Below are 113,371 nucleotides of genomic sequence, written 5' to 3'. Positions count from 1 at the left end.
ATGATGCTAAAGCTGAAACTCCAGTACTTTGGCCACCTCATGCGAAGAGTTGACTCATTGGAAAAGACTCTGATGCTGGGAGGGATTGGGGGCAGGAGGATGAGAAGGGGGCAACAGAGGATGAGATGGCTGGATGGCATCACTGACTCGATGGACATGGGTCTGGGTGAACTCCGGGAGTTGGTGATGGACAGGGAGGCCTGGCGTGCTGCAATTCCTTGGGTTGCAAAGAGTCGGACACGACTGAGCGACTGAACTGAACTGAACTGCACTGAATCCCTATCAGGTTTCCCTTGTGGCTCAGAGGGTAAAGCGTCTGCCTGCAATGTGGGAGACCCGGGTTCGATCCCTGGGTCAGGAAGATCCCCTGGAGAAGGAAATAGCAACCCACTCCAGTATTCTTGCCTGGAAAATCCCATGGACAGAGGAAACTGGTGGGCTACAGTCCACGAGGTCGCAAAGGGTCGGACACAACTGAGTGACTTCACTTTCACTTTCAGTCTCTATCAGTGGAAGAGAGACAAGCACTATCGTCCAGTGGTTGATTCATTCACCAGGTACCTGGACATCCGCATTAAACCGTGATTATTTGTTTACTTTCCACAAAGTCAGACACGACTGAGGGACTGAGCAAACACAACCTCCTCCTTATACACTGGGCCCCTCAAGGACAGGGACCCCCATCTTATCCATCTTTGTATGTACCACGCGTATTCCATTTCTTTACTTTGGGTTTTGAAATGGCTTCCCTTGTGGCTCAGCTGGTAAAGAATCAGCCTGCAATGCGGGAGACCTGGGTTTGATCCCTGGGTTGGGAAGATCCCCTGGAGAAAGGAAAAGCTACCCACTCCAGTATTCTGGCCTGGTGAATTCCATGGACTGGATAGTCCATGGGGTCACAAAGAGTCGGACATTACTGAGCAACTTTCACTTTCACAAATTATATATAAGCCTAGATTTTTTTTTATAGACTAACTGAATAATCTGGAATCAAGAGAACTTCATTTTATTTATGTTTTAAAAGATTTCTTTTTGTGGACCATTCTTAAAGTCTTTATTGAATTTGCTATAATATTGCTTCTGCTTTATGTTTTAGTATGTTGGCCATGAAGCATGTAGGATCTTAGCTTCCCAACCAGGGATCAAGTCTGAATCCGCTACATTGTAAGATGAAGTCTTAACCACTGGACCCCTAAGGAAATCCCAAGAGAGCTTCATTTTAACCTACCCTTGCTTTTAACTCAGGTACTGCCAGAAAAAAGTAAGAAATTTCTTTTTCTTCCTTATTTCCTCCCTTTCTATTGTCAATAGTAGCAATAATAATTGCTTTGTAAATTGTAGACAATTTCTATGTGTAATGGGGATTCCCTGGTGGCTCAGAGGTTAAAGCATCTGCCTGCAATGCGGGAGACTTGGGTTTGATCCTGGGTTGGGAAGATCCCCTGGAGAAGGAAATGGCAACCCACTCCAGTATTTTTGCCTGGAAAATCCCATGGACAGAGGAGCCTGGTGGGCTATACTCCACGGGGTAGCAAAGAGTTGGACACGACTGCGGGACTCCACTTTCTATGTGTAATTGTCTTCATATCAATATACTTTCTCTACTTATCACACACTAGATGCCACATTGGCATATGCTATCACAAAAGTGGCATCTCTTTGGGGGATATATGTATCCTCCAACTCTTCTGTGTTCTGGTATTGTTGTTGCCCTTGCTGTTTAGACACAAAGCCATATCTGACTTTTTGCAACCCCATGGACTGTAGCTAGTCAGGCTCCTCTGTCCATGGGATACCCCAGGCAAGAATACTGCAGCGGGTTGCCATTTCCTTCTCCAGAGGATCTTCCAAACCCAGGGATCGAACCCACATCTCCTTCATTGGCAGGTGGATTCCTTACTCCTGAGCCACCAGGGAAACCCATGTCCTTCTTGTTGTTGTTCAGTGGCTCAGTTGTGTCCAGCTCTTTGCAATCCCACGGACTGCAGCACATCAGGCTTCCCTGTCATTCATTATCTCCCAGAATTTGCTCAAACTCATGGTATGTTTGAATATACTCATGATTGTCAAGCGTTAAAAGGCCCCAGATAAGTGTCACACCCGTCATTAACCCTGCCCCCTTTGATTATTAATCTCTCTAAATATTACTGAGTGACTAACACTAAATATTTCAGGATTGCAAATACACTTTCTTGCAAATGAATTCCAGTTGACTAATAGGGATGACTTGAGGTCCTCTATTGAGAAAATCTGAGTTTATCTTCACTCTTAGCAATAAAATTAGTAAAGCAGACTGGATAAGTGGTACACATGCTGTATATTTGCAATTCCTTTTCTATGGCCTTTAATTATTTAATCCCAAAGTGAAAAGTGAAATAGGCACTCATTTACTCATTAGTTCCTCATTCAAGATATACTTTGAAAACTGACTATCATAGGTTCCTAATAGCCAATATAATTAGAGATTTATTTTTTCTTTTTAAATTAATTTTATTGGAGTATAGTTGAGCTACAGTGCTGTGTTAGTTTCTACTGTACAGCAAGATGAATCAGCCACACACAAACCTATGCATGTGTACATGGTAAGTTGCTTTGGTCACCTCCAACTCTTGGAGACCCTACGGCCTGTACTCCGCCAGGCTCCTCTGTCTGTGGGATTCTCCAGGCAAGAAGCCTAGAGTGGGTTGCCTTGCCCTCCTCCAGGGGACCTTCCCTACCCAGGGATTGAACTGGTTGTCTCTTAGCTCTCCTGTCCTGGCAGGTGGGTTCTCTACCACCGGCACCACCATAAGTCCATTCTCTTTTGGACTTTCCTCACATTCAGGTCACCATGGTGCATTAAGTAGAGTTCCCTGTTCTATACAGTAGTTCTCATTAGCCATCTATTTTATACATAGTATCAACAGAATTAGCTAAATGCTCTAGAACATTTCCTCATAGGGCCTTATGGTCAAGATATTCTTGATATGGTTTGTACCATTATTTTAACAATGTTGATTAATGATGTTTCATAACACTTTGCTTAAAAAATAGTACTGTCTTTTAAACATTATGATATCTCATCCTCCTTACGTAACTTTCCTGCTCATTGCAGAGACATGTTCCTATACCCATTTGACAAATAAGAAACTGAGTCATAAGAGCATAATGTAGCAAACCAGAGAGCTGAATCTGTGTTCCTCTAACCATATAATATTAGATAAGAAAAATGATGTCCTGATCACCATTCTAGTATCTTCTAAAATAATGTTCTGTTTTTGTGGCTTCCCAAGAGAAGTCCCTTTCATGAACTTTTTTGCTTATTCACTGCATGCTTAGACTTTGCTTAGTATAAAAAGTCTAGCATTCAAACACAGGCAGGGAGTAAATCCAAATAAAGTTAGGACTAGACTTGTAATTGTCTTCCAGAAATACAAAGCTTAAGTAGTTGTATTTTCTTCTTTCCTTCTCTTCAAGCTGAGTTTACTTTTTGATACAGGTGTCCAACCGGCGTACACACCTGTTGCTCACTCTTCATCGTATATCAGTAAGAGAATGTACATTACAAGCAAAGAGAGAAAGAAAACATACAGAAATCACACAAGAACGTAGCTTGGTGTTGCTGTTCTCTTTTTCCTCTTTTTTTTTTTGGTGGCATGGCAGCCACAGGCACTAGGAATAGCTTGAAAGAAAAGTTTGCGGTTCCCTGTGGCCCACAGTCAGAAGGCATGTTGTGAAGATGGATGAAACCCTAAGATTTGGGTCATTTATTTTGAAAACCTGGTACATTTTGCCAGCTGAGCATTGGTTATTGGTCCCTGAAACCAAATACATTTTCATTTTCTAATTCTACTTTCCATGCAACTTTCCATGAAAAGAAATAACAAGAAACTCTATTTCCTGGAGCCACATCAGGCTCTCAGGAGTGACTGCATAGCTAGGTAAAGGCTAGTTCTACATCCTTAAGATCAAATGATACCTCTAATCCAAATCAAGACCAATTTTGACTTGTGAATTGCAGGGTTCTAAATATTATGCAATTCATGGGGTCGCAAAGAGTCGGACACAACTGAGCGACTGAACTGAACTGAACTATTATTTTAGGTCCTGTCTTCAGATTCACTCCTTTGGATTAAATGCCTTTTCCCGAACGTTGAGATTTTTAAAATACCACCCAATTATTTCCTAGTAAAGCGCTTTCTCCTATTTCTTAAAGAATTTGTTAACTCTTGAAATTGTCATTCCACCAAACATTTGTGAGTGTAATTAATTCATTTTCTTGGTTTCATAGGTGTGATATCACATGTACAAATTATAGTCTATAGATTTACTTCCTGGCAGGGAGCACCACGTGCTCAGCACAGTGATCTATTACACCACACACACATCATTTGTTAGCACTAATGGACACTGTGTGCATAGACCCCACTCATTAACTGGAAGAGTAAACCCCCTTGTGCATAAATAAATCATACCCCCAGGTACAGAAAGGCATTATTTATATCTTTACATGTGCATTTCAGTGCTTGTCTAATAAATGCAATTGGACTGTTCTATAATATCTTTTATTGTAGCAAAGCCTTGGCCTTGCTGGGAATAAATTCCACGTGCTGAAGTCTGTCCATTTCAATCCTAACAGCATTAGAAGCATCACTATCCTTTACTCGGTCACTAATATTTCATGTCAAAAGACGCACAAAGTGGAAGACTGTTTTGCAGGCTGATATTATAATAAGGTAGAAGAGCTTCCCTGGTGGCTCAGTGGTAAAGAATCCACCCACCAATGCAGGAGATGTGGGTTCAATATCCAGGTCGAAAAGACCCTCTGGAGAAGGAAATGGTAACCTACTCCAGTACTCTCAGCTGGGAAATCTCATGGACAGAGGAGCCTGGTGGGCTACAGTCTATGAGGTCGCAAGAGAGTCAGACACAATTTAGCAACTAAACAACAGCAACGATAGGTCTGACAAGCAGGGAAAACTTCTGGCTGAGTTTCAGGCAGAGAGGCCTCTTAAATTCCGGATGTCACCCCTACCTGTTTCTGTCTGTCTGAAATGGGCATACACGATCATATCATCAGTATCTGTGTTCTGACTTCCTCAGCTGTAAAATGAGATAATAATATTAGGACTGAGCTCGTCAAGCTGTTGGGAGAATTAAATGAAATAACAGACATGAAGCATTTGTCACAAGACCTGCCACAACAGAACATAAACTAGGAAAGAAAAAAAAAAGAGCCGAGATGATCCACCATTTAATTGGAGCCACTTAAATCTTGATAACGAAGTCCTACTGTGTGTTAGTCACTTTAAAGGATGTTTGTCTTACCTTATCCCAAGAAATCCTCACTATTTGGATAGACAGTTATTATGTCCATCGCACACATAAACAATGCTGCAGTTTACAGGAACCTGGATCAGAGAGGTTCAGCCATTCTCTCCAGGTTGCACAGATTCTGGCACAAGGACTCTGGGATTCAGGTTAATGCTCACTCTCTGATTAAAACAAAAAACTGAAGGACAAATGCAGGAGAAACTTTTTGTTCTAAAATGATATATGTGAGTGTGCATGCTAAGTCACTTCAGTCATGTCCGACTCTTTGCAACCCTATGGATTGTAGCCCACCAGGCGCCTCTGTCTACAGGATTCTCCAGGTAAGACTATTGGCGTGGGTAGCCACGTCCTCCTCCGGGGCTGCCAACAATTAGAGGTCTAATTGTTGCTTCTCAGAGAATTTTTATAGAAAATTGTTTACTAAAACAGAAAAATGTTTTTAACAATATCATCAAGTATGGAGAGATTCAATGATAGAAACTAGGCATCTTTAGCATCAAATAAATGCGTTTCAGAGTAACTTTGTTACCTTGAAAGCCATTTCAGCTCGAACTTCTCCTGAATCACATATGGTGGGGGAATGGGGCAAGGCGGGGTATGGGGAGAGCAGGGGAAGATATCTAGTCAAATTTTTCTATTTGTCAAAATTCCCTGGTAAAACTGCCAGAATTCCTGACTCAGTTTAAAAAGAGAGAAAGAGAGAGAGAAAAGGGTTGGTTTGGAATACAAACTACAAAAGAACACGGATGCTTTTATCCACATTTACACAGAGATTTTTTTTTAATGTTTACTCGTAATGATTAGTGTTTGAAAAGATTTATCTAGTATAAAAATAGTTTTAAAGTTGTAAAAAATGTTTTAAATAAATAAGAGGCTCTGAGAACCATCTAGCATTTACAACATTGTTAAGTACTGATTGAAGTGTCATCTTAGCAAAGCTTCTAAAATTTCTTGCATAAACTAGTGTCCTTATATGTCTACATAAACAGTTTCTCCACTGCAAATAGTCTGTAGTTTTGGCTCTCAACAAAGACAGATATCTCGAACAATGATTTAGTATTAGCATTTCTGCACAAAATGGTGAAAATTTATTATGACCTTTTCTTCTAATATAGCTTGGCATAATCTACATTATATTTGGATCCAAAAAACTAGTGTAAAAATCTCCATGTGAAAAAAAAAAAAGTGGCATTTTGTTGTAAATCAAAGAGATTTTTCTATATAGGCATGGCTATCCTTCCTGCATGTATAAATTAATAGATTTTTTTTAAACTCAGTTTAAAATATATATATACATATATATCTAAAACATATAAATATATAAAATACCGAGAGGACATTAATAACATTCTGCATTTTTTTCTCAAACTCAATCCAGTCCTATTCTTTGAGTTGTACATTTTGTATCTGTCACCACTCAGAATACTTAAGATTCTAAAATGCTGGATTCTGAAACATAACCATTAGAATCGTTGTTACATATTTAATTTCATGCTCCACTCAGCATAAAGCAGTTGTGAGACTACAGACCAAGGCAAATTAAGTGGTTCCTTAGATAATTTCCTGCTTAATTGAAAGCAGGTAGCTTTTAAAAAGTAATAATTGGCTTTGTTTCAAATGATTGTAAGGTTATTTCTTTCTTTTTTTTTTTTTTTAATACATGGTCATAGGGTAACATTCTACTTAGTCCAAACACAAAGGGCTGGAAGTCTCCCACTGAGTCTAAGGGACAAGAATGTGACCTAGTGCCGGCAACAAAGGAATGGACACTCCGTAGAGGTGTGTAGATAGGGGGGCATGGGGCAAAGTGGAGGGGAAAAAGAAAACACACACACACATGTATATGAACATATACGTATATCCTTTTTTCATTAACATGTACAATAAATTAGATATCCTTTCTATCACTCTGCTTTACTCTTAGCATTGGTTTAATGTTAGCAAGTCGTCAGTAATGGAATTGGCAGCCCCAGTTCATATCTAACGGACAGGGACTCCTCATTATAGTATAAAACTAACCATCAGCTATAAAAGACTTCCTTGGTGGTCCAGTGGTTAAGCTCTGTGTTCCAATGCAGAGGGCATGGGTTCCATCCCTGGTCAGGAAACTAAGATCCCACATGCCATGTGGTATGGCTAAAAACAAACAAAAAACTAACTTTAGCTGTGATATACTCTGTCTTACTACAGGAGATGCTGTACAAGGAGTGACTGAATGTAAGCATACCAACAAGGAAGACATAAAGGAATAAGGTTTGGCACAAATACCTCTGTAATTAGTGGACTACAGAGTTCTGTTTAGCCAGGAGTCGGTATTCAGATCTTTTGAAATAAATTAGACCTGCTAAAAACCATTTAAATTACAGAAAAGATAGAATGCTTTCTTGTTGCCTGGATTTCAGAAAAAAACAGAGACAGAATGAGGCAGAGAGAGAGGAACAGATGTTCTTCAGAACCAAAAACTTTAAAACATAACAAGGGAAATGTTGTTGTTCAGTCACTAAGTCGTGTCTGACTCTTTGTGACCCCATGGACTGTAGCCCGCCAAACTCCGTCCATGGAATTTCCCAGGCAAGAACACTGGAGTGGGTTGACATTTCCTTCTGCAGGGGATCTTCTCAATCTAGGGATTGAACTCACGTCTCCTGAATTGACAGACCAATTCTTTGCCACTGAGCCACCAGGGAAGCCCACAAAAATACATATATTGAATTTTTACACTCAATTGCCAAGATGATTCATGCAACTGATAACAGTGAACATCAGTACCCTACAGCTTATGGCACAAGGCTAGAGATGCATTTTTGGCATTTACTAAAATTCTAACTTGTCTGAGTCTTTTTTTATTGAAGAAGAGTGGATTTACAAAACTGTGTTAGTTTCAGGTGTACAGCATGACAGTGATTGGTTTTTGTTTTGCATCTGGATCTAAACTTGACACCTTATATAATAATGAACTTAAAATGAATTACACACTTAAATGTAAAATGTGAAATTATAAAACTTTTAAAGGAAAACATAGAAAATCTTCAAGATCAAGGATGTGGTGGAAATTTCTTAGACACAACACCAAAAGCATGATACTTTTAAAAAAAATCAAAATATTGGTCTTCCTCAAAATTAAAAGCTTTATTCTCCAACAGAACCTTTTAAAAGTATAAAAAGACTGGGACAAACTAGTTGCAAATCCCATGTCTGATAAAGGATCTGTATCTAGCATTTATGAACAATTCTCAAAACTCAAAAGAAACAAAGCAATCTAATACAAAAATGGGCAAAAAAATAGGAAGAGAAATTTCACTGAAGAGGATATGTGGATGGCAAATAAAGACACTAAAAGATGTTCAACATTACTAATCATTAGGAAACTGCAAATTAATAATATCATAGTGGGATATCACTAGACACATATTGGAACAGTTGAAAAATGCTGGCAAGGATAGGAGAAACTGGCTTTCTCGTGCATGAGTGTTGGAAAAGTAAAATAGTACAGCATTTCTGGAAAATAGTTTGGCAGTTTCTTAAAAAACTAAACATATACTTTACCATATGAGCCAGCAATCACACTCTTGGGCATTTATCCCAGAGAAATGACAATTTATGTCCACAGAAGAACCTTTAAGTGAATGTTCATAGCAGCTTTCTTTGGAACAGCCCCCAAGAAAGGAAACAAACACAATGTCCTACAATAGGTGAATAATTAAATGGTGGTACAGCCATATGATGAAATCCCTCTCGGTAACAGAAAGGAACAAACTGCTGTTACGTGCAACACCTTGTATGGATCTGAAGAGCATTGTGATGAGTGAAAAAAGCCAATCTCCGCAGGTCACAAGCTTGTAAGAATCAATTTATATAATCTTTCTCAGGGCAAAATAATAGAGATGAAGAATAGGCAAATAGCTGTCAACCCTCGGGAATGGTGGGGGCTATGCTATGCTAAGTCACTTCAGTCATGTCCAACTCTGTGCAACACCATAGACAGCATCCCACCAGGCTCCCCCGTCCCTGGGATTCTCCAGGCAAGACCACTGAAGTGGGTTGCCATTTCCTTCTCCAATGCATGAAAGTGAAAAGTGAAAGTGAAGTCGCTCAGTCGTGTCCGACCCTCAGCGACCCCATGGATTGCAGCCTAACAGGCTCTTCCGTCCATGGGATTTTCCAGGCAAGAGTACTGGAGTGGGGTGCCATTGCCTTCTCCGATGGTGGGGGCTGGGTTACTACAAAGGATGACACCAGGAAGATCTTAGTTGTGTTAGAATGGTCCCAGGCCTTGATTGTGCTAGTGGCTACAACAATCTGCAAATGATGAGATGACACGGAATTACAGGAACACTTCACACCAATGTCAGTTTCCTGATCTTACAACTGTTTTATAGTTATGTAAATGTAAACCAAGATGGAAACAAAGTAAAGGATGTATGGAACCTTGCTGTACTATACTTGTAACTTTCTGTGAATCAATAGGGGAAATTAACTTAAAAAAAAAGATGTCCCAGGCCATACCCCAGACCAAGTAAACAAAAATCTCTAGAGAAGGAACCTAACCAAGCATATTTTTTAAAAAGTTCTTAGGGTAACACTCAAGTGTGGCTAGGGTTGGAACCACTGGCAGCTAATGCAGGTAAGTGAAATACCTGTGATTAAGTCTAGTTGAAGACAGAAAGGAAGGGGAAAAAATAAATATGCAGATCTAGTTTAAATAGTGCCCCCCCCATGTTGAAACCTGGCATTTAAATGAATCCAAATAATGTGGCTGGGATAATCAGTGATCTGTTAAGTTATAGACCAATTTTTATACAAAAAATGTCAACCCCAATAGATTGTTCTTTGGATTCTAAAACACTTGGTATGGATGTTATAATTTTAAAATGCTTAGGAGTAATTACAATCACACTTAAATATGCAGCAATTTTAGAAAATTAATGTTTCACTGAGTCCTCATTTTTGATGGGTAACAAAATGAGTTCGTGGGTTTAAAGAAAAAAAATTAACAAACTGATGACTGCCACCGGCAGTTTCCTGGGAAACGTGAAAAGTAAATACTGCAATCTTGATCGTGAATTCTAATACATTAGTTATATTAATGATCATCAACTACTACGTCGTAGTCTCTTTACAAATAATTGTGCCTAATGTGCTTAGTAATCACTCCTCAGCACCATCATCCAAAGATACTCACTGTGCATCATCTATTCAACTGAGTCGGTAGATGTAAAGTTTAGGAGAGTCCTTCTCTGCCTTCGAAGTGTTTAAAATCCATTTGAAGACAGAACTAAACATATAAACAACAAATAAAGCAAAGAAGTATATGCTGAAATCTGGGCTAATGAAAAGTAGAAAGGGGCCAAAGTGCTTGTTTTTACTGGAGGTACTTTTGCAAGAGCTGGAAAGGGAATTTGCCTCCTCCCGGCTCAAGAATCCCGCAGACCAGCAGCTTCGGCAATGCAAATTTATGCTATCCGTGGGAGGGTTTCGCTTAGTTCTGTTATGGACTTACTTCCAAAAATGCAGATGTTCTGAAGCAAGAAGTTTGTCAAAAAAATAAAAGTGAAATAAAGCATAAAGTATTACCTTCCACCCAACCCTGGTCAATAGCTAAATCTTCTTCACTCCCTTCACCTCCCCAACTCCCCCACCTTCAGGGCTTAAAGAGTTTTGGATGGGGGTGGGCTGGGGTGAGGGTGGAAATGAGGTGCACACTGAACTATTTGCCTTACTCGGAAAACCAGCAATCTCTTCCATCTCTCCTTCTTTCTCTCTCCCTCTCTCCCTCTCCTTGCAAATACTCTCCATTCTTATTTACACCACTACAACTTCCCAGATATGTTTTCTCTCCTGGGATGATTCATCGTTTTGGAAGCGTCCAGTCCCTAACTTCAAGTTCCTAAAAGTCTTGAAGTCTGCTTTAAAAGCAAAATAAGAACCGCCGCGTTTTAAGAGGGGATAGCGCAAAACTCTTTCTTAAAGAACGTTGTTTTGCGATCGTGGGAGGTAATCAACACCTACTCCAACATTCTTCTCTAGGACAGCCGAGGTTTATAATTTTCGCTATTATGGCAATAAATTTTCCTCCTTTTGCCTTACGCCTTTTGGCAGGAGCCTAGACTCTGCAGGTGTGAGCGCTTCCAAGGGCTGAACCCAACCGCCAGTAGGTCTGCCGAGCCCAGCATGGGATGCTGCCCAGCAAAACACAGAGCCCAGGGAGACCGCGACGGAGGAAGGGAGGCCGCAAGCACGCTTCAGGAGAGACTGGGATTAGAGCCCTAGAAAACTAGAGGGAGAGCATTTCCCGGCAGGGGGAACCCGCAGGAGCCTGGAGAAAAAGAGAAAGAGAGAAAGAAAAGAAAAGAAACCCACCCCCGCGCTCCTAGGCTCAGCGATAGCGCGAGAGCGCGCGGGCTGCCTGGGATGCTCCAGCTGGAAGTCATTGTGCCGGCTGGCGTCGGCGTTGTCAAGGCGACCGCCCGGCCGGCGCCAGCGGAGGGGGGGAGGCGGGCTCGGTGAATGGGTGACGTCACGCGGCCGGCGCCAGGCTGTCTGGGCGGCCGAGCCAATGAATCAGCTGTCGGGGGAGCGAGCGCGGCGCGCGGGAGGAGGGTGCTGGAATGCGCCGGGAGCCGCGCGGCCCAGATCGGGGAGGCGCTGCGCCCGGCCCCGCCCCGCCCCGCCGGTCCCAGGGTGGCCGGCGCGTTCCTGGCGAGGGTGTGCGGACGCTCCTGGCTCCTCGCGCCCGGGATGCGGCTGGGCGCCGCGGCCCGCTAGCTCTCTGCGGATTCCCCCACTGGCGCGAGCTCTACAGGAAGGCTCGGGTGCTGGGCCCGGTTCGATGAGAGGGGACCTTTTTTCCACCTATGGTGACTATAGCATTTACTCATGTAAAAAGGGAAAAGAAAATGAAACTTGTCCTTGTAGATAAAGTGGGCTTTGAAAGTATTGACTTGTTTCACTGCGGCCTCACTGTGTTCTGCATTGTGCTGGAATCACACACGTACACACACGCACACACAGAATCAGAGGGCTCAGAAGAGTTTAAGATTGTAAGGGGAAGAAAGATACGTATCAGACTTAGAGCCGACTGCATTTTCTTCCATAAATCCGTGGTGCTGCACTGTACACTGTCTGTAAGGGTCTAGGTGAAGGGCTCCCGTTTTTCAGTGTCTTCATGTTTTGTTTTTCCTCTGCCCTGACTTTCTGCATTAGACAGTGACCTTCAGAAAGCCAAGTTATTTCAGTTATTTCATGGTTATTTCAGTATCCTCGGCCTTTGCCAGTCTCTCAGACACATGATAAGCACTCTGAATTGTGATGGAGAGTCTACAACGCAAAAGCATATAATCTTTGAGTAAACGCTTGAGTTAAATGAATCCCCCTGAATTGCTGAGCATTTGTTTGAGGTGATTACTTGTTACTTTGGCGGTGTCAAGATTGGTGCTGCTGAAACTGGAAAAGTAAAAAGTATGATCTGAGCATTATAGAAGGTGTTATACCAGCCCTCCCAGCTGCAGTCATTCCCCTCTCTGGGCCTCCAGTTTCTTCATCTGTAAAAAAAGTAGATTTGGTGAGATGTTTCCTCAAGATCGCTAAAGTTCTGTAAGCCCATCATAGTATTTATCAACCATTAAAACTAAATTCTGAGTTGACTGTTCCCATAATTGTATTTGGTCAACAGGAAGGGCATTCATTCATTCAACAAATAGTTCAGGGTGCTGCTATTCTAGTTCAGGGTACTAGAAGTTTTGATTGAATTTTTTTTTAATTAGGAGATAGGATCTCTGATCTGAAAACCTCTAAAGATATCCAAGTAAGAAATAAACTAGAAACGCAAAGAAGATGCTTTGTTGTTGAGTCGCTAAGCTGTTTCCAACTCTTTTGTGGCCCCATGAACTGTGGCCAGGCTCCTCTATCCATGGGATTTCCCAGGCAAGAATACTGGAGTGGGTTGCCATTTCCTTCTCTAGAGGATCTTCCCCACCCAGGGATTGAACCAGAGTCTCTTGCATTGGCAGGAGGATTCTTTACTAACACTGAGCCATCACTGAAGCTTTAAAGAAGCTACTAAACTGTTGCAGAACAGTGCATCTCAAAGTTCAATGTGCATTGAAGTCACCTGGCATCTGGTTGACATGCAGACTCAGGAGCAGGATGGGATTCTGCATGTATAACAGGTGTCCAAGAGTTTCTGGCTCATGGACCAAACTTTGAGTAAAGAAGGTCTATACTACAAAGTACTCATCATATCTTAGAGTAAGAATATGATGGGTGTAAGGTGGTACCATTTCCTAAAAGCCTCTGGAGGAGGTGAACTTGAGCCAGGTGACTGAGGATGTGATAGGCTAAGGGGAAATGAAAACAGTTCAGGAGAAGAAACAGCATAAATAATGATGACATTGGAGGGAAAGGAGCAAGAAATAAGTAGGGCAGTAGAGAGGATTTTGATGGACTTAATTTAGAAATATTTGGGAAAGCTACAAAAGATGAGTATGTGCAAAAGATGAGTTATGAGTATGTGTGTCTGACTCTTTGTGACCCCATGGACTGCAGCCCTCCAGGCTCCTCTGTCTGTGGGATTTCCAGGCAAGAATACTGGAGTGGGTTGCCATTTCCTCCTCCAAGGGATCTTCCCAACCCAAGGATCAACATGCATCTCTTGTGTTTCCTGCATTGGCAGGTGATTCTTTACTGTGCCAAATGGATATTTACTGGTGGGATGGGTAATGAAATAGAGAATTTACAATTGTAGAGCTGAAAAGATTCTTAGAAGTTATCAACCCTGACTAATTTGGTGCAAATGGGGAAACTGAGCAGAAAAATGATTCCATTAGATGACAGAGCTTGCAGTGAAAGCCAAGCTGAAAATATAGACTGTGTACCTTCTGTAATAGCAATTCAGTTCAGTTCAGTCGCTCAGTCGTGTCCGACTCTGCGACCCCCCCGGACTGCAGCATGCCAGGCTTCCCTGTCCATCACCAACTCCCAGAGCTTGCTCAAACTCATGTCCATCAAGTCGGTGATGCCATCCAACCATCTCATCCTCTGTCATCCCCTTCTCCTCCTGCCTTCAATCTTTCCCAGCATCAGGGTCTTTTCCAATGAGTCCGTTCTTCCCATCAGGTGGCCACAGTATTGGAGTTTCAGCTTCAGCATCAGTCCTTCCAATGAATATTCAGGACTGATTTCCTTTAGGATGGACTGGTTGGATCTCCTTGCAGTCCAAGGGACTCTCAAGAGTCTTCTCCAACACCACCGTTCAAAAGCATCAATTCTTTGGCACTCAGCTTTCTTTATAGTCCAACTTTCACATCCATACATGACTACTGGAAAAACTATAGCTTTGACTAGATGGACCTTTATTGGCAAAGGTCTCTGCTTTTTAATATGCTGTCTAGGTTGGTCATAGCTTTTCTCCCAAGGAGCAAATGTCTTTTAATTTCATGGCTGCAGTCACCATCTGCAATGATTTTGGAGCCCAGAAAAATAAAGTCCCTCACTGTTTCCACTGTTTCCCCATCTATTTGCCATAAAGTGATGGGACCAGATGCCATGATCTTAGTTTTCTGAAGGTTGAGTTTTAAGCCAACTTTTTCACTCTCCTCTTTCACTTTCATCAAGAGGTTCTTTAGTTCTTTGCTTTCTGCCATAAGGGTTGGTGTCATCTGCGTATCTGAGGTTATTGATATTTCTCCCGGAAATCTTGTTTCCAGCTTGTGCTTCATCCAGTCTGGCATTTCGCATGATGTACTCTGCATATAAGTTAAATAGGCAGGGTGACAATATACAGCCTTGACGTACTCCTTTCCCAATTTGGAACCAGTCTATTGTTCCATTCCAGTTCTAATTGTTGCTTCTTGACCTGCATACAGATTTCTCAGGAGGCAGGTAAACTAGTCTGGTATTCCTATATCTTGAAGAATTTTCCACAGTTTGTTGTGATCCATACAGTCACAGTTTTTGGCGTAGTCAATAAAACAGAAGTAGATGTTTTTTTTGGAACTCTCTTGCTGTTTCAATGATTCAACAGATGTTGGCAATTTGATCATTTGATCTCTGGTTCCTCTGTTCCTCTGGTATTTGATCTCTGGTTCCTCCAGTACATAGCAGAGTTCTTGATACAAGGAAAACCATTTGTTATGGTTGTGCAAGATGGAAATATGAAGGAAGAATGAAAACAGGAGAGACAGACCTATAGGAAATAACCTAAAGTCCAAGCATGGAGTTTTGGATAAGACCTGGAAGATGAGGAAATAAAGGGAAAGATTTGATCTGAAAATTTTGGATTTTTATATAAGTTATAATGGCCAGAACCACCTGATTAAGTCATCTTTTTTCCTGTAAGAGAATTACCTTCATCCTTCTCAGATTCCAATGCAGTATTTCCCAAACCTGATTTCACATTAGCATCACCCCAGGAACCTTAAAAAAAAAAAAAAGGAATGCCTGGGTTACACCCTGCATGAATTTAATCAGACTCTCTGGGAGTGAAGTTCTGGCATCAGAATTTTTAAACCTCCCCAGGTGATTATAATGTGCAGCCAGTGTTGAGAATCACTAATCCTAATATACAGTCACTAGCCGATTTCATAGACTTCATTTCTGCCCCTGAACATTACCCCTAGTGCTAACTATTATATGAGCACTACATCATTTTTAATACTTGGTGTATTTTGTGGTGGATTTTGATGGTTTATAGCACATTCTCTGAGCTCAATGTCGTTTATCCCTCATTAACTGTCATGGCTTAGTTGTGAACATATCCTGATATTTCTCATTGGCAAGAAAATAAAAAGTGATTTGGCACATTATTGAATGGAAGTGATAAACCTGGACCATGAAACTATATGGTACAGAGTGTGGCGATGTGTTGACTTTCAGATATTTTACTTGATTTTATCTTAGCTTTAACAATCTACATTAACAGCCTCTCTAGGATTACAACTGATGAAAGAGGTAAGTACTTAAAATACCTACTTGGAACTTTTATTTCAGTCTTCTCTCAAAAAATAATTTAGTTTTTGCTGAAAAAATAATCCGGAAAGTGAGAAGTCCTTGTGGCTTTCTCTTGGGTGACTAATTTAATTTTTAAACCTGCATGGATTCATTCATTCATTCATTGCCCCCCAAGTCATTGAGTACCGACTATGTGCAGGGACTTTTTCACATATGAGGATGCCAAGAGAAGAAAAGCAATTTTTCTGTCTTCAAAGAGGAAAGGAGGAACTTGCCTGGTGGTTCAGCGGCTAAGCCTCTGTGCTGCCAATGCAGGGGGCCTGGGTTCAATCCCTGGTCAGGGAACTAGATCCCACACGCTGCAACTAAGAGTTCTTTTGCATGTCGAAACTAAGACCCAGTATATATTGAATTTAAAAAAAATTTTTTAAGAGGAAAGGATAAGAACAATTAATGTGAGGTATTATATTTATTCGGTCTGTACCTTTAAAATGTACCTGACTTTTCCACTCTCTTACAGCTGCATTCTGTATTTTTAAAATTTTACTTCATTCTGTTAAAAAACAGAACCAAATGCATCTATGTGTTCAAAAACCAGTGGAGATGCAGACACAGAGCACAGACTTGTGGACACAGTGGGGGAAGGAGAGGGTGGAAGAGTTGGGAGAACAGTATGGATCACATTGCCACATGTGAAATAGATAGCATGTGGGGATTTGCTGTGTGACACAGGGAGCTCGACCCCGTGCTTGGTGAGAACCTAGAGAGGTGGGGTGGGGGGGGGAGCAATGAGAGGGAGGGGACGGATGTATACCTGTGGCTGATTCATGTTGATGTATGGCAGAGGCCAGCACAATATTATAAAGCAATTTTCCTCCAATTAAATAAAAAGAGTTTTTAAAAATCAAATTTAAAAAATCAAATCATTATTAAAAAACAAAAAAAAAAAGAAAGAGCATTTTTCCCCTTCATTTTCATCCCATATCTGCCCAGTGTCCCACTCACACACCCACAGAAGTCTCTGTTGTTATTAATGATTGCTCATGTACCCATCCAGAGTATTTTTATCAATATACAAGCAAATAGAAATAGATTCTTATTTTCCACATTTTTACATTGTTTTGTATCTTTAATTTAAAAATATTGCTAAGTTTTTTCCTATATCAGACATTATTTTTTTTCATTTTGTTATACCTCCATAATATTCTATTGTCTGGAAGTGCCATCAAGTTCTTTATCTTATTCCTATTGATGGTGACCTAGGTTACTTACAGTCTTTTATTACAAAGCTGCATACATAACCCCATATCTGTGACATTTTATACACATTGAATTTATTTGCAGGATAAACTCCTGCATCTATCTGAAATTACAGTGTCTTTAAAGAGTGTATGTTAACATTCCTGACTGTTTCCTTAAGCTAAATTCCTGGGAATGGGATTGCTGAGTTGAAAGTCATAAATATTTTTAAGGTTTTGATATTTACTGACAAATTACCATCTGAAAAATTTGTGTTGATTCATATTCCCCCTTGCATAGTGAGTACCCATTTCTCTGAAACTTTGCCAGCACTAGAGTGAATTTTTTTTATAAACCTTTGTTCGTTTGGTAGGTAAAGAATGATTTGTGTTTGTATATGTATATTTGTATATGTATATATATATTAACATGCATTTCTATAACACTGAGATAGTTAAAATTTGATTCCATTTGCCACTGCATAATAGGGAGTTGTTTGTTCATTTCATTTGTTCAATTTTGAAGTTTTTAATCTTCTTACTGATTTTTAAGAAATGGCTTATATTTATTAATATAACTAATAATAATACTATGGCCCCCCCTTACCTTGTTCCGGGTGTTGTTCTGTGCATTTTTAATTGGTCCTGTATACTGTAAATATTTTACCTGAGTTTGGCATGTGCCTAATGTTTATTCAAACAGTATTTCCATTTAAAAGGGCTCCCTTGATAGCTCAGTTGGTAAAGAATCCGCCTGCAATGCAGGAGACCTGGGTTCGATCCCTGGGTTGGGAAGAACCCCTGGTAGAAGGAAAAGGCTACCCACTCCAGTATTCTGGCCTAGAGAATTCCATGGACTATACCACTTAAAAACTTACAGAGGCTTTAAAAATTATGTGATAAAATAAATTAATATTTGCTTTTTGTTTCTTTGCTTTAACACACAAAATATCTATGCCATTCAAAAATAAGATTAGCATTCATCTTTATTTTTTCAAGTTCCTGAGTTTGAATAATTTTTTAAGCCCAGATCAGTCGTATATATACACATAAATATGAGTATTTTCAAATAGTTATCTACCTACAGTGTAACTGTCTTTTCTATTTCAAGAAAACATTTATATCCTTTAAAAAAATTTTTTTTTTCAGAAAACACAGACAACTAAAAAGGGAGGTGGGACTCAGATTATCCACAATCTCACCACCTAAGCTAATCCTTAGTAACAGAGCATATCCAGATAGTTTTATATTCACCAAATTCATGTACAAAAAATAAAAAAGAACTGATACAGATGAACTTACAAAACAGAAAGATACTCACAGACTTAGAAAACATAATTATGGTTGCAGGGGTGGGGAAGAAGTACAGTTAGGGAGTTTGGGACGGACATGTACACACGCTATATTTAAGGTGGATAACCAACAAGGACTGTTGTGTAGCACATGGACCTCTGCTCAGTGTTATGTGGCAGCCTGGATGGTAGGGGGGTTTGGGGAAGAATGGATACATGTCTATGTGGCTGAGTCTCTTAGCTGTTCACCTGAAACTCACAACATTGTTAATGTGCTATACCCCAATACAAAATAAAAAATTTAAAAAAAAAAACTATGTATAAAAATGCTGTGCTAAGTAACTTCAGTCCTGTCTGACTCTGTGCAACCCTATGGACAGTAGCTTGCCAGGCTCCTCTGTCTGTGGGGATTTTCCAGGCAAGAATGCCGGAGTGGGTTGTCATGCCCGAACCAGGGATTGAACTCATGTCTCTTAAGTCTCCAGCACTGGCAGGCAGGTTCTTTACCACTGGTGCCACCTGGGAAGGCCATAGGGATAAAAACATGTATATAAATAAATGTACATACATATATTTTACAAAAATGGCATTACCCTGTGCATATCTTTTGTAACTCACTTCCCTAGCCACTCCCTTAGCTGCATAGGTGAGTATCATTCTGTGTCAATAGCTTTACATTTCATTGTTAGTCATCGAGGGAGGAGAATTCTCTGATGAGATCATATCACTTCCAAGGGAAAGAAACCTGGGCAGAAGCATTCCAGGAAGAATCTTATCTGCCTGTTTGATGTTCATCTGACCAGAATTTCCTAACGCAATTTAATCCTCTTATTTCTCAAAGACTTGCAGTTTCGCTGCGGGCCTAAATGCCTGCAAAAAGTGGCTAACATAGTGGCCAATCATTAACCTACCCTAATAGGACAGACAGCTCAGAAAGAAAACAAAACTTGCTTTCTTAGCAAGGCATAGCTCAAGATACTCCTCTAGACTGGTTGCCTTCAGTTTGCTTTTTCTCCTCTTTCCCACACCTCCTTCTCTTTCCCCTACCCACTCTACACGCATGTCTGTTTTTAGATAGTTTTAAACTTATGCTTCTTGTTCATTTCTTAAGAAAAGTAACGACAGGGTTTGCTCTCCCGGAGACCTGACCTTGAGTTTGCCCTAACTGCAGCAGTGGCATAGACCCTTCCATCAATTATGAATGTGCTGCTGTGTGCAAAGGCTGTGCCAGGCCAGTGGTACTGTTACCTTATTCTGAAGACTTTCCCTCATAAATAAATAATGAAATGTTTTGGAGAAATGCCTTTAGCAAAGGCAGGAGAAAATGTTACTTCTCAAAGAGCTATACACTTTAAAGATTAAAAACTTTCAAAAAGCCAACGTTCCTAGAGAGTTTCTGTGGTGGCTCAGATGGTAAAGGATCCACCTGCAATGCGGGAGACCTGGGTTCAATCCCTGAGTTGGGAAGAACCCCTGGAGGAGGGCATGGCAACCTACTCCAGTATTCTTATCTGGAGAATCCTCATGGATAGAGGAGCCTGGTGGGCTACAGTTCATGGGGTTGCAAAGAGTCAGTCATGACTGAGCAACTAAGCATAGCACAGCAGTAGGATAAAAAGCATTTATATGAAAAGAAAGGAAGAAAAACAAAGACATGAACTGGAAACTCTATAAAGTTAAACTGGTGGCCAGAGTTCCCTTGATGGCAAGTGTAGTAGACTCTAAGTGAACAATCAGGAATTCCTTGGCAGGCCAGTGGTTGGAACTCAGAGCTCTCACTGCTGGGCCCCTGGGTTGGATCCCTGGCCAGGGAACTAAGATCCCACAAGCTGTGTGGCACAGCCAAAAAAAAGTAAACAACCAGAGAACCTAACATAGATTCTTGGATACGCAATGACACTTATCTCTATACCTCCAAATATCTTCCCACGTTGTACATTTAAAAGAATTAAATCTCTGCACTTAAAAACCTTCATTCCTGCCTATTAAACATAATATTAAAACTTTGCAATAAGTAATTTCAATGACAATGTTATTACCTAGTGGTATGTATGATAGGTTTTTATTATGAAAAATTTTTTTTCTGTTTCAACTAATTCATATTAGGCTTGTGTATTAAGCTAGCTATTCGACTCTAGGTAGTAATTCAAGCAGCTTCATGAAGTACAGTGAGCATTGTTCTGTACTGTGTATTCTAGTCCTTTTCTAGCAAGGTAGAAAATACTTGATGGTTGCCACTAGAGGGCAAATAGCCTCTGGACTCCTCTTGGACCAAAGAGCATCTCAGTCCCAGACAGTCAGTTTTCAGTTTCTCATATAACCTAGTCTTAAGCCTTACACTGCCAACTCTTAGTCAGTCCACAGGCTCAGCAAGCTAAGACCTCTAAAAGCCAAGATTTAGATGTGCTGTTTTACCATTTTACCAAATGGTCCCATATGGGGTTATACATCTCTTCCTTGAGTGCCCTAACTCTTGACTTTCTTATCCTAACCCTTTCTGATCTCAATCTTAAACCACACTACTCTGCCAGCAAGGTAACCTAACGTCACAGCATTCAACAGCAATCTTAGACCTTCGAGGGGCAGAAAAGCACTCTCCGATCTGATTGATTTCTGGTTGCCTTTCCAATCTCATATCCTCCCACTCCCACTTGTACCAGTTCAGAAGTACTCACAGTTCCTTAAACCCGCCCTTGTTCATGCCCTTGTGTCTTTGTTTAGGCTTCTAAATGCTGGCACTGCCCATCACATATTATGAAGACTCAGCTCTCTCCATTTGGAGAAGGAAATGGCAACCCACTCCAGTGTTCTTGCCTGGAGAATCCCAGGGACGGGGGAGCCTGGTGGGCTGTCATCTCTGGGGTTGCACAGAGTCGGACACGACTGAAGCGACTTAGCAGCAGTAGCAGCAGCAGCTCAGATATTACTGATGAGAAGCTGTATAGTCCTGCTCACCATTATTCCTTTTACTTAGCAACAGATTTCGTTTCTCCCTCCTGTTTGCTCCTCCAGCATCTAGTAGACACCTCTGTTAACAATGCTAACTCTGCTCCTGTGATTATGTCTAGCAGAATATATGCATGTTCATTCTGTTCTGAAATATAAACTCAGCTGTTTTGTCTTCTTTTCTGCATTAGAAGTTGTTAGGGGTTCTAAAAGAAAGATGAATGCAAATAACTCCCCTCCTCTCCAGGAAGCAGAGACCAGGCAATTGTGGGTTTTAAAGACTGAGTTCTCTCTGCCCTTGAGTAAGGAGGTACAAGATTTCTGCTGATGAAAATTTGGAATTCGTTGCTAGTTTTAAAAAGCAATTAGGACTTTTGGCGTAAAGAAATATTTGGAATTCTGGAGAGGCTGAGGTAGACCGAAAACGGTCCAGAGAGGCCAAACATCATTGCCCAGAGCCAGGAAAGTGATTTGAAATGCAGCTGCTGCCTGGAGGTGCCTCGTGGGTGGGCTTAGAGAAGAGCCCCTGATGATGGGCAGTGATGATGTACTCAGGAGCAGTGCTGAATAAACCCTGCACGGCCCTCACCAAAGGACTGTCTAGTTGAGTGGGCACTCTGCCTCAACTAGAAAAATAATCACAAGATGTGATCCTCAGCCTATGATCAAGTCTTTTTATTTTTTTAGGCAAACACAGACTATTCCTAAAAACAAAGATCACTTGTCATGGTGATCATTTTGGAATGTGTAAGAGTATCGAGTCACTATGCTGTACACCTGAAACCAATAATATTCTAAGTCAATTATATTTCAATAAAGAAAAACACCCAAAAAACAATCATTGACAATCACTGAAAACAAGGAGTGTCTAAGAAATCAGTCAAGAGGAATCTTAAGGAGACATGACAACTCAGTATAAAGTGGTGTTCTGGATCAGATCCTGGAACAGAAAAAGACTTAAATGGAAACTAAAGAAGTGTAATAAAGGCTTCCCTTGTAGCTCAGTCGGTAAAAAAATCCTCCTGCAATGCAGGAGACCTGGGTTCGATTCCTGGGTCGGGAAGAGCCCCTGGAGAAGGTAATGGCACCCCACTCCAGTGTTCTTGCCTGGAGAATCCCATGGACAGAGGAGCCTGGGAGGCTACAGTCCATGGGGTCCTAAGAGTCGGACACAACTTAGTGACTAAACCACCACCACCAAAGAAATGTGATAAAGTGTAAACTATAATTAATCACAATGTACCAGGATTGATTTGTGAATTACATTTATATATGATATCAAGGTTAGATGTTAATAATAGGGGAAGCTAGTGTGGAGTATATGCAATCTCCAGTCTATCTTTCTAATGACTCTGTAAATCTGCTGCCAAGTCACTTCAGTCGTGTCCGACTCTGTACGACCCCATGGACTGCAGCCTCCCAGGCTCCTCTGTCCATAGGATTCTCCAGGCAAGAACACTGGAGTGGGTTGCCATTTCCTTCTCCATCTGTAAATCTAAAACTGTTCTAAAAGCCAACATTTATTTTTTAAAAAGAAGGAAGGGGATGAGGAGGGGAGGAGAGAAAGACACAAACAAACTAGCCTGTGAGAATGTCTCCTTCAAAACCTTTAGGAAACTGGGCACACCCTGGGCACCTGGACCCATGAGTGCCTTGATTGTGGACACTGGTCAGATTATGCTGATTGGCATCCCCAACCCTGGTTTTAATAAGCTATCAATGCATAATTATTAAATTAATATTTCTTTCCAGTAAGAGAGTAGCAAGAGGTAGTGAAGAGAATGTTTTTTCGTGTGTGATAATTAAAACTGCAAAATGTATTTTGTTTACTTAAGCTGATTAAAAAAAAAAATTTGTAGGACTATCCAGTTCAACAGTGTTTGCCCTGACTCTTAGAGTTTTGTATGACTAACTAGTAATTGTATCTTAGTGCAGAAAATAAATTCCATTCTTTAAGAATATTGTCACTTTTCTGATGTTAACTTGGAGGAAAACCATCCTTATCATAGTGAGATGTTAAAATTGAGGTAGAAAATACATAGAGATCAGATACAAAACATCTAAATAGCTTTAATAAAGAGCAAAGTTTCAGGTTTTTTTTCATATAAAAGGAAGCAAATGTGTTACAATTCTCTTAAGCACTAATATTTGAAGTACATAGATTGAAAATGGAATGTACTTATATAATGTGTTTTTGACATAAAATTGTTCTCTGTTTTTTAGTGTAGTGAAGACCTCTTGGAAAATGACACATAAAAAAGCATTTTATCCATAATGTATATTTCAATATAATTTGTAATGGAGACTTTTCTCAAAAATTTGCATATCTCATGATATTTGTCAGTATCAATATGGTATGTTTTAATAGAAATGTACACTTAAAAGAAGAGAGTGTGGAAGACAGAAAAGATGGCCTCAAAAATTAAGGTTTTAGATCATTATCTATTCAAAAGCTTTTCCTCTGCCAGCATTCTGTGCATTGACTGAAGCAGTTGGGGGTCTTGCTGATGACTCAGGACCCTGCTAAGCTGTCTTGCTTATCACGAGGGAGGCTATCTCACACACAAATATAAAGCTGTAACCCTTTCTCCTTGGCAAGGAAGTAAAAAAAAAAACCTAATAGATTTTGTTTGAACAGGCAACTCCTACTGATATTTTATTCTGGACATATTGTGAGAAAAGTAAAAAGGTCATTTTTTGGCACTTCCAGAATAAATTTAAATCACTGATGTTTTAAAATAGACTCACTTTCAGATAGATATTAACATATATTCAGGAAAATATATTAATTCTAGATGATGATAATTAATGATATGAAGCTGATTCTGTTTCTCTCCCAAAATAAAAAGAGGAATGAAGAAAAGGAGAGAATGCAGAGATGCACATGGGGGAGGAAACAGGGTGGAAGGGGCTCTAGGTGGGTTAGAGAAGAGAGAAGACGGGGGGAAAGACACCTCTGTGCCAATAACTCTACGGTTCTATGGTGCTTGAGAAATTCACACGCATTTTCTAATTTTCTTCACAAGATCAACAAATCAACTCTTATCCATATTTTAGAAATGGGACATTCAGAGAGTTCAGTAACTGGCCCAGGGTCACTCACAGTAAGAAGAAGATTCAGGTATCAAACCTAGATTTCCTTGATCCTGTAGACTATGGAACCCAGTATGCCATCTCTCAGCATTTCCATATCAAAACTTTTCAGGTATGATTTTTAGGTTGGAGGCTTGTTTAGGTTAATTCCTATATGTAAGAGCTCTGGGAGGTCCAAGTCATTGATGAAAGCTAACAGAACCTCATCAATTCCCTCAGCTTTGTTTGATGACTATAATCTTTACTATCCTTTGTGGCCCATAAAGAAACATTTCATTACTTCTGCCAAATGCTGTATGCTATCCTGTAAACCAGGACAATCTTCAATTGGCAATATTCTTAAAGAAAGGAATTTGTTTTATCTTCCGCACTGGTGCCATTTATGCTACGTCTGCACTCACAGTGTTTAGGGCAGTGCTCAAAAATCTAATATCCTGGTTATGTTTTTTATGGCTTACAGAGTCAATAAATTTTCAATTCTGTAAAAAAAAAATTTCTTTGGGTTCATTACTATTGTTTCTAGTTCTCTGTAGACACTTTTCATCTTGTCTTTCAATTCCTTAAAATACGAATGGTGGTTGTGTCTGAAAACTCCAGTGTCTGGATCCCATGTGGGTCTGTTTGTCTTGTCCATTTTTCTTCTGGATTTTGGTCATAACCTGTCTCTTTCTTTAGCTGATTATTATTGATCACCAGACACTGTATATTATAATTGTCAAGAGATTTTGTATGATGCTATATGAATGATGTATATATGTATGTATGTTGCCAGAGAGAAGGTTCATATGCTTTAGGCAGGCATCTAGGTTAGGGGCACTGCTGCTGCTGCTGCTAAGTCGCTTCAGTCGTGTCCGACTCTGCGACCCCGGAGACGGCAGCCTACCAGGCTCCCCCGTCCCTGGGATTCTCCAGGCAAGAACACTGGAGTGGGTTGCCATTTCCTTCTCCAATGCATGAAAGTGAAAAGTGAAAGTGAAGTCGCTCAGTCGTGTCCGACCCTCAGCGACCCCAAGGATTGCAGCCTAACAGGCTCTTCCGTCCATGGGATTTTCCAGGCAAGAGTACTGGAGTGGGGTGCCATTGCCCTCTCCGGTTAGGGGCACTAATAACCCCTAAACTCCTTAATCTAATCAGCAAATGGAGCTCATCTGGAGTTGGGTTTTTTTAATTCCTGTGAGAATTGGTCTGTTTCCAGTTCACTATTATTCTTGGCTATAGCCCTTTTAAGTCCAAACTGACTGCTTGAGATGTTGACCAAGATCTCTACTCCTTGGCAAGCACTACCTCGTGAGTCCATCCAAAGCTCTCAGTTCTCATCCTCTTAGCCCCAGCTTTCAAAATCAGCAATCACTTTAAGGAGAAAAGTGGACCCAAATATCAGGTTCATCTCTATGGACTTCCATCATCTTCTCGATCTTGACTTCACAATTCTTCACAGTCTTGCTGGTTTTGCACTGATTTTATACTTCTTCTTTTTTTTTTTTTTAATATTTAGTCTAGCTTCTCTAGCTGCTCTCAGTGGAAAGGTTGATTCAAAACAACTTATCCTGCCATCAGTGGAAGAGAATTCACTTATACCATATTGATCATTTTAAAACTTACTGTTAGTATAAAAATACAGTTTCTATTTTTAAAAGTTTAGATAGTTGGCTTCTTGTAAAAGAGAAAAAACAAACAGAAATTACAGCAAACTGACCCTACGTTCCTGCACGTCAGCTGTCCCTTGAATTAGAGTAACTGCTGTCACTTTGAGATGGGTCAGGCACGATCCTAGTTCACAAGTCTTCCCATATCCTAGTTTATTGCACGGTTGCCTTTGTTCCTTTCTGCTACTGACCTGGCCCCATTTGGCATTTTGTGACCCCTGCCCCAGGTTTAAGGGACTATTTATAAGTTAGACATCATGGATTTCAATAGGCTAACTCAAGTTCTTTTCCCAGAAAATCAGTTACCACCCAGCAGCAACAGAGACTTTGCTTACCTGCATTGGTGGTGGTGGTTTAGTTGCTAAGTCGTGCCCAACTCTTGCGACCCCATGGACTGTAGTCTGCCAGGCTCCTCTCTCCATGGGGATTCTCTAGGCAAGAATACTGGAGTGGGTTGCCATTTCCTTCTCCAGGGGATCTTCCCAACCCAGGAATCAAACCCAAGTCTCCTGCATTGCAGGCAGATTCTTTACCAATTGTGTTACAAGGGAATTGATGTACCCGCATTAATAACTTTCAAACTAAAGAAATTTCTAGCCACATAAGACAGTTGAGGTAAATCACACATCATTTTTATAAAATATTCTGCAATGAGTTTCCATCCATAAACATTTCTCTCTTTTCCTTGCTAACTCACAAATTTTGATTATCTAATTGTGACCATGCAATTCTAATCTGTATCAATTGCTTAAAGACTCACAATTTCTTCTTTGAGTCTTATTTCCTTATTTCCTCAATTGAACTAATTAAATGATCTGCATGGAATTTTGTGAAAGTTAATTTGGGAATTAGTGAATGTTCAGTTGGGAGGGAAAGATCGACTGTCTTGTGCATTCTATCCATGACCAGCAAATATTCATTCTGTCTCTCACTCATCAAATATTTGAGCAGACAGTCTGTGCCAGGCACTGTCCTAAATGCTAAAGACTACAAGATGAGTAAGACACAGGCCCTGACCTAGAGAAGCCCGCTGTAGTAGGAAGACAAACACAGCAAACAATTCATACAACACTTGGTGATAAATACTATAAACGAATTAAGAGCAAAGAGCTACGGGAGGGAGTGACTAGGTATGTCTGAGGAGTAGGAAAAAAGGTTTCTCGGGGGAAATAGAATTTCAACCTACTCTTATGTGGATGATTTAGGCGTTGGTGAAGAGGAGAAGGAGTTTCCCAGGTGGCTCAGTGGTACAGAATCTGCCTGCAGGGGATGAGAGTTGATCCCTGGGTTGGGAAGATCCCCTGGGGAGGCAGTGGCATCCCACTCCAGTATCCTTGCCTGGAAAATCCCATGGACACAGGAGCCTGGCAGGCTATAGTTCATGGGGTCACAAAGAGTCAGACACCACTGAGTGACTGAGCAGGCATGCACAAGCACTCTAGGAATACCCACTGTACAGTAAAGCGTAGCTATCCTGTCTGGGTTTACTCGAAAGACTAATGGGTCCACAGAGCTCAGCACAGTACTTAGCACAAAGTGGTTCTCAATACTTGTTTTGGGTGAATGAGCAAACTAAAGAAACATGGTGATGTTTACTATAGCTACGGGTCTAGGGATAAGGGATAAACTGGAAGGAGATAAGATACAGAAGATAGTAACAGCGTATGAAGATAACTGTATCTCTGAACATTACATACACTTGCTGGTGACTCAGAGGTTAAAGCAATGCAGGAGACCTGGGTTCGATCCCTGGGTCAGGAAGATCCCCTGGAGAAGGAAATGGCAACCCACTCCAGTATTCTTGCCTGGAAAATCCCATGGACAGAGGGGCCTGGTGGGCTGCAGTCCACAGCGTCACAAAGAGTCGGACGGACACGACTGAGCGACTTCACTTTCATCTAGATGCTGCTGCTAAATCTCTGAGATACTGCCCTTCACTTAAGTCCAGGAGTATAGCACAGTGAATAGGGTTTTCAATATTATGACTTAAAAGAGCCCTTATTAAATCTTGACAATAAAGGAGAATACCAGAAGACCTGACAGTAGCATTAGATATATAAATTGCTTGAAGTAAAACAATGATAGTACATCTTTGAAGCCAAGGTTTTTCCCATCTGTTATTTCTATTAACTCTTCCTGATTCCAAACCTCAGTAGCTATCCATTTTGTCTGAGGTCTTTATAGTTCTAACTCTCAGTCCTAATTTTCCCCAAAAGTTGGAGATACAATGTAGTATCCTGGATTGGATCCTCAAAAAGCATAGTAGTTGAAAAAAAAACTGGGTTAAATTCGAATTGTCTGTAATTTAGTTAATAGCTGTATAACAAGGTTAAGTTCTTAATCATCACAAATGTATTATAATCATGTAAGATGTTAACATCTGGGGAAACTGAGGAAAAGGTACCCAGGAACTCTTTGTTCTAGTTCTGCAACTGTTCTGTACATCCAAAATTATTCCAAGTGAAAAGGTTACTTTTTTAAAGTTAGAATGGTAAGGATTATATTCACAACATATATATCACCATACTGGATGAGCTGCTATTCCCCTGTCTAGGGGATATTCCCAACCCAGAGATCGATCCCAGGTCTCCCGCATTGCAGGCAGATTCTTTACCATCTAAACCACCTGAGAATCTCTATTACCTACAGAGAAATCAAATTCACTTAAAGACTGACACGTGATGTAGTACTATCCCCTGGAATGACTTAGGCACCCCCAAATTCAGGGTATTTATGGCCTCCTTTATAAGTATCCTTTTGTGCTGCTTTTTGCCTTCCAGACTGATTGGGCTTTATATTTGTATTCTAAGGGAAAGGCATATGTATCTTGTTTTTTATGCTTATTGTCTTCACCCAGAACTGATATTCCCAGGATCCCTCATTAAGCTAGAAAAGTCACTGGGAAGTAAGCCATACTCCTTAATAATAACACTAAATAAAGAACAGCAAAAAAAAAAAAAAAATTACAGTAGAAATTCTTTGCTGGTGTATTTCTTCTTTTTATTCTTTGTACAATAATTCACATCTGTTGTGGAACATTTAGGAAGTAAATACAGAAAATAATTTTGTTTTTATTGGTATAAATTAATACTTCATTGCAATAAATAAGAGGGAAAGAAAACACCAGTGAACGTACTGTTCACTGGTGGCATTTAAGGTGATTGTGGAAACAGAATAAAATGCTAAATTATGTTATGACAAGCATATGCTTCAGGTAATGTCAGGTAAGCAAGGTGCAGCTTAACATAGCAGGCAGCATGTTTTACTGGGTTACTCTTAAGGTGTGCACATATACAAACAGGATCAGCATAATTGAAAACCAGAATCTTTAAGCATCCATTGACTTACACTGTAGAAAATGTTAAGTTTAATAATGATGCGGTTGAGTCACTCTTCTCCAAGACCACAGGCAGGAAAAGGACCCCAAAACCACTAAGAAGAGCATTCTCTCTGAGCATATGAGAAAATAGCATCCTCATAAATGTTATTCTGAAATCCACAGGCAAAAAGGATCAAATAAAACAGGGACTTCAAAGGTGACTCAGTGGTAAAGACTCTGCCTGCCAAGCAAAAATATGGGTTCGATACCTGGATCCGGAAGATCCCCTGGAGATCCCCTGGCAACCAGCTACAGTATTCTTGTCTGGAAAATGCCATGGACATAGAAGCCTGGTGGGCTGCTGTCCATCGGGTCACAAAGAGTCGGACACGACTTAGCAATTACACAACAACAACAAAGCCGAGGGGCCGGGGGAATGATGTAAGCAGGAAGAATTTTCTTTGATTCCTACAAAGCAACTGGACAAGTGAGATTAGACTCATACCCAGAGTTTCTGGTTAGCTGTCAGAGTTGCTTTCTGCCCACAGTTGAAGAAGTGAAAAAAATATAGGTGACCTCACAGACCACCTGGCAAACACCTGATCTGGAGTAATCAGAGCTGAAAGGACGGGAGCAGCTAAGAGGTGTTGTAAATGACAGATCTTAGCATCAAAGGTGCTGGCTAGAGGGACTGCTGAGAGAGCTATGGGCAAAGCGCTGTGAGAAACTGAGCCTAGAATGTGTCCCTTAATCACAAGACTGATTGGAAGGACTGATCCTGAAGCTGAAGCTCCAATACATTGGCCACCTGATGCAAAGAACTGACTCATTGGAAAAGACACTGATGCTGGGAAAGATTGAAGGCAGGAGGAGAAGGGGACGACAGAGGATGAAATGGTTGGATGGCATCACTGACTCAATGAACATGAGTTTGAGTAAGCTCCAGGAGTTGTTGATGGACAGGGAAGCCTGGCATGCTTGTAGTCCGTGGGGCCGCAAAGAGTTGGACACAACTGACTGATTGAACTGAACTGAATCAAGCATTATGTTAGAGCTCATGCATTCATTTCATGTGTCCTATTTATAAGGGAAGTCCAGCAATACATTCACATGATGAGTACAAAAAAGAAGGGAAAAAATGCTTTTTTTTTTTTTAATCCTTTTACAGTGCATTCTTCCAGTTGGAAAGTAGGCTATTTGGATAGCTGGCATCAACTGCATCATCAGGTTACTGAAAACACAGAAAGATAAAATTTCTACTTTGAAGAAATTACTACATGGCACCCTAGCAGACTGAATTTAGAAGCAGGTGATAATATTTTTTTAGGTAGATGGATAGTTTCCTATCTGTATTGAATATCTGTATCTGTCACCTATTTGAATACATCTAATTAAAAAGTCTTCCTTCTTTCCTATGCTTGCTGTCCCAAGGTACAAAGCAGTAGCTGGAAGATGAGATAGATAAAGTAGGTCCCACTGATACTGGATTTTTCCCTGGTAGATGAGGTTTCTTACTGCCTGTATTTGTAAGAGCATTTGACCTAAGGCACTCCCTAGCACTTCTATGGTGGCTCAGACAGTAAAGAATCTGTCTGCAATGCAGGAGACCCAGGTTCAATCCCTGAGTCTGGAAGATCCCTTGGAAAAGGGACTGGCTACCCACTCCAGTATCCTTGCCTGGACAATTCCATGGACAGAGGAGCCTGGCGGGCTACACATTCTATGGGATCTCAAAGAGTCAGAACATGACTGAGCGACTAACACACAATACAATATACAGGGCACTCCCTGCTCTTTGAAACTATTTCTTTCCATTTTCACTGCTCTCTCTTCTCACATTCTTTTCTGCTTCTTCCTCATCTTCCCAGCTTCTGAACATTGGTGTGATATAGAACTTGATCCTTGGACTCCCTTTTTTAGCTACCCTCTCTCCCTAGACTGCATTATCCAGTCTTGTGGAGACAATACCATTCACGTGGGGATGATCACTCCCAAATTTACTTCTCGAGCACAAACATCTCCCCTGAACTCTAGATTCAGATATCCAATTTGGGTCCAATTTGGATCCTTAGTAGGCATTTCAGTTTAATATGGGCTGTCATTCCCCTATCCCCGCCCCTCACATTGATTCTCTATCAGTAAACGCCAACTCTGGCCTTTCAGTTGTTTAAGACCAAAAACTGTAGAAAAATTTGACTCCTCTTTTCCCTAACAACCCACAGGCCGTAAATCCAAAATATATCCAATGCTTCTCACCACTTTTGCTAAATCAGCCTGGTCAAAACATGGATCATCGCAGTAGCCTTCTGCCTACCTCTGACCATGTATTCTGTAGAATGGTGTCAACACAGCAGCCATAGGCTCCCCATCATGTCTCTCAATATCCTATGGATGCTTACTTAAAATAGCTTGAGGCCATTGCTATTATTCTTGAAGAAGGTAAATCATGTGGTCTTGCAAAAGTCTTTTTGAAAACAAATGAACTAAAGTATAGACTACTGGAGTTGGGCAGAACCCTGTAGACTACGCGGTTCTAGCCTCTCCCTGCACTGGTCGATGGGGAAGCTGAAGGGGAAAAGATTACATGAATCTCAGGCAGTCAGTAGTACAGTTAGGACTGCGGTCAGATTAGGCTGCAGGTCTGATCATGTCTCCAAGGCTGAAATCCATGAGTTTTTCAGAATATCTTGCAGATTATAAATCATATTTACCCCCAAATCAGCTGATCTTTTTTTCTGTAAATATTTGATGTCTACAACTTAATGAGTTCGGTGATGAGGCTATGTCCATGAACCCATTACTACAATCTATGCCATAAACATATTCATCGCCTTCAAAAGTTTTCTCCTGCTTTCTTTCTTCTTCGTCCTCTTCTGTTGCTGTTATTCTTGTGTGTGCTATTAGAGCATACAATACAGTATTAACTATAAACACTATGCTGTATTATATCTGTAAATCTCTAGCATTTATTCATCTTGCATAACTGAAACTGTACCCTTTGATTTATCTTCAGATAATTTAGTAATCACAGAAGTTACACCGTTCGGCTTCATGAAAGGATACATTATATGTAACTTCAAAGTACTACAGCTAAGAACATATTTTTCATGACTTATAATTCTGTTGAATTTTGAGATCTTTAGGGAGTGAGCTCATGTTGTTCTCACCGAACTCTGTGAAGAGTTTTCATTGTCAGAAAAAGGGCTCCACCCTCCCCTTTGCTGGCTATGATAAACAGCCCTGCCAAAGCTGCCCTGATGGTTACACTGTATTGGGAGTTCTCCTCCAAAGTGAAACTTGGCTGGGCAAACGCCACTCCTCCTCTCACTCCTAAGAGTCTATATTTGGAGAACCAGTTTACCCTGCTCTGATTCTTTTTGTATTTATTTTTTGACAGTTTCTTCCCTTAATCATCCCTGGCTTAATTCTAAGCTTAAAAATAGAGCATGCGTATGAACGATTAGTGATTAGGCTTCTGAAAGTGAGTATGTATATTCACTTATAGATTGTGTGTATGCACGCTGTCATATCTGACTCTTTGCAACTCCATGGACTGTATAGCCTACCAAGCTCCTTTGTCCATGGGATTTTCCAAGCAAGAATACTGGAGTGGGTTGCCATATCCCACTCCAGGGAATCTTCCCGAGGCAGGGATAGAACTGTATCTCTTGTATCTCCTGCATTGGCAGGCAAATTCTTTACCAAAGTCACTTGGGAAACCCCCTACTTATTGATATATAGACATAGATTATTAATCTATCTGCTTCTGATTGAAGTTTTACTCTTTTGATTTTCTTAATCTACATTTATTCTGTTGACTGTAACTGCTAAATAATTTCACTCATTCCTTCATTTTGGGGTGCTACCTCTGAGAATCATGAAAATTAAATGACTTATCTATATGTAGTGCTAGTGGTAAAGAACTTGCCTGCCAACTCATGGGACAAGAGACTTGGGTTCAATCCCTGGGTTGGGAAGATCCCCTGGAGAAGGAAATGGCAACCCACTCCAGTATTCTTGCCTGGAGAATCCCATGGACAAAGGAGCCTGTGGGGTTACCTGTCCATAAGGTTGCCCAGAGTCAGACATGGCTGAAGCAACTTAGCACGTGGACATCTATACGTGAAACCATTTCATAGTGCCCAGAAGATAGTCATAGTTTAACAAACGGTCATATCATCACCACCAACAGGCATCTCCACTTTATTCCCTCCCGAGTTCATTCCCATTCATAGTGTGTGAACCCCTGGGATGTCTACACAAATAACTCTCAAAAAACTATGTCTGGAATTGCCTACCTTTACCTATAGGCTTGATAAAATCTCATATGTACATTGTTTTTTAAATTTATTATTACATTTACTGTTGATGACATTAGTATTTTTCAAAATGTGGTCCTTGAGTCACTGCTTTTGAATTTTGGGAAGCAGAAAAACTAGGGGTGGTCCCCAGATATCTGTGTTTTAGGCAAGTACAGAGGAGATTGGGTTATGCACACCACCATTTGGGAACATGTGCTAGTCTACTTTTGATCCCTACCATCTCATCAATGCCATCACTTTGCTGTTGATTTTTAAGACGGTAAAAGAGATTTATCTTACCACAGCCTTAAAGTAACCCATATTTGCAGAGTATAATTCTTTAGCTCATAATTAAAATATATAACTATACTACTACTATTATAAAGGTTAAAATCTCTAGGGGAAATAGAAGGGCCAAGTACAAATTGCTAGATAATGGATGAATGATAATACATGGATTCAAACCTTGTCAGGATTTAGGTACCTTCCTAAACTCCCGTGTGTCCCTAAACTGTAAGCTCTAAGTAACGTAGTTAGAAGGGAACTGGCTATTTCCCTGCTTTCATTAGAAGATTAAATTTGACGATGCACTGTTGTATATGCGGTAAATCCTTTTTGCTGCTGCTGCTAAGTCGCCTCAGTCGTGTCCGACTCTGTGCGACCCCATAGACCGCAGCCCACCAGGCTCCCCTGTCCCTGGGATTCTCCAGGCAAGAACACTGGAGCGGGTTGCCATTTCCTTCTCCAATAAATAAAAGTGAAAAGTGAAGCCCTTTTTAGAACTATATAAACTCTACTTCCTAGAAAAGAAGTCAATAACAACATGGAAGATAGCCAGAATTCATCTTGGCGATAGGACTATGGAGTAATGAGAGTAGTTTTCTTGGATGACTTACAGAAATCAAAATTGATAACATAAAGCCATACTTTGTATTTCAAAAACACAACCGCTACATGACTATAAATATCTTCTGAGTTGTAGATGAGATTCTTGAGCTAGATGGTAATGTTCAATGCATATGCACACAGCAAACAGGATGCTTTAAAATAAGTGCTGAAAAAAATAAAATAAAATAAGTGCTGAATCTTTTGCAAGATGAAATATTAGTACTATTGACACAGGCCAAGTACCTTTATCACCAAGGTGTCTGTTTATCTCTTTGTTTTCTTTAGTAAAGTAGCATTAGGCATTTAGAAGTGAAGACCAGTGAAGCATTTTACTAAAACTATAATTGCAAAGCTAATTGGAGATTGCAAATTAAGTGGGAATAGTGTTCAGAGTGATGTAAGGATGCCATCAAATCATAGAAATTACATTTGAAAAGGATCTAGATAATTTCCAGTCCAACCTCCCACCCCGATCCTCATATTCTGCTTTAAATATGTGAATACAGGGGAAATCCTATGTCTTTATCCAGTAAATATTTATATCATGCTCCAGCAACTGTCATTAAAATAATAATTGGTTCAAAGTACCTTCTCTCACATTTTTTCCCTCCTTGTATTTACCTTCCTAGATGTCAGACCTGGATTCCTGACCCCAAACCCTTGTATTTTCTCTGTTATCTCTGAAACACTGGTTCAGAGATATTTGTTATTTTAGTACCCAGAGACTTCCCAATTACTCATCCAAATTCTTCTGCTGGTTACAAGACAGCCTTTATTCAGCATGTATTACTACCATGGTAGAATTATAAAAATTAACCGGTCAAGAGGAGAAGCCATAATGTTCTGGACACCTGATTTTTACTTATGACAAGGGAACAAGAACTAACATGGAGATCTTCAGCCAATTTCCCTCCTCTGCCATGGACCATCCCACTAGCAAGTTGATGGACTATTGAGAAATGGCCTTTGAAGCTGGGTATCACCCTGGCTGCTCCTGTCTGCTCACTCCTAAAACCTGGTACCCTCTAGAAATACAGTAACTAGAACAGAGATAGAACTCTGACTACTACGTCTTCCCATTTTTTGAAACAATTCTAAATTTTGTCAAGGCATAAGGCAGACAATGTTTTGTGTTTTTTTTTGGTTACTCCAAGTCTGAAGGAAGGAGAAAGTCCCTTATAACACCTGCCATAAAGATCTTGAGGAAGGCATGGCAATCCATTCCAGTATTCCTGCCTGGAGAATCCCCAGGGACAGAAGTGTCTAGCAGGCTACAGTTCATGGGGTCGAAAAGAGTCAGACACAACTGAGGGACTAAGCAAATAAAGATCTTAGAACCACAGTTTCGATAAAACACTAACCACTCTTTTTCATTTCAGCAGGACAGATATAAAAAGATGCCCCAGGAGCCTGATGGCTCAACAAACGTGCTATGGCAGGGTGAAGGAAGAATGCTCTCCTATTGTTATTTCCTGTCCCTTCAGAAATGAAATGATGGACTTCAGACCTCCTGAATTACAGAAGCACTGTCTCATGATCAGCAGGTTAAAACACTGATCATATTCCAACTGAGAAAATGAAGAATCATTTTCATACTAAGGACATTTGTATTCCAAGATGAATTTTGCCAAAATAGGTAAGTTTTATTGGTAACATTATTATACCACCCTTTCTAAACTCCTGGAGTCAAATGAAACCTTGTACCCACTTAATTGACATAGTTCTCTGGTTGGTTGTTTAATAAAGTGAATCAGCACCTAAGTGTCCAAAAAGAACTTCATTTTAAAAATACCTTTTCAGTTGAACAGCAGCAGCCAGGGCTCTGCCGCTCCCCCATGGCTGTGGATCTCCTCAGGGCCACCAGGCGACTAAGAACATGAGCAAGTTGAGGCACAGCCACCGTCATGGGTACGTCACCAAACACACACCAAGTTCCTGAAGGACACAATCCAGGCGGTGTGCGGCTTCGCCCCTTATGAGTGGCGGGCCATGGAGCTGCTCACGGTCTCCAAGGAGGAGCAGGCCCTCAAGGTCATCAAGAAAAGGGTGGAGACACATCCACACCAAGAGGAAGAGAGAGGAGCTGAGCACGTCCTGGCCATCATGAGGAGAGCAGCAGCCACGAAGGACTGAACACTTCCCCTCTGTGCACAATAAACCTTTTCAGGAAAAAAAAAAAAAAGGCCTTTTCTGTTTACTTATTCCTGATTTAAATTTTTATCAATAGAACAGGTGGTTTACCTTTTGCCATTGGAGTACATTATGGTGGTTACTACTGAAGGCTGGTAGTGTAGACATGGAGGAATAAAAAGGTTTGGGTTAACGTGGGTGAATATAGTGATTCGTTGGTGTATATCAGGGACATAAACTTCATTGTCAAATTTGTTTGCAACTGCATGTAAATTCTGATTGTAGGAGATGCTTGATCAAGAAAATAAAGAGTTGAAAAGAAGAAATGAGAGGTATTTCTAGCCCTCTGACGTCTCTTTCCTACTACATCCCTCCCTTGAGAAGTCTCTAGCAAATGCATACTTTAAAGTTTTATCAGCCTACCTAAGGCTTTTTGCTAAGTAGACAAGAACCTTCCTGGGATGTCAGCTGATCTGGTGGATCCACCACTACTCTGCCCCAGCCCTTCCCCGCTCTCATTTCAATAAGTCAGCCACACTCTAAGTCTGTGCAAAATCTGCCAGTCACCTCTGACCCGCTCTGCACTGGGTGTCATCCTAGTAGATTCTGTCGACCCCCCTGAACAGCCTGATGAATTCTTAGTATATGGATAATTCTCTTTACTGCCTATGATAAGTAGCAAAAGATAAGGAAGAACTGGCCTTGCCGATAAGATGTTTTTGACAGTTGAAAATGCAAACGAACAATTCTGGAAATTCCCTGGCAGTCCAGGAGTGAGGATGCAGGGCTCTTGCTACCAGGGCCCTGGGTTCGATCCCTACTTAGGAACTAAGATCCCACAAATTGTGTGGTGCGGTAAAAAATAAATAAATAAATAAAATACACAATCCTGGCACAGCTTAAGGAGAATTACATAGTAGCATGACAGCAAATGCAAACTGTCATGTAATATTGATGATGTGATAAGAGAACACAGGAAAAACTACAAACAATAAAATATTTATGTCTGTATTCTTAGTCTCACAGTCACGTCTGACTCTTTGTGACCTCATGGACCATAGCCCACCGTGCTCCTATGTCCATGGAATTCTCCAAGCAAGAATACTGGAGTGGGTTGCCATTTCCTCCTCCAGAAGATCTTCCCAACCCGGGATCAAACCCGAACCACATCTCTTGTGTCTCCTACATTGGCAAGCAGATTCTTTACCACTGCACCACGTGGGAAAGCCCCTCTTATTGATAAGAGGACATAGCAAAACAATGGAAAAAATAAATTATCTATAATAAGTCATGGCATGTCCATATAATAGAATACTAGGCAACCATAAAAATTTTGAGAAAGCCAAGTAATTATTGATCTGGAACTATACCATATTATATGAAGTGAAAAATTAGATTTCTGGGAAGTATGCATTGCACACTAAAATCTCTGTCAAGAAATAATATTTGTATTCATGGGAAATATACACAATAATATATTAACAGTGGTTTGTGCATGACCTTTATTTTTCATCTTTGTGTTTGGAATTTCTTTCCAATTTGTATACACATTTATTATAAAATGGAAAATGAATAAAGCTACTCTAAAAAATTATAGTGAGGGAATGCACGATAGATGGCTTCCCAGATGAAGAAACCACATTGATCTAAGTCCCACAATGGTTTTTGAAAGAGTTGGTGTCTCTGGATTGGAAGAAAGAGGAGTGAAACATTGTTTAGATGGGATGAAAATTATGAGATGAAGAAGAATCAGTACTTGGTGACTGTAGGGAAATGAAAGTTTAGGGTTTGGACTGAAGCAGAGAGAAGGAGGGATACCCTTAAAGCTTCACTCCTCCAAGCCTCTGCACTTTCTCTTCCCACTACCTGAAAAGTCTTCTTCCATTGATGAGGTCATCTTCAGGACCCAACTGGAATAACTCTTCCTCTCTGATGTTTCCTTTTGGACTTAGGTGTTGGTTTTTGCTTCCACTGCATCCCATCCATGCCCGTACTATGGCACAGAATGCACTTGTATTGCATTGATTACTTTTTAACTTGTTTAAACCATTTTGTAAACAGAAAGCTCCAGGAGGGGCTTATTTTTCTTGAACACAGTGCTGTCATATAATAGCTATACAAGATATGTGTGTGCAGGTTTGACTCGAATTGAACTGAACTGAAACAGTTTTGGAGAAAGATTAGTTAACAGAGAGTCTTAAAAGTAAGGCTGAAGAGTTGGGTTTGATTTAATCTATACTATAGAGGTTTAAGCATATATCCCTTTGGTATATGAGGATGCTTCTAGAAGATGGATAAAAAGAAAGCACTACCATTCTTTCAACTCGGTTCACCAGAGATTGGAGTTGGCAGCTCTGGGAAGGCTATTGATGGACAGTATTGGAAGGTGCTGAACATTGCCCATTTAACTACCTGCCAGAGGGCAAAAATCACTTTATGTAGTACAGGCTGTAGATTTCTGATTAAGTCAGACCAATGGGTGGATGACCCATGTTAAAATATTTTCAATAAGTTTCTTTGATCTCATATAACTCCAATCTTATGCCTAGAAGCTTCAATGACAATATATGTACCATTTTTTACAACACTGTCACAGTGATTGTCTTCTTTTTCCCAATAATGTGTTTTATTCCTTTTTAGAACATAATGTAAACAAAGAGAATCATACTTTGATGATGACCTAAAGAACAAGATGTTTTTAAAATGGTAGATCTGGTTGCATCAGACCAAGTATTATCTACCATACACAAGTACAAATGTTAGTTGCTCAGTCGTGTCCAACTCTTTGTAGGCCCGTGGACTGTAGCTCTCCAGGCTTCTCTGTCCACAGAATTCTCCAGGCAAGAATACTGGAGTGGGTCACCGTTCCCTTCTCCAGGGGATCTTCCCAATCGAGGGATCAAACCCAGGTCTCCTGCCTTGCAGGCAGATTCTTTACCGTCTGAGCCACCAGAGAATTATCTAAGACTTTAACAAATTTTTAGATTATCCGGTCAAACAGCTGTCTTTTAAGAAAAAATATTTTATGAAAGATTATAATATCATTTAATTCTACTTAAGAGAAAATTGTTTACCTGTATTCCCTCCCCAAGGGGTGGTTTTTTCAAACTGAACTATTTTTATATACAGTTACCAATGTGGATAAAGTTCGAAGTTAACTCAGTCTCTTTTCCTTTAATTCTGCGTCTTTAATTCCTTTAGTGCTTTGTTGCATATGTTTTGCTAGTAGAAAAGTGTGCTACTTTCATTATTCTACATACAAGTGAGCTTTCATGCTGTTTGTCTCCTTTCCACACACGGTGTCTATTTTCCACCGCAGGTACACAGCTCACGGACATCATGAACCATCCAACAACCAATGACAACTGTGTGAGTTCTACAAAAATGTCTCCAAAATTCCTCCTCAGGGGCAAAATAATGCAACTGTTTCTTGAACATTGTATCTGTTCTTAGGAACGATGACCTAGATATAAAAAGATGGGAAAGCTATTTTTCTCAGCAAAGGCAGATTTGCTGTTTTGAATTCCTACTCACCATTCAGTTCCAAGATGTGAAGCCAACTACTGTTTACTTGGTGCCTCTCCTCTACGTAGTTAAAATACATTTAATTGAGCTTTTTCTGTAGTATTCTGGGATTATTTTGTGTTCACTTTAAAAGAAAGGGAGGGGGCTTCCCTGGTGGTCCAGTGTCTAAGACTCAGTACTTATAATGGAGGAAGCCCCTGGTTCGATCCCTGGTCAGGAAACCAGATCCCACATGCTCCAACTAAGAGTTGGCATACCACAACTAAAGATCCTGCATGATGCAACAAAGACCCAGCACAGTCAAATAAATAAATAAAAATAAATATTTTAAAATAATAAAAAAAGAAATACTAAAATCCCTCCATCAGTGAGGTCTAGCCATGATTTATGCCATGAACAGAACAGACTATTAGCAAAGTCTTGCATTATTACCTGCTCCAAGAAAGAATGCGGCAGAGGGACATATATCAATATTTATTGGGACAAAATTTTTAAATAGTAAATAAACAAACAAATAATGTTTCAAATTTCTCTATAAATGATAATGATGAGCTAAAGCGAGAACCTGTTCTCTCTGGCCTCTCCCTAATCATTTTATCCGTTTCAATGATGGCATAGACACTGATGGACATCGGTGTCTGTTATGCACAAGTGTACTTTTCTCCTGGGGCTTTCAAAGCAGCGAATCCTTACTCCATCCCTCCTCTTGGCCAGTGGAGAAGCTGAGGCTACTGATGGAGCCACAGGATTTTAAGAGCAAAAACACGGTGCCTGCTGGGAATTCGTGCTCCCTGCTCTGGAAGTGAATGCATCTAATCCTGTTACATTGTGTATTTTCTTGCGAAGGAAACAGTGAAGAGGAAAAAATGCTAGGCCATCCTGAAAGCAGAGTTATGAAGCATCTTATCTTCTCCACCCAGTGTGCATTTGCCCCAAGACAGCAGCTAATCTGGGATCATTGAGACCGAAGAGGTCACAACTGAGGTGAAACAGAGATGAGAGACCAGAACATAGCTTTAGTTTTTGCAAAAGAGAAAAGTATTTCAAATAATCAGGCTGAGTCTCCTCCTCAGAGCCTCAAAAACCCACGTCACAACAGAACAGGTCATGAACCAGCGAGGAGTGGATGTGGGTTTAGCAGAGCCCACTTCCAGTAAGTGACTGAATATGTTAATGCATTACCATGACAGCTGATACATTAAAGCAATATATGTCTCATGACTGCTTTGGACAGTGTCTCACCAGCATTCAGTTAATGCTATGACCCCTGCCTGAGAGCAATTTGATACAGAGTTTAAAGGAAAGACAGAGAGAGACCATAAAATGCCCACATGTAGAAGTTAGAAAACAAACCCTGGTGGATTCATAGAAGGAACTCTTCTGAGATTTGAAAGTTAATTTTTAAAATTAATACTTTTAAACAGCTCTATGGAGACATAACTGGCATTCAATAGATACAGATATGTTGTACAACTTAGTTTCAATACACATCTGTGAAACTATTACCACCACTAAGATAATAAACATATCCATCACTCTCATGCCCCTTCATGGCCCCTGGATATACGATTTTATCTGTCTTGGATAGGTGCCTAGCAGGGGGATGGCTGAGTCAAATGGCATGTGTATATTTCACTTTCTAAGAACTTACTAAATTGTTTTCCAAAGTGATTTTCCTCCTTCTACATTTTCCCATCAGCAGTACAGAGAGTTACAGTTGTTCCACAACCTCACCCATATTCAGCATGTTCAATCTTTTTAATTTTAGCAGTATGACAAGAGTGTAGCAGTATCTCCTTATACTTTTGAAGCACAGCCCAAATGATCAGTGACTCTGAGCATCTTCTCGTGTGCTCATTTATCATTTGTCTATTTTACTTAGTGGGTACCCTTGCCTGGAAAATCCCATGGACAGAGGAGCCTGATATGCTACAGTCCATGGGGTCGCAAAGAGTCAGACACGACTGAGCGACTTCACTCACTCACTGGTCTTACGGAGCCTTGTGTCAATTTTTTAACTGGGTTGTTTGTTTTCTTATTCATGAGTTTTGAGAGTTCTTTATATAATCTGGGTACACGTTCTTTATATATTTTGGATACAAGTCCTCTCTTGAAAAAATTCACAGATTCTTAACTTTCACATGGAAACGCAACAACTCCAGAATAGCCAAATAACTCTGAAAAAGAAGAGCAAAGCTGACGGATCAGCCGATCGGCAGGACCCGATTACAAGACTTATAAAGCTGTATAATCAAGATAGTGTGGTCACAGTGTAAAAACAGACAAATAGACCAGTAGATCAGGATTCAGAGGCCAGAAATAAACCCATCATACATGCAATCAACTTTCGACAAAGGTGCAAAGGCAATCCAATGGAAAGAGGATAGCCTTTTCAATGAAGCATGCTAGAACAACTGGATATGCAGAGGCAAAAATATTAAGTTCAATCCATATCTTAAGCAACATATAGAAGGAACCTGAAAACAGATCACAGACCTAAAGATAAAACATAAAACCAGCCCTGAATGGGCCCAAAGCAAAATGAAAACACAGGGCCCCCGTTCAGAAATTACTGAGAATTTCAAAACAGCAATGGCAGAACATTAGCCCAAACATGGGGCCCTTCTAAATGCGCGACCCTGTGTTACTGAACAGGTTGCAGGCCTGTGAAACCAACCCTACCTAAAAATTATCAAGCTTCTAGAAGAAAACATAGGAGAAAACCTGTTACCTTGAGTTATGCAAAGATTCCTTAAATAGGCACAATACCAAAAGGACGATCCCTAAAAGAAGAAATTGATAAACTGAACGTCATCAATATTAAACCCTTCTGTTCTCAAAAGATTAAGTGAACGAAAAGATAAGCCACAAACTGGGAGGAACTATTTATCAAAAATAATAAATTTGAACATTGTACACATCATGTGCCAGTGTTCTAAAAACTTTATATAAATTCACATATATATATAATAAATACCTTATAAAGTAGATACAGTTTTAGCTTCATCTCATATAAAAAAAGATACGAGAATTTAAGAATCTGGCTTAACGATATAAGACTAGTAAATCAAGGAGCCAAAGTACTGGAGTCCAGGCTGTCTGATTTTGAGGCCACGTTCTTGATGTCTCCTACAGTAAAAACAAATGACATTTGTGTCTTCTCATTTTCTGTCCTTAATTTATCTGAGGGGGGATTTAAAAAAAAAAATCACCTACAACTTATTTCAACTGACTACCTTGAAAATTTCCCGAAGTGGGCATTGTTGATGGCCACGACTGCCCAACTATGTTCAGTATACAAAGTCCTCTTCCTATAAGCCTTTTCCAAGGCCAGGTAAACCCAGCGGTTATCAGTGTTTCCGGGACCAGTATCAGCAGTCCAAGGGTAGCACAAGTAAGTTTATAAAGCTTAGTGCCAGATAAAGCAGCCTTGATTTGAACTGCCTCATTGCCCGATTTTCTCTTTTGCAGCAAGGGACATTCCTGCAGCAAAGTACAGCATGGTTTCCTATGCCCAGAAAGAATGCATGGGCCTCATTCAGTGACCACTTACATCCAGAGAGGGACCAAAGCATGGGAACGCTCATGTTTATCTGTGTGCCTGAGCCCACCCACTGTTTCACTGCAGGCCATGGAGAGAGAAATATCAAGTCCTAAAAAGGCATTGGGGCTGAATAGCACAATATGCTTGGATACCCATGCTTCATGTAAACACAGGGCAATTGTGAGTTCTGAGAGCCTGGGTGTTGCAGTTCAGCAAGGGTCTGATTAGCATCTAGACAGCAACCCCAGAAAGGGCTGCAGACCCCTTTGTCTGGAGGAAGGGGTGTACACATCACTCTGGTCACCAGGACTCCCCAGCAACTCTCCTCTGAATATTTCACCCCTGGTTTCCATTGCGGTGTTTTAGGAGTCTCCAGCATTTTCACAGCAAAGGGCTTTTGGCTTGTCTGCCTTACTTTTTACAAGCGCAAGGGCAGCAGTTTGAAGTGAAAGGGAAGAGTCATGGGAAACCGAACTTCCGGCAGAAATAATATAGCTCGTGAGGTTGCTACAGAAGCTGGCAATTGCTGAGTAAACTCTGTTTTGAACTAGCGGTGTCCGGAGTCTTTGGAGACTTTAGCTTTGACGTCACATAAGTGATTGTGTCTAAAAATCGAAAACAGATACTGCGTAGCTCCTAGTACTTTCTAGTTTCCTGGGTCAAAAGGCTCAGGATGCGTATCTCCCTCCTTTCAACAGTATAATGTTTTAGGTAGAACTGTGATTGACTTTTTTTTTTTTTTTTTTTTACTGTCTTGCTGCCTTTCCACCTTCACAAAGAAGAATACAATGACTATTTCTGCCCCCTCTGCGCTAAGAGCTGGAGATCACATTTTTCCTGAGAGTTCTTGATCCTGTGGCCAGAGTACATTCCTTTAACTTACCCGTTAGAGTCCAACAGTTACTCAGCCTCTCTGACTTTAAGACAGTCACACACAGACCAACCCCAACAAAACCTGAAACTTCGGTATTTGGCACCTGCCACACCCAGGGCATGGCTTTCAGGAGATTTCACCAGGTTCAAAAAGATGGATATGATTGTCCCTTAGTGTTACCTATTTGAAACTTAAATTTTAATTCTAATCAACCTAGAATATGAAAAGTTGTGAATTGTGAGGGTACCCTGGGCATATCAGCACACAAATTTTTTCAAACAGAAAAATCATAGGTTCTTAATTCAGGAGCAGTTTTTAAACTCTCAGAAAGAGAGAAAAAAATCAGTGGAACAAAACATCTGTAGGTAGATCCTTTATTATTATCTGCTGATGTGACTGGCTCCAAGGGAATCACTTGCACCCAGAAGGGCTCCCTTGCCCAGCTTTCTATCTAAAATGGCAATATTCACTCTGTGTTTATTTATATCAATTTAATCAGTTATACTTTCCTGATGGTTCGGATGGTAAAGAATCTGCCTGCAATGCAAGAGACCCCGGGTTCAATCTCCAGGTTGGGAAGATCCCCTGGAGAAGAGCATGGCAACCCACTCCAGTATTCTTGCCTGGGAAATCCCATGGACAGGAGTCTGGAGGGCTACAGTCCCTGGCGTCAAAAAGAGTCAGGCACCACTGAATGGCTAACACTTTCAAGCATTTATAAAACTATGCCTGTATTTAGAAGCGAATCTTCTTTTGGGTTTTCTAATTCTGCTTTTCTCGGAGAAGGCAATGGCACCCCACTCCAGTACTCTTGCCTGGAAAATCCCAAGGACGGAGGAGCCTGGTAGGCTGCAGTCCATGGGGTTGCTAAGAGTCAGACACGACTGAGCGACTTCACTTTCACTTTTCACTTTCATGCATTGGAGACAGAAACGGCAACCCACTCCAGTGTTCTTGCCTGGAGAATCCCAGGGACGGGGGAGCCTGGTGGGCTGCCGTCTATGGGGTCGCACAGAGTCGGACACGACGGAAGCGACTTACCAGCAGTAGCATTTGATAATTGCATGCTGACCATCTAGCTGTGCACATTAAGAATCAATAAATGAGAATGTTACTCACTTCCAAACAAACATCAGAGATCTTAACATATAAGGATTTAGGGGCAAGGAGGGCTATTGCCTCTCCCTGTGAAACCAGCATTAAACAGTCACTCCTCACTTCATCAGGAAAAAGGAATGTACTCTGGAGAAACAGCAAAGCCATAGTCATAAAGTACCCACGTGGCTAAACAAAATTCCCGCCCGATTCAGGTATTTCAGTTCTGGGAAGGAAGGGAGGGTTTCCTTACAGAGGGTAGACAGGAAGAAATGAGGTCCATGTCCCTTTCTTTCAATTATCTATAAAAATGAAGGTGCTTATTTATATAAGGTACATAAATTAAGAAAATTCTAGAGCTAATTCATCTCCTAGCTTGTCTAAAGGTGGGAGGTTTGCAAGCTAAAGGCATACAGAATTCATGTCCCTATTGACAGGGTTTTCACGCTCATTTCTTATCTGAAGGGCTCAAGTTTTTCTTGCAGAGTACACACAAGGCCCTATAAAAGTTCACTGTGCAGTTTTGTTTTGAGCCACTGAAGGACAGCTTTCCCATTAGAAATCTAACACAGGAACGTCTTTAATTAGCAGACTTTTCTGCAGGATGGGGCCCAAGCAGGACTACTGGGACCGAAGTGTGAATTTCAATACTTCGTTGCAAAAGGAGGAGACTGGACAGTCTCAGTATCTTATTTGAAGCGGGGTACGATGACTCATACGTGAAGCAGTGCATTAATGGCCTACATTATGTTACAGGTATGAATTTTACATAAAACGGATTAATATTATATGTCATGGTGGAATTTTAAATACTCCGTGCCCATGCATTTTTAATATTTACGTGCTCTAATTTAATGTTCAAGGCAATTGCATTTCTTGAGCCCACTTTTGCATCTAGATGGGTAAAAGAAAAACCCTACGACGTCTCGGTTTATTTATACGTCCCTTCACCAAAAATGTGCATTCGGCCTTCTTTTCCATTTCCCCCTCCCCACCCGCCACCCCCCACCCCTCAAGCTTTAACGTTTTAAAAACAGGCACGGAAAGGCTACGCATTCCATTCCATCATTATGGTTTCGGCAGTTGGGAAAAGCTGAAGAAAGAAACGGGAGTGGGGAAACAGGAGAACGAACGTGCCTTCTAGAACAGCGTCCTTCTTAAGGCGCTGAAATCCAGGGATGGAGGGATGGGTGGTGGACGGTCCTCGGGCGCCAGGCTGTTAGCAGTGGCAGGAGAGCCTCGAGCAGGGCCCGGGCGCTCCCTCCACCGCCTAAGCCGGGGGGGAGAGTGAATTCCAGCCGTACATTCCCGCAGCTCTTCGCAATTAACTTCTCCCTCTCTTTTCGCCTCCCTAGGGCACACACCACCCTGGCCCGACTCCCACCCAGCTCTCGGTTCTCAGAGCCCCCACCCACGGCGTTGACGGAATGGAGTGCCCTTCCCATTGGCCCGAGCGTCATTCCCTGAGGTGGCACCGTCCGCCTGATTGGCTGGGCACTCCCGGCCCCCCGCCCACCCCTCCACTCGGGTTGCCCGGCTCCCGCCCCCCGGCATCGCCCGGAGCCCCCGCCCTCGCCACCTCCCTCCGCGCACCCGCCCCCCGGAGCCCAGCCCGGACTCCGCTTTCGCTCGCTCGGCGACCCGGCCGGCGCTCTGGCCCCGCCCCCGGAGCGCGCGGCTTATAAATACAGCTGCGCGGCGGGCCGGGCCGGAGCGGAGAGGAGGTGCGGTTGTGAGTCTGAGATAGGAGCGGGGGACCCCTCGGGCTCGGGGGAGTGCGGCCGCAGCGGCGGGCCGGCTGTAGTCGGAGGTCCGAAGGGAGTGACTCGGGCGCCCGGTGGGCTGCTTTCTTTCCGGCGCCTTTGATTTTTTTTTTTTTTTCCTTGCCTTTTGGTCCCGGCCGAGTGTCGCCCGCTGTCGCCCAGAGCGATTCTCCGGTCAATTGTTGGGCGCGCGATCGCCCAGAGCTTTCCGGTGCCCCGAGCGCAGAGCGGGCGCGCGGGGCGCGAAGGAGAGGGGAGAGGAGCCGGCCGCGGACGAGGGGAGGGGGTCGGAGCTTGCCTGTCTCGCTCGCTCGCCCAAGCGGGTCCGCTCGCTCAGGGCGCAGGGCGCGCGCGATGAAGGCGGTGAGCCCGGTGCGCCCCTCGGGCCGCAAGGCGCCGTCGGGCTGCGGCGGCGGCGGCGGTGGCGAGCTGGCGCTGCGCTGCCTGGCCGAGCACGGCCACAGCCTGGGCGGCTCGGCGGCCGCGGCCGCGGCGGCGGCGGCCGCGCGCTGCAAGGCGGCCGAGGCGGCGGCCGACGAGCCGGCGCTGTGCCTGCAGTGCGATATGAACGACTGCTACAGCCGCCTGCGGAGGCTGGTGCCCACCATCCCGCCCAACAAGAAAGTCAGCAAAGTAGAGCTCCTGCAGCACGTTATCGACTACATCCTGGATCTGCAGCTGGCGCTGGAGACGCACCCGGCTCTGCTGAGGCAGCCGCCGCCGCCCGCGCCGCCGCACCTCCCGGCCGGGACGTGCCCGGCCGCGCCGCCGCGGACCCCTCTCACCGCGCTCAACACCGACCCGGTGAGAGGCCCCGGGGCGGATGCGGCGGGGGTCCGCGGGGAAGGCGACGGCCGGGTGGAGGCACGCGGGCGGTCCCTTTCCCCGGGGCAGGGGCGGCGGAGAGTGACAGTTCGTCCTGCCGCTCTTTCCGGGGGCCGCCGCCGCCGCAGGCGGCGGGCAGGGTGCAGCGAGCTTGGGGGCCGGCCGGGTGGGCGCGCGGGGCGGGGACCAGGGCTGGGCGCCTCCTGGGCTGTCAAGTCCATGTCCCCCCCGCGGAAGGGGAGTCTCCCCCTGGGGCTGCAGGCTGGGGTCGGGGCATGCGTCGGCGGGCCAGCCTGGGTTCCGGGAACCGATGAGGAAGACCGGGAGGAGCGCGGTGGGGGCGCCCGCTAACCTTTCCCTCGGTGTCGGTTGCTGTTCCAGGCCGGCGCGGTGAACAAGCAGGGCGACAGCATTCTCTGCCGCTGAGCCGCGCGTCCCAGGTGAGCGCGCGTTTCCCTTCTCGGGTGGCCGGTCACCAGAGACACCCCGTCCCCAGGGCCTTCCGGTGTCAGGCACAGTGGTGTTCTTTGCCGTCCCCCCACCCCCCGCCCCAGCATTTCTGAGGGCAGATTCCCAAGGAAGATTCACCTCTCTCTCTCTGCCACCCAGTTACTAAGTGAACCCGTACTTAGCTTCGAGAACTGGGGGACGGATCAGCTCGTGTCCCCGCCGCCCCCAGTGATCGGCCGGTCTCCTCGCCGAAGTGAGGGTACCCTCGTGGGCGTGGGGCCCAATGCGCCGCACCTCCCCCCCCCCCGCCCCGTGCAGCCTGACACCCACGAAAGAGGACGCAGGCAGGGTCCCCGGAGTGGGTGCCCTGCGCGGGCTTCCCGGGGGCTCGCGACTGCTTGCACGGCGCCGGGCCGGGCGGCGGACTGCGGGTGTAGTCTGACCCGGTGGTTTGTTTTGGGTTGTTGATCAAGCATGTCTTGAGTTTGGTCGGTGGCGCCAGTTAGTCTGCAGCGGGAAGGTTCACACACCCCCTCTATTCATTGCTCTTCCACAGGTGTGCGGCCGCCTGAGCCCGAGCCAGGAGCCCTAGAGAGGGAGGGGGAGAGAGCAGAAGTTAGAGAAAAAGCCAAGCGGAGGAAGGAAAAATAACAAAAAGATCAGAAAATCTTAGAAACGTTTCATTCGTCATTCCAAGAGAGAGGGAAGAAAAATAAAACTTTTCATCTTTGTTAAAACTTTTTTGCACGTTCATAAACATTCTACATACGTATTCTCTTTTGTCCCATTTATAACCGCTGTGAATTGTACATTTTTGTGTTTTTTGGAGGTGCAGTTAAACTTTTAAGCTTAAGTGTGACAGGACTGATAAATAGAAGAATCAAGAGTAAATCCGACTGTTAGAAACCGACTTTGTGACCAAGGAGCTCAATTTTTGTTTTGAAGCTTTACTAATATACCAGAGCATTGTAGATATTTTTTTTTTTTTGACATCTATTGTTTAAAATAGATGTTTATACGGGGGCAGGGAACTTTGTGTTCCCTGCAAGAATGTTACATATTGTATAGATAACTGAGTGACATTTCATACCATGTATATATAGAGATGCTCTATAAGTGTGAGAAAGTATATGCTTTAATAGACTACTGTAATTATAAGATATTTTTAATTAAATATTTTTTGTAAATATTATGTGTGTGTTTTTTTTTAATCTGTGGGAATATTTCTTTTGGAAAATTATTTTTCAGCTCAGTTGAAGAGCTCTTGATAATCTTGAATGTCTTTTCTGTTTGGTCTGGCTCTTAATTTGTTTTTGTTTTGCCTGGTGTCCTGTAGACTCGGAAGTAACAGTTATAGCTAGTGATCCTGCATGACTGCATGAGATGTTTAATCACAAAATAAACTTGTTCTGAGTCCATTCAAATGTGTTTTCTTTAACCTAGATCGAAATCTTTGTATTTGAAGCCTACATGTGGAAAATGCGCTTTATCAGTTTTTAAGTACAGGGTTTGATAGTGTAATATATAAAGAGTAAGTGTTTGTTTTTCCTTTTTTAACGGAGGTCAAGATGGATTCGGAATGATTTTGCTTACGGGATGGGGAAATGCTTGGATCCTGATGAGTTTATGAAATCTACTGTTTTATCAAAGTGGAAAAATGCTTATCATTCTTCATTTTACACTAAAGCTTAATGTCACTGAGTTTCATGTCTGTACAGATTATTTAAATCATAGAAATGAAAAATGTTCTCTGCTTGCTACCAAAGGACAAACTCTTGGCAATGAACACTTTCTGCTTTCCTTCCTCCAAAGAATATTAATAGGCAACAGTGGGAGAAAAAAAAAATTTTTAAGGCATAATGGCAAATCCTTCAAGCAGGGATAAAAGTCGATCTTCAAACATTAACTTAAGTAGACCAAAAATTCTGATGACCGCATCTAGATTATTTTTTTATAAAAATGATTTTCACTATAGCTATGTTAGTTAACTGCTAAACTACTGTCCAATCTCTTGTGATGTGTAACTTTTACATGTGAATATTAAAGTAGATTTATCTGTCTTGTACCGTGATTTCTGGTCTCATTTCTTCAAAACCTTAACACTTATTTTTAAGACTTTCTTTTCTCTTGAAGGAAGGTAGTATATTCTGGGTTAGATAGGACTGTCAGGGCTTGTGAACATTATACATTTAATGTGATCAGTGCTCTACACACCAGTTAGATGGAATTTTTAGAGTGAGAGAGAATTAAGTAGGATTTAATTGGGTGCTTTGTAAATAGTTAGTCAACTGTGTGTGTAACGTGGTCTGTTTGATTTTTAAAAGGAAAGGATTTGTTTCAGCTTATACAAGAATAAAAGTATTACAAACCCAAGGGACTTTTTATGAGGTCAAAGTCAAATATTTATATGAATATGAAATATGGCCTCTAGTAGTCGGTTGAAATGGCAATATCTCAACAGAAATGAACAAAGTTAATGCTGATAGATTCCAAAAAATGTAAAGATTTTAAAAAATCTGTCCCCTATCTCCATCATGTTACCCCCTCAGCTTTGACATTTCACTGGTCTTAGGTATTTTTAGAATTTGATGTATTTGATGTTGAGACTTACAAAGTCAAAGGACCACTTGTTTAGATGAGGTTTATTTTTATTTTTTATATTATTCATTCTTGTCACACATCGAGGAAAACACAAGAACACTGCTGGAATTCCAAGTCTGAAGAATTCTAACGATTGCATTCTTTGTTATTAAGAAAGGGGACAATCCCTCCTTTTTATTTGGCAGCTTAATTTCAGTAGGAAGCAAGTCACATGTGCTCTGTTGGTTGGAGTTAGGCATTTGTCAGGCCTAACTACCATATCCTACCTAAGTTTTTAAGCAGAGCTTAAACTTATGCTGGGAGATTGTACATCTCAAAATGAATATTCTTGATTTTTGAAGATAAGTCTTGCTCCTTAATTAATTTCATATTTGGGGCATGAAGAACCACTAAAAGGGAAAAAAGTATTATGGATGTTACATTTGAGAGACTTGACATTTTCCCCTCAGCCACTCACACAGCACTGAATGTCTCTAAAGAAGCAAAGTCACTGTTCACTAAATTAATATGCAGTTGTATAAGATAATACATTCTATTAAATGTTGGCTGTGTCCTAACCAAGTAACCAAATAACAAAAACATTTGTCATTTATCTATGTAGTTTAATGATTCAGATAATTGGTTTCACAGAAAAATATTCTGACTTCTCTCATTTAGTTTGTCTGCCTTTAATGTATAGGCACAACCAAAGAATCGTTTACACCTGCAAAGGGAAAAAAAAAAAATCTCATGGTGAGATGTTGTTTCTCATTGTGGTTTTAAAATCCTGAACATCTCAAGACATTTCATGTTGAAGGAGAAAAAACTTTCATTTCAAAGAACTAATATACTTTGACATTGTATAAATCTTAAGTCTATTGTCAAGCTTTAACTGAATTTTTAGAACTTTTAAAAATTTTCACCCCATAATCTATTGTATTAAATGCCTTCTATAATAATAAATCTTCACTGAGCAAAGGGTTCTGAAGTTTGTGGTTTTTAATTGACTTCTACTGAGTTATGCAATTTTTCATTATCAAGAATGGGTCTCTTGATGGATCACCTCAATTATTTACAGTGTTCCTTACCAGGTGATGAAAAATGTGGCTTGAAAATGGTGATATGAATGAAAAGGAAATCTAGTTTGAATGCTAGAGAAATCTTGTCTACTCTTTGGTATCTGCTAGGAGAGGGAGCAAGAATTCCAAAAAGGCAACAGAATGATACTCAGGGAAACTAGATCTCTCTCTCTCTCTCTCTGTCTCTCTCACACACACACACACACACACACAGTAATGTTGACAAAAATTATTTCACAGTAGTGCAGAACCAAATAAAACTGGCCCTGTCTTTCTAGCTGATGTACTTTAATTATATATATGTTAATCAGCCCAGATAGCCCTTGGGTCTCTACTGGGCCAAGGACCAACCCCTCCAGGTTTCTGAAGAGGGAAAAGCTTCCCCTTGCTGCTTTGCAAGTCCAGGAAATTAATTTACTCACCTCAGAATTAATCTTAATAGGGTTGCCCTCAGTAGGTACTCTTCAGACCCAGATGGTTTCTTTCAATTACAACCCATGACATTTTGCTAAAATATTAATTATATTAATTAGAACCATTGCCCAAAAGGTTTTAAAATTGTAATTTTACTTCGAGTTCTACCTTGAGCAATGATACAATAGATACTTGAAAAGATAAAACTCTTACAAAAGGGAACTCATTTGTTCCAGAGAGATGAACTGCAGTCGTATAAACAATTGAAAGTGCTTTTCAAATTTTTGATGAATTTTTTAAAAGTGTGTTTCTGTGTTCAAGTGCCTCCTTCATGATGATTTATATCCTGGCTGTTATAAAAAGTTTTGCTTAGGCGCTAAACTCGGGTCTGAACACATTGCCAAAGTTTTTTTATACTCACCCAAGCAAAGCAATTCAGTAGTCAGCTGCTGAAATTGATTCCGTCATTCATAAGTCTCCACAATAAATTCACACAAGGGATATGAAAAAGGGGCCATAAAAATTGAAGTTAATTTGAAAAGCCCCTTTGAGTCCTTAAAAGAGTAAACACATCAGTTTCTCGGGGAAGAACAAAATATGTTACCTGTATTCCACTGACTAAATGTGATTGAAAAGGAACTTAAAATATTTAAATAAAGAGACCGAAGACAAATTTTCCATATGAATTCACTGAATCTGAATGTTTTTCCAATAGGAAATCTCATACTTTAGAAAGAGATTTCCTAAAATATTACCAAGGTATTGGCAAAATATGCAAATTCCTGTTGAAACAGGATACCATTATTTGCTTTAAATGACTTTCTCAATTCATGATGATAAAAAGTGCGTATTAGCACTTTTAGCATGCATATTAAATTCAAATTCTAAAACTTCATCTTTTATTCCAATGTTTAACTTCCAAAAGAAGGTACTGCAGTCCCACAGTTGTTCTTCGTGCAAATGCATGTATTTTAGAGTGTTCCTTAAATATTTTCTTAAATATTTTAAGCATTTTTAAAAACATCTACTGCCCATTTCATAAACTCTTGCAGTCAACGGAGAGACTGTAACTGTGTGTGTATGTGTGTGTGTTTATTTAAAAATAGTTAACCAACATACAGAAAAATAGGTTTGAAAAAGAAGTTTAACTCTAAAAAATAAGTAAATTGTTTTAACCTTCCTCCATTCTCTCTCGACTTTAATTCCTAAGATTGGCGATTTCCATAAAGATGTACCCTTCATTGTTTGGACTGCTGTGAGTTAGTCATGTCATGTTGAAGCATAAAGAATGATAGAAAATAAGGAGCAAGTAAATCAATTCTCATGTTTATCATCTCCTAGAATTTGGCTTAATCCCATAAGAAATCTGAAGAAAAAAAGAAAGAAAAAAGGGGGGACTAACATATAGAAAACCTCAGAGAAAGCCAGAGAAAGAGACCTAAATTTGTAGATATAATTTTACACCTTACTTCAGCAATAAATCTTCGAAATACTTTTGCACATGTTAAACCTGAGTTCAAGGCCATAATTAAAACAAAGTAGGCTCCTTAAAGCTCCTTGGTGGCTCAGAGGTAGAGAATCTGCCTGCCAATGCAGAAGACACGAGAGACGCTGGTTGGATCCCTGGGTCAGGAAGATCCCCTGAAGTAGGAAATGCAAACTTGCTCCAGTATTCTGGCCTAGAAGAATTCCATGGACAGAGGAACTACAGTCCATGGGATGGCAAAGAGTCAGACACAACTGAGGACACACACACAGGCTCCTTAAAACATTAGGCTATATGTGATTCTTCTTTGCTTGTCCTACAGTGCTTTACAGGGCCTGCTATAGTATTCGCTGCGCTGAATTAAAGTTTTAGTCGCTCAGTTGTGTCCAATTCTGTGCAAAACTACAGAGTATAGTCAGGCTCTTCTGTCCATGGGATTCTCCAGGCAAGAATACTGGAGTGGGTTGCTGTGCCCTTCTCCAGGGGATCCTTCCAACCCTGGCCTCCTGCATTGCAGGCAGATTCTTTACCATCTGAGCTGCCAGGGAAGCCCATTAACAGAGGATCTGTCTTCCCAATGCTCTCAGTTACTCCTTTGCTGCTTCATCTACACTGAGTCACAGTTGAACTTGAGACCAGCATATCTAACTGCCTTCTGGTCCTCTCTGCCACTGAAGTGCAGTAGAGTTGAAACAGCATTTAAGGTTTCTGCAAACTTGTCCTTCTTTCTGGATTTCCTATTGCCTTGGTCAATTTGGGCTGCCATACAAAACTACCATTGACTGGATGGCTTAAACAACAAACGTCTATTTCTCCCTGGTCTGGAGGCTGGGAAGTCCAAGATCAGGGCGCCAGCCAGTTCTGTTCCTAAAAGTCGCTACTATTGCAGGATGAGCATAGCAATCCTCGTGCTTCCTTCAAATCCCCACAGTCACACAGGATGCTTGGCTTCCTCCTTGGAGCTGCACCATAAGATAGAAACAGAACCCAGGGCTAAGCAAGGTCCTCTTCCTGCCCCTGTGACCTGGATGGAAGGATCTTTCAACTTGGCATTTCCATCAGTCCTTTCTCTCCTTTACTTCTGGCTGCCTTTAAGCATAGTCTATGCTTCAGCTGCGGGCTTCCCTGGTGGCTCAGATGGTAAAGAATCCGCCTGCAATGCAGGAAACCTGGGTTGGATCCCTGGGTTGGGGAGATCTCCTGGAGAAGGGGATGGCTACCCACTCTAATATTCTTGCCTGGAGAATTCCATGGACAGAGGAGCCTGATGGACTACAGTCCATGGGGTCGCAAAGTGTATCAGACATGACTGAGCAATTAATACTTTTGCATGCTTCAGCTGCACCAAAGTTCTCATCTCGTGGATACTAGCCAGTAGAGCAGGCTTCTCTCTCTCGTCTTGACAGAGTATGATTGATTTCCTGAGAGTTAACAAAAGAGCAGGCTCAAGAAGGACATACATGCAACATGGAGAGTGGGAGTGGGAGGGGGGACCTGCCCTGCCAGCCAAGCCAACTAAGTCCACTTGCGCATCCATGGGTAGGGCTGAACTAGCTGCATCCAAAACGGTGAGCTTTTTTGTGCTTTCCTTTCGCTGCAAGTGGTGTTACCCCGGCCTGGATCCCATCATCCACACTCCCAGTCTAGGCTGTTGCTGACCTCCTCACCATCCTGTAATACCCAACCGTCACCTCTTCTGCAAGAATTATAAGATGCCTCTCCCCTTCATCCCCCAAAGAGCCAACACGCCCCATGCTATAGTATAATTATTTTCACATGTCTGTGTTTCCTGTAGCTTCCTGACCCCTCTAGGGATTCCAGACCACAAAGTACTAGAAGAACATTCCTGTAACTCTCCGTGCCAGCAAATCTAGCAAATTCCTTACAACTCAACAGTGCAGTTGAGAGATTTTCATTATCTTTGAAAGCCTTTGGCTGACTTAAATGTGGAAAATAGATAAGCTGTGTGCTCTCGAGAGTGAGGGAGTGTGTGGTCAGCCTTGGGCAGAGAGAATCAGAAGGAAGGGCTGAAGAGAGGAGAGGCTGAACAGATCTTGGATCTCCAAGAAACAAGAGACATTTCTGACCCAAGTTGGGATAAATAAACAAAGACACCTCAGTGCCAGATGTGAAAACATGGGGCGATGACCACATACAGGTGTGGGATGTGATGGGTCTGGGGTGTAAGCAGGAAGATGGTGCAATGGGGTTTCTAAGTGTGTCATAGGCTATTCTGTTTTCCAGGACGTGGGGTACATCAGCCACAAGAAATGCAGTGAGTCTTCATGAGTCAGTTCTGAAAGAACACACTTGCTGCCCGAATAAGAATCCCTTTTCCAGATGGAAGCTTCATTAACTCTACTATGATCCAGGGCCCTAGAAGCAGAATCGGATAACTAGTAACCTGCCATATGTCTTATACGGAGAAGGCAGTGGCAAACCACTCCAGTACTCTTGCCTGGAAAATCCCATAGACGGAGGAGCCTGGTGGGCTGCAGTCCATGGGGTCGAGAAGAGTCAGACACAACTGAGCGACTTCACTTTCACTTTTCACTTTCATGCACTGGAGAAGGAAATGACAACTCACTCCAGTATTCTTGCCTGTAGAATCCCAGGGATGGGGGAGCCTGGTGGGCTGCCGTCTATGGGGTCGCACAGAGTCGGACATGACTGAAGCGACTTAGTGCAGCAGCAGAGGCAGCATATGTCTTACAACACTCCTCCCATTTTCCAGTGAAGGAGACAGAAGAAGACCCAGAGGTGAATGGTGGAGTCAGATCTAGAACTTGTTTTTTTCCATCTCTAATCCAGGACCACTAACTTCAGTATGGATGCATTCTGTCCCAGTATACTCTCAGGGGGTTTCTTTCAGTTCATATTCTCATCTACGAATTGCTCCCATGTTGTTTCCTAAAAAGATGGAGTCCAAATCCTAAGCAAGTAGTCATTAAATGCAGGACTGATCTGGTTGCCTTTTATTTATTTTATGGTTGGTGGTTTAGTCGCTAAGTTGTATCTTAGCGACTCTTTAACTCTTGAGACGCTATGGACTGTGGCCTGCCAGGCTCCTCGGTCCAGGGAATTCTCCAGGCAAGAATACTGGAGTGGGTAGCCATTCCCTTCTCCAGAGATCTTTCAATTGTTGTATTCTGGCTGCCCTTTAAAAAGGAGAACAGAGGTAAAGTACTTTTATAGCAAGAATCAAAGCTCTTTGACAAAGGAGCAAAGGCAATTCTCTGAGGCAGGGATAGTCTTTTCCATGAGTGATGCTGGGACAACTGGATGTCCACATGCCAAAAAAAAAATGAACTTAGTTTCAGAGCTTACACCTTTCACAAAGAATAACTCATAATGGGTCATAGACCTAAATGTAACATGGAAAACTAGAAAGCTTCCAGAAGGAAACATAGGAAGAAACCTATGTGACTTTTGGTTTGGTGATGAATTTTTAGATCCAGCACAGAAAGCATGAAACTTGAACCCTAGGTTGTTGTCGTTCAATCGCTAAGTCATATCCAACTCTTTGTGACCCCATGGACTGTAGCTGCCAGGCTCCTCTGTTCATGGAATTCTCCAGGGAGAAATACTGGAGTGGGTTGCCATTTCCTTCTCCAGGGGATCTTCCCAACCCAGGGATGAAACCTGGCTCTCCTACACTTTACCACTGAGCCACCAGGGAAGCCCATGCCTGTGTTATCCTCCAACATTTTATCCCCTGCATCCACTCAACATATGCAGCGTGGTGTGGGAGGGGTCACGGACTCTGTGGTCAAGGCAAAAGAGGTGGATGCTACTCAGAGCTCTGCAACTAATTAGCTGTGTCCCCTCAGATAAGTAACTTTTCCATGTTCCAATAGCCTCATCTGTAAAATGATAATTACCTATTATTGCATAGAGGTTTCTTGAAAGATACAAAGAAAGTAACATGTGAAAATTTTATAAGACAATGGTTATAATTTTGGTATATATAAAAAAATCATCTGAGGGACTTTCCCTGGTGGTCCAGTGGTGAAGAATCCACTTTCCAATGCTGAGGATGTGGGTTCCATCCCTGGACAGGAAACTAAGATTCCCACATGCTGGCAGGGCAACTAAGCCTGCATGCCACACACTATACCTGAGAGAAGCCTGAGTGCAAGTGTGAAGATTCCACAAGCCACCACTAAGACCTGACAGAGCCAAAAAAAAAAAATACATCTGGAAAGAGTTTTCAATTTTAGATTCCTGAGTTCCACCCCTCCGTCCCTCCCCTCCACCGAGACTGACTCATCAGGTATAGTGTCGGAACCAGGAATCTGCATGGCAGTGTTCCCCCAAGAATCTAAGGCAAGTCTCCCAGGAACCCCATTTCAAGAAACAGAACTGTAAGCCATAAAATGCCGTTTAGGCTGTTGTTGCTATGCCACACGTGGTAGGTTTCTCCTTCTTTTTATAGCACTTTCCAATTTTTCCTTCCATGGTGGCTTAGATGATAAAGAATCTTCCTGCAATGCGGGAGACCCGGGTTTGATCCCTGGGTCGGGAAGATCCCCTGGGGAAGGGAATGGCAACCCACTCCAGTATTCTTGTCTAGAGAATTCCATGGACAGAGGAGCCTGATGGGCTACAGTCCACGGGGTTCAAAAGAGTCAGATATGACTGAGCAACTAACACTCTCACTTTCCAGGTAAAGTAAAAAGCAGAGATTAATACAATATCAATACACTTTGTTTTACCCATCCCACTGAATCTTAAATTTTCTAAGGAAAGATACAAAAGAAAGAGATCAATTTCTACCCTCTTATACATCATTTCAAAATTTAGGTTCTCTCACCACATGTATATATTGACCTAAAAAATGTTTGGAGAAGGTGCGCCTGCACAGGCAACAATGAGCAGTATTTCTTTAATGGTAAAGAGATTCTCTGGATAAACAGATTTAGGAAAAAATGTTTCATTTCTCCCGGTACATTATATATCATTCTAAGAGACTAACTTTAACATGATGTAAAAAAAATACTGTCTAACTGGTCCTGCTCCAATCTGTTGTGTTAGACTTGGAAATGTCCTAATTCATGGCTAGCAAATGTTAAAATACCATATGCATGTAAAATTGGGATGCGATATAATTGTACCTTCATTTCACATAATAGATTTCTTCTTGCTAAAATTATATGATTTTTATGAATTATAAAAAGCAGTGGAGACAATGGCTTCCATTCTTCTAAAGCTGTGAATAAGAACTTTTAAAAAAGGAAGCATTAGGAAGTCTGTGGAATTAAGTTGTGAACTCTGCCACTTACTGTGTGGCACTGGGCAAGGTACTTAACCTCTCTGAGCCATATTAAAACTTTTTTTTTATAAAGGGATTACAAAAGTTATCAGTAAGAGTCTTTATGACTCTTTATGAGGATCATGTGGGCAAAGCCCCTAACTTAGTGCCAGCCACATGAACTATTCAATACAAGCTAGTTCCTTTCTTCTAATCATTCCCACCTCTATTCATATAAGACCGAAGAATGTGCTTGCCCTCCTCCCACATGAAAATAGGATTAACAAGCATGGAGGAGCAAGGGATGTGTGTGCAGCTGGGTCCTCAGGATGCAGGGCAAGGATTTCAACAACGCATCAACCTTTCTGGGAGATCGAGATTTCAAACCTTCTAAACGCACAAACTATTTTCTGTGCCATTTCTTTTTCTCCAGAATAACCCGGAGGTACCTACATACAAAAGATATAAATGACCTAAATGTTGATGGACAAAGAAGGATTTGAGGAAAGGTGGGAGTCTGAAGAGCAAGAAAGAACTGCCGTGGTGAGAAAGCAGAGAAAAATAGACGAAGGCTTTCAGGAAATTAAAACGGTGGCCTAATAGCTGTTGATCTTGCTGTTAACATGGTCAGGCAGAAGGCTTGTTTGCTTCGTGATCTATTTTCTGATATTAGTAGATAGCTAAGGGCTACTGGACTGAGGCAGATGCTAAGGATGGGCCAGAGTGAGCAACTCCCTACCTAAACTCCCAGATTCAGGGCTGAATAATCTGGCACCCAAAAATACTCTCCTGGTAGTGACACAATTTTGAAAACCAAACACATACCACTGGAGTGGTACACAAGAGTCCAGGTGGTATTTAAGAGAGAAACGAAGATTAAAAACACCATTAAAAATTGTGTATCTCTTATGGCTTAGAAAAGTGTACCTTTTACAATGCATGTCTAACATAATTTCTGGTAGCTATGCTTTATCATAAACTAAAGCCGAGATTCATTCAATAAGGTAAAGAAATCAAGGTCAGTTGCCATACTTCACTGAATCATAAAAGAATTTTGAAATAAATTCAAATGTCCTTACTTTACCAAGAAGAAAACTGAGACTCTAAAATGTAAAAATGAGCCTTTTGTAAGATGACTTAATGGAGGGGCAGAGCTGCCAGCAAAATTCAGGACTTCCAACCTGCAGTCTCCTTAACTTTATTAAGTTCAATGGCTTTATGGTTATTTATCTTATCAGGTTCTTATTTGTTTCATGTATATTTCTTTTTTCTTGTGGATCATTTTCCCCTCATAAAAATTGTGTAAATACAGCCATTTCTCTTTTCTTTTTCTTTCTTGCTTTTTTTCTTCACTTATAATTTGAGGATTGACTGGGGTTATTCCTGAGAGAGCTATGTTCAGGAGAACAAATTTTTTTTTTTTAAATTCTGGTGACGATTGCTCTGGAAAAGAGAAATGTATCGTTTTGCCTAGAATTATTTTGAGATGAAAGATCTTAGGATTACTCTGGATTCTATTATTCTACAAGTGGATTCCATGGGTGCATGCTAAGTCGCTTCAGTTGTGTCCAACTCTTTGTTACCCTATGGGTCATAGCCCACCAGGCTCCTCTGTCCGTGGGATTCTCCAGGCAAGAATATTGGAGTGGATTGCTGTGCCCTCCTCCAGGGGATCTTCCCAACCCAGGGATAGAACCTGAGTCTCTTGCACTGACAGGCAGGTTCTTCACCAGTAGCGTCACCTGGGTAGCCCACAAATAGACTACCAGGACACTTAAAGAAAGCTCCAGACGTCCTTCATGGTCCTATGGAATAATAGAGACCCTGTTAATTTGTTTACCAATTTTCAGCTTTAATTTCATGACATGTGAAACACTAGTAAAAAATAATCTCCTTAATCTCCTGCCTCAATATTTTGGGGAATACAGAGAAATACACTATCACTGTAGACCAGTTAGCTCTTGCCAAGTCTGGTTTTTAATACGATACATATGAAGAGAATCCTCTATTTGCCAACATCTATAAAGGGACTGATTTCCTCAGCTCCATGGTAATTGTTTAATATTAAATCAGTCCAAAATTTCAGGGCATGTTTCTCAGAAACCCTTTGTCTAACATCAGTTGTGGACCTAGACAATATAGCAGCTGTTAATTCTAGGTTACAGAAACAAAAATAAAATAAAAAGATAATGTGCAGATTCCTAGGTTGGGAAGTTCCCCTGGAGAAGGGATAGGCTACCCACTCCAGTATTCTTGGGCTTCCGTGGGGGCTCGGATGGTAAAGAATCTGCCTGCAATGTGGGAGACTTGGGTTCAATCCCTGGGTTGGGAAGATCCCCTGAAGGAGGGCATGGCGACACATTCCAGTATTCTTGCCTGGAGAATCCCCACGAACAGAGGAGCCTGGCGGGCTACAGTTCATAGGGTTGGAAAGAGCAACTAAGTGCACGAGGGCAATTCTTCAGTGGAATCGAACTTGTTGAAGAAGTAAAAAAAAAAAAAAAATTAACTTCAGTTCTTTTTAAAAATCAAAAATATGCTCAAAATCAATGGAGTTCAACTTTTAAAAGGCAACATCTTCTAGATTCTTTAAGTATTTGAGGTTTTCCAGGTAACTCAACATGATTTTAAAACGCTTTTAATACAAAAGGAACTAGAGTGAAAATAATTACTTAAAACCAGGTCAGATATTTTTAAAAGATCATTATGAGCTTTGCAATATCATTTCAGGGTTGACTTTAAAAATACAATTCCTTTCTGTTCACGGTTTTTCCCTGCCAAATGACACAGAAGAACTTTTCTGGGAGGCTGTATTAGGAATCAACACCTGATTATTAGTCTTTTTAGGAAACAGGATCACAGAGATGAACCCTGGGATGAAATCCTAAACTCTGCAAGACTGGGTTGAGGACTCTGCTTTGTTTTCTGCCCGAGTGCTTCACGCCTCTTACCCTCCAGCAGTGTTTTTCCTCCTTCACCCTACCTGCCCCCAGCCTCCCTGAAACCCCAATCTCCCAGGAGCTGGGGCATGTCCTTCCCATCACAAGCTTTCTTCTGCAAGCACTGGAAAATCTCAAAGAGAGTAAGAGAATCCTTTGCTCCCACATCCTGTGATTCTCAGTCTCTGTGCAATTTACCAGGTCGGGAGAGACTGCACCCTCTTTGTGGGGAGGGTCCTGCTTATTTCAGAATATCAGCCAACTCTCTTACAAGGCTGCCAAAGCACTCAGGCAGTCTCTCCACACCACCCTGCATGGCCATTGCTCCTGTGTCTCAGCCGTGACTTTGCTGACATCGGCATCACAGGTTTTCAATCCCTAAATCACGTGGCATGAAGCTGCCATGGTGGGCAAGAGGCCATTTGCCCTCCATATCACCAAAGCTCATTAGATCCCATGAATCAAATATCTGCTTTGACAGATACTAAACACGCAATTCTAGAAGCACACAGTTCTGGCTCAGCTAACCCTTGCAGGATGTGAGTTTTGATAAACCTGCAGATTTTCCTATTGACATTCCTCAGGTTACAGGCTTTCCTGGTCCGACAGGCAGTGTCAGCTATCTGCTGCCCTCTTTTGAGTCTTAGGGCACACTGCAATCACAAACAGAGCCCATTTCCTGCAGGAGCCTCTTCTGCCTGTGTGGGTCGGGGTGGGTGGATGGGCAGGTTGAAGCTTCTAGCTTAGTTTTCTGATGACCAGCAAGGGCTATTCCAGTGGTGTTATAACGGTACTTTAACCACTCTGCCGGTTTTCTTCTGTGGTGACAGCAAAAACCATTTTCTACAACAAAGCAGCAGATGAATTATAAGACAGGCTATTGTTCCGTTTTGTTTTCTTTTCTTATCTTAACCCAATTTGTCACCTGGACCAGTGCCCCTCAGGGCTGATCTATTTATTCCCCTAAAGTGCTCACATATGTTTCTGGCTCTAAGGATATTGAAAGGAAGGTGTGTGCCTGAATACATTCCCAATGCCCGTCCATTGAACACATGTGCCCTTCTAGGACAATAATCAGGTTGAAGTCCTCACAGAGGAGACAGTAGTAGTAAGTAGTGTTAGTAGCTCAGTTTTGTTTGACTCTTTGTGACCCCATGGACTGTAGCGCATCAGGCTCCTCTGTCCATGGGATTCTCCAGGCAAGAATACTGGAGTGGGTTTCCATTCCCTTCTCCCTTGCCGACCTGGAGATCGAACCTGGGTCTCCTGCATTGCAGGTGGATTCTTTACCGTCTGAGCTACAGGGAAGCCTCAGAGGGGACAGAGTCACAAACAGATCAGAAGGTCTTGCAGGAAGTTAGACCTGCTGGGCTGGGTACAACTCATTAAATACCACCTTCGCCCCATCCCCCTCCTGCCTGTCTACCAGCTCCTCTTGGCTGTGGTTGCATCATTCCCACAGACCATCTGTATAATGGTTTCTTCCCCCAATCCTCCCTGTTAGCCTCTCACCACTCTGTCCCCATGTCTGCTGGTCATCTCTCCTGTCTCCTTGTACCAAACTAAAACAGGAAGCAATAGGTAAGAAGATGCTCACTGAAAGTAAAACAGAAGAAACAATTGTCATCTTTCCCTCAATGTCACGTGAGTTCTTTGGAGAATGAGAAGATGGCAACAACGTAGTGCTCAGAAAAACCATGAGAAACCATGGCTAAGGATACCGGTCTATCAGAAAGTTGATATCTGTCTACTCTTTTATGGTAATCTCTCTGTGTGTCTCTCTCATGCTTCTTTGAGCTCCACCCGACCCCCATGGCAGTCTCTTATTGAGAACGGCTGCCCTCAGACCACGGAGATGGAAAAGTAATCCCACTGTAGCTCCAGGTGGGGAAAAGAATGGATGGTACTGTCTTCCCCCAGCTGAAAGAAATCCTGAATTTGTCTGATGGCCCAATCAGGCCCCGAGAAGATTAAAGTGCAGCGAACATTCAGAAGCCCTCACGAGCCATCGTGCAAATGTCTCTCTGCACCAGGGCTGGCTTCCTGGGTGTGTAGCCTGTGGGGTTGTTTACAGTCCTGCCCTTGGAAGAGCCCACGCTTAGTTGAATGCTTTGCTGTCATTGTCTTGAAATTTTTCAGACTTTTTGAGCATGGGGCCTGCATTTTATCTTGGCACTGGGCCCTACAAATTGCCTATCTGTTCCTCTGCAGCCTAGTTCTGAAGTATCCTATTGTGCCTGAGATGGTGGGTTGAGAAACATTTACCTACTTGGCAGGGGGTGGGGGGTGGGTGGCGGAATGATGTGAGCTTTACCTTCTACCTGCATTGGTTCTCTTAGTCCAAACCCCTGCCTGTGAGCCCAAATGCTACGTGCCTGACTCTTCTATTCCCAGGGCCGGCAGGCTTGGTCAGCTGTGGAAAGAGAAAGTTTCCATGGAGAACTGTGTGATGTGCCTGGAAGGAATCATTGTAGCACGAAGAAAGATACTGAGAAATTCTGCACCAGGGAGATAGTTCAGTAAAAAGAGAGGTTCACAAACAACTCCCAGGGGTCATCCTGTTGTGTCTAGAAGAAAGAGACAAGAAAAACCGTTTCTTCCAGATTCTTCCTTTTCAACTGAAGCCACGAGGCCCCTGGCACACACTCAGCCGATGTTTTTTATGTCTCCTGCTGTTTACTCTGAATCCATCTCGAGCTGTTGCAGAGAGGCACTACATCAACACAATTTATTTCATTACGATGCCATGTCATATCGTATATCTCCTGTTCACAGTAGGTTGACAAGGCATTGCATTTGTGTACGAGTATATATGGATACATATTACCACAATCACGGGGGAATAGTATTTATTGAGTGCCCACTACCTTATTAGACGCTACAGAGAGAATTGTGAGGGCACATATAACAATTTAATAACGGGGGGGGGGGGGGGGGAAGATACTCTTTCTATTTAATTCGGCTTGCAGAAAAACAAAACAAAACCAAAAAAAGACTACTTGATATTTCCTCTCTGTGCCTGCTGGATGGTGGCAAGAAAGACCTCTAAAGCACATAGAGCTCTTATCTTTGTTCATTCCCCAAAGAATAATAGATCAGTCAGAGCTCTGATGCTGTTTTAATAATGTACAATTTACAATTCATTGGTTACCAAGCACTCACGGTATAATTAATTTTACAGACCTGTTCAGCAAATCCACATGGTTTTGTACAATATGGGGAGGGGGGGAGGGGGAGAAGTATTACCAGGAGGAGGTGGAGGCTGGGGGGAGAGTGAAGGAAAAAAGCCATCTTTTCTCCTCTTTCAAAGTAACTGAGTCCTGCACCAGCTGCACAGATTGGCAGGCAACTGTAGGCTGTAGGAGAGATTGAGTTTGATGCACAAGAATCTCCCCACCAAAAAGTTTTGGACCAGCAAAAACGACAATGCTTGTGGGTATTATATTCAGTCTTCTGGGAAATGCTCACTAAGGAAGCATGGGGACTAACCACAGAGCAACATCAAGCCATCACTCTTAGAAGGAAGCTCCCTACTTCCTAACTACACTCTTGCATGAATAAAATCTAAAGCTGCTTGTGATCACCCCCTCCCTTTCAAAAATGTGTAGCAAAAACAAGAGTACCAACTGAGGGTGGAGGGACTTGGGGAGGAGGGACAAAGATTCCCTGACTGTTTTCATGACCCTCCAGAGAGCCATCATTTACTTGAAGGGGCCTCTGGAAATTCACAGAGCATTCTTAAAGCCAAAGAAAATTCACAGGAAACCTGTCTAAGTGTATTTCTGATCAATGACCTGCTTTGTTTTTAAATCTTTGCTCTGAACTTTTTGGATTTCCCCAAAATATACATAATGTTTTAGCTTAAAATCAGTCTGTCCGAAAAGGAAAATCTGCTCAATTATGTATCACTGTCCTTAAAAACAAGAACATTAAAATTTAAAAAAAAGTGCAGAGGTGCTCAACATACTTCTGTTTATTTCTAAAGTCTGTTTCCCTCTTTTTTGTGGATTTTAAGGCACCCAGAATAGGACATGAATACATGCAAGGCAGAAATTCTGCACCAGCACCAAGTGATAATCACTTAGGTGCTCATGTCCTGTGCAGTAAGGAGGCCAAGAACAGCACAGATGGAGACTCAGACCCCAGCTTTGTCCCTTGCTAGGTGCTTGCGTGCTAAGTCGCTTAAGTCGTATCTGGCTCTTTGCAACCCCATGGACTATAGCCTGCCAAGCTCTTCTGTCCATGGACTTCTCCAGGCAAGAATATTGGAGTCGGTTGCTGTGCCCTTCTTTTGAGTATCTTCCCGACCCAGGGATCGAACCCGCGTCTCCTGTGGCTCTTGCATCGCAGTCAGGTTCTGTGCTGCTGAGCAACCAGGGAAGCTCCTAAGGCATTTTGTTGGAAAGGCCATTTAACCTCTTGAGGGCTTAGTTTTCCCATCAATAAAAATAAAGCTGAAACACTGACTTGTTCACAGACTTGTTGAAGGGCTAAGGGAGATCATTTGTATATGTCCGTCAGCATAATGCCTTATTTTTGGTGGGTGTCAATAGTAAACGGTCATTGTGATTCTGTTGATGTTGTTGAGTCATGGTTAGTCATTTTGCTATGCTTAATGACTCTTCTTTTCGCTCTTTTTTTTGCAGCCCATATAATAACCAGAGGAGACATCGACCAACATTGACTCCATCTGAGCTGGGATGCTGACACAGTGCCCATGCTTTCTAGCCTCCCACCAGGTAAAACGGGGGTGAAAGTGTATGATTATTTCAAATAACCACGCCTAAAGTAATCCTGTTCGGAGTAGCCTGAACTTCCCTTCATTGGAATTCCAAATGGGTTGCTTAACAAAGGTGGGATATCGTCTCCATTCGCATATTAAAGTGCTTTCCAGAGCTGAGACACCACACAAAACAAGTTCAGCAAGAGAATGAGGAAGTAGGCGGCATAATGCAGGGGTCGGTCTAAGACATTATGCTGCCCACTCTCTGGAGTCGGTCTCCAACAAGGCTCCTTCTGCCTGGTGCTGCTGGAGCCAATAGGAGACCGAGTTGGTTTAGAAGCAAAGTGTCATTCTTTAATGAAAGAATGGAACGGTATGAGCTCATGATCGAGAGAAGGAGTGAGCTGATGTAATAGCATTAGAAACAAAGTGCACAATAAATGCAATACGTTTGAATCAACCTGAAACCCCACCCCCTACCCAGAGTTCGTAGAAAAGTTGTCTCTCACAAAACCAGTCCCTGATACCAAAAACATCAGGGACCACTGATCTAGAGCGCCCCACCGGTCAAGGGCCGAGCTGCGGAGCCGCAGTCTCTGCACGCGGCCCCGCAGTCTCTGCACGCGGCCCCGCAGTCTCTGCACGCGGCCCCGCAGTCTCTGCACGCGGCCCCGCAGTCTCTGCACGCGGCCCGCCGCCCTCACCTGGGACTTTGGTCTCCGGGCAGCGAGTCTGCGCAGCAGCCATTTTACACCAGGAATGCTGGTCTGAGGCGCCCGCTGCCGGGCCTCTGCACTCGGCTCCCTGTCAGCAAGTGAAACCGGAAGGACAAAGGAAAAGAGAAAAGCAGGTTAGACTTTATTATCCGGATTCTGTTTTTATTCCCTGAGGGGATTGTTCAAGGGCTTTGCTTGTGACAATCAGGCCAACTATAAAGGGACTGCTTCACCTCTGATGGACATCCAGGTTAAGGCGGGGCGAGGCGGGGGCACAGTGGTGAAGAAACCGATGCAGGAGATGCAGGAGACGAGGGTTTGATCCCTGTGTCTGGAAGATCCCCTGGAGGAGGGCATGGCAACCCACTCCAGTATTCTTGCCTGGGGAATCCGGTGGACAGAGACGCCTGACGGGCTAGGGTCCATGGGGTCCCAATGAGTAAGACACCACTGCGCTGCTAAACAAGGAGAGTTTATGGCAAGAATGGAAGTCCCCCGAGAGCATAAGGGAATGGAGAACACCATTGCTTGTGTTCAGTTCAGTTCAGTTCAGTCGCTCAGTCGTGTCCAACTCTTTGCAACCCCATGAACCCACGCAGCATGCCAGGCCTCCCTGCCCATCACCAACTCCCGGAGTCCACTCACATCCATGTCCATCGAGTCGGTGTTGGACAAAGTGTTTAATATTTCCTGGATGCTCTCCTAAATCCTTTGCATGTGTTAGTTCATTTAATTTCTCATAATTACGGTTACAATCCCCATTTTACAAATAAGAAACATGAGGCACAGACAGGGTAAGTCCAAGGGCACAGATTCTTTTTTCCTGTCAACCTGAGTGACAGCTCTGCAGCTACTAAGACCATCAAGATAGGTGTTCTACTCGGGACTGGGGCTGAAATGAGCAATGGCTTAAAATATTGTTGTGAGATTACAACTTATAGCCACTTCTAGTTGGAAGCTTAGAGGAAGCTGGTGGAACATTCCCAAGCCAGGAGGATTTGGGGAGTGTGGGGGAGGGGGCAGGGAGGGGAAGGGTCTGAAGTAGAGAACACCTGTCCTATCCACTGGTGACTCCTTAAGGGTGTTGACAAGGGGTGGTTCCCATGTGCCTGTTAGCTAGTAGCTCTTTTTTCCACTGAAGTCTACAAACTGTGTTATGCCCTTCTGTTTTAGTTAGGTACTTGTGGGTAGGGCAACAGAGACCCATTCAGAATAAGAGGAAAGGGGACAGTGCTGTTGGGAGGATGCCCACAGATTGGAACTGGACCATGAACTGCAAAACTCTTTAGAAATCCATGAGGCTCCAGCCATCAGCTCCTCTTCCTTTCAAAGGCAGTATCTTCTCTTTCTGTCCACGTGTCTCGTCATTTCTCCACATCTCTCTGCCAGATCTCTCGATATCTCTTTCCTATTATTGGCTGCCTTTGCTTCATGAAGGTTTCCAGTCCCCTTAAACACGGCCCACCGTGGCCTCTCCTGCCCCAACTCTATGCCAAGTAGTCCCCCTTCCCACCATTTGAACATATGTGTCACAGTGTCTTTGTTTGTATTTCCAAGAGGGAAAATCTGGGTTTGAAATTTTTTCTGAAAGAGGTATAGGCACTGTCCAACCTGAGAGTTTTCTGCTCTTCAGTGGGACACCCACACCTGTCCCAGTTAGCTGTGAGACAGTGGGGGTCCCATGGCACAGAACATGGGCCTGAGGGCTACTGCTTCTGCGTGTGTGCTGGGTGTGTGCTAAGTCGCTTCAGTTGGGTCTGATTCTTTTCGACCCCATGGACTCGTGGCCTGTCGGGCTCCTCTGTCCATGGAATTCTCAAGGCAAAAATACTGGAGTGGGTAGCCATTCCCTTCTCTAGGGGATCTTCCCAACCCAGGGATCGAACCCATGTCTCTTATGTCTCCTTCATTGGCAAGAAGGTGCTTTACCACTCAGGCCACCTGAACAAGGCAACTTATATTATTCAAAGAGACTCCGTCCAAGGCCAGTGTTGCCAGCCAGCCTGGTGCCCCTCTAGACCCACGTCTGGATCTGGCAGTAGGACCGTGCTCTCAGAGGAGGCTCACTGGGACTGGAAGGAGGCTCCGATTCAGCAGAAAGCTGCCCAGCAACTTCCTCTGGAATTTTAGCGTACATTTCCAGTTTTTTCTTGTTTGGCCTGCTCTTCACCTCCTGCTGGCCCCTCCACCTAGAATCATCCTCAACATACACATACACTTGCACTCACATTGGTGTGCTCATCAGTCATGTTCAATTCTTTGGGACCCTATTGCCTGCAGCCCAGTAGGCTCCTCTGTCCATGAGATTTCCCAGTCAAGAATATTTAGAGTGGGTTGCCATTTCCGACTCCAGAGGATGTTCCCGACCCTGGGATCGAACCTGCCTGTCTTGCATCTTCTGCATTGGCAGGTAGGTCCTTTGCCACTGTGCCACCAGGGCAGCCCCTCACTTCGGGGTAAGCCTCTCCTATTGTCTATCAGATCTGCTCACACTCTTCTTCTTAGGGGACTTTGGTACATGGTCTGGGTTTCCCCGCGCATCTGACCTCAACCCAAACTGTTGTTAGCTTAGCTTCTTTCTCGTCAGGGCTTCCCAGGTGGCTCAGATGAGAAAGAATCTGCCTGCAATAAGGGAGACCTGGGTTTGACCCCTGGGTCAGGAAGATCCCTTGGAGAGGGGAATGGCAACCCACTCCAGTATTCTTGGCCTGGAGAATTCCATGGACGGAAGAGCCTGGCAGGCTACAGTCCATGGGGTTGCAAACAGTCGGACACAACTGAGCAGCTAACACTTTCACTTTTCACTCTCTTGTCAGGGCCAGTGCCTCGAAGGAATTTCCATTTTCTGAACCACACTGTCTATGACAGATGGACAAATACGTTTTGCTGTAAGGGCACATTGGGTCATGAATGATGCGGAGCCGATGTCTATCAACTGTCTAGAGTCAGTTTGCTCAACAGCGTATGCTAGTATGAGTTCAGCCAGTTCTGTCACTAGTCACTCCTAGTTGCTGCTTGTCACTCGCACACATCAAATTCTTAGGGTTTGTTTTGGTTTGTGGCAAAAATGAAGAAGTGAAGTGAAGTCTCTCACTCGTGTCTGACTCTGTGTGACCCTATGGACTGTAGCCTACCAGGCTCCTCCATCCATGGAATTTTCCAGGCAAGAGTACTGGAGTGGGTTGCCATTTCCTGCACAAATAAAAAAACAATGAAACAAAAATATCTCCCACCAAGCTAACCTTCACGTGCGTTCAATGAAAGCTTCTTAATACTTTCATTCCCATCTGACTCTAAATTGTTGTGTGTGGTTTTTTTTTTTTTGGTGTGTGTCCAGCCTCATCCTAGCTTTGATCATCTAGATGTCCTGATAGTCATTTATTCCATGGCAACTCCTTCATCAACCCATCTGGCCCAGCAGGATATAGTTTATGTTATTCTTTTTTTTTTTTAAATTGCCTTCAATACTGTACAGTCACATCTGATTTTTTTCCCAAGGCAACTGTCAGGGGCATCCTAAGTGTTCCCCAAACATACGACCTTGATTGGGACCTCCTGGTGGTCCAGTGGTTAAGATTCCATACTTTCAGTGTAGAGAGTATGGGTTCAATCCCTGGTCTGGGAACTAAGATCTCACATGATGTGGGGCATGGTTAAAAAATAAAAAGGACCCTGATTTACATTGGGTAGCAGATAAATTTGAATCTCTATGGGATCTTTTCCCCCAGAAACCAAATATCTCGTATAGCTTTTTATATGGGCATGTAAGGACTCTGATGTGATTTCTAAAGTGCTAGGATGACCCATTGCTCGTCAAAAGACCCTTTTGCATATTTTCTGACTCAGTGATTATCTCACGGGGAGATTTAAAAACTATGGATGCCAGACCCCCACCAAGACCAGGTAAGTCAGAACCTCTGGAGTTGGAGTCCAAGCATAAGCACTTTTTTTCCTTTTAATTCCCTAGTGGTTCTCATGTGCAGTCTTAGTTTAGAACACCTTTCTTAGTTCAATAGTTTATAAACTTGGCTGTACCTTGGAATCACTAGGGAACCTTAAACAATACTGATGCCTGGGTTCCATCCTTGGAGATTTTGATTTAATTATTTAGGGTTTTAGCCTGAGTTTTTAAAAACTCCCCAGGTGACTACAATATGCAACCAAAATTGAAAATCAGAACCTTAATGGATGCTTAAAATTTCAATATTAGGCTATTCATTTATCACTTAAGTTCCTGATTGACACCAAAAAAAGACTTGTCATTGGGTGAAAGATGATGCTTTTTTAAATTACTGATATCTTAGTGTGAATGTGGTCCAGATTGAATACAAAGTAGTTTAGTCGCTAAGTGGTGTCCGATTCTTGTGACCCCATGGACTGTAGCCCACCACGCTCTTCCATACATGGATTTTCCAGGCAAGAGTGAGTTGCCATTTCCTTCTCCAGGGGATTTTTCCAACTCAGGGATTGAACCCGGGTCTCCTGCACTGCAGGCAGATTCTTTACTGACTGAGCTATGACAGCTCTTGAATACAAGACTCCTGGCTAAATTTGAGTTTCAGATAAGCAGATAATTTTTAGAATAAGTATATTCCATGTAATATATGGGTATATTCATGCTAAAAAAAATTATTCACGGCTTATCTGAAATTCAAATTTACCAGGGCATCCAATATTTTTATTTGCTAAAAGTGGTCAGTCCTATCCAGAAAGCTTTCCAAGGGCAGGTTGTAAGAATGGGGCATGGAAAAAGCACAGCGAGAAACATGGAGACCCTGAGGGGAGGGCACAAGGAATAGTGCAGAAAGACCACAAAGCAAAGAAGGACAATGCAAAGCCCAAAATCACTTGCCTTATCCAACTCACTCAAGTACCATTCTGCCACACCTTTGTAAAAATCAACATAATCTTCCCTACCTCACCATCTTAGGTGGCAGAGTGTACATTATCCCTCAAGACTTGACTGTGACCAGGCACAGCAGCAGACGTCTTGCGTCTAGAATCCCTCTCCTGCTCATGCAAGACCAAGATACTGGGCTGGCCAAAAGGTTCTTTTGGGTTTTTCATAGCATTCTATGGAAAAACCCAAACAAACTTTATGGCCAATGCAATAGACATGTAATCCATCGCTAATATATTCACTGATGTTCTAAATTTTTTAATTTAGAATTGACTATATTTAGAACTACACATTTATGAAAATTCTAAATATAGAATTTAATTAAGAATGTAATTAAATCTCAGTATAAAATTTAATTATATTCAAAGCTTTCCAAATGTCTGGCTTTGACTTATGATAATTGTAACCTGCTTTCAGAAAGTTAAAAAGAAAAAAAATGCCTTCAGAATGAGAGAAAGAAGGTAGATATGTAAATAAATATGATAAAGGCTTCCTAAACTAAATTCCCAGTAAACCTATTATAAGGTCATGTATTCTGTGTACTCTAATCCCAGCCTCCACATAAATTCACTCATTTTTTTTTCAAGGACAGTTTTTATTTTGCTTTTCTTTTGAACCCCTTCCCTTTACATTTGTAGGTACCTAGGGGGTTTTCCTCTCACTGGCTTCCAAGTTATCCAAACAGAGTATCCTTACATAGGGTAACATGAAATGTTGGTGCACCTAGCGGGGAGAACTGGATCTACATCCAGAAATCCTTAGATTCCTGAGATTCAACATATTTTACCCTACTATGTTACCAGGATTTAGACAAACAAGCTTATTTATCTATGAACATTTTTTCATTTCCTCGGTTACATCTGACCGAGCATGAAGTCAATATCCCAGAAGAAAATGGAAGACATTCCTTTGTCTCAAGCAAAGTCCACAGGATACCTGGGTATATAATGAGTTCTTAGTACATCAGCAGTCCACAACCTTTTTGGCACCAGGGGCCAGGTTCGTGGAAGACAATTTTTCCATGAACAGCAGGGTGAGGGAGATGGTTTTGGGATGATTCAAGTGCGTTACACTTACTGTGCACTTTATTTCTATTATTATTGCATCAGCTCCACCTCAGATCATCAGACATTAGATCCTGGAGGTTGGGGAGCCCTTAGTACATCCTTCCACTCCCTCGAATCCCCTCTTCTTCCTACCCCCAATGACCCCTTCCCACCGTTTATGTTCCTTGCTTTCTCTTACCGTCATCTCATTGTCTTATCTGACAGCTTCATGGAATGACACTTTTCAGGTATCTTTGAGGTCAGTTAACCCTCCTTGATTGGCCGCCTGAGACACAAATGGCCTTGTGACCTTTTCATAACCTTCTCTTAAAAGAGAAATGGTTATTGCCTTTCAGAGATTATCCAAATAAGGATGTCAGGAAAATGCCCTATGCTTTCCTGCAAAACTAAAAAGTTTTGTGGTAGAGCAATGCAAATTATGTTTCCCTGATGGCTCAGTTGATAAAGAATCCACCTGAAATATGGGAGACCTGGGTTCAAACCCTGAGTTGGGAAGATACCCTGGAGGAGGGCATGGCAACCCACTTCAGTATTCTTGCCTGGAGAATCCCCGTGGACAGAAGAGCCTGGCAGGCTGCAGTCCATGGGGTTGCAAAGAGTTGGATACAACTGAGTGACTAAGCACATCACACAGCAATGCAAATTAAGTGTTTAAAACAAGGGACATTTCTTCTTTTCTTTTGCAGTGGGCATACCAAACCTCCCACTAACATGGCCCCTTCCTAAAGGTATTGCTGAGTAGACAGGAGTTGTTGGTTTGCAATGGGAACACCAGGTATTATAACATTGCTATCCAGCTTACTGATACATCCCAAGTCAACTTCTTATAGGATCTCTTCCCATCTCTCCTTCATCAGATTTAACTCAGAGGTCCTGAGCTAGAAGCTAAGCTAACCACCAAGAAGGGTGCCTCTGGTCAAGTAAGGAACTACCAACCATTCTAAGACCTGTTGGGCGAGCTTATCAGGTTCCCAATTTCTCCAGAAATGCCTGGCGGTTTCAAGGATCGAGATAAGCACAGCTGTAATCTACCATGATCCAGAGCTTATTCACAGATCACAGCTGTGTAATTTCAGGTAACATGCTTCCCTTGTTTGGATTTGTTTAACATTGTTAAATATATAGTCAGACCATCTGCACAGTATTTTTTTTAAATTGGAAATTACAACCATAACTTCCTTTTTATATATCAATAAACTAAACAGCAAAATTTCAAAGGGATCCTTCTGCACCAAGCACGGAAGCAGAATGCCTGTCCCACGCCACACCACTGCCTAATTGCACACTAATTGGACAAACGTGATTAAATATTTCAAGATCTTTACTAATTGCCTCTATTTTAGCTTTAAAATTTGCTTGCCACCAACAAATTTAATGACACTGGTGTCTAGTCATCAGCAAAAAGCCCAAGAGTTGCTCTTTAAAATGTACCTAGTCAGAGTATTTACTGATTGTGCATTGTTTCCAATGTAGCTTAATTAGAAATCCAATCAGTTCGCTAAGTCTAATTATACTTGATTTGTAGATTCAGACTATGATACATAATGAAGCCAAGCAGCTAACAGTAAACGTGCCTGAAATGTAACAATAAGAGAAATATATTTTTTTTAATGTATGTCTTGTCACTTTAGAAAATCAAGTAATACACACCATCTCTCATGACGGGGATTGGGGAGGTTTGAGCTTCTCAGTGTTTCCTTGAACTGGATTCCAGTTCTATTGGGGAAAACCTGCTTTGAAAGATGACGATCAGAAAATATTTCTATGTCTCCATACTAAAGATTAAAAAGAAAATAGAGAAAATTGCTTCCGTCAGTTGACTCTGTGAGGAACTTTTGGGGAATTATTTCACAGAAGTTGCCTTGATGATATGGTTAAAATGGACACATTCACGTAATTCTTAATTTTTAAAAAATTTGCCTTCTAGAAACTTGCTTTAACTATCTCAGAAAATGCCTTATCCAGTACCTAAAAACTACAGTGTTGATATAAGCATATATTCAAATATGTGAAGGTATAATTTTGTATATACACACAATTTTACCAGGAGGAAATACTTCTAAATGTATTATTGCATATCTGCAATAATTTGCAACCAATTGTTGGTCTGTGAAAACAGGTTATGTGAAGTAGAGAAAAGAAGCTTTAAAAAAAATTAATGTAGGTTAAGATGCCAGTTACCACTGCCTCAATCATCCAAGCAACTTGAGGCAGTGGTAGTTGGAGGGTTTTGAATACTTAGCTCTCTACCTTCCAGAATCCACTCATTTCTGTTGGTACATAGGATGCAGACATGTCACAGTTACAGATGGTGCTGAGATCTAGCCATCTCACCTTACAACCATCTCACCTTACAACCATCACCCACAAAAGACGGCAGTGCTTTGGAACGGTAAGGACAGCAGTGATGATGCTGGTTCAGACACGCCTCAGGAGTCACGGTCATTTCACTTTCACTTTGAACACAGTGGGAGAAATCAATAAGGTGAACCAGAATGAAGGGAAATGGATAGGAAAGAAATGTGATTTTTCAGCTTTGGGGATAATATTATAAATGTAATGAAGAATGATTTGAAACATCCTGAAACTCTAAATTAATTACTGCTGACTGTTCAATAATAGACTATTACTTTAGCACAGTTTTTTTTCCTTTAATGTAAAGCTTATCTTTTATAACATGCATGCATGCTAAGTCACTTCAGTCATGTCCGACTCTCAGCGACCACATGGACTATGGCCTGCCAGGCTCCTCTGTCCATGGGGATTCTCCAGGCAAGAGTACTGGAGTGGGTTGCCATGCCCCCTCCAGGGGATCTTCCCTACTCAGGGATTGAACCCATGGCTCTTATGTAACCCACGTTGGGAGGTGGGTTCTTTACCACTGGTGCCACCTAGGAATCCCATATCTTTTTATAAGAATGTAGCCTAAAAGAAACATTGACATATGCTTGGATGAAAGGCTCCACAGAACTGCAGTGTGTAAGCAGTTTTAATTTTTGCGTTAAAAATTGATCATTTATATTTATTCTGGTATTGCTTTTAAAAAGCTGTGCAATTAAATTGCTCCATGTAAGTGTGTGTACATGAATGTTTGTGAATGTGTATGATTTTAAAGACTGACAAGTACATAACTTTTTTCTTTCTCCCTTTTTCAAAAGCATCTTGTAGCATGTACTGAACCTGGAGGGTTTTCCTTTGCTTGCACTTCTTTGCCTTTGGACGCAATTCCCAATCAACATGGCCTCCAGCCAAGACCCTTAGTTTTTCTGTTTTGTTATAGTTCTTATCTTCCCTGTACTCTGGTGTTAGCCTTTATTGATAATTTCTCAAACTTTAAGTATAATGCCAATTAAGGAGTTGTTTTTCTCCAATCAGAATTCATCACACTGACCTTTGGGTTAATAGAGACAATCCTCATTGGATGTGACCCCAAAGGTTCTTCTTTACCTTCCTTTCCTAGGAAGATTGCTCTTCTAATATTGCCACTGAGATATTCAAACACAATGAGGTGTGGAAGCTGGGAGGAGACGGAGATGCTCTTATTGCTGAAGGCTGAGGCAGGTTATTTCCCTATCTTCTTTAAATGATTGCGGTGGGAGAAAGTGGAGCTGTAAACACATGACCTGAACCTGACTCCAGAATGGCTAATTGAAAGCATAAGTTGACAGCCATCTCACTTGTTTAAAATAACATGGTTTCTGTTATGTATTTGACATTGACTGAGACAGAATAATGTTTTTTACATGTGGCAAAAAATAAATACAGGGCAGTACAGATCTTCACAAATGTCTAGAAAATCAGGAAGGAGAAGAATCGTCCAGTGCAGTCCAGTTACTTTTTAAATGCTGGCGAATTTTTAAAGGAGAATTTTGTTCCTTTTTTTCCTCTCAGCTTAGCTTTATTTTTTCCTCTTCTTATTAATAAGGCCTGGCCCCTCGTTAACATGCAGGCAGAGCCTAATGAGCCTTGCAGACTCCTGTAATTTCTTCACTGTTGAAAATGCCTGACACTAATCTATGCCATTTATACTAATAAGAGGTGGATCAGCTGATATTTGGTGCAATGAAAATATGCTAAATATACTTTATTGAATTGCACGTAGTTAGTTCTTCCCAGTTCGCTGTATTACAGCAACAGATGCACAATCATTACCTCTGCGCTCTGTGTGGAGCCCAACCTTTGCTTTGAATAAATGAGAAAAGTAAGACATTTCATATGTTCACTTTCTTTTTTAAAAATGCTGATAATACTGACTTTCAAACTCCTACCTCGAGAAAAATCATCTTTTCTGTGATTTTCAAAGCACAGATACAGTGCTTCCCATTGAAATGGCAATGACATGAAGATCTGACCTAAAATATAACATTTTATATTAAGTGGACTGTGTGTGTGTGTGTGTGTTAAATCGCTTCAGTCGTGTCTGACTTTTTGCAACCCTACGGACTGTAGCCCGCCAGGCTCCTCCGTCCATGGGGTTTTCCAGGTAAGAATACTAGAGTGGGTTGCCATTTCTTTCTCCAAAGTGGGCTTTAAGGAAGGCTAAATTTGAATGGACTTTGTGTAGAGTTTATTAATCACATCCATAAGCTCTTTTCCCAAAGAGCTCATGGTGATTAACAATTTTCTCATGAATACTGAAGAAATTTTTACCAATTTTAATATATGTTGAACATTGTGTTATTATTCCTTTAGGCAAAAGCAAACTTTTTCTGTTTTTGCATTACCAATCTAATTTTTTTTTTGATGACTCTGTTATATCTATGTTTCTTTTCTTACTTGCCAAGAGACACAGGACCGAGGAGCCTGACTGCAGGTGTTAGTAAACGTTTCCAACACTTGTGTCAATACCTGTTTTTGGCTCAGGCTTCACAAACCTGAGAGTGCTTTTAAAAACCTTGTTTAAAATCTACATATTTATTCAAAACAGTCAGCTATGACTGCATCCTCTGAGATGTGCTGTAAACAAGGTGGAGACTTTATGGACCTGAGCTGAACATTTATACCTGTGGACCCCCCTCCACCACCACCACCCCCCACCCCACCTCAGTGCATGATCACCTAAGGCCCTCCAGTGAGTGAGTGCAGCAGGAGAAGCTCAGTCTTTAGAGGAAGGCTGATCACAGTATTGAAGTTTCTCAGTAGCTTTGACCAGAGGTTTACAAACAGAATAGCAAAATGGTTAGGAGGGCAGAGATGAAGTGAAAATGTTTAATATCATTCGGAACCTCAGTTCCCCCAGCCCACTTGGTTATTTTTCTCCTAGCAGGACACACACTTGACAATACGTCCAAACCATTACTCAGTGATGCAAAGAGAGGAAAGCAATATGTAGTGCTGCCTAAACACATTTCACACGCATGTGACTCCCTCCCATCAGTTAGCAAGCACTCTTGACTGTCTCCTGACCGGTATTTCCTTGGAACAAATTTTGTGTTTGTTTGGAAAGTATATCTCACACTTATCTAGGAGCATATTTTTTCAGATTTTGAAGTGTCTGTCAGTTTATCCCCTAAGAGAATTATGAGGCCGTTCTACTGCTCTTCCTTCCCCTGGACAACTGCTCTGTCTGTGCCTTCTAGAATCTCTCGCCTCTTAACCTCTGCCAGCACAGGTGCAGTAACTCCCCAAAGATTAACAGTCTGGTTGTAGGTGTGATTGAAATTAGCTTGGCTTGCCTTCAGAATCCAGTGCCCTAGCCTACTAAATCATCCCCTATAATCTTGTGCACTTAGGCAAAGCAAACAAAATAATCTGCCAGGAAATACTAATGGGGCAGTGTCAACACCGACATCGTTTGTATTAACTGTCCCATTCTTATTACCCTGCTCCTTAAATCCAATCAAACTTCACTTCCGACTCTGCAGGGGTTGGATGTTAATTAGAAAGGATGCGTGTTTGTATGTACCTGGCTGTACACACTCATGACCCTTCACACACCCATATACCCTCACGCATGCCTGCGTGTGCCCATGCAGACACAGGTCCCATGACTAATTAATTTAAATTGCAATTGCAAGCCGTGTTTCCGGTTTGCTGTTCCAACTCAGGAAAGCATACATTCCGCGTGCATGTCTTCTGCCCTGGTGTCGACATTTTCCAACAGATGTTAGCTAATGTGGTTGTAGGAGGTTCACAGTGGAGGCTGCAAGCCCAATAAATCTTCCTCTTAAATGCAGGCACTCCACCATCGCAGCATCTTATACATATAATACATTTTAATTACTCGGCTATTCAAACGATACTAAATTAGATTTGCACAGAAGAGCACCACGGATTTCTCCATCCATGTTTAAAGCCACCACAAACAGCATAAAACCGGCAAGCACGCTTTTACTGGAACTTGCGGGAGCGAAGTCTGATACCTTTAAAATTATTAAGTGACAAAGATGACTAGCACTCTGGTTCTACTTTGCTTCCCCATTAGCCATTTAGGTGACAGCTGCTGTATTACACATAAAGATGAACCATTCCTTGCGGGATGATAGTGGCTCCGCTGTGACACTGCTGGCGTAAAGCATTATCAGACCATGGTTGCGCTCGGAGCCATCACAGTCTCCTAGGCACCTATCAGTATCCTCATTATCTGCATCACGGAGTGCCGGGGACGAACACTGCCAGGCCTCACAGCTTCGCAGCTCATTTGAGAAGCGGAAATTAAACGTCCCAGGAGAGAAAACAGGCACACTGTAACAGCACCGGCGCTCTACACCAATAACACGGCGACCGCTGTAGCGCGGACTTCTATCTCATTAATTTAATAGGCTCCTGGAATGAGGATGGGAAGGTAGAGAGGCAGACTTGACAAGGAGATGACTGAGTGGGGCTGGCATTGTGTGTCTTGCGAGCTCATAACAGAACGAGGACTTGCTGTGGGTACCGCAGCTCTTCAGATGTTTGTTGGGGCTTTTAGAAGCCCTGAACGGCAAGAAGAAATGAAGGGGGGCGGGGTGGGGGGGTGCGGAGAGGGAAGGAAATCACTGAACAAGGGCAAAATGAACTGATCATAAACATGATCTACGTTTATATTATGAAGCATTTCTACGTGAGGTGAAGGGAGCTTTAGAAGGCTATAGATAAAATAAAGGTATTCTTTCCACATAGCAAAAGAATCCCTAATTGTGTGTGTGTGTGTGTGTTTGATAAGCCTATTTAACAGACACCCTTCCCTGCTGAAAATGATTTTTCATAGCACTCTTTCCATAAAATTTTAAATTATTTTGCTGCAAAAATACCAACTCCTTTATGATCAGAGTGGCATCAAGCAAAACAAAGCTGGGAGGCAGGGGATTATCAAGATAAGTCAGACCAAAGAAACCTCTTAAGAAAAACAAGATGCCTGAAGTCTCCAGGTAATAGAGGCAATAGTGTTTTTTTTTTCACTTTGAGTAATCTGATTAACGGCTCTAATTCTTGGCTGGGTAGACCTGCCTGTTTGGAACCCTACAAGCCCCAAGAGATTCAAGACAGTCCAACTCTGAGATTATTAACACAGGTTTTTGTACACTGAATTTTAGCTTTCAGTGACTGTTCTCCATTGTTGTAATTTGTTTGAAGGACTCAGGAGAAACAATGATCAATAAATTTAGTCCCCTGCACTTTTGACTTTGCTGACACTGTCTCTTATTGACCTCAGTTTCTGTATTAGTTAAATGTATCTGCATAGGATGATGCAGAGACTTATGTGGTTATGAAGAATTGTCATTGGAGTATAACAGACCCTGGTAAATCTCTGATCACGGTGATCTTTGTCTTCATGCTACAGCCTGGCAGGATTATGGGATAGTTGGAAAGATGACTTGCTGTTCCCAGGATCAGAGGAAAGGTTTTGTGTCTCAGCACAATATTTACTTGCTGTGTGTCTTTAGACAAGTCACTTTACCTCTCTGAGCCTCAGATTCTTTGTCAGCAAAAACAGAGGGAAAACTTCTAATCCTTAGGGTAGTTGTGAGAATTAAGGTAATGTAAATGAAAGTCATTGGTATGGTATGCTAGTGTTCAAAGTTGTTTGGATGGAATCAGACCCTATATTACTGATATACTCCTGTGTTCTAAAGGATTTTCGAGAGAATACTCGCTGTAAAGGGGCTTTCAAAAGGGGAGGAAATGAGGAAAAGAAGGGGTGAAATGAATAGAGAGGTCTTTCTCTGTCACATATCAGTCTCCCAAGATCCTCTCACAGCACAGCTATTTTTGAGCTACATGGGTCACAGATTCATTGGAAAGCTGAAGAAAGCTGAGGACCTCTCTTTTAAGAAGAAAGAATTTACTAGAGCTTACAGTTTCAGAGTCACAGATTTCTCCAAACCCAGCCATGGAAATCAGGTCAAGCACACTTATTTCAGAGAATGGATATATTATGAGACTTTTTGTGGTACCAGAGAAGAAATCACTTGTTCTTATTTCACACACACACACACACACACACACACACACGATAACCCAAGCTCTCTTATTAAGGATACAGATGATTGAGAAAGCAGAGTTCTAAGCATCACAAGGCATCAGCATTCTCCTTTCTCTTTCCTATTTTGTTCAATACTGCTTCCCTCTTCTACATTTAGGATGAGGATATACTTGGATGCTGGCCTCCCCAGAAGGCTTGGGGCCAGCCCTGCTCCTGGACCACTGGAATGCTGGGAGCAGAGGCCAGAAGCTGCAGTAGCTTAGTATCGGTCAGTCTGAACTTTATACCTAGTGAGCAGTAGCAGAAGCAGCAGAGGTGTTTACCTCTGATGAGAGTGTCCCTGCCCTTATTGAGGAGCTGGGGTCTTGGCCAGTTGGGGACTGGCTCCCATCACTGGGCTCCGCATTATTCTTCTCAGTGTCTGTATGGATAAGTCACCTAGGACTCCGGGTCTTTCAGGAGAGTTTCCTGTCAGGTCCATTTTTCATAGGAGACTGGATTCCTGACCCCAGTTCAGGCTGGAGGACTGAAGCTGGGACTTCTGCCCATCTCCAGTTGCCAGCCTCCTCTGCGCATCCCACCTGCCTCTCCTGGACTCACCCCTCCCTCTCCTGTTGCTACCTGCCCAGGTTTGCTTGTACCACCTGCTGGCCTGAGGGCAGCAAGGAGTCTCTCGGCACTGGCAGTTCTTGGTCTGACAGGCTCTGCACATAATAAATACACAATAATTATCTCTTGAATAAATACTGTGACAATATATAAAGAAAAAGGACAGGGAATGGGAAGAAAAAGGGAATAAAAATGTGGACAGAGGTCTTTAGGAGACAGAAGGAGGGGAAGTGTGTCATCATAGTTACTGTCTGCTATGAATGAGAATTTTAATTGAAAATTCTCCCCCACATCTTAAAACGTCATGCTACTTTTTCATACTCCACCTCAAAGACAGGTTTCTCGCATATGTTGTGTGCTCAGTTGCTCAATCATGTCTGATTCTTCATTACCCCACGGATTATAGCCTGCCAGGCTCCTCTGTTCATGGAATTTTCGAGGCAAGAATACTGGAGTGAGTTACCATTTCCTATTCCAGGGAATCGTCCCAACCCAAGTATCAAGCCCATGTTTCTTGCATCTCCTGCTTTGGCAGGTGGATTCTTCACCACTAAGCCACATGGAAAGCCCACATATGGATGGAAATAAAAGAAAACAAGAAGTGATACCTTGCAAGAGAAAAACCTACGGAAGGTCACTGTGGCATGCTTCCACCCCCTTTTAATGTCCCATCCTGTGCCCCTGTAGAAGAGAGTCTGTCCATTGTGCTGAGGTTGAGAAAGCCTCTTCTGGATGCACTACACTATCTGGCTTTTAATGTTTCCAGTACCTTCCTACCCCTTCTCTCTTCACTCTGGCCTCTCTTATCATTAACTATATTGCTTTTCTACTCTCTGATCCAAGCTTCAGCCAAGCTACATACCTATACAGTTGGTCCCTGCGTAAAATTGTTTCTTTTTTTTTTTTTTGGCTATATCACAGTAATTCTTTGAAGTAAAGAAACTTGAAAAATAAATGCTCTCTGGGAAGGAAAGCATAGTAATCCATTCTCAGGCATTCACAATGAAGGTTAGCTTTAAAGTCTAGAAGTCAAGAGATACCTGGCTGATAATTTGTGACAAATGGCCAGAGGTCAGGGAAGTCCATGAACAAGGCTAGGTAACATCCCACAGGGCATGGTCCTCAATAGCTGGGAGGTGGCATGAGGGATCTTCTAGCTAAGGGAAGAGAGAAAAGCCAAACCAGGAGGGATTAGGAAGAGTCCTTAAAGGAAAGAAGGAGAAAACTGAGATCACACTGAACTTTTCACAATATTGTCTATGTGTTAGGGGCCCAAGCCTCTATGTTCTCTTGCTTCAGAAACAACTTTCCATCCTCTGAAGTGTTGTTGCTGTTCAGTTGCTAAGTAGTGTCCGACTTTTTGTGACCCCATAGACTGCAGCATGCCAGGCTTCCCTGTCCTTCGCTATCTCCCGGAGTTTGCTCAAACTCATATCCATTGAGTCACTGATGCTATCCAACCATCTCATCCTCTGTCACCCCCTTCTCCTCCTCCAATGTAATCCTCCCCAAACCTGAAACACATTCCTTTCTTCTCTTTCCCTGTTTCACCTCCTCCAGGAAGTCTTCCTTGACTTATTCTACCTTTCACCTCATGTCCTTGACATTTACTCAGTTGGTTTTATATCATTTCCACTTGTTCAAGAGGTTTTCTTTTCAGCATATTTTTAAAATGAAGTTTTTCTGTATATTCAGTCTGTCTTGGGCTTCCCAGGTGGCTCAGATGGTAAAGTGTCTGCCAGCAATGAGGGAGACCCGGGTTCAATCCCTTGGTTGGGAAGATCCCCTGGAGAAGGAAATGGCAACCCACTCCAGTACTCCTGCCTGGAAAATTCCATGGATGGAGGAGCCTGGTAGGCTACAGTCCACGGGGTCACAAAGAGTCGGACATGACTGAGTGACTTCACTTTCACTTTCAGTCTGTCTTACTAAAATAGTTCCTTCAAGGACTGAATTTATTTGTTTTGATCTTTCTTCCTAGGGTTAAAATATTCTCCTGTAAAAGTTGTTATTTGGGGTTAGTTTCATGATATGAAAAACAGTACCCTGCCTGATGTGTATGCGTTGGTCCCTCAGTGGTGTCTTACTCTTTGCAGTCCCATGGACTGTAGCCCGCCAGGCTTCTCTGTTCATGGAATTCTCCAGGCAAGAATACTGGAGTGGGTGGCCATTCCCTTCTCTAGGGGACCTTCCTGAACCAGGGATTGACCCCAGGTCTCCTGCGTTGCAAGTGGATTCTTTACCATTTGAGCTATCAGCTAAGACCTTGCCGAATAGTGAACATTAGGGATAGGTATTACAAAAAAATAAGGAAAACATTATTTATTCAGTGCCTACTATGTGCCAAGAACTGTGCATTTTATACACCTTATCTCATTTGATTCACTGAAAAATCCTGTAAAGTAGATTATGGTATCCCAGTTTTTAAAGATGTAGGAATTGAAGTTAGGGAAAGAGAATATGAATTTTGAAGATTTTATAGTTGATAAGTGATGGAAGAGGTTGATTTCACTCTGACAAATACCCCAAGGATAAAAGATTTATATCATATATTTCTAGCTTCCTGTAATGTCACATCATGTATCTATCATTTAACCTAACAAATACTGCTAGAATCTGTTTATATATTTTTAAATACACATTTTATTGTGGAATAATTTTAGATTTATGGAAAAGTTATAAAGAGAGCACAGAGTTTTCCTGTATAACTCACTCAGGAATTATATATAAATTTTTATGTCTTACCTGAAGTATATTTGTTAAAACTAATAAATTAACATTGCCACAAGACTATTGGGGCTTCCCTCATAGATCAGAACAGCCTTCAATGCAGGAGACCCAGGTTCGATTCCTGGGTCAGGAAGATCCCCTGGAGAAGGAAAGGGCAACCCACTCCAGTATTTTTGCCTGGAGAATCCCACGGACAGAGGAGCGTGGCAGACTACAGTCTATGCGGTCACAAGAGTCAGACACAACTGAGTGACTAAGCACACAGCACGCACACAAGTTCAGTTCAGTCGCTCAGTCGTGTCCAACTCTTTGCGACCCCATGAACCACAGTACGCCAGGCCTCCCAGTCCATCACCAACTCCCGGAGTCCTCCCAAACCCATGTCCATTGTGTCAGTGATGCCATCCAACCATTTCATCCTCTGTCATCCCCTTCTCCTCCTGCCCTTAATCTTTTCCAGCATCAGGGTCTTTTCAAATGAGTCAGCTCTTCTCATCAGGTGGCCAAAGTATTGGAGTTTCAGCTTCAACATCAATCCCTCCAATGAACACCCAGGACTGATCTCCTTTAGGATGGACTGGTTGGATCTCCTTGCAGTCCAAGGGACTCTCAAGAGTCGTCTCCAACACCACAGTTCAAAAGCATCAATTCTTTAGCACTCAGCTTTCTTCACAGTCCAACTCTCACATCCATACATGACCACTGGAAAAACCATAGCCTTGACTAGATGGACCTTTGTTGGCAAAGTAATGTCTCTGCTTTTGAATATGCTGTCTAGATTGGTCATAACTTTCCTTCCAAGGAGCTAATGTCTTTTAATTTCATGACTACAATCACCATCAGCAGTGATTTTGGAGCCCAGAAAAATAAAGTCAGCCACTGTTTCCACTGTTTTCCCATCTATTTGTCATGAAGTGATGAGACCAGATGCCATGATCTTAGTTTTCTGAATGTTGAGCTTTAAGCCAACTTTTTCACTTTCTTCTTTCACTTTCATCAAGAGGCTCTTTAGTTCTTCTTCACTTTCTGCCATAAGGGTGGTGTCATCTGCATATCTGAGGTTATTGATATTTCTCCCGGCAATCTTGATTCCAGCTTGTGCTTCATCCAGCCCAACATTTCTAATGATGTACTCTGCATATACGTTAAATAAGCAGGGTGACCTTTTCCTATTTGGAACCAGTCTGTTGTTCCATGTCCAGTTCTAACTGTTGCTTCCTGACCTGTATACAGATTTCTCAAGAGGCAGGTCAGGTGGTCTGGTATTCCCATCTCTTGAAGAATTTTCCATAGTTTATTGTGATCCACACAATCAAAGGCTTTGGTATAGTCAATAAAACAGAAATAGATGTTTTTCTGGAACTCTCTTGCTTTTTTGATGATCCAGTAGATGTTGGCAATTTGATCTCTGGTTCCTCTGCTGCCTTTTCTAAAACCACCTTGAACATCTGGAAGTTCATGGTTCACATATTGCTGAAGCCTGGCTTGGAGAATTTTGAGCATTACTTTACTAGTTCATTAAGAGATGAACTCCCCAGGTCAGTATGTGCCCAATGTGCTACTGGAGATCAGTGGAGAAATAACTTCAGAAAGAATGAAGGGATGGAGCCAAAGCAAAAACAACACCCAGTTGTGGATGGGACTTGTAGTAGAAGCAAGATTCGATGCTGTAAAGAGCAATATTGCATAGGAACCTGGAATGTTAGGCCCATGAATCAAGGCAAATTGGAAGTGGTCAAACAGGAGATGGCAAGAGTGAACGTCGACATTCTAGGAATAAGTGAACTAAGATGGACTGGAATGGGTAAATTTAACTCAGATGACCCTTATATCTACTACTGTGGGCAGGAATCCCTTAGAAGAAATGGAGTAGCCATCACAGTCAATAAAAGAGCCCGAAATGCAGTACTTGGATGCAGTCTCGAAAGTGACAGAATGATCTCTGTTCATTTCCAAGGCAAATCATTCAATATCACAGTAATCCAAGTCTATGCCCCGATCAGTAATGCTGAAGAAGCTGAAGTTGAATGATTCTATGAAGACCTACAAGACCTGCTAGAACACCCAAAAAAGATGTCCTTTTCATTATAGGGGACTGGAATGCAAAAGTAGGAAGTCAATAAACACCTGGAGTAACAGGCAAATTTGGCCTTGGAGTACAGAATGAAGCAGGGCAAAGGCTAACAGAGTTCTGCTAAGAACTGGTCATAGCAAACACCTTCTTCCAACAACACAGGAGAAGACTCTACACATGGACATCACTAGATGGTCAACACCGAAACCAGATTAGTTGTATCCTTTGCAGCCAAAGATGGAGAAGCTCTATACAGTCAGCAAAAACAAGACCGGGAGCTGACTGTGGCTCAGATCATGAACTCCTTATTGCCAAATTCAGACTTAAATTGAAGAAAGTGGGGAAAACCACTAGACCATTCAGGCATGACCTAAATCAAATCCCTTATGACTATACAGTGGAAGTGAGAAATAGATTTAAGGGACTAGATCTGATAGACAGAGTGCCTGATGAACTATGGATGGAGGTTTGTGACATAGTACAGGAGACAGGGATCAAGACCATCCCCAAGAAAAAGAAATGCAAAAAAGCAAAATGGCTGTCTGAGGAGGCCTTACAAATAGCTGTGAAAAGAAGAGAAGTGAAAAGCAAAGGAGAAAAGGAAAGATATACCCATTTGAATGCAGAGTTCTAAAGAATAGCAAGGAGAGATAAAAAGCCTTCCTCAGTGATTAATGCAAAGAAATAGAGGAAAACAACAGAATGGGAAAGACTAGAGATCTCTTCAAGAAAATTAGAGATACCAAGGGAACATTTCATGTAAAGATGGGCTCAATAAAGGACGGAAATCATACGGACCTAACAGAAGCAGAAGATATTAAGAAGAGGTGGCAAGAATACACAGAAGAACTGTACAAAAAAGATCTTCATGATCCAGAGAATCATGAAGGTGTGATCACTCGCACTCACCTAGAGCCGGACATGCTGGAATATGAAGCCAGGTGGGCCTTAGGAAGCATCACTACAAACAAAGCTAGTGGAGGCGATGGAATTCCAGTTGAGCTATTTCAAATCCTAAAAGATGATGCTGTGAAAGTGCTGCACTCAATATGTCAGCAAATTTGGAAAACTCACCAGTGGCCACAGGACTGGAAAAGGTCAGTTTTCATTCCAATCCCAAAGAAAGGCAATGCCAAAGAATGCTCAAACTACCACTCAATTGCACTCATCTCACACACACAAGACTATTATCTAAATTCTAGACTTCACTTGGATTTCACCAGTTTTTCTATTAGTGCCTTTCTTCTGTCCCAGGACCCCATTGCATTGAGTTGTCATGTCATCTTAGACTCCCCTGGTCTGTGAATTTCTGAGACCTGCCTTGTTTTCCATAATTTGGGCAGTTTTGAAGACTACTGGTCAGGTATTTTGTAGAATGACCTTCAGTGTGAGTTTGTTGGATATTTCTCTCATGGTTAGACTAGGGATGTGAGCTTTTGGATAGAAAAACCAAAGGCTAATGTGCCCATTTCTTCCCATGACATTAGGGGTACATGATGTTGACATGGCTTATCATTGCTGATGCCGACCTCGATCACTTAAATGTTGTGTCTGCCATGTTTCTTCACCGTAAAGTTTCTCTTTTTCACTCCCCATGTTCAATTCTTTAGCCATAAGTAACCAAATCCATGCCACACTTCAGAGGAAGGAGAATTAAGCTCCCTTTTCTGGAGGGAAAGTATTACATAGTATTTGGAATTCTTCTGTGAGGAAGATTTGTCTCTTTTCCCCTATTTATTTATCTACTCCATCATTTGTTGTTATCATTATAGACTCGTGGATATTCATTTTATTTTTTTGGATTGTAATCCAATACTGTATTATTTATTTTGTGCTATTTATATTTTCAGCATGCACAATTTTTTGAGGAATTAAGATTTAGGATTTTATTATTATTTAGTTTCTCTTGCATGTACATTTTCCCAGCTTCAGTGGTTGCCCCATAGTTCTCAGATTCTGAAATTTGCCACACAAATGTATGGCACCTCCAGGGACACCACACTGCAGAGCCCCACGGGGTACTGAACACTGTACAGATCATGCAGGGTTCCCCTGGAGGTATGTAACATGAAAAGACAGGCCAGTTCTGTTTTTCATGATTTTTATAAAGTTTAACCAAATCCTCTCCTCATTTGTTTGAAATGCTTCAGATGAAGAACAGTCTGAATTTCCTTTTACTCTATTACAGTATCATAAGACATAAGGTGTATTTGTGCATACCCAGTTGCTTCACTCCTTTCCCACTGTTTGTGAGCCCAGGGACTGTAACTCACCAGGCTCCTCTGTCCATGGAATTCTCCAGGCAAGAATACTGAAGTGGGTTGCGTGCACTCCAGGGGATAGTCCTGACCCAGGGCTTAAACCCAGGTCTCCTGCATTGTAGGCAGATACTTTACTGCTGAGCTACCGGGGAAGCCCAAGGTATATTTATTTAGACATAAATTCTAAAACCTGAACATTCAGGTTTTAGCCTCTCTTCACTGCATAGATCAATAGCAGTCTTGCTACTAAAGCATCTTTCTAGGATGTCTTCTTCAGAGCGTTGCATAAACAAAATTGCAGCTTGCTGGTTTTTATCCATCAGTAATTGAAACAGCAGCAGCAGTTGGTGACTGGGTTGGGGATGGAAGAAAGTAGTTGGCCAGATATCAAGAGATGTATTCATGAGATTGATTCATACATTGAAATACACAATGTCCCCACGTGGAAGTTAATCCCTTTTGTTATTTGAATTACTCTTCTCCAAAACATCTCCAACTTTTCTTTATCTTTCTTGAACCAATGAGAATTGCATACAGGGGACAGAGAGGTACTCTCTGGTCTGCTTTCTGCTCCACTGTGTGCATACAGTGTCACCAGAGACTCTGTTCTGGTGTTTTGAGAGAACAGTCTACAATTACTCTTGTGCAAACGTCCATGGCAGGTGCCATCACCCCCAAGAGGCCTCTCAAGACCTCTCTCCTGGCTTAGTTCAGGGTCCCCAGGAACTCTCACAACACCTGTCTTGTAATAGCACATCATGCTCTATTACTATTATCTATCTGCTTATGCACATAGCTGGTGACTTTCCTATCTAATTTCTCTTCCAGATATTTTAAAATTACACTAAATAATTATAAAACAAGCAAAAGTCTAGGGATTCTGTAACCAGTTTACACAGAGACGTGTTGATTTACCCCAGTCTTCTGTTTGCTGCTCTGAAAAATGAGTTTTAATAAATAATTCAATGGTAAAATGATTTTTATTTTAAAAGATGGTTATTCACTTGTAATAGGCCAGCCTTCCATAAAGAGGAAGGAATTGGCTTTAAGATCCCCTTGCTAGTTTCCTTTCCTCATCACTCTTCACACAACTTTGTACTGCATGGCCTAAGTGTCTGAGAGATTAAAGATAAAAAAGAAGGGCTCTTTGTTCAAAGGAAATTTGGTATATATGTGTATGATTTTTTTTTAAATAGACTTTATAGATATAGTTTTTCTTTTGGTTGTGCCATGTGGTATGCGGGATCTTAGTTTCCTGACCAAGGATCAAACCTGTGCCTCTGAATTGGAAGGCAGAGTCTTGACCACAGCACTACCAAGGAAGTCACTAGATTTTATATTTGGAGCATTTTTAGGTTCATAGCAAACCTGAGTAGGAAATACAGAAATTTCCCGGCCTCATCACACATGGAACTTCCCCATATCAGCATCTCCCACCACAATGGTACTTATATTAATAGATGAACCTACACTGATACATCATTATCACTCAAAGTCCCTACTTGGCCTGAGGGTTCACTCTTGGTGAGTTAGAGTATATCAGTTCAATGCACAATGACACATATTCACATACAGAATAGTTTCACTGTTTAAAAACCCTCTGTGTCCACCTAGTCATCCCTGCCTACCTCCAAACTTCTGGTAACAACTGTCCTTCTTATGTCTTCTCCACAATTTTTTTTTTTTTTTTGCCTAGTATGCCATATAGGTAGAATCATACAATACTTAGCCTTTTCTATTTGGCCTCTTTCACTTTATAATATGTATTTATGTTTCCTCCATGTCTTTTCCTGGTTTGATAGCTTACTTCTTTTTGTGTGCTCAGTCATATCCAACTCTTTGCAGTCTCATGGATTATAGTCTGCCAGACTCCTCTGTCCATGGAATTTCCCAAGCAAGAATACTGGAGTGGGTTGCCATGCCTTTCTCCAGGGAATCTTCCTGACCCAGGGCTCAGACCTGTGTCTCTTGCATCTCCTGCATTGGCAGGTAGGTTCTTTTTATCACTGAACCACCTGGGAAGCCCAATTAGTGCTGAGTAATATTCCATTGTTTGGATATACCACTAAAAGTAAACTTTTTAATAAACATGGTGTAGAATAAAGAACACAAATCATTAATGCACAGCTTGATGAATTTTCATAAAATAAACACACCTATGTAGCTAGTACCCAGATCCAGAAATAAACCATTTCAGCACAGAAGACCCCTGGTATCCAGTTCAAGTCAATGGCCCCCTAAAGGCTAACCACTATCTTGATCTCTAACACCATGTATTAGTTTTGCCTGTTGAGACTAGTTTGGATGTAGACTTTGGAAACATTTCTTTCAGTCAGTAACCCAGAAGGCAAGTAGTGATTTCCTCCTACAATTTGGCATAAAGCTAGTTTAGTTTTTTTGAAAGGAAGTGTTAGTCACTCAGTCATGTATGACTCTTTGCAACCCCATGGTCTGTAGCCTGCTGGGGTCCTCTGTCCATGGGATTTCCCAGGCAAGAATACTGGAGTGGGTAGCAAGCCATTCCCTTTTCCAGGGGATCTTTCCAGGTTTAATTCCTGGGTCTCCTGCGTTGCAGCAGATTCTTTACTATCTGAGCCACCAGGGAATCCATAGTTTTAACAACTATATTATAGTTATAAAAGGTGATAACTTTAGGAGAAATTGAAACTGGGGGATATTGATAGCTTAGTGAAAAATTGTATGGATAAAATAAAAGCATAAGAAAAAATGACATAGATGAGAAACATGACTCATGATAGGTTGGTTCAAAATGAGGATTTGTTTCAGGCATTTTAGATGTACCCCTGAGGAATGAACGGAGAAGCCCTTGTCACCTGAGACTTTCATGAAGATTTAAGAATGCTTAACAATTTTAACACTGTTAAAATTGTTCATCAATTTAGGGCAACCTACTGACCTGTTGAAATTTTTTTTTTTTCAGTTAGGCAAGGAGATGAGCAGTGTCTGTAAAAAACATATGATCTCATATCGATGCTCAGTGCCAAGAACATTTCTCATTCACTTTACTGAGTCACAGTAAAAACTTCAAGTGTTTCTGGATGAAACCTTCAATCTGGGGATGGCATGCATGACTAAAAATGGCTTTTCAAGTTAGCATCTTTTGTCTGTCTTTACAAAACAAGCTCACTTCAGTATTCCAAGTATAGGTCAAAGAAAACACAGTAATTCTAATCTGGAGCTGAGGGATATACACTCTAGGGGGTGAGTTGGGCAATTTCCATGGTCTAAACCTCCTGGTTATATGCTTATCTGATATATTTGTTGAAAATGTGTTTAACTTTGTTAATAAAGTCTTAATGGATTAGATGAAAAACCTTCATGAGTATTTTCCCAACTCAGTCTAATGGCAGAGAACATTAGATAAGCAACAGTTTTCCTACTACTTCATAGATCTTAGCAGATAATCTGATATCTTCCAAAAGAAGAGATGCTGGAGATCACCTTGTATTCAATACAAACAATAGTGTTTCAATAGCTCCTTGAAGCAAAACTCAGCTGGAGACATTTGATTAGTGCTGCAAACATTTGTCATTTTCGGCTGTCAACATTTTCGAGGTCTTTTCACATTTTGTTAATTTTCTACATAGGTGGAAACTCTGTAGACTTCACATTCCCAGAATGCTTTGTGGTGAGGGTAAAATGATTGACCTGACTTCAGCCAATTAGAACATCTATGAGAGGCCTGGGTTCAGGAGTAAGAATCATGAAGAAGTGGCTGGGTAGAAGTATTAATTTTTTGTACAACTCAGGGGCAAGGAATGTTGTTGCTTCTGAAGCATCAGTGCCCAGTACTAAAAGTCATGTTTGCTCAGCAGCAATGGTCTTTTTTTTACAAAAGATGCCTCAGTGTGGTTGGGTATTTATTCACAACTGTATAGCCCTAAAGTCTGGGCTTTCTGGCCCTAATGAGCCATCTGTAAGTTACTGAAAACCCTTTCATAAATTCCTTGCCTACTTAGAGTAGCCACAGTGAATTCTGTTGTTTGCAACTAACAACCTGTACCATTTACATCAATTAAATATTTTCTTTTTTTTTTTTTGTTATACACAAGGGAGCTGGGATGTGCTTAACATAAAACTGAAGTCTAGAATTACCTTACTCATCTCATCTTCACCGTAGCGACATATGGAGCCCAATATCCCTTATTGTTGACTAATAGAAACAAGTTTATACTTTCCAGGAGTAGCTTGTTACATATTTTTAAAGATCCATTTAGTATAGCTTATATTTTGTTTTAATTTTTTTTAATTGGTAAATGTGACATGATTTTTTAAATGAAATTTATTTTAATATTGTTTCTTGGGAAAAATAATAAATGTAATAGCATATGTGGTATATGGTATGAAAAAATCATGAAGGTGATACACAAAGGACAGAAGTAGAGAAAGGAGTTCTGGAATCTCCCTAAAGTAGTCAGGGAAAGGATCACTGAGAAAAGAGCACAAGACCCCTACTGAGGCAGGAGATTTTAGGCAAAGAGGAAAGAGGGAGCTCCCGGCAGAGGGACCAGCAAGTGAGCAAACGAGAGGGCAGGCACAGTGTGGTCCATTTAGGAAAATTCTTGTAGTGCAAAATGACTGGCGAATATGGTATTAGACCAAAGGAAAGGTCTGGTAAGAAAAGACACAGACTCAAGTCATGGTCTCTGATCAGAAAGAGCCTCACATCCCTTGTATAAGATTTTTAGACGTTGTGACGATTGGGGAGCAAATGAAGAGCTTTAAGTGCTAGAACATATCATCAGGTTCACTTCTTAGAAATACAATATTTAAAGAGATATCCTAATTTCAATAGAGACCAAAACCTTATTAAAAAAAGAGAGAGAAAGAGATAGTGCTCTAATGGTAGACTCTCAGGCATCATTCAGAAATGAGAAGACTGTTCCCAGCCTAACATTATGCTTTGTAGTCTGCTTACCTATAAGTCTGGCTATGTAGGAAAAGAAAACAGAATGTTTTTATAGTTCACTGTAATCCAAAAGTAGCTTCAGTGATGAATACAGTCCCCTGAATATTACTAGAGCTCATATTAGAACACTGGTGAATCAGTTCTTGGCCTTTTGGCTAAGATCAAGTGTAAAACACTGGCTAAATTGTCATTATTGGAAAATGCCATCTCCCTGCTGACGTGGGTGGTAAGTCATGAGTGAGGGGCCACAGGTGACGTAGTGTTCTCTCTTCGCCCACACCAGTTTCCTTCTGAGTCCCTGCTGTGACCCTAGGACAAGGCATCTTTCACAGGGAATTCTTTTTTTTCAAATCCCATACTCAGTACTTACATTGATATCTTGGTTCTAGACATTAACTGATAGTTTATTGCATTTTTAGCTATATTGTCTTTCAAGATTGAGAAGCAAGCTGTCAATTTGATCTCAAATTTTCATGCAGATTTTTAGGATTCTTCATTAAGGTGTGATCACGATGCTTTCACTAGTATGTGGACAAGGACCTGAGCATGACCAGAAGAAGCCAGATTGCAAGAGAATCAGAACTCTTTCACAGCCATTCTGGTCCGTGACACCTTCCTCTGGGAGCCTCATGTTTGTGGGTTCTGTAGTCTGGCTTTACTTTCCCTGGCCACACTGGACAATCATAGGATTGGTTCAACCCGACACTTTCCTTTCTGCAATTATTTTTTATCCAAAGCTGAATGGGACTGCTAGATTTATCAAGACATCTTGGACTGCTTGATAAGTAGATAATTCTGACTGTCTGTATGTATATCTTTCTGTTTTTCTACCTCTCTCTTGAATCTTCACCTGCTGGTTGAACAGTGAAATATTCAGTTAATCATTTGTTTTGTTCACAAGTTACTAACCAACCACTGAGAAAAATATTCTTATTCTACTAAATTGACATTAGTGTTTATGTATAGATATAGAGGTATGTAGAGATAGACATGCATATACATATGGATAGCTAGAGATACTTGGGAATGAGTCAACTAGCGGTTTTAGCACTCCACTGATAGGTTACTAATGCTGGACATGTGATGGTGACAACTCCCCCCGCCAGGCTTTTCATTCTGCCTTTATCTAGTTAATATAAACTCTTGAAGCAAATCCAACTGACTGCGTGATTTGCTGTTCTACTCATTTTCCCATTATATTTGAAACCGTCATACTAAATATATATACCAATCTACATTTGAAAGCTTCTAAGCTGGGTGTTCCTAGCCTTTTTGTTTAGTTTCTGTGGGCCTAAGATGTTTAACTAAGATCCCAAATGTTTACAAAGTGCCAAGAAGAAGAGCCCTACTAAGGGGAGAAGCATGTAGTTGCCACATGATAACCACACATCGATTGCTGTGGGTCTTTTGCCATGTATTTAGCTGGTCTTCACTACTTAGATAAATATTTTGGGCCTTGGTCCTGTCCCAGGGAGGAATAGAATGATTAATCTTTGGTCTGCGTGTCTAACTTCTGATGTTTAATGTCACAATTGTCAGTGTAGCGCTGTGCTCTCAGTCTGGATTATGCACAAATTCCAGCAACCCATTGTCAGCTGTCTTTCTCAGAGGTCCATTTGCAACTGGACTGTATTACTGTCCTATTTGATTGTCTTGCCAACGTTGCTCTTCCTCACTGAAATGATTGCTGACTAAATGTCTTTGTAGACACAGGGATATATTTACAATCAACTGAGACTAAGCTGGTGGTCGCGTGGTTGAGATTTCACCTTCCAATGCAGGGGGTGCAGGTTTGATCCTTGGTTGGGGAGTGAAGAGCCCACATGCCTCATGGCCAAAAACCCAAAACCAGAAAGACAGGAACAATATTGTAACAAATTCAATAAGACTCTTTAAAATGGTTCAGGTCAAAAAAATCTTGAAAAAAAAAAAAACAACTGGCCTGACAATGAACAGATACAATGTATATAGTGACAGAAAGAAAGCTTTGGGTGAAATTGGTGTAAGTTTAAACTATAGAAAATGAAAATAAACCTCCATAATATCTCATGATGAATATCCTAGAAATAAAAAGAGAGAAACTATTTTTACTAATATACAATGTATAAATTAAATAAATCATTTATAATCTAAAATGTTTCAAATATTTTATTTTTAAAATTTTTATTTAAAAATTTTCACTAATTCTAGTTTCTTTTAGAAATTTTTAAATTAAAAAACTATCATAGTTTTAAAAGATTATGAGTGCTTCTTTTTTTAAAGTCAAGCAACACTGAAGTATAAGAAGTATAGTAAAGAAATTAACAAATGACTTCAAACACCCAGAAATAGCTGACCAACATTTCATGCCTGTCATTCCAGACATCTGTCTTAAATGTAACATACAAATGGTCCTCATGAACAAAAATAATTTCAAAACATTTGGGGCTTACTATACTTGTTATTTATTTGTTTTATTTTTCTGCTACAGGATAGCTGAATATCTTCATGTTGGATCATTTTGGTTCTTCATGTCAATCATTATCTAATACTTGTAAAGAATTTTTATTTATTTACATTCTTCTGGTTCTATTAAGAGGTAATTATGGTACAGCAAGTTTAAGGCACATAGCATAATGACGTGACTTACATATATCATGAGATGATTTCCACAATAAGTTTAGTAAACATCTATCATATCGTATAGAAACAAAAAACAGATGAATGGATAAAAAAGATGTGGGACCTGTATACAATGGAATATTACTGAGTCATGAAAAGGAACAAAATTGAGTCATCTGGAGTGGTGTGGATGAAGCTAGAGTTTGTCTGTCATACAGAGTGAAGTAAGTCAGAAAGAGAAAAACAAATATCATATATTCACTCATACATATGGAATCTAGAAAAATAGTACAGATGAACCTATTTGTAGGGCGGGAATAGAGATGCAGATGTAGAGAGTGGACAGATGGACATGGGGTGGAGAGGGAGGAGGATGGGATGAAATGGGAGAGTAGCACTGAATATATACACTGCCATGTGTGAAATAGACAGCTGTGGGAAGCTGCTATGTAGCACAAGGAGCTCAGCTCAGAGCTCTGCGATGACCTAGATGGGTGGCATAGGGGTGGCTGGGAGGGTGGTCCAAGCAGGAAGGGATATATGTATACATTTAGCCGGCTCACGTTGTTGTACAGCAAAAACTAATACATTGAATTATACTCCGATAAAGAAATAACAAATGAAAAAAAGAAACAAAAGAAAAAAATATTTTTCCTTGTGATGACAACTCTTAGGAATCGCTCTCTTAACTTTCAGAAGTAACATACAGTAATATTAACTGTATTAATCATGTTATATGTTATGTCCCTAGTACTTACTTATCTTGCAACTGGAAGTTTATGTCTTTTGACCACCTTTGTGACCATGCAGAGATATTACATTATTATAGACAATATTCCCCACACTGTACAAATCATCCCCATGACTCATTTATGTTGTAACTAGATGGCTGTACCTCTGAATCCCCCTCACCTATTTTACTCATTCCCCCCACCACCTCCATCCCAGCAACCATCTCTTTGTTCTCTCTATGACTGTTGGCTTTGTTATGTTTTTTTCATTTGTTTTGTATTTTAGATTCCACATATAGGTGAAATCATACAGTATTTGTCTTTGTCTTATTTCACTCAGCATAGTACCCTCTTGGTCCATCAGTATTGTTATAGATGGCAATATTTCATACTCATCTATGGCTGAGTAATATTCCATTGTACACCTTCCTTATCCTTTCATTTTTTTTGATGGGCGCTTAGGTTGCTTCCATATCTTGGCAATTGTAAATGATGCTACAATGAACACAGGGGTACATATATCTTTTCAAATTAATGTTTTTGTTTTCTTTGAAAAAATACCCAGGAGTGGGATTGCTCGATCATATGGTAGTTCTGTTTTTAATTTTTTGAGAAAACTCTATACTGTTTCTATAGTGGCTGCACCAATTTACAGTGACCAATTTCCCCCTTGTATGTCTATCTGATTTTGATACCAGGTAATGCTGGCTTCACAGAATAAGCTGAAAAGTAGTCCTTTCTCCTCAACTTTCTATGATACTTCTGTGAAATTGGTGATATTTCTTCCTTAAATGTTTGGTAAATTCACCAGTGAAGTCACAGTGATGGTAATTTCTTTGAAAGTTGGTTTTTAACTACAAATTCTATGTATTTAATACATATAGGGCTAGTCAAGTTACCTTTTCTTTTTCTTGAATGAGCTTTGGTAGTTTGTGTCTTAAAAGAAAACTGTTAAATGTATTGGCATAAAGTAGTTTATTTCCTTATTATCCTTTTAATATTTGTAGATTCTGTATAGATGTCAACTCTCTCAATTCCTGTTATGATGATTTGTCTCATTATTCTTTTTTTCCCCCGATATATCTGGCTAGAACTTTCTCAATTTTAAAAATTCATTCAAATATCTAGTTTGTGGGTTAATTAGTTTTTTCTGTATTTTTCTATTTCTTTGTTTCTGCTTTGATCTTTATTATTTCCTTTTTTCTACATTGGGTTTCCTGTGCTCTTCTCTTTCTATTTTTTAAAGATAGAAACTGAGATCATTCATTTGAAGATCTTTCTTCATTGTCTAATACAGGCATTTAGTGTTATAAATCTCCCCCTAATTACTCCTTTAGTGACATCTCACAAATTTTGATAAGTTGTATATTTGCTTTATATGGTTCAAAATGATAACTACTTTTCCCTGTAATTTTTCCTTTGACCCATTAGATTATTTAGAGATATGTTACTTGATTTCCAAATATTTGGGGATTTTCTAGAGATCTGTTTAATGATTTCTGATTTAATTCCATTGTGATTAGAAAATACACATAGTTTGACTTGAATTCTTTTATATTTACTGAGACTTATCTTGTGGCCTAGAATATAGTCCATTAGGGTAAATGTTCCATGTGTGATTGAAAAGAATGTTTATTCTACTTTTTTTGAAAATTTTCTATAAATGTCAACTAGATCAAATCTGTTCAAAGTATTGTTCAAATTTTTAATATCTTTACTATTTTTTTATTTTATCAATTATTGAGAGACATGCATTGACATCTCTGACTGTTTCAAAATAAACCCAGCCAAAGACATGTAGAGGCAAATCGAGTAACAAAATCGAAGAAGATGACCACATAATTATATTTTTAAAGACAGAAGTTTGAAGGTGGGACATCAGTTAACACAAAGGAATGAATCGCTAGGTATAGAATTGAAGGTGTGGGAGGAGATCTGAGCCTTCAAGCATGCTTAATAAGGTAACCAACGATTCTACTTCTGAATAAAGACTGGACCCTTCTATTTGTGCCAGTGATGAATTTTCTAATGAAACAAGTTGAGAGTGTACATGAAACTAACCAACATGAAAAAAGAATTTGTCCAGTCATGACAGTCTTTAGGGACAACCTTAGCTGCAATCACAAGCAGCAGTATGTAACTGTCATTAACCTTATTCCTCTCACTCTGAATTGTGCATCCACACTCACACAGATAAGAAGCCATTTACAAAGCACGGGTGTTGGCGGCCCCACCAACTCTATCTAACCCAGTTAGCACATTTTCTAACATCCTGTCATGAAGTCATTGGCAGTGTCGGTGTTCGAAAACTGCATGGCTCAGGTGTTTCTAAACCCTTTTAATCCATGACAAAGGCCTCCCTTTATTGTTGTTTTGTTTTCCTTTGCTGCCCTACAGCATGGCAGCCAGTGTGTGCTCCTGATAAGCAGTGAGCCATGCAGACGCGGTTCAGTTTCCTTGTGTACACCACCATGCAACCTGCCAAGGCCCTAGTGTGGGAGGCAGCATGGTTTCCTGTCCCCACACCCAGAGCCAATGCCAATGGCACCCCGTACAGTGGTTAGCAGGCCAGATAGCTTCAGAAGAAGATGAAATTAATGTTTTGTGTCACAAATGACATTTACCATTGCCTAATTTGGAGGCTATAGCATTGCTAGTGTGAATAAATTCATTCTAATCCAGGTGAGGTAGCAGCAACTTCAAAGTTAGAGCAAAAAGGAAAAGAAACTGCTACAATGATAATGGATTTTTTGAAAGGTTTTTTCCTCTTTTTCTTCCTGAGTTTGCATGGCAGGAATAAAGAGAGGACTATACTGGTTCAAGACACAATGCTGATATTTGCTATTGTTAACAAGAGAGGCCCCTGTGTATCCGGGGGAGTGCAACAATGGAAACAAGAGTAGACTCTAAAAATGGTGAAAGCTTGAATAACTGGTTTGAGGAAGAGATTTGTAAGATTGTCAACTTCTTTGTGAATTGGAGCTTGACTTTGTAAGTTGGATGACTATCTTGACTGCCGAGCTGGGATGAAGAACCAAGTCAGGGTCCATGTGGGGTGATTCTGTGGGAGATCTCTGAGCTGCTAGTAGCTGAATGCTGGGCTGGGGGAAACTAAAGTTCCAGGTAAACTAGAAAGTAGTTGGGACAGAGGAACCAATGTAGAGGTCAATTCAGAATCTAACAGAGACGACCAGGTTCCAGGAGAGTATTGAGGATCAACAGGATTAAGAGATGGGGATCTATTGCAGGGATAAGTTAATAGCTAAGTCTTGTTTGAAGATGAGAATCAGCAGGATGGAGGACCACTTCTTAAAAACCCACCCTTCTGTGAGCATGTATGTTTTAATTGTAATGATAAGTCCCTACTGCCACCCCTGGTTCCTACAGGAGCCTAACAAGGTTTTGAAAGCAACCTCGGGTTCTGTGTACACTGCAGATCAGTACATTTGAGCAGTCTGACAAGAGCTGTGGGTCTAAACTCTCAAGGCTTTTCCCATTCTTTTAGTCAGTTTTCAAATGATCAAGAGCTTGTTTTCTCTAGAAACATACGCTGAAAGCCAGGGAGCTAAAGAGAAGAGAATGATTATATCATAGAGATTTTATTTTCCTGAGAATATCTTTTTAGCATAGCCCCGATTTCCAATTCTCCAGCTTCCTACCACCTTTTTACCTTTCAGCCTCATCCATGCCACACCTTCCCTGGCACTTGCTACCCTCCACAGAAGAAAGACAGAAATAGCCATCCCAGTATTTTAACAAAAATGCAGTTTCCTCTTATTTGGGGAGGTGAGAGCTCATTTTCCACCAAATCTGTAGTTGAGGCCTCTATGAGTTTCTATCCATCTGTCAATCAGCTTTGTAATATAGTTTTAGACAAATAATTGGGAGACACCTCCAATCCTCTTGGGATTCAGCAGTCACCCACTGAGTCTTTCCTCCAATTTGTTTCAGATTGCTTTCTAATCCACCTGCCTCCTCATCTCAGACTGGTCCCTACAGTTTCACACAAGTCCTGAGTTTTCTTTCTCCAAAGTCCCTCTACCTTGCCATTTCCCCAGATCACTGCCTGTAACATCTCTTCTGAACTTGGGGTAACACCCAGTGAATATGCTGTCTCTAGCACAACTGACTGCTCAGTGTTCAGAGGTTCTGATTAGAAAATCTTCTCCTCCTCCTACCAGCCATGAAACCACACCTCTGACATATTTTAAGATATAAGTCAAGTCACATCTCTTAGTTTGCCCTGATTGTGCAAGTCAGCACTAATATCTAAGCTTAACTCTCAGCTCCTTCCTTCCTTCCTCCTTTCCTTTTCAGCAAATATTTAATGAGTTCTTAGTGTGCACCGGGCACTCATTCTTTAAGGAACTGGGTTACAGGAGTAAATAAGACATATAAGGTCTTGACGCTTATGGAGTTTACATTTAGAAGGTAGAGACACCAATCAACTGTTAAACAAGAAAATGATCATTCAAGATGTGCAATAGTGAATTGTGGATAATTAATGTGATAAGGAGTGCTCATGGGTACTTTAAATGAGTGGTAGGGAAGACCTCTTTGAGGAGATAACATTTAATCTGTGATCTAAGTAGCAAAAGGAGGATTCTATGCTCTGAGCTTCCATAGAGAAAATAACATTCCAATGAGTAGAAATTTCCAATGCAAAAGCCCTAAGATAAAATATAAATTGGAAAAGTGTAATCTTGTCCTCTGTTGCTTCTATAGGCTTCCCTGGTGGCTCAGATGGTAAAGAATCTGCCTGCAATGCAGAAGACCTTAGTTCAATGCCTGAGTTGGGAAGATCCCCCAGAGGAGGGCATGGCAACTGACTCCAGTATTCTTACCTGGAAAGTTCCATGGACAGAGCAATGTGGTGGGCTACAGTCCCCTGGAGATCCCCTGGAGAAGGGAATGGTATGCCATAAGTATACATGAAATATGTAATGTACATTTATAAAGAATATGCAAAAAGCTTTAATACTATGAGGAATATCTGCCCTAATTATATGTTCATACATTTTTTTCTTCTCCAGTGGAATCTCTACAAAGCATTATCCAACCTGGTAAACTCTCAGTCTACATTTGAGGATATTGATTAGGAGGCAGATACATATTCAGGAGGAAAAGTGGCAAATTTGGGGGTAATAGGAAGTGAATTTATTCTCCAGCTGTTCTCTAGACTGAATGATGCTTAAACTCAAGAGAGAAATTAATATACAGTTCATCAAGATTTACACTTAGGCGTGTACCTGACTCTTGACTTTTTCTCTTTAGCATTTATTTAGCTTCCCCCTTTCACAGAGTGACCCCATGCTCCACATCGTCCACTAACCAGCTTACCCCGGCTCAACTGAACACGTTGTAAAATTACTTTCAGTGTGAGTGAGAACCCGCCATCACATTTTATGACTGGTACAATAAAGAACAAGAAAATGCAGTTTTCAAATGATAATATGCGCAGTGTGGTGCTTTTAACTCAGTGGGACTTACGGGGAATGGTGTCATTACAAAAAGAAGAGAAAGAAGAGGAGAAGCAAAAGGCGTTGTTGTGCACTTAGTGCTGCCGCTGGTTGTGTTTGGGTCCGCAGTGCAAAGAGTGGAGCAGAACCTCCTAAAACAAGGGCTGTGTGTGTATCGTCACTTTGCTCCTTGAACTCTATAATGTAACAGCACAACTTCCATCAGTGAACAGAGGTGTGTGAACCTGCTTGTCTTGGTTTTCCAGCAGCGGAAGTACAGAAAATGCAACAAGAAGACTCAGATTTCAGGAAGGCTGGGTCGCCAAGCAGCCGCTTGGGATGGATGGAGTCCAAGGCAGGACCCAGCAGCCCCCAAACAGGTGTGATTTGTGAAGGAGGCTGCAGAGAGCGGATCAGCTGTTTCACAGTCTGGTTCAGGTTTCATACAGAAAGACGAAAGCGATGATAAATTTGCAAATACACAGGCACAAAAGGTTCCCCACCACAGCTGGTACATCTCGTTCCACTCTTCACAAAATCAAGGACAACCAGCACTGGCTGTTAAAAGCCTCATGATTTTCAACTACTGAGAAGAGCTAAGAGTAAGCAATATACAGACAAATTGTGGATTTGTTACCAGTTCTCCATGACAAACATTGAACTACCGATTTTATGGGAAGTAATCTTCATTTCTGTTCCTCCTGGTAATAAATGTTCAGGACCCAAAATGCCTGGGGGCAAATCCTGCCTCCAGAATTTACAAATGTTAAACAACTTCAGTAAAGTTACTTAAACATGCTGCTTCTCAGTTTTCTCATCTGTAAAGTGGAAATATTATTGGTATATACCATACAGAATTGTTATGAGGATAAGTGAGGTGGTTAAAGTCCTTAGAGCTCATACTAAGAATTCAGAAATTCTCCTCTAGCGTCCTAACAGGAAACCGTGGCTGCACAGAACACTAAGACACTAACAGAACTCTAGTCTCTGGGCACCAGTTTATTTTATAGTAAGAAAATCACACACACATATGCACACTTAACAAAGTTTATTGGTTATACCTGCTCTCTGAGAAGAAACAGATTTAGAATCAGAATATGACTTAGTTATCCTATGAGAAATGCCTGGGGAAAGCTACACTACTCATGGATCTTTAACATGTTAAAAGTGGATCAGAAAGCCCCATACAGTCCCTCATCCAGTAAAGTGACTCCTTTGACTCCTGTAGATACTGCTTCTCAAATGTTGACTCAAGTATTGACTGCGTGACTGCTTCTTCACGTAGTCTTTAAAATAGCCTTGCAGACATGTCACATGGAGGCCCGCTAATCATCGGTGGAGGGCTCCAGGTAAGCAGTCACCTTCAGAGCTGTGCCTATAGCAGCATCACCTGGGGAGCTTTAAATATCCAAAGCCAGGGCCCCACATGAGATGACATATCAGACTGGGTGGATGGGGCCCAGGCACTTGTGTATGAGGCTCAGTGACAGTTGGCTAACACCGAGGTGACAACTGCTCTTATTTTATGAACAGGGACATACAGGCCACTAAAGTAATGTACTCAAGGCCACCGGGGCTCATGAGTGGCAGAGTCAGGATTAGTCTAAGGCATTTTTTTTTCTAAGACATTTTTAACTCAAACAAAATGCCAGCAGTTCTCAAGTGGAGGGGGGACTGCAGGAGAAGAATTGCATATCCGAATCACATGGAATTCTTTTTGAAGAATCGCCGTCATCACCTCTACCACCACCTCTGCCCTCTTTCTTGTCCCACCCGTCATGTTGTCCAGGGATCTGATATGATGCTAATGCATACTTGCTCAGGAAATGTTCCCAAACATCCAGACCTGAGAAGTGTGGATCCTATCCCATCAGGAATCTGTAGCTCAGAATCGTTGCTTTTAAAAAGCTCCTCAGCTAATTCGTACATGAATCTAGGTTTGAGAAATACTAGTTGCTCAGATGGTCAGCTTTTGAGGCAGTAGCACATCATGCATCATTAATAAGACTTGGGTTAAGGATGGGCAATAATAGGCTGTCTTGAAAGGTGGTACTGAAATGAGGATACCAGAGCCCAGGAGGCACAGGTCTGTCACAGACTTCCCAGATCTGCCTCGCAGGTATGGCCAGGACTTGGTATGACCTCCTATAATTCCTTGTTATTCCAGATAATTCAGTTGGCATTAAGACACCTTTGTTTTCTCTTATTTGCTCTGTCTATGAAATCTTGCTGTTTATCTCCACTGTGTTTACACTGGACACAGGGGATAGACATGGATATTTTTGAAAACAGCCCCTGCTGTCAAAGCTTTGGAGAAATCCTGACACACAGGGGCTTTTCGAGAACTTGCTGATACTGTATTACATATCATATCAGGGTTCATAAGAGAAAAAAACAAACACTGGCTGAGACCCTAAGAGCAACACCACCAGCATGCCCTCCCTTTGTTTCTTACCAATAATCAGATGAGATCGGGTGTGTTCAGGGTGATTTGGCCATAGACGCTTCCTAATAATAAATTCTGCGAGTTATGGGAGTTTGGATTGTTGGGTGATGATATATTTGGCCGAGAGTGCTGATAAACTTGGGGACATTGTGAATGATTTTGTAATTTGGAAGGAATTCAGCATATATATGCTGGTGAATTGGGCTTACGTCTTTTTAAAGCCCGCTCCCACAATGCAGGTAACCTCATGATCAATGCTTCCTAGGAATCTTTCAGCCAGACTGTTGCAATATTTATCTTCCTAACAGCCCAGTGAATATGGTAAAATCTATTTCACCAGTGGGGGCATCTTTCTAGAACCACTGAATGGACCAGTGCAGCCACAGCTCGCTGCCCTCCACAGGGACCTTCTGTTTGTGCTGGGGTCTGCGGGAGACAGCGGCCTGGATGGGGCTTCTCCCCAGGAGGCACAGATTCATGCTTCTCGGGGCAGCAGCCTTACGGTCCAAGTGTGCTACAATATAAAAAAAATCGGGGCTTTTGCTGAAAGCCTTCCTTTGTCTGCTTGCTAGCCTAGTTTGCCATCCAAAAGATTCCACAGAGTTGATGTTTCCGTTCCTTTAATTCAGTGTTTGGGATGACACAGCCCCAGCCCAGCTGTCTCCCAAGTGAAGGGGTGTGTGTGTAAATGTTACCCAGTGTTTTCTCGGCCTCTTTTCTTTCTTTGGGTCGGAAGCAAGGCTGTCACGCTGTATGTTGTTATTTAAGGGGTATGCTGAGATGTTTCCTTTCTGCGATGGAAAAGATCTTTTCAAGGGAGTCTCTTTATTCCTCTGACATTTCCACTCTTGAAAAGCTGACCCAGTTCCCGCAGAATGACAAAAGAAGCACACAGAGAAAACAGATTCCCCTGGGGGACTGATAAACCCAGGTGAACTCTGGCCAACTGAGTTTCCCTTAGAGCACCAGGCAAACTGCCAGAAAGCTGAGGAAGAGTCACATCTCAAAGATGCGTGGACAAATTAGGATCTGCTCAACTTTGAGCTGCCTTTCAGAATTTGTCTGTTTTTATAAGAGTCCACAAGAAAGTTCATTCAATCCCACACTCTGTGTGCAATGATGTCTGGACATCTGGTCTACCATTTGTCTTCCTTTGGTTCTAGAGGGTCCTACCTGGGGTCTAAGGATTCACCTTTAAGCCAGGGTTTCCGAGTCAGTGTGAATAAACCAAAGAAGTTTCCAAGACTCCAGAGACTTGAGTCAGCTCACGTTCACTACAGGTATTGGCCTCTCCAGAAACTAGCACTACTATTGGGTTGTAGAATCTGGGAAGAGGAAGGAGATAAATGGATATAGTACTAGGTCCTGTATACCTCACACAGTTTTAAACATTACAGTTGTTTGTCTAATCATTGCTCAGAAAATTCTGAATAGAAGTTGACCCCTTTGTGTAACTTACTTGCAACTCTTCCCAGATCCTCTGTATTTACCAACATTTTAGCCTTTTTCTTCCCTGATAACTAGAGAGAGGCTCAAAGTTTAATTTCCCTCTACTCGGTTTTCTCTTATTAGGGTGAGTCTGAATTATAAAACCACAACTGCTTTTGTGACTGGCCTATAATTTGGTGTTTTATGTACAAAGTAAAGAGGAATTCTTTAGGATACATGTTCTTTTCATCAGATTCTGTGAGCAAAGAACATCAATCGATGTATCCACTTGGCTTGTCTCATTCCATGTTTTCTTAGATCATATTCCCTATCCTTTACATTTTCAATTGAATTTCATTGACTCCTTTCAACTATCTTTTTTCCATTTAGTCATTCAACCAACAATTTCTGTAAGTAATTGTAGGTATTGCCCTAGAGAATGGAACAAAGAGACTCCTTGCCCTCTAAGAGATGATGGTAGGTGGGAGAAATCAACATAAGAGCATCACAGTATTATCAGTAACAGAACTAAGAATTGATGCTAGAAGAGAGACAGATACAGAGTGCCTTGGGAGCAGAAGAAATAAGAATCCCTTATTCTGCCAGGGAAGATTGCCAGTCAAGATTTCTGGGAGAGATGGCAATAACCTCAGATATGCAGATAACATTACCCTTATGGCAGAAAGTGAAGAGGAACTGAAGAGCCTCTTGATGAAAGTGAAAGAGGAGAGTGAAAAAGTTGGCTTAAGACTCAACATTCAGAAAACGAAAATCATTACATCTGGTCCCATCACTTCATGGCAAATAGATGGGGAAACAATGGAAACAATGACAGACTTTATTTTCTTGGGTTCCAAAACAACTGCAGGTGGTAACTGCAGCCATGAAATTAAGGCACTTGCTCCTTGGAAGAAAAGCTGTGACCAACCAAGACAGAATATTAAAAAACAGAGACATTACTTTGCCAACAAAGGTCCATCTAGTCAAGGCTATGGTTTTTCCAGTAGTTATGTATGGATGTGAGAGTTGGACTATAAAGAAAGCTGAGCACCGAAAAATTGATGCTTTTGAACTGTGGTGTTGGAGAAGACTCCTGAGAGTCCCTTGGACTGCAAGGAGATCCAACAAGTCCATCCAAAGGAAATCAGTCCTGAATATTCATTGGAAGGACTTACATTGAAGCTGAAACTCCAATGCCTTGGCCACCTGATGAGAAGAACTGAATCCTTGGAAAAGACCCTGATGCTGGGCAAGATTGAAGGCAGGAGGAGAAGGGGATGACAGAGGATGAGATGGTTGGATGGCATCACAGACTCGATGGACATGAGTTTGAGCAAGCTCTGGGAGTAGGTGATAGACAGGAGGCCTGGCATGCTGCAATCTATGGGGTTGCAAAGAGTCATACATGACTAAACAGCTGAAATGAACTGAACCAGGGGAAAACTGGAAATGTTTCACAAATGAGTTGTAGGTGATAACAGTACAGCAGTGAGCAAACAGTGGGTTAACTTGTCCTGTCTACTTATTCATAGTCCCTAGCTGAAGGTGAAAATGAAATCAGGATTTTCCTCTGTGTGAACTTAAATCGATTTTTGAAAACTTTACAGAATTAATGTTTAGCAAAAGGTAATAATGAGTCAGTGGCATTGAATCTATCAAATATTCTCAATGAGGGAATCTTGGCAATAATGATGGAAAACTGTTTCACACACACACACTTACATGTGCACAAGCATGAATTTAGTTACACATACAAGTAGCTCAGACAGTAAAGAATCTGCCCACAATGCAGGAGACCTGGGTTCGATCACCGTTTTGGGAAGATGCCCTGGATAAGGGAATGGCTACCTACTACAGTATTCCTGCCTGGAGAATTCTATGGACAGAGAACCCTGGTGGCCTTGGACTACAGACCATGGGGCCGCAAAGAGTTAGACACAATTGAGGGACCAATGCCTTCACTTTCACATATCCATTCTACCCTAATGGCAGATTTGTGAGTGGGAGATGCAGGTGTGGAGTGATGGCTATATAGTCATGGTACCTCATGAAATCACTCCTGAGAAGGCCATAGACCCTCTGACCTGTCTGTGTGCACACCCCAGTCCCTTGTCCCAAGTGTTAGGAAGGGCCATCTCCATGGCCATGCCAGCTCCACAGGGACCAAAATCATCACACCACCTCTGTCTCTGTGCCAATGTATTTATCACTCAGTCAGTTTTCTGAGTGTCTAAGTGTGTTCAACCCTAAAGAAGAGAAAAAGTATTTGTTGTCACTGTTTAGTTGCAAGTGTCCCACTCTTTGCAACCCCATGGACTACAGCCAGGCAGGTTTCCCTGTCCTTCATTATCTCCCAGAGTTTATTCAAACTCATGTCCATTGAGTCGGTGATGCCATCCAACCATCTCATCCTCTGTCACCCACTTCTCTCCCTGCCCTCAATCATTCCCAGCATCAGGGTCTTTTCCAATGAGTTGGCTCTTTGTATCAGGTGGCCAAAGTATTGCAGCTTCAGCTTCAGCATCAGTCCTTTTAATGAGTATTGACTTCCTTTAAAATTGACTGGTTTGATCTCCTTGCTATCCAAAAATATATATTGTATTTAATGCCTTCTATGTGCCAAGATTATGTTTCTACCTTCATGTATTGTCATCTCACTTAAACCTCATAATAATCCTGTGAGACACACATTGCCGTTTCTAAATTTCATTCCAGTAAACCAAGTCTCAGAGGAGTTAAAATGTCTGGCTAACATCACATAGCTTTCAAGTGATCTTCCTTTGTCATAAAAGGTATATGGATCAGGAGCTAAACTATGTGTGTTGGAGTTCTTCTTACATCTGTGTCCTAGCTCTGAGACAGATATATAATACTGGGTCATCTTGGAAAAATTTCTTCCTCTTCCTTAACCTCAGTTTATCTGTAACAGAAAGATAATACTAATTGCAGAGGTTTATAATGAGACAGTGTTTATAATGTGATTAACCCTTTGGTACACAGCAAGCACCTAATATATAACAGCTGTCCTAAAAAAGGTTAAATTGGGAGTTCAGGTCTGTTTTCATTACATCCCTTCCATAGGAAACTGGTGAATTTCCTTTTTCCATTTTTTCCAGCTCCATCCTTAATGTCAAAGAGATGTCACCGGTTCAAGGCCAGAGCCTAATGGACCATGAACAAGCAGCTTTCAGGTATGAGCCACCAGCTGGGATGCTGGTTACTCATCGTCCAATCCTCTCTCTCCTTCTGAAGCTTAGTCCCTAGTGGCCCCTAAGGATAAAAAGAGCAGTTATTCTGGGGCACACATGGCATGTGAGGATGTTTTCTTTTTACTGAGTGGCACAGGCAGTAATCCAATTCCAAATAATACATAAAGCTAAATGATGGAGTTAGCCGAGTATACCTGAAAAGGCCAACATTCAGCTCATGATTATTAAATGCCTACCTAGGCTAGACGCTAGTCATACAAATAATTCACAGCCCTGTCTGTCTACCACGGGCTCAGGGTCAAGCCAGGAAGACCAACAAGAGAACAAGGTCCATCTAGGGCACAGGGCACTACCAGCCTTGCACAGAGGGTTGCAAGCTAAGGCTGCAGGTGTCCCACCTCAGCATCCAGGTTGGCACGTGGACAGCATGTGAGTGGTATGGATGACACCTGCTCAAGCCTGCCATCCAAGCCATGCTGTGATTGAGCTCATTCATATGAAAGGGTGACTATTTCCCCAAATTTCCTTGACCATTTGTCTTGATGTGTTCATACAATTTCTTCCAACGTAAGGACTTAAATTTTAAATGTAAAACAAATGCTGCTGGTCATTTCGCATAAAGTTCCCAAATATGAACTCCTTAACTGGATTATGACACTTTCTCTATTTTTTCTGGTGGAGGATCAAAGGTGAGAACCTGATAAAGAGGCATGAGGAGGAATCTGCCACAAGGCCAGAATCTGCTAACATTGCCAAAAACATGAATCCACTTCACCTGGCTTTGGGAGTGGCTGAAGGAAGAAGATGCATTCCAGGACAGAAAGGCACATCTGAGGTTTACAATGGGAGTTAGAAAAACTTGCATCAACATTATTTAGATTTATTAAAATATCTCCTTATAAAGCTTTGGTCATATCTAAAGAAGTTTAGTTAAGTGTGTGAATGTGTGTGTTTTTCTTTTGAGAATTGTGAAATACCAAGATGCTTGATACGGAGAAGGCAATGGCAACCCACTCCAGTACTCTTGCCTGGAAAATCCCATGGATGTAGGAGCCTGGAAGGCTGCAGTCCATGGGGTCGCTGAGGGTCAGACACAACTGAGCGACTTCACTTTCACTTTTCACTTTCATGCATTGGAGAAGGAAATGGCAGCCCACTCCAGTGTTCTTGCCTGGAGAATCCCAGGGACAGGGGAGCCTGGTGGGCTGCCGTCTATGGGGTCACACAGAGTCGGACACAACTGAAGTGACTTAGCAGCAGCATAGCAGCAGCAAGGTGCTTGATAATAGAATGCATCAAGACCCTTGGGTAGTGGTACTTGGCTGCTATGTTTTAGACTTTGCAAATACAATGACTGTTTTGGAGATAGTTTCTTAGCACCTAGTTCTGTGCCTGGCTTTGTGCTGGATACTGCAGGGCTGTGGAAAATGAAATGTGTCTTCTGGGCGGCTTCTGTTCAGAGGCTGACACAGAGATCTCACCTACAACTGAAAAAAACTTTGAGCAGGTATATAAATCAAATGATGAAAAAGAATAACACTCTGAACCAGCATGAGGTAAATGCTGCATATAAATCTTTGCATTACTGCAAACCTCGAAGGTACTGCAACTACCCTCAGGTGCTTTGGAAGCATTCCAAAATGCATAGTTTAGTTAAATGCGCCTATCCAGATGTTGAGATAAAATTAAGATCTTTCTTGGACTCCGTACTAGAGAACTTCGTCACATCTCTACATGACTAAGTCACTTCCTAAAGTGTTTAGTGTGATGTGAAGTGCCTGGAGGAGAATTTCAGAGAAGCTGGAAATGGCTAAAAAGTTAGAAAAGAAGTATTATAAGAAAAAAAACACAAAACTAGATAAGACTATTCTACTTATAGAAGAGAGCTAAGTGAAAATAAAATCTCTTCCCAGGTGGAGTTAAACTAAAACCTCCACAAGCCCCTTAGGAGCCAGAGGAAAGTGGGTGAAGGAATAAGTAACTTAAAGTGAGCTAGTGGGAAGGGCCGAGCATGAATCCAATTTTGTGCTTAATCTCCTGGCAAATTGGAATGGATCCTCAAATCCGTAGTACTTTTCTCCAGAAATCTAGGGAATTTGATTAATATTTGCTACACTTTGCCACGGTACAATGCTAGCAGGCGGA

The 113,371-nt window shown here is 41.6% G+C and overlaps 1 protein-coding gene and 3 long non-coding RNA genes across 4 annotated transcripts; all 4 read left to right on the top strand.

Moving 5' to 3' along the window:
• Positions 1 to 36,362: 36,362 nt before the first annotated feature.
• On the top strand, positions 36,363 to 37,446 carry LOC147347672 (uncharacterized). Its single transcript, XR_015152441.1, has 2 exons — positions 36,363 to 36,619; positions 36,784 to 37,446. It is a non-coding gene; the product is annotated as an uncharacterized LOC147347672 (long non-coding RNA).
• A 10,412-nt stretch (positions 37,447 to 47,858) lies between these two features.
• Positions 47,859 to 51,260, top strand: ID4 (inhibitor of DNA binding 4). Its single transcript, XM_086370107.1, has 3 exons — positions 47,859 to 48,718; positions 49,121 to 49,179; positions 49,746 to 51,260. The coding sequence occupies exons 1-2, from the start codon at positions 48,269 to 48,271 to the stop codon at positions 49,163 to 49,165; spliced, it is 495 nt and encodes a 164-aa protein (XP_086226233.1). The 5' UTR covers positions 47,859 to 48,268; the 3' UTR covers positions 49,166 to 49,179; positions 49,746 to 51,260.
• A 13,656-nt stretch (positions 51,261 to 64,916) lies between these two features.
• Positions 64,917 to 65,864, top strand: LOC147347670 (uncharacterized). The gene is made up of 2 exons (XR_015152662.1): positions 64,917 to 65,183; positions 65,333 to 65,864. It is a non-coding gene; the product is annotated as an uncharacterized LOC147347670 (long non-coding RNA).
• A 2,472-nt stretch (positions 65,865 to 68,336) lies between these two features.
• Positions 68,337 to 112,147, top strand: LOC147347669 (uncharacterized). Its single transcript, XR_015152440.1, has 4 exons — positions 68,337 to 68,511; positions 75,202 to 75,420; positions 111,134 to 111,208; positions 111,908 to 112,147. It is a non-coding gene; the product is annotated as an uncharacterized LOC147347669 (long non-coding RNA).
• The last annotated feature ends 1,224 nt before the right edge of the window (positions 112,148 to 113,371 follow it).

This window comes from Bos grunniens, chromosome 23, assembly GCF_055505025.1.
Source record: "Bos grunniens cultivar Pamir isolate PY7600 chromosome 23, Bosgru_T2T1.0, whole genome shotgun sequence".
Classification (NCBI taxonomy): domain Eukaryota; kingdom Metazoa; phylum Chordata; class Mammalia; order Artiodactyla; family Bovidae; genus Bos; species Bos grunniens.
Note: the sequence above shows the minus strand (reverse complement) of the source record. Positions and strands in the feature narration are given on the sequence as shown.

Excerpts from the sequence above, each read along its gene's own strand:
- ID4 (XM_086370107.1), top strand. The coding sequence starts at position 48,269 with ATGAAGGCGGTGAGCCCGGTGCGCCCCTCGGGCCGCAAGGCGCCGTCG. Across the intron at positions 48,719-49,120 it reads CCGCGCTCAACACCGACCCG|GCCGGCGCGGTGAACAAGCA; the intron begins GTGAGAGGCCCC and ends TTGCTGTTCCAG.